The sequence below is a fragment of the Manis pentadactyla genome, chromosome 14 (assembly GCF_030020395.1).
Source record: "Manis pentadactyla isolate mManPen7 chromosome 14, mManPen7.hap1, whole genome shotgun sequence".
Classification (NCBI taxonomy): domain Eukaryota; kingdom Metazoa; phylum Chordata; class Mammalia; order Pholidota; family Manidae; genus Manis; species Manis pentadactyla.
Genome location: NC_080032.1, coordinates 73,282,863 through 73,427,041, shown reverse-complemented (window position 1 = coordinate 73,427,041; position 144,179 = coordinate 73,282,863). Strand labels below are relative to the sequence as shown.

The following is a 144,179-nucleotide window of genomic DNA, read 5'->3' as shown; positions in this document are numbered from 1 at the left end:
TCTTTGTAAGATTAATGACCTTCTATGCTCTTACTTACAGGGGATAGGAAAGATAGGGGTGGGGTTTAAATCCCCTGTTATGATAAAAAGAGTTGCTTCCTGCTTCTCATGAGATCTGAAAATAGATTGCTCTACAATGACAGTGACAGGACACTTTCTGTCAGTGCTATGAAGCTTCCATCCCCATAATCTCTGTCAAAAATGACTTAGGAATGGAAAACTATTTTAATAGCCTATGGGACCAGTACACAAATCACTGATATCTTAACTGTGTATAAAATTCCAGGTCAGGCAGAGAAAGCAGAAGACTAGAGCGAGAGTCTGAATGTGTTTCTTATGCTAAGGTCACTTCATTGACATATCCTCCACTTGTTTCCATTGCTATACCTCTTCTCCGTTGTCTTCGATAATTTCCCTCAAATTCTAAAATTTGAGAATACTTTTCTCACATCAATCTATCTAAAATCCATATAGCCCAACCAGCTCCTATTTTTTCTTTAATTCTGAAGATGTCACCCTATTAAAATTGATTTCAGTCTACGCTGAACTTCTGTAGATTATATTTACCTCCTTTATGGTATGTGTATATTATCATGTACTTGATTACTTTTGCAATGTTTTTAACACTCCTACTAGACTTTTGTTGAGAAATAGCCTCACGAAGACATGACCAACAGTTGACCCATGATCTGGACCCCAGCAATTGGAGGTTCTTTACCTCCAACTCTATCCTTGGGAAAAAAAAAACAGGGTTTTGCCTGTTTTCCTTGCTCCCAGAGACTGCCTCAGAATGGAGCCTTGAGACAGTGATGTGGTTTGGGAGACCATCGGACAGTGTACGTCACTACACCCAGTTAGGTCTTCTGTAAAATCTTTAAAGATTTGGCAGGCATGAGTGGAGATCTATTCATTTTGCAGCACCCAAAACAAGCCTCATATGTAACCTCCCTTGCATACTAAACCTGCCACCTACCAACCTGGAGTGACCTGCCTCTTTCTTTAGTTTCTCTCTCCCCTTTGAGTAATGCAGGCTGGTTTCAGATTACATCTGGGTAGCTCCTGAGGAGTTTGGTGACCAGTACATACATATCCTTACTCACCTTTACATGTACAGTATATAAACACAGGGCTCTAAGTTGGCTGAAGAACAACATGCGCTTGTACATGCACACACACAACAGGACTAGAAGGAAATTAACAGGATGATGATAATTGTTTTCTCTGGCTTACAGGCATTTATATAATTTCCAGTTTCTTCATTATGTTTCTCTCTACTTTTGCAACTATCCATCCTAATATGTATTACTTTTCAACATAAAATACAACAATATTAAGTATATTTGTCAGAAATCCAAATTTGTATTACTTCATTTTTCCAATCGTACATTAGGCTCTTTTTTCACAAGATACTCTCAAGTATCAATAAAACACAAAATCACTTAACAACTAGGATTATTTGACGGAAGGACAAATAATCTTCATTTTTTTTTGTTTGTATAATGAAAACAGACCCCAGTAGCATCAGTTCAAGTGGTTTTCAAGTAATTTTTTCAACAGAATTCTGTTTTCAGATGAAATAGTACCCAGAACCTTAATATTTAAAATAATATACAGTAAGGTGCAGGTTTCCCAGATGGTGAAAAATCTCTAGTGATTGGAGCACATATACTTCCTGGGTTAGGAAATTCCTGAATCACTCCCAAGGAATCTTGGGGGTCATCTAGTCCAACCCTCTCCTTTTACCAGAGAAGAAACTGAGGTACAGAGAGGTTACAACACCTATACAAGATCATTTAACTAGTAATGAGATCCTACATTTTCTAAATCTGTATCATACTGTCCTGATTCTTGTGATTATCTTAGAGCATTACTTTTCTCTGACTTAATTGAAAATTGTGATGTACATTCAATTTGAATCTGTAAGTCCCTACTCTCTTCTACTTTTCAATGTCTGGAGCTCTGCTTTCTTCATTCCAGAGCCCAAGGAAGGCTTTCTGGCCAAGAGTCTCTTTCACCCAATGGCTATTTCCTGACTCTCTGGGGCTTGTGCTTAATGCCCGGCCTATTACCTGACCTTGTGCTTGCTATGTTGCTCCTTCTTTGGCAAACTGAAGATCCATTTGAACTTGAAAGTACTAACATCTTTTCTGTCATTCCACATTTGGCATGATTTTGCCATAGAAAGCATTCCAGCCTTCACTTGCCAATCTCTAAATGTACTACTCGGAGACTGAGCAACAAATCTAAATTTTCCCCCCTGTTCTGCTTTCTTTTCCTTGCCCAACCCCTACGGGTTGAGTACATTCTACCTTGGTCTTCTAAGAATAAATTGGAGTGATACATTTCTTTCTCTCTCTTGTTCTTTCATGAACACAAATTTACCTGGTAAAGATGTTAACACAGCAAGGTGACTAAGTGTTCAAATGAGGAGAATAGGTAATACCAGCTTTGATGGTTTAGAAAAACAAAGATCAGTATGGGTGAAAATAAACAGGAAATGCTTTTGAAGATGACAGCACTCTGGTTCATTGGTTAAACAGTTTGAAGGGGGAAAATGTGGGCAAAAATATTACCCAAAACACAGGGATAATGCCAATCTTTTTCAAACTTAAAAAATGAAGAAAAGGGAGAACTCTCAAATTCACTCTACCAGACCAGCATTATCCTGATACAAAAACCAGAAAGGGACACTACAAGAAAAGAAAACTACAGCCCAATATCCCTAATAAATACAGATGCAAAAATTCTCAGTGAAATACTAGCAAACCAAATCCAGTAGCATATTAAAAGCCTCATACACCTTGAGAAAGTGAGATTTATCCCTGGGATGCAAGGAGAGTTAAACATATACAAATCATGTGATACATCCCATTAATAGAATGAAAGAAAAGAGTCATATGATCATCTCAATAGATACAGAAAAAGCATTTGACAAAATTCAACATCCATTCATGATAAAAACTCAACAAATTAGGCATAAAAGGAACATATCTCAACATAATAAAGGCTATATACATCAAGTTCACAGGTAACATCACACTTAATGGTGAAAGATTGAAAACTTTTCCTCTAAGATTAGGAACAAGACCAGGGCGCACACTCTCACCGCTTCTATTCACCATAGTCCTGGAAGTCTAGCTAAAGCCATCAGGAAAGAAAAAGAAATAAAAGGTATCAGAACTGAAAAAATAATAGTAAAATTTATTTACATATGACATGGTTTTAAATATAGAAAATCCTAAAAACTCAATAAAAAAAACTGTTAAATCTAGTGAATTCAGTAAAGTTGAAGGATACAAAATTAACAGTAAATCAGTAGCATTTCTATACAATATCAAGTTTTCTGAAAAAGCAATAAAGATATCACACCCATTTACAATAGCAGCAAAAAGAATAAAATACTTAGTTATAAATTTAACTATAGAGGTGAAACACCTCTACTCTGAAAAAGACACTGATGAAAGAGATTGAAGAAAACACAAATAAATGGAAAGGTATCCAGTGTTCCTGGATTGGAAGAATTAATATTGTTAAAATGTCAATACTAACAAAAGCCATCTCTAAAGTCAATGCAATCCCTATCAAGATTTTAATGGCATTTTTTACAGAAGTGGAAAAAAACTCCTAAAATTTACATGGAATCACAGAAGACCCCAAACAGCCAAAGAAATCCTGAAATGAAAAATAAGCAGATAGCACCGTACTTCCTGATTTCAAGCTATACTATAAAGTTGTAGTCATCAAAACAATATGGTGCTGGCTTAAGAACAAATAGACCAATGGAACAAAATTGATAACCTAAAAATAGACCCAAGCATAGACAGTCTTTCTAATAAATTGTACTGAGATAATCAGATATTCATAGGTAAAGGAATAAAACTGGACCTTTATCTTACAACTCACAAAATTAACTCCAAATAGATTAATGACTTAAATGTAAGACCTGAAACCAGAAAATTCTAGAAGAAAATATAGAAATAAAGCTCCTTTATATAAGTCTTGATAATGATTTTTGGATATAACAATAAAACCACAAGCAACAAAATAAAAAGCAAACCATCATCTGTATGCCTTAAACTTATGTAGTCATGATTGTCAATTATTTCTCAAATAAGTGGGGGAAATTAATTAAAAAAGAAAGAAACACAGGGAGATTGATCAGTATTGAGAAAAAAGTAAAGTATTTGTATAACAGTTTCTTCAAGATTATCTTTCATTGGAATTTAAGATGAATTATTTTATAGAGTATACTAAGATAATTTCATTCAAAATCCTTTAAGATTTCTGGTTTTCATTTTATTGACAGATAGCCATTACCTGAGGATAGGTGATACCAGGAATGAGGCAACAGTTCATCTGGCAGAAAGGGTCAGCCAGACGTTTCTCTGCATCTGGAAAAACATGAAAATGTCTGCAGCTCTTCTGAATCTGTCTAACAGGTGCCACAATGCATTTATGAAATGGATGCCTACAGCATGAGGTTGATCTCAAGACGTCTGTGCTCCTTCTCTGCTTAACTTCTGTATCTATATTTGCTAGAACTTTCTGCATTGCAAGTATTAGAATACCCAACCCAAATTCAATTAAAAGTGATTTATTAATTCCCATAATTGGGTAGCCCATAGGTATATCTAGTTTCTGTAAGGGCTTGGCTCAGGTTTCATAAAATGAAATGGGGATCACTCTCTATTACTCTGCTCCACTTACAGGGTGTTGGCTGCATCACAGGCAACCTTTCCCCTCATGTTTGCAAGACAGGACCATCTCCAGAAATACATGAAGTCACAGAGGTAAGTTTTCTTGGCCCTGATTGGTTTTAATTAGGTCATATATCCATCTCTGAAATCAGGTAGACAAAATACACTGAACGGTTTATCCTGCTCTTAATTTTATTTGTCAGCTTGGAAGGTGTTTTTGGATGAGATTAATATTTACATTGGTGAACCTTGAATTAGTGGATTGTCCCATAGCATGTGGGTGGGCCTAATCCAATCAGTTGAAGAACTGAATAGAACAAAAAGCCTGGCTACCCAGAGCAAGAAGGAAACCTCTAGCAGACTGCCTTCAGTCCTCTTCTGCCCCCTCAGCTCTCCTGGGTCTCCAAGCCGCCAGCCCACACTAAGATGTTAGCTTTTCCAGCTTCAGTCATCACATGGGCCAATTCCTTATAATCAATCCGTCTGTCTATCATTCTATCTATCACCTATTACCTATCCTACTGATTCTGTTTCTCCAGAGAACCCTAATACAACTGCTGACTGGGTCCACCTCCAGAGATGGGAATGAGAGCTGACCTCATCCAAATGTTGATCGGGAAGTATGGGAATAGTTTAAGGAATGAAGTAGGGAGGCTTGGATCCCTCATAAGACAATGAACAAATATCCACTAAGGCTCAGCAATATTCTCTGACTTTGTGTCCTCTCTGCTTCCTTTTATAGCTCATTTTTGAGACCAAGGGAGTAGGTTTGAATCTCAGTTCAGCCACCTCCTAAATACATGACCTTCAATAAGTCACTCGACCTCTCTGCACCTCATTCGCTTTCTCTGGTTTTCATTTTTAGATAATAGTTTGTACCTGATTGGGCTGCAGTGATGATTTAAAAAATAAATAAATAAATACACACAAAAATGATTGAAATTGGGCCTGGAACATAGGAAGCATGCTATTGCCTGTTGTTACTATCACCACCACCATCACCTCCTTGGAGCCCTACTTCTTCTTCCCCATTTACTGAGTTCCCAGTTTCTCCACGTTACATTACTCAGGACTTTCAGCTGAACTTTCCTGGCCTAGTTTTTCCAGGTTCCTTCTGCCTCCTCTATCGTAATGTATTTGTGCCAGTAAGATCTTCATCAGTCCATTCTTTCTATAATTTACAAAGCTGAACAGACAACCTAGAATTACAGATTTTTGCAACTTGTGGAGGTTATCTAGCCCGGTAGTTTCTGAAGTGGGGTGCACAGGAATATATTATGGTTTATATTTTTGTGGATTTTGGGTGTAAAATTTAAGAAAGAAGTAAGAGTATTTCATGAATGGGTTCACAATAGTATATATCTATGATGTATAATAAATAAATGTGAGAGGGTAAATGTTCAAATATTTGTTTTAACTGATAGGAACCAGTGATCTTGCCTTTTCCTCTTACTTCACGGAGGAGGCAAGTGACCCCTAAGAAGGGAACAACTTGCCCAAGATCTCAACTCTGAGCAGAATAATCTGGTTGTCAGTGGGAGGCAGTGCGAGATGCCCATAACTAAATTATTTGAATCCCACTGCGTATCAGTTTCCTCATCTGAGGGAAATTATGAACCCTACCAAATAAGATTGTTATGAGTATTAAATTAAATATAAGATTGTTATGAGTATTAAATTAAATGAGAGCATATTTAAGGAGTGTGGCACAGTGCTTGACTCGATTTCAGGGCTCCACTAATGTTAGTTCTCTTCCTTTCATGTCTAAGTTAGATGGCTTTCCATTGAAGGATAGTGCCTCTCAAAAACTGGAATAAATTGTTCTGGAGTATTTGATGCTAATAAAGATATATGTTACTAAGTAAAATTTTTGCAATTCAAGACATTTTTTAAAGGATACAAACACTATAATAATAATAAAAAAGAAAACTCTTTAAGTGCCACAGTGGCTTGGTAGCTGAGAGATGCAGGAGTTTGCAGCTCGTTGGCCACCCTCCCCCAAATCAAACCAAAGAATCAACACTGCTATTGGTACCAGATTGCTCTATTGGAGTTTAGGAGCCTTAGTTTGTTTGAAAGTAGAACCCAGGGACTTGTCCTAAAGCTGGGTACATAGAAAGTACACTGCTTGCTTAGTATATATTTACATGGAGTAGCATTTTTAAGGGGATTGTTCTATTGCCCCACCCTCAGCCCAACCATCCCTAACTGTGGCCACTGGTTATCACATATGCCAGTATTCTCAGCCTAGCAGTCTTTCCATTCCTTCCTAAATTCTATGCAAACAATAGTAAATTTCCTTCATATTCATCTGTGCTCTAAAGAGCCACTATACTGTGTGAACTGTTCACTTTCCGCTTAATAAGTCTTCCCATCCCTAAATCAAAACTAATTAGCTTTGTTTTTCAAATTGCTGACACTGGGGGTCTTCACTATAACAAACCTGTGTGTGATTAGTGATATAATAGCTGGTGCTGAGCTTGGGCAAATATTTATAGAGTAATCATATTGGATAGGGTTGAAAAACCTCTTGGATTAAGTATGAGCTTCTGAAGGCAATGCTACAAAATTGTGCTAACTTAATGGCAGGGTCCATTGTTCCATCTCCTGATACAACCTCTACAGACACGGATACAAATATAATGAGGGATATTAGAACACAGTATGGTTCCTTATTGGCACTCTTGGCAGGAACGTGCCAGAAGAATTCAAATACTGCTTTGCAAATATAAATTATATGACAGGTAAATATAAGCTCATATGGGGGAAGATTAAATTTATACACATCTAGCACAGTGATGAGCCAAAGGTAAGTATCACTGGAGGAATAGTTCCTATGTTATTAGTCTATTAGATACCAGAAACAATTTTTTTTTCTTGCAGTAACAGTAAACACATCTTATATTAGGCAAGCCAATTTTAGTGTTAAAGGAGGATTTCTTCCACATCAAGCTATATTGATATTAACTTCAACTTCTCACAAAGACACAGCAAGTAAATCTCAAAATATACAATTAATTCTTCATAGTAGTCCTTAACCTATAGTCTGAAATGATTCTCAAATCTTGGGAAAGAAGAGATAAAGGCAGTAGTTCTTAAAGGTCATGCATGCAGTTAAGTGGTGGCCAAATGGAGACTAGAAATCCCATCTCCACATGCCCTGCCCAGGGCAAAGAGCTTATTAAAACACAACACTGTAAAACTGACATACAAATGACTTCAGGAAATAGGGACATTTCCTTATATATATTCCTTACTCATGTTGTTATATAGTTTTTAATTTAAATAAAGATTATATATTTTAATAAAGATTATATATTTTAATAAAGATTATATATTTTAATAAAGATTATATATTTGATATGTATAGACAAAAGACCTTAAGTTTATACACATTGATTAATTGCTTTTGCACCATTTTAAAATTCAGCTTCACTCTCTTTCTTAGACACTCCAACTAGTTAACTATATTTAGATGTGAGGAGGAGGCAGAGTAATTCTTCAAGAGTTTTATGTTTCTTACAACTGATTTGACTGACAGTCCTTAAGTGCAATTTCTTTCAGAGCAAATATGACTCACAGCCTTTAGGTAGAGTGTGTGCATAGACGAGAAATACTGATCTGTCCACATCCTCGAAACATTAAGACACAATAAAAAGAATACTTACCTTAATTCTGAATAAGGCAATAGCAAAAACATATGAATAGTACACAATTGACAATGGTACCGTATCTGTAATGTTTCATGACGTCAAGGATATACTTCAAACAGAAACTTGTCTTTCCAGCCCAAGCTCATTCCCTTCAGCTTGTGACAGTTCTTAGAACAGTAGGTGCCTAAAGAAACTTATTTAAAGATATACATAAATATGCATTATTTAAGTTATTAAGTACACGTTACCCACCCTGTAAGGAACTCTAGTTACGAGTTCAAAATTGCGAAGTGAGAGTGACTAGTTTAGTAAGACTTCCCTTTGGAGTTTGCATATAACGGAATGAAGCAATGTTCCGAATTACACCACATCAACACTGACCAAAGGTAAATGGAGCAAGGGGCAGTTTGCAGAAGGCAGCCTAGGACCGGAAGTCCCAGGATATAGAGGCTCTCCTCCCTGGTGCTTCCTGAACTACTTGGAAGCCCCTTTTTACATTTGCCCCTGGCCAGCTTTCTTGATATAATTATTTCTGGTCCCCTCAGAAGGCAGCAGAAAATAATCAATACTGCTGTGGGTCACAAAGCATGAAGTCTTCTCCGTTTTGGCCCTGGTGGCCCTCCCGGCCCCACAGAAGTGCCAGCCTCTGGACACCACCTTCCGGCAGCAGTTCAATGATAGGGTTGCAGGCTACATGGCTGTCAATACCTTAAGAGTAGTATTTTCAATTAAAAAAAAAAAGACAGTTAAGCTTTTCTACAAATAGCTCTGCTTCCATTTAATAAATGTATATAATACTTTCCTTGGGCAAGGGAGATAGGCTGCCACACAATTACATTATTTGGGAAGCAACTGACAATAGCTGAGAGAAAAATGAGCTGGAGGCAGAAAGAGCTGGTGAGTGTGGGAAGAAACAGACTGGCCTGTCACCAAAGGGCATTTTCTGTGCCTCCTGACTTGTGTGTCCCAGGCCTGCCCCTCTGCAGATCATTGCCACAGTCTCTCACCCACTCCCTTCTCAGTATCTCCCTGGGGTTTTCAATGCTGTGCTTGGCTCTTGTCATGGAAATCAGAATATTACTTGGAAAAATGTCCACTTAGCCTTTGTCTATAGCTAAGACTTGCCCCATGCACTGAAATCAGCCCAGCCTTTACCCAAAGGGAATTTAAGGGTTCATATTTAAGAAGTTTGATATCCATCTGAAATCAATTTGCTGTGATGACACTGGGCCTACTGCAATCAAGATTTGGCAAGGCTGGGTTCCATCCCTGAACCATCTTTATTACCTGGCCCTTCACCTAATTTGTGCCTCATCCCTGCATCTAGCTTCTTGGCCTCTACTACTGAATATCTGCATACTTACCTCGTTGGAGTTCTGCCAGATGTCTGCACAGAGGTAGGGTCTCTGTGGACCCCACAATAACTACCAGCTCCATCATTGCTTAAGGCAACAAATGAGATTGAATCTAACCTTGGTTCCTATGGCAGCTGTTCTATCCCCTTGGAGTCACCTCGTAACTTCAGATTCCCTTTGTGCATTCAGATCCTTGTCCTCCTAAGGCTAGATCAATAATCTGGTTACCCTACTGTTCTGGAAGTCCTGGAGTGTCTATGGACTCTTGGTCTGGACCTTTGGTCTGGCTCAGCTTCATACCCCAAGTATATCGGGTAATAAAAAAACATGAATGGTAATAGTGACTGCTCCTTGGTCTGCTGATGGGCATATGGATATAGCCTTTCCGACTGTGGAAATACCGTACTACATTCTCATGGATTAGGAAGTAGCCACTGCCTCAGTCTTCCAAGCACCCTCACCTGACTCCCCAGCTACCCAGGCGCTCTTGCCGCCACCGGGCCTTCCCCTCCCCGTGACCCAGCAATTAGAAGGTCGATGCCCAGCAGAGGGCTCTGGCCAGCGTTGATCCTCTTTGGTTGCTTCCATGCATTTCTGGCTGTTAAATATTTATTATATCAGCCCCTATTATCGGTATTATTCTTAATCTATAAATCAGAGAAGTGAAGCTCAGAGAAGCTTACTTGGCCAAGACCATATAATTAGTAGGTGACGAAGGAGAGACTCCAGTCTGCTTAGCCTTCGTCTTTAAGTTAAGACTTGTCCCATCCAGTGCAGTCACCCCAGTCCTTAGGCCAAGGGAATTTAAAGGTGTATATTTAAGAAGTTTTATCTCCACCTTACATCAGTTTGTTTGCTGTGATGACACTGTGGCTGGTGCAATCAAGATTCCATACAGTGAACCTTGTGCAGTGGCCTATCTTCATAGACCATTCTCTTTCCCCTATAGCAGTAGCTGGTAGACTCAGAGAGGTATTTATCTGACTTGTTTGATAATAAGAGGAAGTTTCTATCGAAATTACAGATTCCTATGTCCCTCCCCTCGGAGATTCTGACCTAAACTAGTCTCATTTCAGGCTAGATCTGTATTTTCAAGAAGGTGATTCAAGTTTTGGATATTCAAGCTTTGGAAACACTGAATTAGGGCATTTTTTTTTCCATGGCATAATTTGAGGCTGACTAGAATTATTGTGATATTTTTGTTTCTTAAATGAGCAAGTAAAGACTTTAACATGATCCCTGAATTGTAGGAAATGATCTTGAACAGAATCAGATGTGTGTTTCAGCTAGGGGGCTACGTGCTGGTTGTCCTAGTTGGGGTTGGACAACTCAAAAGTAGAATCACTTTTTGACATCTCTGGAAACATCATCAGAGACAGCCAGTAACTAGAATGAAGCAAGATTACAGTTTACAAATAGGTCAAATGAAAAGGGCATAAAACAAGAGTTAAAACAAAAATAATTCCATGAAACCTAGAAAGGGGGCACTGAGGTTACTAAGAAAAATGTTCTGGCTCAAAGAGCGTTCTAGATGATACCCTGCAGAACCATAACCTCTGAATAAAGAAGGAAAATTAAATGCATGCTATCCTCTGTGGTGGCCATTGGTGTGCTTTCCCCACTGCACGCCAGCACCGTTCTGCTGCCACGTTTTTTCCTGGTAAAATTTGACAATACAGTTTGTCACATAAAGCCTTTTCAGTAGCTCTGTCTCTTGAACAGCCTCTCTCCCATTTCTGCTGTTAGCAAAAGCTAATTGTGAGACATAAAAAGATGTCCCCAAAAGGCAATATCACGTATCAATTGCACACAGCAGGTTTATGATGTAATTCTTTTTCTCAGGAAAGGGCTTAGAAACAAACGGGAAGAAAAAGAGCAAAATAGACAAGCAGTGATCTCCAGCCTGGTCTTATAATGGGAACGGAGTCATTAAATATTTCTGAGGCTGGGAGAGTCATGGAAGTCAATCGAACCTCCTAGATGGTGTTTGGGACATGTAAATCATCCATGAGCAGAGAGAAACCTACAGCAGAGCTGAAATTTACTACCACAGGAATTGGCCCGAGCTGGGCTGGTTCTCTTGCAAGTGACAAACACTGCCAAATACTTAAACACCTGCTGCCGCTATCAGGACACCTATTCCCTTAGTTAACGGAAAAACAACTCATCAGATAAACCAGGAAGTAAAAGAAAGTGCCAAATAGACTCTATGCAGAGGTTGATTCAATAAAACTTTTCAATAAATTTAGCTGAATACTTCCCAGTGGTGCCCCTGACAATGAGGAGAATGCACACTGTGGAAGCCATAGAAAGAAAAATGATGTTGAGCCATTTTTCTATAATTCTAAAAAGCCAAACCCATGTCTACCCTCACCCTCATCACCTACAGGTAGTGTGACTTCCTTCCCAAGGGTGAAGGAAGTTGAAATGAAGTAAAACAAAAGCAGCAAGGCCAATCCTAACAAACCTCAGAAATGCACAGCACAGGGGATTTGGAGGGAGGAACACTGTCCTCCCTTATTTGTGTTGGTGAAGAATGAAGTTTATCTTCATTTACTTGTTATTTTTTTCCTCCAATATTTAACACCTGTACGAAAGTCCCTCCCTGACTTAAGAGGTAGGGCTTAGCGAACGCGGTGTGTCAACACAATTGGAAGCCCATTTCTAAATGAAAATTGCGTTGTACTGCGTGCACAATCCCCTTGGGTTGAAGAGAGCATTTGTAAAGCAGCGGGGGTGGTATCTGGGGCTTTCTCTGTAAGAAGGGGCCTATAGGGTTACCACAGTGGGGGACAGAGAGGCTGACCTAGAGCTATGGGATAATGTGATAATTTTCCCCCAAATTTGTCATATTTCTCCAGGTTACCTTCGTAGATAGTGAGTAAAGGCAGATATAATCCCTCTCCTAATTGTAAACCAGCACCAGCCTAATTATATTCCCATTTACCCCAGATACTCTAAAATCATAGGCTTTCTGTTTGCTAATTCCTCTTATTCATGGTTTTATGACTCCAGAGGAGGCTTTTGGGAGTATGAATTGAAAAACAGTGCTGTGAGTTAGTTCCACATAGACATTAACTATGAAAAAGTAATTGGATGGAGGGAAAGGGGTGGAAGAAAAAAGCCTCATATTTAGTTCAGACTGATTTCACTCCAGACCGGAGGAGGACTTAAGGCTTCGTCGTATAAGCCCGGGCCAAGGTCACCGATGCAAGAGTGCAAAGCTGTGTTGTAGCCATCCAGCCCACTTCCTTATCTACTGAGCAGAGCCATTCTGTGATAAACCCCATGCCCTTTGTCTTGGAATGTGTTTTATTTTTATCCCAGTTCATATTTAAGATCTGTGTAACTGTGAGTATTTTTATGTCAATTTACTAACATTAGCTTTGGGAGGGACCCCTGCATCAAAAGCTTGTGGGGTAATGCTGAAAATCAGAAGATGTTCGGAGCTGACCAGTAGGACAAAGGGTGAAAGTCACAGTGAAAAACAAATTCATTCAAGTCTTTCGAGGTAATGTTCCTTCCATGCCCCTTTCTCCAGTCCTCACCCCTTATAATGTGGTGCTAGTCTGTGTTAGGCGCTAGTCTGTGTCAGGGAATGATAAAAATGGAAGATTATAAAATGGTGTGCTAACAGAAGGCAGTGCATGTGTGTGTAAACACCAATCAGGGGTGTGTGTGTGTGTGTGTGTGTGTGTGTGTGTGTGTGTGTGTGTATGAGAGAGAGAGAGATCAAGCTACATAATTCTTGACTGAATATGAGCTCTCTTAAAATAGGCTTAAATGGATTACTCTCCCATGCTCTTTGACAAGAGTAAATAATAAAAGTCTTTCAAGTGATTGCCAAGATTACACAACCTTTGTCTCTTAAGTTTTCCCAAGGCCATGATTCAAAAGGGGATCATTGTACCGATATTATGCTGCCACTATCATGGAAGACTAGGTGTTATCTTAGCCATTAGTTGGGGAAATGTTCATTTATTGTTGGTTCATTAGGACAGTAGCAGTTCAAGATAGAGGAGGAGCAGGAACTAAGTAATGTTGAGTAGGGCCAAGTGAGCAGGTTCTCTGGAAGGGAAAGTTTATGCCTTTCCTGTAAGTAGGACATTCAAGGGGAAGACCTATTACTCCAAGGCAGTGCGGACACATTATTTGAGCCTCCTCTGCTATAGGTCAAGAAACTTAATGGTTAACGCCTCCAGATGATAATAAAGCCCACATTTATACCAAAAACAAATATCGTCACAACCTTGTAAATGAGCTGAGAACTGGGAGTCTGTTCCAGTCATCTTCATACGATACCCACAGCCAGTAAGTGTTCTTCACTTCAATGAAGTGCCCAAGCAGCTTTGCTTGAATTAATAATTGAGAGAAAATGTAATAATTTTCCATGAAAATTCTTGCTTTAAAGTAGACAGGCTGGTTGTTTGTGTTCATTTTTTTGTTTCTTAGAGCTTTCTTATCAAGTTCAGGAAACATTGAGAAACTAAATTTAAATTCACAGGTTGTTTGGTAAATATGGAATCAGAAAAATGGAAATCGCAAGGCCTCAAGAGGCAATATTTTCATCAGGCTATGAAGACTGGTGAGTCATTTATCTCCACTGAAGGGTTATGTTTGCCGATGTAATCATATGTACAGGTTCCCTAGTTGAGTTACCCTCTTTCTTTTGATTGCTACTCCGCCTTGGAAACACAGTCATTCTTACCCTACTTTTATTTTTCTGGATTCCATAAAAATCCTGTTGTTTATATTTATTATCACCATGTTCCCCATTTTTATTTAATCATTTTTTCCTGCTAATCTCTAGTGCATTCTCCCAACTAATTTATTGATTTTATGGTCTAGCTTAGAGCATTTCTTTACTCACCTACCCTGCTGACATTCTAGGAACTTCACTATCTGATTCAATTTGATACACAGCCATCACAGAAATGGCAATGGCTAAGTGCTGAGTGAATGTAAACAGTTATGGGATATAGTCCATGCTTTCATCATACAGTATCAACATCACACTGATGAGCCTGTTAATCTACTTTAAAGCCATCGAGTGGGGTGGTTGTGGGCAGGGGCTCTGGAAGTAGATTGCTGGGATAGACACTTGCTAACTGTCTAATCTTCATTATCAACTTATTCAAGTCCTTTGTGGCTGTTTCCTCATCTATAAAGTAATAACGCTAATAATATCTTCTACTTTGAAGGGTTATAGTGAGTTAAATGAGATAATAAGGTCAAATTTCTTGTAACAATCACTGGTAAGCAAACAAACAAAAAACAATGTGTTTGTTATTATGCACTACTTTCTGAGCTGTTAAAAACTTCATGTTTATTCTTTTCCACTACTCACAGGCACAGAGGCACCTGGTATGTTATCATCATGAGGGTAGTTTTTGTCATCTCATATTCTGACTCTGTTAGTCATGAAGACATGGATGGGCAGTAATATTTCCTTGTATTCATTCACTCATTCATTCTTTGACTAAGCAAATGTTAATTGAGTACCTACTCTATCTCAGTCTCATTTAATGGAGATTCAAAAGTACACAAGACAGGAATAGGTGTCTGGCCTTATGAAGTTCTTATAGAGTAAAGAGGCTTATACAAATGAAATAAAAAAGAAATGAAATAATTACAAAAACATTTGGATATAAGAGCTATAAAGGAAATGAAGGTAGTGTTGTGATAACAGATCACAATAGGGAGATGAATTGTGAACACTAATTTGTGATGCACCATGAGCTGGGAGAGGCATTTCAGGCTGATGAGACTAGGAAAAAAACCCAGGAAAGAAAACTAAGAAAAAAGGGAAAAGGCCGGATGTTTTGAGAAACAGAATTAACTCCTGGGGCTGTTATAAAATAAGGTTGGAGAAGGTGGAAAAAGATGGTGGCAAGACAAGTGAGGCAGAAACTCCTCCCCAAACCACATATAACACAAAAATACAGCAAAACCAACTAATCCTGAAAGAGCAACCCAAAAGAAGACTGCAAAAGACTGCCTACATCTAGGGAAAACAGCAGGCCTCCCAGAGAAGGGTAAAGTAGCAGAACCACGATCCAGCAGGGCCCAAACTCCCCCCACACCCTAGGTCACAGGTGACAGGAAGAGAAACAGAGCAGGGAGGGAGTAGAAGCCCAGGACTGCTAAACACCCATCCCTGGAGATCTGCTCCGGGAGCACAAACACATATTACATGGTGCTCTGGAGATTAGAGGTGCTGAAAAGCAAAGACAGGCAGAATTCTCAGAGAGACTGAGGATCCCAGCCACTTGTGGAGAACAGGTACTCACAACCAGCAGCTCCAGGACAAAAGAAAGGTGAGCACTTTGACAGACTTCCCAGTAGTAAGAGGGGTGCAAAAGGGGCAAAGATTCCACGGAGCTTGCTGCTCAGGAGAAAGGACAGGTGGACAAAATCTTCCCAGCACACTCAATCCAGCAAGATGGGAACTTTCAAGAGCTTCAGGCATTCCATCCCCCTGGCTGACAAAGCAGCACAGGCCCCCACCGCAATATGCAGCCTGCCACTCATTCCTCCTGGCAGGCACTGGTGTAGCTCACCTGTGAGCCCTGCCATCATTTCAGGTGCTGGGAAGCTCCAGAAAGTAGAGATTCTGGGCACTAGAGGGCACCACCTATTCAAAGTTATTATTCCATACTAATCATTAGATATATGAAATGACAAAAGAATCTTGTACAAACAACAAACCCTCAAACACCAAAAAGAGGACTAAGTGAAATTGAAATCAACAATCTTCTTGATAAAGATTTCAAAATAAAAATCATAAACATGCTCATGGAGCTACAGAAAAATATTCAAGATCTCAGTGAGGACTTCAAGAAAAAGATAGGAACTTTGAAAAATACAGTATCTGAAGTGAAAAACATACAGTGGAGAGATTTAAAAGCAGATTACATGAGATAGAGGAGATGGTAAGTGAAATAGAAATTAGAGAACAGGAAAAAAAGAAACTGAGACACAGAGAGAAAAAAGGATCTCTAGAAATGAAAGAATAAAAAGAGAATTGTGCATTGCATAAAAAAAAAAAATACCTAGGAATAAACTTAACCAAAGAAGTGAAAGACTTATACTCTGAAAACTACAAGTCACTCTTAAGAGAAATTAAAGGGGACACTAACAGATGGAAACTCATCCCATGCTCGTGGCTAGGAAGAATTAATATCGTCAAAATGGCCATCCTGCCCAAAGCAATATACAGATTTGATGCAATCCCTATGAAACTACCAGCAGCATTCTTCAATGAACTGGAACAAATAATTCAAAAATTCATATGGAAACTCCAAAGACCCCGAATAGCCAAAGCAATCCTGAGGAAGAAGAATAAAGTAGGGGGGATCTCACTCCCCAACTTCAAGCTCTACTATAAAGCCATAGTAATCAAGACAATTTGGTACTGGCACAAGAGCAGAGCCACAGACCAATGGAACAGACCAGAGAATCCAGACATTAACCCAGACATATATGGTCAATTAATATTTGATAAAGGAGCCATGGACATACAATGGCAAAATGACAGTCTCTTCAACAGATGGTGCTGGCAAAACTGGACAGCTACATGTAGGAGAATGAAACTGGACCACTGTCTAACCCCATATATGAAAGTAAAATCAAAATGGATCAAAGACCTGAATGTAAGTCATGAAACCATTAAACTCTTGGAAGAAAACATAGGCAAAAACCTCTTAGACATAAACATGAGTGACCTCTTCTTGAACATATCTCCCCGGGCAAGGAAAACAACAGCAAAAATGAGTAAGTGGGACTATATTAAGCTGAAAAGCTTCTGTACAGCAAAAGACACCATCAATAGAACAAAAAGTAACCCTACAGTATGGGAGAATATATTTGAAAATGACACATCCGATAAAGGCTTGACGTCCAGAATATATAAAGAGCTCACACACCTCAACAAACAAAAAACAAATAACCCAATTAAAAAATGGGCAGAGGAACTGAACAGACAGTTCTCCAAAAAAGAAATACAGATGGCCAACAGACACATGAAAAGATGCTCCACATCGCTAATTATCAGAGAAATTCAAATTAAAACTACAATGAGGTATCACCTCACACCAGTAAGGATGGCTGCCATCCAAAAGACAAACAACAACAAATGTTGGCGAGGCTGTGGAGAAAGGGGAACCCTCCTACACTGCTGGTGGGAATGTAAGTTAGTTCAACCATTGTGGAAAGTAGTATGGAGGTACATCAAAATGCTCAAAACAGAATTACCATTTGACCCAGGAATTGCATTCCTAGGAATTTACCCTAAGAATGCAGCACTCAAGTATGAGAAAGATCAGTGCACCCCTATGTTTATCGCAGCACTATTTACAATAGCCAAGAATTGGAAGCAACCTAAATGTCCATTGATAGATGAATGGATAAAGAAGAGGTGGTACATATACACAATGGAATACTACTCAGCCATAAGAAAAGGGCAAATCCAACTATTTGTAGCAACATGGATGGAGCTGGAGGGTATTGTGCTCAGTGAAACAAGCCAAGTGGAGAAAGAGAAATACCAAATGATTTCACTTATCTGTGGAATATAAGAACAAAGGAAAAACTGAAGGAACAAAACAGCACCAGAATCACAGAACTCAAGAATGGACTAACAGGTACCAAAGGGAAAGGGACTGGGGAGGATGGGTGGGTAGGGAGGGATAAGGGGCGGGGAGAAGTAGGGGTGTATTAAGATTAGCATGCATGGGGGGGTGGGAGAATGGGGAGGGCTGTACAACACAGAGAAGGCAAGTAGTGATTCTACAACATTTTGCTATGCTGATGGACAGTGACAGTAAAGGGGTTTATAGGGAAGACCTGGTATAGGGGAGAGCCTAGTAAACATGATATTCGTCATGTAAGTGTAGATTAGTGATACCAAAAACAAAACAAAACAAAACAAACAAACAAAAAAGGGTAGTTCCTGTGTGGTAACCTCCAATGAGTTCTACACAAGGGTATAAAGGGCATATAAAAGTGTAGGCAAAGGGTCTGTTTGTGTTTACACAGAAGATCAAAGCCTAATTGGGCTACCCCGAAAATGAACTAAGATACGATATGAAAAAGAACTTCCAACATCAGCACTCTCTGGAAGACTCATGCCAGAAGATGATCATCAAAAAACCCCAACAAAGATCCATGCACTGCTAAAGGTGTAGCTGCATTCATCCCACCAGTTCCTGGACTTGCCATGGGAATGAGGAAGGAGATATCTAAGCTGGCCTGTGCATACAGTAAAACAACAAATTTGACTGGATCTATACTGTTGGAACTCAACCAAGAATTAGGAGAAGTGCAAATTGCAGCACTCCAAAATCTTACAACAACAGACTATTTACTTTAAAAGAACATATGGGATGTGAACAGTCCCCAGGAATGGGTTGTTTTAATTTGTCTGATTTCTCTCAGACTGTTCAAGTTCAGTGGGACAATATCCACCATATCATAGATAAGTTTTCACAAATGCCTAAGGTGCCTAACTGGTTTTCTTGGTTTCACTGGAGATGGCTGGTAATTACAGGTATGCTTTGGTTATGTAACTATACTCCTATTATGTTAATGTGTGTGTGCAATTTAAGTAGTAGCTTAAAACCTATACATGCTGAAGTTACTCTACAAGAACATATGTCAAAGAAGTAATCAATCTTCCCATGTTTTCTTCCGCCTGCTACTTCTATAGCTTTTCTTCTTCCTTCCTAATTACAACCCTTAAATAGAATTCGTGCCTCATATCAAATTTACCGAGTATCATAATTCTTCCAAGTGGTAAAGATACCTCAAGACAAATGCTGGGCATAGAAGCTACAGGGCATAAATACGCAAAGAAATAAAAAGCTAACCATTTCTAACAATAAGGTTTCTCTCTCACTTACCAATTCTACGTTTCCCTGTATGGCCCCGGAAGATGACTGGTTAGCCAGAGATGGGTAAGATTCCTCAAGGGAGGAACAACCTAAGACAGGCACAGTCACAGGGGGGCCATCAGGTGAGAAATTGGGGATCAACAGAGGTGAGGCTTAGAACCTCACCCCCCCCTGTTCTGAGAGAAATCTTCTGCATACGTGGATGTTTTATTGCCCTTGTCTAGCTTGGATTAACACATAGTCTACAGGCACACACCTGATCATCTACATTTGCTCTCTTACAACACTAAACTATGTTTTCTACCTTTATCTTGTATCTACCTACCACGTCAGCATTTTATTAAAAATAATAATAATAAAGAGAGAAATGTGGTATCCACATATAAATCAAGTATAAAAACCAAATGAGTATTCATATTTGAACTGACTGTTTATAGTTCATAATGCATGAGCAAAACCGAAAGTTTCTGTGATGACTGCCCTTGTACTGTTCACTATGTAACTTATTCATTATGTAAGAATTTGTTCTCCATGTAAGAACTTGTTTGTTATGCCTCAGAAGATTGGAGACTGACGAAAATTAGGCTTGGGGTGGATTAATGATTGTGCATTGAGCATTGACTCCCCTATACAGAATTTTACTGTCGTTAACAACCATTTGATCAATAAATATGAGAGATGCCCTCACAAAAAAAAAAAGGACAGACTTCCAATTGTAAAATAAATAAGTAACCGGGATGTAATGTATAGCATAAGGAATATAGTCAAGATATTGTAACAGCTTGGTAGGGTGATAGCTGGAAACTAGAATTATGTATATAAATGTTTTATCACTGTGTTGTACACCTGAAACTAATGTAATGTAATACTGTGCGTCAACTACCGTTCAATGAAAAATAATTATCTACAAAAAAAAAAAAAAAAAAAAAAAAGAATTGTGCAACCAATCCAAATGTAACAATACTCACATTATAGGGGTACCAGAAGAAGAAGGAAGAAGAGAGAGAAAAATGGATAGGAAGTCTATTTTAGGAAATAATTGCTGAAAACTTCCCCAACTTGGGGAAGGAAATACTCTCTCAGGCCATGGAAATGCACAGATCTCCCAACCCAAAGGACCCTAGGAAGACAACACCAAGACATATAATAATTAAAATGACATAAATAACTAAAAGACATAAAATAATTAAGATCAAGGAAAAGGGCAGAGTATTAAAAGCAGCCAGAGAGAGAAAAAGATCACATACAAAGGAAAGCCCATCAGGCTATCATCAGACTTCTCAGTAGAAACAATACAGGCCAGAAGGGAGTAGCATGATATATTTAATGCAACAAAACAGACAGGCTTCCAACCAAGAACATTCTACCTGGCAAAATTATCATTTAAATTTGAAGCAGAGATTAAACAATTACCAAATAAGCAAAAGTTGAGGCAATTTACCACCCACAAACCATCTCTACAATGTATTTTAAAGGGACTGCTATAGATGGAAGTGCTTCTAAGGCTAAATATCTGTCACCAGAAAAAACAAAACCATAGTAAAGGAAGTACACCAATTAGTTACTAAGCAAATGCAAAATTAAATCAACTACTCACAAAATCAGTCAATGGATACACAAAGAGTACAGAACATGACATCTAATATATAAACAGTGGAAGAGGAAGGACTGAAATTGTACCAACCAGCTTCTCAGACCACAGATGTATGAAACTAGAAATAAATTATGCAAAGAACAAAAAAGCCCACAAACACATAGAGGCTTAACAACATACTCCTATATAATCAATGGATCAATGACCAAATAAAAACAGAGATCAAACAGTATATGGCAACAAATGAAAAAAACAATTCAACACCTCAAAACCTGTGAAGCACAGCATAGGCTATTCTAAGAGGAAAGTATATTGCAATGCTAGCCTACCTCAAGAAAGAAGAGGAATCCCAAATAAACAATCTAAACTTGTAATTAATGAAACTAGAAAAAGAAGAAGAACAGGTGAGGGCCTAAGTCAGTAGAAAGAGGGACATAATAAGATCAGAGCAGAAATAAATAAAATTTAGAAGAATAAAACAATGGAAAGAATCAATGAAACCAGGAGCTAGTTCTTTGAGAAAATAAACAAAATGAGTATAGCGGGCAAGTACCTCACATAATAAAGGCCATATATGACAAACCCACAGCCAACATCATACTTAACAGTGAAAAGCTGAAAACTTTCCTCAAAGTTTAGAAACAAAGTTCAGGAACAAGGATGCCCACTCTCCCCACTTTTATTCAACATAGTACTAGAGGTCCTAGCCACAACAGTTAGATAACACAAAGAAATAAAAGGCATCCAAATTGGTAAGAAAGAAGTTAAGCTTTCACTGTTTGCAGATGACATTGTAATGTAAAAAACTCTAAAGAATCTCCAAATATCTACTATAACTAATAACTGAATTCAGCAAAGTTGCAGGATATAAAAATAATACACAGAAATCTGTTGCATTCCTCCATACTAATGATGAACTAGCAGAAAGAGAAATCAGGAAAACAATTCCATTCACCTTTGCATCAAAAAGAATAAAATACCTAGGAAATAAACTTAACCAAGGAGGTGAAAGAGCTATACCTTGAAAACCACAAGACACTCATGAGAGAAATTAAAGAAGACATCAATAAAGGGAAATACATCCCATGCTCTTGGCTAGGAAGAACTAATATTGTCAAAATGACTATGCTGACTAAAGCAATCTACAGATTCTATGCAATCCCTATCAAAATACCAACAGCATTCTTCAATGCCACTACAACAAATCATTCTAAAATTCATATGGAACCACAAAATACCCCAAATAGTCAAAGCAATCCTGAGAAGGAAGAATAAATATGGGGGAATTACACTCCCCAACTTCAAGCTATACTACAAAGCCACACTAATCAAAGCAATTTGGCACTGGCACAAGAACAGACCCATTGATCAATGCAACAGAATAGAGAGCCCAGATATAAACCCACACATATACAGCCATGGATATACAATGGGGATAAAGGAGCCATGGATATACAATGGGGAAATGACAGCCTCTTCAGCAACTGGTATTGGAAAAACTGGACAGCTACATGCAACAGAATTAAACTGGGTTATTGTCTAACTCCATACACAAAAGTAAACTCAAAATGGATCAAAGTAAGTCATGAAACCATAAAACTCTTAGAAGACAATATAGGCAAAAATCTCTTGAATATAAACATGAGCAATTTTTTCCTGGACACATCTCCTTGGGCAAGGGAAAGAAAAACAAAAATGAACAAATGGGCCTACAGCAAACTAAAAAGATTCTGTACAGCAAAGGACACCATCAGTAGAATAAAAAGGCATCCTTCAGTATAGGAGAATATATTCATAAATGACATATCCATTAGGGGTTAACATCCAAAATATATAAACAACTCACACACCTCAACACCCAAAAAGCAAAAAATAAAATTAAAAAAGGGCAGAGAATATGAACAGACACTTCTCCAAAAAAGAAATTCAGATGACCAACAGACACATGAAAAGATGCTCCACATTACTAATCATCAGAGAAATGCAAATTAAAACCACAATGAGATATGACTTCACACCAGTCAGGTTGGCCAACATCCGAAAGATAAGAAACAACAAATTCTGGTAAGGATGCAGAGAAATGGGAACCCTCCTACACTGTTGATGGGAATGTAAATTAGTTCAACTATTGTGGAAAGCAGTATGGAGGTTCCTCAAAAAACTCAAAATAGAAATACCGTTTGACCCAGAAATTGCACTCCTAGGAATTTACCCTAAGAATGCAGGAACCCAGTTTGAAAAAGACATATGCACCCCTATGTTTATTGCAGCATTATTTACAATAGTCAAGAAATGGAAGCAACCTAAGTGCCCATCAGTAGATGAATGAATAAAGAAGAGGTGGTCATATGCACAATGGAATATTATTCAGCTGTAAGAAGAAAACAAATCCTACCATTTGCAACAACATGGATGGAGCTAGAGGGTATTATACTCAGTGAAATAAGCCATGAAGAGAAAGACATGTACCAAATGATTTCACTCATTTGCGGAGTATAACAACAAAGCAAAACGAAAGGAATAAAACAGCAGCAGACTCACAGACTCCAAGAAGGGACTAGCGGTTACCAAAGGGAAGGGGTTGGGAAGGTGACTGGGGAGGGAGGGTGAAGGGGTTTAAGGGGCATTATAATTAGCAGACATAATATAGGTATGTCACGGGGAAGGCAGTATAGCTTGGAGAGGTCAAGTAGTGACTGTGTGGCATCTTACTACATTGATGGACAGTGACTGCAATGGGGTGTCGGGGGGGACTTAATAATATGGGTGAATATAGTAACCACAATGTTGCTCATGCCAAACCTTGATAATATTGTATATCAATGATATCTTAGTAAAAATAGAAAATAAAAAATAAATGGGGGTGGGGGGGATGTGGCAGGAATCTACTAAGGGGAGACCTTGGAGACCATGGTTAGAGTTTGGATTTTACTCTAATCAAAACAGGAATCAAGTGAACAATTCTCAGTACAGTCAGTGTGTTGAGAGGATGACAGATTGCAGGGGGGATAAAATGAAAACTGGAGTTCCCATCAGGAGGCCACTATCATTGTTAAGGCCATATAGGTGATTACAAAGTAGACTATTTAAGGTGCCTTTTGGAGGTAAAGCAGACACCTTCCAAGTGTAACACCATAACACTGAGAAATGGCTTTCTCAGCGAGCCAGGAAGTGAGGCAGGTAGATGAGACTTCTGCACGGGTTGGGAGCAGGGGAGTGCTAGGAATCTCTAGGTTTATCTATCATAAAGGAAATGAATTAAGAGAAAAAAAATTCAATTCTGAATTTAAATTTCCTAACAAGTGATAATCTGTGGTCAAAAATGGGCTTTTCCAGATAGAATTATAAAGTTGATCATGTTTGCTATTGACTTCACAATCCCAACTTTAAAATATATTAATAATTTTTGAGAGCTTCCTATAAACTAAGTGCCCTTCATCCATTTTCTCATTTGATTCATACAACAGCCCTATAGGTATTTACCGCAATTATACCCAGTTTTATAGATTCAGGGGAACTGAATCTCAGCAAAGTAATTTTTCCAAGATGATGGCACCAGGAACAACACAGCTTGGATCAAACCCAGGTGACTGACACAAAAGCTTGAGCTCCAAAATACTAAATAGAACCACTATTTGACACCACTGATGGCACCCCAACTCTCTCTTTCTGTCTCTTTTACACACACACACACACACACACACACTTCCTTACAATAAAAATCTTCCCTCAGGAAGAATCTATTACTCTTAGTCTACAAATCCACTAATGACCTACCAAGTTTTGATGAATTACATCTTTCATTTCAACAGTAGAACCACTAATTGTGAAAATCAAGCTTGAGCAAGGCAGTAGAAGAGATACTTCCTGAAATGAACATCCTGGCTGGTTCCCCTGATAGCACATCATAGCCAGCCCTGTGGATAAATGTGGCTGCAGCCAGGAAAGGCTAAGTGATAGATGATTTGGAAGAAATAAATGACAGGGGTGTTAAAATGTTTTAGGGCAAGGGACATTCAAATAAATGCTATTGGATGATTTATTTTCCAATCAGGTGTTATATTCACTGCTGAAACACACCTACGTGTCTGCCAGAAATGTGGCTGTAAAAAATCTGTGTGTATAAAACATTTACACTGTAGCAAGCTGACCTCAACCTTTCATTTACTAAAGCCACAGCCTAAGCTCCAAGAACACACACTTTCAACTTCCTCCCAGACTTCCACACCTGGATGTCCCACAGCCACCTCATGAAGAACGTATTCAAAATTCAGCTCATTACCTTCTCTCCAAATGTTTAATATTTGAAATCTCAGTTAGTGTATCATTTCGGCAGCTGTCAATGCGATCAACTTCAAAGTTTTTGTGATTGCCTCCTTTACCCTCCCTCAGCTCTCCCATTCCAACCCAACTGCAATTGCAAATACAGACATTTCTTCTGCCTAATTATCTCACACACCTACCCCTCTTCACCATCTGCATTGTGACACATGGAGTCAACCTGCAATCTCCCTCAAGCGCAGTGTCTTAGCCCAGGTTTTCTAAAAATCAGAGTTTAAGGCAAAGCATAAGCACTAATTTTTTACCGAGGGGAAGAGTGAGGAGAAAGGCCAAGTGAGGCAAGGAACAAAGAAAAGTATATACAAGGTGATCTGTTGCTCAACTGGCGCAACTTCTCAAAGAAATTCAGGCAACTCTTCAGCTCCACAAGGAAGATGGACAGCACCCCCAGCGAGAATCTACCAGAGAGGTAAACAGATAATTGGCTCATCTTGACTCCCATCTCTCACTGGCCTAATCTGCCTCTTGGGGCTGTAACTTCCCCACACATCCACCTTGGTCACTGGCTCCTGTTGGACAGCCACTGGAGAAGTTGGAGCCTCAAGGCACCCACTCAAGTAGGACCTAAGCACTACAGCAACAAGGATCCCCAGACCTGCGGGTGGCTGGAGGGGTGTGCTGAAGCCCAGCCCCACCTCCTGGAGAAGGTGAAAACAACTGGGAGTTATCGGGAGGTAAGGTGACTGAGACGCAGCAGGGAAGGTTGCTGGAACCATTCTGGATGAGCAAGGCAAACGGCCCAGGGTGGGGTTGGGAGGCCAGCTGATGTGGAGCGACACAGTGAGTCTGAAGCTCACTCAGCAGCATCGTGATCTCCGTTCTGCTCACACCTCCAGTGATACACGATCTTACGTGTAAACAATAGGCCCTTACTTCTTCTCAGGGGGGAGGTGCAAATCCAGTCACCCAAGAGTGTGCCAGTGGCCATCTCATCAAATAACTTCAAGAAGGTTAGCAACCCAAGCTGCTTTAACTGGCCCTACAGTCGTATGGCCATTTACCATCTCTCCCTTCTACCAGGTTTTATTTTCCCCATCACTGGTCAGACCATATGTTCGTGCGTTTGGGGAATAAGGAGGTAGAATTGTTTGGGGAGAGGGAAGCATCATTCTGCCCACATCCGCAATTATGTATTTCATTGAACCACGCACAATTGTCATTTATATAGGATAAAAAATGGTCATATATTGACAAAGTCATATGCTTCGATCTATTATCATTTCTGGTAAGACTGAACTACTGCCTTCTCCAAGATGGTTCATTGTCACTGAGCTGCCACCATGTGGCTAGTTACCCTAAACAGGGGCATCCTAGGGGTGTTAGTCATAGCTGCAGGTGAATTGTGCTGGTTGGTTAGTAAGAGGAGCGCCCTGATTCAAGCTCATTTTTAGACTCCATCACTACCCCCATGGCCACTCTGTGCATAGGCCCATTAGAAATGTACTGGGGTATCAGGAAAAGTGCTGGATGAAAGCCATAGAACACGGCAACTTATCCACCTGGTATTTACAGCTTCTGCTGTGTAGATGCTTTCTGGTGAGCATTTACATTAAAAACAAAGGTTTACTTACTTTGTGCCTATCCTCAGTCCATCCCCAGACTTTCCTGATTCTATTCTTTTAGAATTGCTCCTACCAGGCTTCTGAACAACTGCACAAGTCCAGTGACTATTGCCTAGAAAACACTGAATACTCATGTGTCAATCCACCTTCTTTCCAGACAAAGTGGACAAGAGAACAGCTCAGAGTTCTGCCCACTCTGAGGGTTTCCCATAAATGTACTCTTTAAAGACCCCCAAAGTGGTCTTTTTAATGAAAAAGCAGCCCATTTCTTGATAGCACCTACATAATTTACCAACCCATCTGTGAAACAAGACAAAGTTGTCCTCATTAAATGGTCATAAGGAAGCCCCAGGAAGCCATATGTATGAATAGAGTGAGAGGCAGTGGTACATCAGAGGTAAGTGACCTGGGAATCTGAGCCCCACCTGTTTTGCTTGTGCTTCTGGACCTGCTCAGGCCCAGTCCTGAAGGCACCACTTCCACCCTACTGATTTGCTACTGCACGCATTTAACATTATGATGCATGAGATTAAAAACGCTCAGTTTTCTGGGACTTTCCTTGCGGGGCCTCCTTATTCATCATGATGGTGACGTCCAGCACTTTTGAAAATGCTGGGTGATGTGGTATAACAGGCAGGACGGCTTGTGCTGCAGCCTGTACCCACACCAGAGGCCATTCTTGCACTGTGCCCAAATATAAACTGGCAGATTTCCAATTCACCCTGGTAAATAAGTAATATATGCTGCCTTCTAAATCCCAAAAGGTCCACCAAGCACTGGACCTCTTTCTTAGTGATAAGAAGTGCAAGGTACAAGGTATATCCTTCTTAGTGGTAAGAGGTACAAGTCCCTTATCAACTGTTTTCTCAGCATGCCCCAAACCATGAGTCCCTAAACATTTCACTGTTGTATCAAACCCCTGAATCTTCCTGGGGTTTATCCTTTTTCCCTTTTCCCCATATGTGCTTTATGAAAGCATACCAGCTTGCCAGCTATCACTCACCAGGTCCAGTTAGTGTTAATTGATGTCATATATGATTGGTATGACAGTCTGAAGAATGTCAAGGTAATCCAGGTCGCTGTATTATGACAGAAAGCAGGAGAGTTGTAAGGCCCTGAGCAAAACAGTGAGAGGTATGTATCTATGGGGATCTCGAAGGAAGCAGTCACGGATCAGTAACCACATACCATGTTGATCTACCACAGTAAAGTCGGTACATGGACCAGCCACTGCAATGGAAGGTCCAAGTTTATAGTAATCCTATCCTGTCATCCATCCTGATCTCTTCAGGTTATTGCAGAGGCCAGACAGGTAAATGGAGCAGGGGTATGCTAGGAGCCACTCCCTGTATTTTTCAACTCTTTAATGAAATACTGCTCCTGATTTATTATGCCATCCAAGGGGAGAGGCAGTTATAGGGACTCTCACTCAACCATTCCTATCATAATAGACTTTACTCCACAGATCAGAGAACCAGTGAGAGGGTTCTGCCAGCAGATAAGCATATCTCACCCAATTATATCTTAGGGGAATGGGGAAATAACCACAAGTTGAACACATCACCCAGTAAGACCTACTGTGAGGCAGTCTTTGACCATAATGCAATTAGCACCTGCCTTCATTCTAACTGAGGGGCTATAATGGTACTTCATGCCAGATCACAAATTTCTGCCTGTTAACAATGTGTTTCCACTTGGTAGGAGGTACCCTAATCCTGTCTTTTTTTTAAAATTCATGCCTCTAATGCCCTCAAAAGTTTCTGTCCTACACATCATTATAATTATCAATGCCCCAAGAGCAACAGCCACTTCCTTTATCAATATGCTTCCTTTGCATATGAATTATTTTCCCAATCAACCCCCCAAGTAAGCTTTAATATAGCTGGGAAGCCACTGCATCTAGGGACTCTCAGGCCTTCAGGCCCATGGGCAGTCCAACTCCAAAATTCCATTCTGAGCCGGCTTCCTAGTACCACTCCTCACACAGTTGCCTTAGCCTATCCCAGAAACTGAGGCAAAATATGCATGCTGGTGTTTTATTTTGTTTTTGGGGGGATGAGGCAGGATTGTCCTGGGCAAGTAGCAGTGAAAGAAAAGGAAAGTGAAGCAGGAGACATAATCAAAGCAAATATCAGGTGAGTTGGTTACAATAACTAACAAAACAAAACACCCGCAGCTGAAGAGCACGGCTGGCTAGCTCCTCTACTCAGATCTTGTCAAGAAGAGGAAGCAGTTTATCTCCCAATAAACTGTATCTCTGTTTAAAGGCAGTTTATCTCTGTCTGCTGTCTTGAATTGGCCAAAATCCTGTAGATGTCAACTCCCTTCTACTCCTAGGCGGGGTTACTTGGTTCCTCTGGGCAAAAAGTCCCCCTTTGTCAGGGATTCCAATGTACAATTTTTCCAACAGTTTCAGTTAATGAATACAAAGTATTTTCAATGCCAGTGATTTCTGTAAATGATTTGAAACTAAAGATTTTGTCCCCTACTTGCATAATAAACATTTTACATAGAAATGCCTTTTCTTTTTAAGGAAATGACATAGGTGTGGAGCAGTGTATCTGTGGACACAGATAGGAAATTTGAATTCAGTACTTGTGTAATGAAAGATAAGTATGAAAAAGTTGAAGGAAACATGAATATGAAATAGAGTAGCACATACATTCAAATAAGCAGTGCTAATCTGCATTTGCTCACATATTTCCAGGTGTAGCTAGTTTACCAGTCAGGGTGTTATTCTCATACCTGTAGGAGATAAGTACTTTTTTCAGATTTGGAAACTGAGGCTTATCTTTTTTGCTCTAGATTTTCCTCTCTCCTCTCACCATTTAAAGAAAAGCTACTCCTGAACAAAGGAAATTATTACCCTATATTCTTCATATAGTTCATACTCTCACTCAATTTTATTTGCTGGCCAACCTTTTGACCCCAAATGCTACTCTAAAAGAGCAAGTGGTTCTGATTCCAACCCTCTCATCTCATAGTTAGGCTAAATGCCTTTTGTCTTGATTCCTTCTCTTTCTCTGCTAGTCCATCTAGCAGTTTTAAAATCTAGTTGTTGAAGCAGCAGACTCACAGACTCCTAGAAGGGACTAGCGGTTACCAAAGGGGAGGGAGAAGGGGATTGAGGGGTATTGTGATTAGTACACATGGTGTGGGGGATCATGGGGAAGACTGTAGCACAGAGAAGACAAGTAGTGACTCTGTGGCATCTTACTGCACTGATGGACAGTAACTGCAGTGGAGTAAGGGGGGGACTCTATAATATGGCTGAATGTAGTAACCACATTGTTTTTCATGTGAAACCTTCAGAGTGTATATCAATAATATCTTAATTTTTAAAAATTGTGAAAAAAATATAGCTGTTGATCTTCATTTAATCTAGGTCTTATGTCTGCATTATTCCTGCATCTGTAGTCCTGTTTTTCTGAAAAGGATGGGGTCCAGAAAATTTTTGAAACTTTCCCAAAGTCACTGAGATTCTGGGATCATGTCCCCCCAAAATTCATAGGCTGCCAGCCCTAAGTCCCAATATTTCAGACGATGACCTTCCTTAGAAAAAGACTTGTTATGGATGTAATTAGCAAAATTGAGATAAGATCATACTGGAGTATGATTAGCACCGATTATTTGAATGTACGTACTATTCTATTTCATACTCACATTTCCTTTAACTTTTTTCATACTTATCTTTCATTACACAAGAACTGAATTCAAATTTCCTATCTGTATCCATAGATACACTGCTTTACTCCTATATCATTTTCTTTAAAAAAAAATAGTATTTCTATGCAAAATGTTTTTTATGCAAGTAGGGGACAAAATCTTTGGTTTCAAATCATTTTCAGAAATCACTGGCATTGAAAATACTTTGTATTCGTTAACTGAAACTATGGGAAAAATCGTACATTGGAATCTCCAACAAAGGCACTTTGCATTATTCACAATGTTTAAATGAGGCCGTCAATCTTGTTACACAATAAATAAGGAGGTTATAATGATTTTGCATAGTCGCAGCTATTAATAAGCTTAGCAGAGACTTTCTAATCTTGATTTAGATATTTGGAAGACCACACACACACACAAACACACACACATGTGAGAGAATAACAGAGGTTCTTTGATGAATCCTGGAGCAGATCACAACTCCCTAACCCTCCTACACTTCATTTCTGCCTTGGATTTTCAAGTCTTTCCTTATCATAGTCATCAAGCACTCAATTTTATTCTTTATAATGGTTAAAGGTCTTATATTATGGTAGTTGCTGTAAGTGGACTGAAAGACCAAAAGGTGAGTACGATAAGAATCTCTTATAATCAAGGAGGTAAAAACACGTATGTATGTAAATAATTGTAATACAAGACAGAAGACATACAGCAATAAATGACAGTGCGTATTCAGATGAAGTCACCCTGTGGGAGGGGGCAGAGCAGGACCAAGAAGGACATCTTACAAGAACAGTATTGCAAAAGGGCTTAGCAACGAGCAGCATTTTTGAAAAAAGTACACAGAGACAATAAAATAGTTGAGCTTGACTAAAGTTGAGTGTATCTGTGGAGTAGGAATAGACAGTTATGTGGCTGGAACACATAGATATGCTATTTTTGTAGGTCAAAAGTATATGTTGGAACTAAACTGTAGAAGAACTCAAATATCATGATAAGGAGTCTGCGCTTCTTTTCTTTCTTTTTTTTTTTGTAGATAATCATTTTTTATTGAAGGGTAGTTGACACACAGTATTACATTAGTTTCAGGTGTACAACACAGTGATTTAACATTTATATACATGACAATTCTATCAGCTATTACCATACCAAGTTGTTACAATATTTTGACTATATTCCTTATGCTATACATTACATCCCGGATACTTATTTATTTTACAATTGGAAGTGTGTATTTTTTTTTTTGAGGGCATCTCTCATATTTATTGATCAAATGGTTGTTAACAACAATAAAATTCTGTATAGGGGAGTTAATGCTCAATGCACAAACATTAATCGACCCTAAGCCTAATTTTCATCAGTCTCCCATCTTCTGAAGCATAACAAACAAGTTCTTACATGGAGAACAAATTCTTACATAGTGAATAAGTTACATGGTGAATAGTACAAGGGCAGTCATCACAGAAACTTTCGGTTTTCCTCATGCATTATAAACTATAAACAGTTCAAATATGAATATTCATTTGATTTTTATACTTGATTTACATGTGGATATCACATTTCTCTCTTTGTTATTATTGTTTTAAATAAAATGCTGAAGTGGTAGGTAGATACAAGATAAAGGTAGAAAACATAGTTTAGTGTTGTAATAGAGCAAACGTAGATGATCAGCTGTGTGCCTGTAGACTATGTGTTAATCCAAGCTAGACCAGGGCAATAAAACATACACGTATGCAGAAGATTTCTCTCAGAACAGGGGGGTGAGGTTCTAAGCCTCACCTCTGTTGATCCCCAATTTCTCACCTGATGGCCCCCCTGTGACTGTGCCTGTCTTAGGTTGTTCCTCCCTTGAGGAATCTTACCCGTCTCTGGCTAACCAGTCATCTTCCGGGGCCATACAGGGAAATGTAAAGTTGGTAAGTGGGAGAGAAGCCTTATTGTTTGAAAAGGTTAGCTTTTTACTTCTTTGCATATTTATGCCCTGTGGCTTCTATGCCCAGCATTTGTCTTGAGGTATCTTTACCACTTGGAAGAATTATGACACTCGGTAAATTTGATATGAGGCACGAATTCTATTTAAGGGTTGTAATTAGAAAGGAAGAAAAGCTATAGAAGTAGCAGGCGGAAGAAAACATGGGAAGATTGATTATTTCTTTGACATATCTTCTTGTAGAGTAACTTCAGCATGTATAGGTTTAAACTACTACTTAAATTGCGCACACACATTAACATAATAGGAGTACAGTTACATAACCAAAGCATACCTGTAATTACCAGCCATCTCCAGTGAAACCAAGAAAACCAGTTAGGCACCTTAGGCATTTGTGAAAACTTATCTATGATATGGTGGATATTGTCCCACTGAACTTAAACAGTCTGAGAGAAATCAGATAAATTAAAACAACTCATTCCTGGGGACTGTTCACATCCCATATGTTCTTTTAAAGTAAATAGTCTGTAGTTGTAAGATTTTGGAGTGCTACAATTTGCACTTCTCCTAATTCTTGGTTTAGTTCCAACAGTATAGATCCAGTCAAATTTGTTGTTTTAATGTATGCACAGGCCAGCTTAGATATCTCCTTCTTCATTCCCATGGCAAGTCCAGGAACTGGTGGGATGAGTGCATCCACACCTGTAGCAGTGCGTGGATCTTTGTTGGGGTTTTTTGATGATCATCTTCTGGCATGAGTCTTCCAGAGAGTGCTGATGTTGGAAGTTCTTTTTCATATCGTATCTTAGTTCATTTTCGGGGTAGCCAAATTAGGCTTTGATTCTCTGTATAAACACAAACAGACCCTGTGCCTACACTTTTATATGACCTTTATACCCTTGTGTAGAACTCATTGGAGGTCACCACACAGAAACTGCCTTTTTGTTTTTGTTTTTGTTATCATTAATCTATACTTACATGACGAATATTATGTTTACTAGGCTCTCCCCTATACCCGGTCCCTCCTATAAACCCCTTTACTGTCACTGTCCATCAGCATAGCAAAATGTTGTAGAATCACTACTTGTCTTCTCTGTGTTGTACAGCCCTCCCCATTCTCCCACCCCCCCATGCATGCTAATCTTAATACCCCCCTTCTTATTCCCCCCCTTATCCCTCCCTACCCACCCATCCTCCCCAGTCCCTTTCCCTTTGGTACCTGTTAGTCCATTCTTGAGTTCTGTGATTCTGCTGCTGTTTTGTTCCTTCAGTTTTTCCTTTCTTCTTATACTCCACAGATGAGTGAAATCATTTGGTATTTCTCTTTCTCCGTTTGGCATGTTTCACTGAGCATAATACCCTCCAGCTCCATCCGTGTTGCTGCAAATGGTAGGATATGCCCTTTTCTTATGGCTGAGTAGTATTCCATTGTGTATATGTACCACCTCTTCTTTATCCATTCATCTATCGATGGACATTTAGGTTGCTTCCAATTCTTGGCTATTGTAAATAGTGCTGCGATAAACATAGGGGTGCACTGATCTTTCTCATACTTGATTGCTGCATTCTTAGGGTAAATTCCTAGGAGTGCAATTCCTGGGTCAAATGGTAAGGCTGTTTTGAGCATTTTGATGTACCTCCATACTGCTTTCCACAATGGTTGAACTAATTTACATTCCCACCAGCAGTGTAGGAGGGTTCCCCTTTCTCCACAGCCTCGCCAACATTTGTTGTTGTTTGTCTTTTGGATGGCAGCCATCCTTACTGGTGTGAGGTGATACCTCATTGTAGTTTTAATTTGCATTTCTCTGATAATTAGCGATGTGGAGCATCTTTTCATGTGTCTGTTGGCCATCTGTATTTCTTTTTTGGAGAACTGTCTGTTCAGTTCCTCTGCCCATTTTTTAATTGGGTTATTTGTTTTTTGTTTGTTGAGGTGTGTGAGCTCTTTATATATTCTGGACGTCAAGCCTTTATCGGATGTGTCATTTTCAAATATATTCTCCCATACTCTAGGGTTCCTTTTTGTTCTATTGATGGCATCTTTTGCTGTACAGAAGCTTTTCAGCTTAATATAGTCCCACTTGTTCATGTTTGCTGTTGTTTTCCTTTCCCGGTGAGATATGTTCAAGAAGAGGTCACTCATGTTTATGTCTAAGAGGTTTTTGGCTATGTTTTTTTCCACGAGTTTAATGGTTTCTTGACTTACATTCAGGTCTATGATCCATTTTGAGTTTACTTTTGTATATGGGGTTAGACAGTGGTCCAGTTTCATTCTCCTAAATGTAGCTGTCCAGTTTTGCCAGCACCATCTGTTGAAGAGACTGTCATTTCCCCATTGTATGTCCATGGCTTCTTTGTCAAATATTAATTGACCATATATGTCTGGGTTAATGTCTGGATTCTCTAGTCTGTTCCATTGGTCTGTGGCTCTGTTCTTGTGTCAGTACCAAATTGTCCTGATTACTATGGCTTTATAGTAGAGCTTGAAGGTGGGGAGTGAGAGCCCCCCTACTTTATTCTTCTTTTTCAGGATTGCTTTGGCTATTCGGGGTCTTTGGTGCTTCCATATGAATTTTTGAATTATTTGTTCCAGTTCATTGAAGAATGCTGCTGGTAGTTTCACAGGGATTGCATCAAATCTGCATATTGCTTTGGGCAGGATGGCCATTTTGACGATATTAATTCTTCCAATCCACAAGCATGGGATGAGTTTCCATCTGTTGGTGTCCCCTTTAATTTCTCTTAAGAGTGACTTGTAGTTTTCAGAGTATAAGTCTTTCACTTCTTTGCTTAGGTTTATTCCTAGGTATTTTTTTCTTTTTATTCAATTGTGAATCGAGTTTTTTTCCTGATTTCCCTTTCTGTTCGTTCATTGTTAGTGTATAGGAAAGCTACAGATTTCTGTGTGTTGATTTTGTATCCTGCAACTTTGCTGTATTCCGATATCAGTCCTAGTAGTTTTGGGGTGGAGTCTTTAGGGTTTTTTATGTACAGTATCATGTCATCTGCAAATAGTGACAGTTTAACTTCTTCTTTACCAATCTGGATTCCTTGTATTTCTTTGTTTTGTCTGATTGCCGTGGCTAGGTCCTCCAGTACTATGTTAAATAACAGTGGGGAGAGTGGGCATCCCTGTCTAGTTCCCGATCTCAGAGGAAAAGCTTTCAGCTTCTCGCTGTTCAATATAATGTTGGCTGTGGGTTTTTCATAGATGGCCTTTATTATGTTGAGGTACTTGCCCTCTATTCCCATTTTGCTGAGATTTTTTATCATGAATGGATGTTGAGCTTTGTCAAATGCTTTTTCAGCACCTATGGAGATGATCATGTGGTTTTTGTCTTTCTTATTGTTGATGTGGTGGATGATGTTGATGGACTTTCAAATGTTGTGCCATCCTTGCATCCCTGGGATGAATCCCACTTGGTCATGGTGTACGATCCTTTTGATGTATTTTTGAATTCGGTTTGCTAATATTTTGTTGAGTATTTTTGCATCTACGTTCATCAGGGATATTGGTCTGTAGTTTTCTTTTTTGGTGGGGTCTTTGCCTGGTTTTGGTATTAGGGTGATGTTAGCTTCATAGAATGAGTTTGGGAGTATCCCCTCCTCCTCTATTTTTTGGAAAACTGTAAGGATAATTTGTATTATGTCTTCCCTGTATGTCTGATAAAACTCCGAGGTAAATCCATCTGGCCCGGGGGGTTTGTTCTTTGGTAGTTTTTTGATTACCGCTTCAAATTCGTTGCTGGTAATTGGTCTGTTTAGATTTTCTGTTTCTTTCTGGGTCAGTCTTGGAAGGTTGTATTTTTCTAGGAAGTTGTCCATTTCTCCTAGGTTTCCCAGCTTGTTAGCATATAGGTTTTCATAGTATTCTCTAATAATTCTTTGTATTTCTGTGGGGTCCGTCGTGATTTTTCATTTCTCGTTTCTGATACTGTTGTTGACTCTCTTTTCCTCTTGTGTTGACTCTCTTTTCCTCTTAATAAGTCTGGCTAGAGGCTTATCTATTTTGTTTATTTTCTCGAAGAACCAGCTCTTGGTTTCATTGATTTTTGCTATTGTTTTATTCTTCTCAATTTTATCTATTTCTTCTCTGATCTTTATTATGTCCCTCCTTCTGCTGACCTTAGGCCTCATTTGTTCTTCTTTTTCCAATTTCAGTAATTGTGACATTAGACCATTCATTTGGGATTGTTCTTCCTTTTTTAAATATGCTTGGATTGCTATATACTTTCCTCTTAAGACTGCTTTTGCTGTGTCCCACAGAAGTTGGGGCTTAGTGTTGTTGTTGTCATTTGTTTCCATATATTGCTGGATCTCCATTTTGATTTGGTCATTGATCCATTGATTATTTAGGAGCGTGTTGTTAAGCCTCCATGTGTTTGTGAGCCTTTTTGCTTTCTTTGTACAGTTTATTTCTAGTTTTATGCCTTTGTGGTCTGAAAAGTTGGTTGGTAGGATTTCAATCTTTTGGAATTTTCTGAGGCTCTTTTTGTGGCCTAGTATGTGGTCTATTCTGGAGAATGTTCCATGTGCACTTGAGAAGAATGTGTATCCTGTTGTTTTGGATGTAGAGTTCTGTAGATGTCTATTAGGTCCATCTGTTCTAGTGTGTTGTTCAGTGCCTCTGTGTCCTTACTTATTTTCTGTCTGGTGGATCTGCCCTTTGGGGTGAGTGGTGTGTTGAAGTCTCCTAGAATGAATGCATTGCATTCTATTTCCTCCTTTAATTCTGTTAGTATTTGTTTCAGATATGTTGGTGCTCCTGTATTGGGTGCATATATATTTATAATGGTTATATCCTCTTGTTGGACTGAGCCCTTTATCATTATGTAATGTCCTTCTTTTTATTTTGTTACTTTCCTTAATTTGAAGTCTGTTTTGTCTGATACCAGAATTGCAACACCTGCTTTCTTCTCTCTGTTGTTTGCATGAAGTATCTTTTTCCATCCCTTGACTTGAAGTCTGTGCATGTCTTTGAGTTTGAGGTGAGTCTCTTGTAAGCAGCATATGGATGGATCTTGCTTTTTTATCCATTCTATTACTCTGTGTCTTTTGATTGGTACATTCAGTCCATTTACATTTAGGGTGATTATTGAAAGGTATGAACTTATTGCCATTGCAGGCTTTAAGTTTGTGGTTACCAAAGGTTCAGGGTTAGCTTCTTTACTATCTTACTGTCTAACTTAACTCGCTTGTTGAGCTATTATAAACGCAGTCTGATGATTCTTTATTTCTCTCCCTTCTTGTTCCTCCTCCTCCCTTCTTCATATGTTGGGTGTTTTGTTCTGTGCTCTTTTTAGGAGTGCTCCCATCTAGAGCAGTCCCTGTAGGATGCCCTGAAGAAGTGGTTTGTGGGAGGCAAATTCCCTCAACTTTTGCTTGTCTGGGAATTGTTTAATCCCTCCTTCATATTTAAATGATATTCGTGCTGGATACAGTAGTCCTGGTTCGAGGCCCTTCTGTTTCATTGCATTAAGTATATCATGCCATTCTCTTCTGGCCTGTAGGGTTTCTGTTGAGAAGTCTTATGATAGCCTGATGGGTTTTCCTTTGTAGGTAACCTTTTTTTTCTCTCTGGCTGCCTGTAATACTTTGTCCTTGTCTTTGATCTTTGCCATTTTAATTATTATGTGTCTTGGTGTTGCCCTCCTTGGATCCCTTGTCATGGGAGTTCTGTGTACCTCTGTGGTCTGAGAGGCCATTTCTTCCCCTAGTTTGGAGAAGTTTTCGGAAATTATTTCTTCAAAGACACTTTCTATCCCTTTTTCTCTCTTCTTCTTCTTCTGGTACCCCTATAAAGTGAATATTGTTCCATTTCAAGTGGTCACTCAGCTCTCTTAAAATTCTTTCATTCCTGGAGATCCTTTTATCTCTCTCTGCATCAGCTTCTCTGCGTTCCTGTTCTCTGTTTTCTAGTCCATTAATGGTCTCTTGCATCTCGTCCATTCTGTTTTGAAGTCCTTCCAGAGCTTGTTTTATTTCTGTATTCTCCTTCCTTAGTTCTTGTATATTTCTTTGCAAGTCCATCAGCATGGTTATGACTTTTGTTTTGAATTCTTTTTCAGGTAGACTGGCTAAATCTATCTCCCCAGATTCCTTCTCAGGGGAAGATGTAGCAGATGCTGAAGCTGTCTGGGTTAGTCTTGTCTGGATCATATTTTTTTGCCTTTTCATGTTGACAGGTGCTATTGACTGTCAGCTGGGAGGGCCAAAATTTTCACTTGCTACTGGCCTTTCTTTACTGGGACAACTGCGACCCCTAGTGTCTTGTGTTGGGTAATTGCATGTAGGCTGGGTCTTTGTGTCTTGCCCAGCCAATATGGATGGATCTCCCTTTCTGTGGGTGGGGTTTGCCTTAGGCTGTTTCTCTGCTTTCACAGCGCCCGGTGGGGTAATGGATGGGGGGGCTGTTTGGCTGTTTACCTCTGTGAGGGGTCTCAGAGCTGTTGCCCAGGGGGTTAGTGCGCCTGGTTTTCCCTGTAATTTCCAGTCACTGGGCTGTGACCTGTGTTGTTTCCGTTCAGCTGTTACATCCCTGTCCCTTTAAGACTTTCAAAAAGCACTCGCTTTTCTTTGCCACAGTTGCATCAGCTTCGGAACCCGCTCAGAGGTCTTGCTGCCCTATTTCCCTGGTTTCCAGCCCTCCACGCATGCACTGTGTCTGCGCTCTGGTGCGGGTGGCTGGGGCTGGGTGTTCAGCAGTCCTGGACTCCCTCTCCCTCCCCACTCCGACTCCTCTCCTCCCGCCGGGAGCTGGGGAGAGGGGTGCTCGGGTCCCGCCGGGCCGGGGCTTGTATCTTACTCCTTTCACCAGGCGCTGGGCTCTCGCACATGTGGATGTAGTCTGGCTGTTGTCCTGTGTCTTCTGGTCTCTCTTTTAGGATTAGTTGTATTTGCTGTATTTTCAAAAATATGTATGTTTTTGGGAGGAGATTCCCACTGTCCTACTCATGCCGCCATGTTGGCTCCGCCCCCCTGTGCTTATTTTCTTAAAAAAAAATTGGGAGACCTTTGAAAGGAGGGCACAAATGTGCTACATTTTGAAGAAGATTCACTTGATAATTATGAACTTGAAAACAGGAAGAGCAGTTGGGAAGCTTTGGAAATACTGGGTACCAACTAAGCCCTAGAGCTTCACCAGACTTTATTCAACAAATATCTCTCCTTTCCTGCGTGTACTTCTATCCCCTGCATGTTCCTATCTCTTCAACATCCTTGATCAAGTCCTTTGGCCTCACCTGTATCCCTGCCCAGCCACAGGATTCTCACCTCTCCATCTGGACAGGCACAGCCCAGCTCAGCAGGGAGGTAGGGGTCGGTCACTGCAAACTTATAATGACAGCCTTACATGATGCTTACTCCATTTCACCATAATATCTGTTGGCATGTCTCCTTCTTTCCCATTTGGCCATTCTCTTCTAAAGGGCAGTCGTAAAGCTTTATCCATGTGCCTGGTGCTTAGCAGGGCACCTGGCACACAGCAGGTGCTTGATAAATACTAGCTTAGTGAGTAAAATTACCACCATGTCAACTCAGGAAAAGAAGAATGTGGTTCTTGTATTAAAACCTTCCCTGACCTCCTACTCAACATTCTGAATAGCAAGCAGTTACTGAGCCTCTGGCCCGGGCTTTCTAGGCTGCTCTCAATCTGAGGTAATTTATAATCATCTAAAATAATAAAAAATAATCTAATTCCTATGATACTGTCTCATAAAGCCATATTTAATGAACCCTTTAAATTTTCTTTAGCGCTTATCATGCACAATTCTGGTCCCATGTAGGTGCTCAATAAAATATGTGCTTATTGATTGATTAAATAAGCATTTCAGAAATATTAATCACCAGTCACTCAGGATCATTTTACAGTATCAAACATGCAGTCATTGGACTCCTACGATGTGTGACACTGTGCTAGGTGCCAAGAGAGCCTTGGATGGTCTGAGGAATGTGCCAGAATCCCAAAAGAAATCCCTATTGCATTAGCCTATTTGTACCACTAACCAAATAAAACTTGAAAATTGGCCTGATGATGAGGTGATCTAAAAGTCTCTTTAGACTCATAATTTTCCAAGGCTCATTATACAATTTCACATTAGAGTTTTCAGCTCTTTAGATCAAAAAGTAATAGACCAAAAACAAACCAGGAATATAAGCAATATTTAGGCCACTGTAGGAAGACTCATCCCCCTCTCAGCTAATTGACTGAACCAGAAAGCCCAATTAGTGCCACAATCACTTCATTGGAAAGCACTCACTGTACGTTAGAACAACCTAATGTTAACCAACATTGTACATTAAACCTAGATCATGTTCACTAGCAAGGAAATCATTTTTAATGGAAAGAATTCAGTTTTAATGTTCCATAATGGGCCATTTATTAGTATACAAGAGGGTCAGAAGAACTAATTAGAGATCATTTGAGCAAATGTAAGTAATATGGTTTTCCCAGGTTGCCAATTGGGACTCCAAATCCCAGAGCAGAATACTTACATGCAGATAAAGTATCAGATTTTACATGACTGTGGGATTATTTGAGTGCCCCAAAGCTCAATTTAAATACCAGGATGTGAAAATTTGCTTCCGTAAAGCAAGTTTCAGTCACATTCATTTTAGATTTTTATGGGAACTGAGCAGTGAAAAGCCTGCTTCATTTTTTTAAAAAGTAGCTCCCTGCCATTCCTTTTTCATTTTATATACTTCAGTATAAACACTGAAAAGCAAAATCTTTTCTCTTTTTCACACAGTCCAGCATTCTTGGCAGTAATTACCTGCATTGCTTAATTCCTGCTATGTTCCTGTTTGCAGGTAACACGCTTTACCAAAATTCCCTCTATGTGTGACCTCCCTAACAGCTTCTTTTTTCAGCAGTTGTGAGGAAAGCTGTCTGAGGAGAGGGAGTAATTTTGGAATTTGATAGCAAGCCCGCAAAGGATATGAAAACTCATTCAAAATGCCTTGTACAACCGCCTCAGGCAAGTAAGGTACACCCAAGCTAGGAACATCTGGCTTACAACTATTATTTACATAATGAACTCATTCTTTTGCATCCTCAGCATTCAGCTTAGGACCCTCTGCTCTCTCCCTCAGGGAGTGCTCCAGAAGGCAGCCGGGCCACCCACCGGGAGCCAGTCTGGGCCAGCTGATAGCCAGGAGGGCTCTACTTCCTTACGTCCCTTTTCTGGAAGCTCAGGTACTTGCCTTGCACTTCCTGTTTATCTTTTATGACTTTTGCACTTTCATTGTTTCCATTTAAGGTTTGTTTCTTTGCTTTCTGAACGTGTAAATTTATCCTTTCCACAACAACAAACATGCTCTTTTTTTTCTTTTCTTAACAATTCTTTACCATGACCTCTTTACTTTCTTTTTTTAATTCTGAACCCAAATTACAACCCATATACAACAAATAAAAGTATAAAATTCAGACTTGGGATAAACTAAAGAGATGTGTTTAATTGACTTAGAAACAAATAAATAACTAGAGCTAAAATTCTCTTCCAGATTAATCTATTAGAACAATGGAATACAAAAATAAAATGGAGTAATATGACAATCTGATTCTGAAGGTAAGATAGAAGAACAACCCAACAAGATTATCCAAGATAATCTTCAAACAAGAACAAGGAAGAATGAGAGATGTCCAATCTGACACCAACATTTTTATTAAAGTATAATGGGTCAGTGAGGCATTTGCATGGGGTTAGATAGCACAGTCCTAAGAGAGTCTTAGAGAAGTAATATAGAGCAGGAATTGGAGATCAATTAGAGTAATTAGAGTTATTCAATCAGGGGGTTTGGAATAATTGATTATCATCAAGGAAATTAAATTAAATTTGCTGCTTAACTCATATCCCAAAGTCAGCTTACTAGTTGTAGATCTGAGACAAATATGAAAGGTAAAACTATAAGAATTATAGAATAAAGTATATACCTATGCAATCTCAGAGTGCAAAGGATTTTTTAAACAGTAATAAAACCAACACACCATAAAAAAAAAAGAGGTATATTACCACATTGAAAGTAAAAACTTGCACTCATCAAAAGACATGAGGAGTTAAAAAGATAAATCACAGAGTGGGAGACTATTGCTATACATATTTTAACAAAAGATTTAGATGTAGAATCAATAAGAAGAAGACAACACAATAGAAAAATGAGCAAAAATGGGAATGGGCATTTCACAGCAAAAACCACACAAATAACCCTAAGCATATGAAAAGATGCACTGGTAATCAGAAAAATGCAAATCAAAACCCCAGTGAGAAATAACAAATACTTTTGTGAAAATTAAAATGATGATAAATAAAATAGTTAAAAATCAATCAAAAACAAGGTGAGCATCTCCAACACACTGCTGGTGATGGTTTAAATTGTTACAGCCACTCAGAAAAAATTTATCCTGACAGTACTTGGCAAATATGAACATATACATATTCTATTAGCAGTTCCGTTCCTAAATAAATATGCTATGGTCTGAATGTTTGTGTCTCCCGGAAATTCATATATTGAATCCTAACCCCCAAAGAGATGATATCAAGTGCTGGGGTCTTTGGGAAGTGATTAGGTCATGAGGGTGGAGTCTACAGTGATTAGTGCCCTTATAAAAGCAGCCAGAAAAAGCTCCTTGCTCCTTCTGCCCTGCAAGGATACAGAGAAAAGGTGGCCATCCGAAAGGCCTCGTGGGACACCAAATATGCTGGTGCCTTGATCTCAGACTTCCCAGCCTCCAGATCAGTGAGAAATAAATGTTTGTTTATAAGCCACTCAGTTTATGGTATTTTTATTATAGTAGCCCAAACAGGCTAAGACAGAAAATACCATAGAGAAACTCTAATCTATGAAGGAAGGAGATTTGAGTAAGAATATTCTTAACAGCCCCCAACAAGAATTGATCTAAATGTCCATCAATGAGACAGTAGATAAACCATGGTGTATTCACACAATAAAATAAGATATAGGAGTGAAAGTTAATGAATTACTGTTATATGTGTTAAATGTGACCATTGGCCCAAGGACCACGACCCCTGCCCCCAGAGAACTGTTCATGTCCTCAGGGTTGAGACTGGATCACCAGTAGTAGTCCACCCATATTCCAGCATGTGGGGAAGGAGAAGACGGAAAGACAAAGAATTTCCTCTATAGGAAGTCACACATCACTTCTAATCACACTACCTTGGCAAGAATGTAGTCCCATGAGCACCTAACAGCTGCAAGAGACTGAAAAACGTAATCGGTAGCTAGGCAGCCATGCACCCTTTTTAAACTCAGGCCAAAGCTGTACTCCTACAGAAAAGAAAGGGAGTAATATGATGTTGCAGATGGAGATGTAGCCCCGTTTCACCATCTACTCAATTCCATCTCCTTCACTCTCTTCCTGAAGATAACCTCTATCCTGAGTTGCTGCTTATCATTCCCATTCACTTGTGTGTATTTGTGACAATTATTTATTTTTTAGTTTCTAACCTTTATACTCATGGGATCATGCTGGACGTATCCTTTTGTGTATTTTTCCCCACTCATCCTTATGTTTTCAAGATTTTTTTCCTTGTTAATGCATGTAGCTCTAGTTCACTCAATTTACCTGCTGTACAGTGTTCACATGTGAACATCAAGCAAGCTATTTACTAATTCTCCTGTTGGTGAAAATCAGGTTGCTTTCAGTTTTTTCTCCAAAGTCCAGATCTCAGAGACAGGGTGTTAGCAACTGTCCAGGACGGAGATCACCATGTCCCGAGCTACGTAATGTGTCTGTACTATGAGAATGAAGAAGATGGAGGGGATTTGGGAGAAGGAAAACTTACTTTTAATCTCCTTCACTAGTGTTTCTTCTTCCTCTTCTGCACAAATTTCGGTTTTCCCCAAGCTGTGTCCTTGTCTTGCTCTACAGTCTCTCCCTGGGTAGTAATATCTGCTCTGGTGGATGCAAGCGTCCGGTGAGCCGTGCTGCAGTTCGGCTCTCTGAACTCCTCTGCCGCTCAGTCTCCTTCCAGCCCCTCCTTGCCTCCCGTTTCTTCCCTTCTCTGTGGCTACCTCTCAAAGCAGCCCCCCCACCCCATTTACTAATGGAGAGCAGTGCAGCGCTCCCTACTCCCGACCCCCTCGTTTAATTCTGCACCTTGTTTTTTTGAGGTTGAGACATACCTAGAAACTAAAATAATAGTAACATTTGAAAAACTATATTTGCAGACTTGATTAAGTTCTTGACAAAGGCCTTCTGTCCCTCCAGCCTGGATGTGTTTTTTTTGTCTGTTGTTATTTGTGGCAGTTTTGGGGTTTTTTTGAGGGGAGAAGGAGTCCGAAGAAAGTGGTCATACTTCCAGTTACAAATATGAGGTCTTTATTCATGACATCCTCCTTTGTGTGTTTATGTATGAAAACTTCCTTTGTCTCCTCTGAGCATGAATTAGCTCTAATTGGTTAAAATACCTGTTGTGTGTCTCATCCACTTTCACACTTTGAATCTTGGGCTTGAATATAGTTGACAGAGGTACACTAATTAATTAATACTACTTTATGTTGCATACCTGGAGTAGGGGCTCCTGGGTATTAATGCAGATTTATGTAAAAATAACCAAATGAATACGGCTCTGGTACTGCTTTTAGGAAGACCAGAGCCTAGTTCTAGATAGAAATAAGTTAAAGTCAACATTTAGGAACTATTTTTCTTCAACTATGGTTGATTTTGATCTGTCTCACAGAGAGCTAATTTTTTTTAAAATTAGAAAACCTCTTAAAATATAATATGCAATTTAAATGCTAAGGCACTGAAAAATTTTTTTTAAATCAGCATAAAAAGGTTAGATTGTTTTCTCTAAATCATAACTCAGTTTGAAACACAATATAGAAATCCTTGTCACTACCAGCTTTTTTACAGCTCATCTATTCAAGACTGCACTCCACATAGCAGTTCACCTCTCCTGAGCTTCCTGTAGGGCCTTAGACAGGCTGGCTTCCTGCAAGCTTGACAGGACTCGCAAGAAGTCTGTCTCATAGGGGGAGGCTGGGAGCCTCCTGCTCAATCCACACACCTAAATCCAAGCACTCCATTGTCTTTTATTATTTAGGCAACAAAGTAGGATATACAGTATTACAGAACAAATCATAAAGCTTTGGGGACCTAGAAAATCAGCCCGGAGGATGATAGAATCTTGGGAGAATGGATCCAGTCAAATGGCATAGAATGCTTCTTTCACTTTCATTTAACACTCCTGCCTCCCACCCACCCACCCTCCGACACACACATACATTTTGCTTGCTCTGACAACTTAGTTAATATTATTGCCCCAATAATTATAAACAAGAGAGGGGGTGGGGAAAGGCTTCCAGAATGTTTGAAATCAGTTTTCAGTGTAATACATTTACATACTATTGACACACACGTTTAGGTAGAAGTGCTCAAATAAAATTTGAGGATATGGAAAGATACACCAGAAAAAAAGTTTAAAGGGCTTTATATTATAGTTCAAGAGGGAGCTATTAAGGGGAATGTGACTGATCACTAAGTGGATAATAATATTAGCAGTAGCAGTAATATTTTGAAGTTATATGGTGCTTTCTATTTAATATCATTTGTGGTAATTTATTAATAATTAAATATAATGTATACCTTGGTTTCCTACTCCATAAAAGGCGTATTACATTCATCCCAGATGTTCATCTACATTTTCCAACACACCCTTGTTGATTTGTGTAGCAAAGCGATCTTCTAAGCAAAAGAGAAGGGGAGGGAAAAAAAATCAGTATTTATTGAGTGTCTACCATGTGCCAAGACATACCACATATGTTATTTCATTTAATTCCCACAACAATCATATAAGCATTATATTACTATTCTCAGTTTATAAATGAAAAATAAGAGGTTTAGGAAGGCAAATAACTTTTTTAATGTTGCATAGCCAGCAGGTGGGAGAATCAGTATTTGAATGGAAGTCCATCTGGCCTAAAATCCTGGCAGGGTTTCTTCCCCTATGTTAAAATCTTCTTAATGAATATAGTATGTAACTGTGAAGAGGCTGAATGGGAAAATCTTCCCTTATGTCCATAATCTAATTTTAAGGATTATCTTAATGGAGAAAACTGCACAGAAGCCTCATGGCAAAGCCTGAGTAGCAGAGAAAGCCTTCTGGGAAACTCCGTGGAATACCAATCCCCATCAGTAGTTAGGCAACATGTCTTTGTCTCTTATTCCTTAATCATTCATGGCCTAAGCCTTTCACTAAAATGCTGCTGATTGCAAGTGACTTCCAAATCCAAACAAGCATTTTAGGTCTATTTAATAGATCAATACAGTAATTCGTTTCTGGGCCCCCGAAATCATTTGTTTGGACCTGATGTCTGTGTGGTCAGATTGAGGGGTCTACATTAGCATGTGCAGGGAATTACACAAATAACTTGCCCTGAAAGATGTTAAACTAATTTAGATTGTGTGAAGGAGGTAGTATTTAACTCATTTCCAAGTGACTGGGATTAAATAGGTCATTATACAGGCAAGGCCTTCCGTGAGCATCAGAAAGGAAAACAAGCCTTTTAGCCAAAGGATACACTCCATCATGTACAGCTGCTTTGGAATTCAACTAAACGGAGGCTAGAAAGAAAACATTTAGAGAACCCTAATATAAGGTGAAGAGTTTTCTTTTTCTTCTTTTCTTAAAAAAATACATTTATTTAACAGTGAAAGAATCTCTCAAGGGAAATAGTAGAGAACCTGTTGCTTGATTCACTTCAACTCAGTGGACAAAACACCAGAGGGGGACAATTTTTCCTCAACTCCCAGAGGAACAGTGCCTATGTAGAATTAATAATAATTGTTCGATTTCTAATTCTGATAACACAAAAACCGAAGTTAGGTAGTTATTCAATTCAATGTTGGATTGGATTTTAGCAGCAACAATTCATACTAACTGAAGCTTGTTAATTATGTGTGCTGGGACACCAGCCAAAGACCATTACAGTAGTCTGAAGGAAATAAAAAAAAAAAGTTTTCACATGCATTGCCTCCACCAGGAACAGAAAGCTGGCAGAAAGAAATTTTCATTACAGCTGATGTGTGACTCATCTATCAGGTGTTGAAGTAAAAGAGGATTCTTCTTAAGAAACAAAAGAGATACCTTTGAAAAGAGAGTTCAGGGAAGTTTTTTTCCAGACCAATGAATGACTTGAGTGTGTCCATCAATGTACTACTGATAATATCCATTCATTTCTTCAATCATTCAACAAAGAGTTGTTTTTACAGGTACTTTGTAAAGATGCTGTCAATTTGAAGAGGAGTAAGACTTCATCCATGTCTTAAAAGTAGGACCAGGTGGGGGAAAGCATATGCATAGATCACTATAATGTAATATGTTGAAGCACAGCATTTTAGAAGCACAGAGAAAGAACAAGTCATTAGCCATGGACTGAAGCACGAGAACATCTTCCTAGAAGAGATGAAACTGGAAATGAATCCTAAAATATGAATAAGATTTATCCAACTGGAAAACATGGTGTTCATGAAACAGGAGACATCATGGGCCAAAGGAAAGCAACTATGGCTCGAGTTGTATTGGCAACTACCTGTAGTTGAGTGTTTGAAGCAGAGAAAGTGCTGAGGGATGATGGAAAACAGGGAGAGTCCAGATTATGGTGAACAATGTTGATTCTTCTCAAGGAGCAAGAGCTTCGTCTAGAAAACTACATGGAAAACAGAGGACTCGGGTAGCTCAATAGAGAAGGGATTGTAATGTCGCCAAGGCGGAGACAGGTAATCATGAGGAAGTCTCTTACAGTGATTATGGCAAGGGGTAGTGAGGGCCTGCAAGGAACACTAAGGGTGGGAGGGCAGATGATCTGAAATATATCTGAAGAGAAAACGAGTACAGCCTGGTGGTCCATTGGATGTGGGGATAGTGAAAGAGGAGAAATATTCAAACCAGGAAGTTTACATGAGAAAGGGGAAGGGGTTAATGAAGCAATGCTTAGCCACGGGGCCCAGACACATGATAAAGACATGCAGAGACAGACTACCTGAGTTACCCTGGTAAGTCACGCCATTTCCCTGGGCTAAGGCCCTCATCTGTACCTGGAGCAATTGGTCTGATGCCATCTAATAACATATCCAGGTCTATTATATTTATTTTCAAGTTGTCCTTTTTTTTAAACTGGATAACATATATCTGTGTGCCTAAGCACATTTTGGTTGATTAAACTTGAATCTAAATCTGTTAGTATTTACTGTTCCATGCCTTCTTGAAAGTCAGGCACCAAGCTTTTTCAGGACCAGCATTTCTTCTCTTTATTTTTCTTCTATCAGTGTCTCCAACAGACTGAGGCACGGCTGAAAGTCTCTATCCGATTTGATCATCCTGCAGCACAGTTCTGATACAGATCAGCATTTGAGTTATATAAATCTCAATTTTCAGTTCAAACTGTACATATATAAGACATTACATTTCCTGCCATTTGGAATCTGACTCATTCAGAGTTTACCTGTAAGTATGAGTTAGGAAAACGATAAAAATCAAGACATAATTTTGGTAGCTATTTGGACAGATGCAATATCAACATGACCTTTCTATTCCATTTTTACTCACCTGCCCTGACATATAAACTTTTTTATTCATTTAGCAATTATTCACCAAACACTATTTTGAGGTCCTTGGATGTTTCTGTGGGGAGAAAAAAATAAAAACTCCTGCTATTATGGAACTTAATTCTACTATAGGGAAACATTCACTGAAATGCATGTGTGTGTGGTCAATGTGTGGATGGGTGGATATATAGACAAATAAGTAGATTAAAAACTTGGGCAGAGTGAGGAAGGGATATTGAAAGGAGGGGCTTCCTGGAATGTGGGGCTTACAGGGTTAAAACTAGGAGAGTTCCAGGCAAACCCAGACAACCTGGTCACCCTAGAGTGGGGAGTAGGGAAACAGTAAGTGATTTTAAAGAGAAAGCACTGTGTAGTCCTAATTGAGAAGATGGTAATTGAGTGAAGTCTGATGGAAGTGAGGGAATTGGACAGGTGGATATCTCAGGAGAAAGTCTTCTAGACAGAGGTAAGAGGAGAAAGCTCTATGATGAGTAAATGTTGGGTGTATATATGTACGCAGTGAAAATATGTGTCCCAGATTTCATATTCCTCTAAGGCAGCAAAATTAAAAGAATAAGGTTTTGAGTCAGAAGAGCAGTATTCAAATCCAGAATCTTCTACTTCTTTATACTTTGATACTGGAGCTTTCCAAACTCATTAAGGGAATAATTATACATTATTGGAAATATAAAAACAATAGGTTTAAATAGTGGAATAATAAAGTTATATTTGTGCAGAATCAATAAACCAGAACTTGGACCCAAAGTTCACTGTAGCTATTCTTTAATATCCTTTAAGTCACTTAGGCTTTATCAATATAAATAAACCCAACATGAAACTAATCAATATAACTTTCTCCTACATATTTCTGTCTTTGCCTTAATAACAAAATATGTGTGTGACAACCCTAAAACATTCCATGAATAATTGATATGATCATGATAGCCCCAGCCTTAATCCATATCAAGACTTAAAAATCAGTATTTCACAAGAAAAACAGAAACTTGCATTTTCTAATTATTTTAGTTCTTATGGACAGCTTATCTGGATAATTCACACTGTACAAAAATCTTCAGCTGAGAAGGACTTTATATGTTAGAGTTATTGTTCTGTAAACCATGTAATTGTATTGTTTCATATTCATTTTGCCTGGTGTAGACAGCATTCATCTGTTCAACTAGAGTGAATACTTAGAAAAAAAACAGATTTACAGAGCCCAACTCTTTCCTCCCTGGTCATTTTCTATTCAAGGATACATTTTGGCCTAACATGAACCAAAGCACAACAGAAGACCCTTTCTTTTCATTTTTTTACAACATCCTAAGCAATTCCTCCAAGGACTTCCTCAGAGTTATCTGCAGATGGGAAAGGCAATTCACAATGCAATAAAATTTATAGCTCATAAAATTATGAATAAGCCAAACGTTAAAAAAGAAAAGTTAAACTAGGTTTAAAATGATTTTTATAATATCAACCACATGAATTGACACAGAAAATGAATTGCAAATGTAAAGGAATGCAACAACGAGGTGCTCTGTGCTCTTTGGGTGTTAAATGGAGACTGTTGGCGCAGCACAGAGAGTCAGGAAATAGTCATTGATTTCTCTCAGTAGAGGAGGCCAAAATAAGGCCCAAAGTAGATCTTTAAAAGCAGATTAACTCAGTATGACTCTAAGTACACAAGCAAAAAAAAAAGGAGATATTTGGAAATTAGATGATGAAATGAGTCAACCCACCTCATCGGTGTGCTTTTTTTTGTTAAAAAGAATAAAAATACAAGCAAATAAAGAATTAATCCAAACTTTCTCTTAGTAGCTCTTCTTAAAAAGAAGTATTAGGATTCCGATCAATATTAGAATAACCTCTATTTCCCACTTCACTAACTTACTTACCATGGATACCCCTGGGGACAATGACATTAGAATCTGAGAAGGGTGATTGTTGAAAGCAGCTATTATAAATATCTAATTCAGATTGTCAAGTCCCCCACAGGTTTGTGTCCTTGGTGGTCTTCTTTTCTTATGATACACACCTTTTCTGGATTCTTCTATTAACTCTAATTTTATCTATACATTGATGATTCCCAAATCAGTCTCATTTTATGGCTCATATTCTTGTGCTCCAGGCCCATATTTCTATCAATATCTGAATGTTTCCTGGTAACTTCAAGCATGTATCTTATTTCAATTTAAGTCTCTAACCCCAGGCTGCTCTTTCTTCTGGATTCTCCATCCCAGTTAAACATTATTCACCCAAATGTGTGTGGGGACCTGGCAGGGAGAGGGGGTGAAGTGACCTTGTATAGATCCCTCTGATGCCAGTATCCCTAGCCCATCCCAAACAATCAGCACATTTAGGCATCAGTCCCTATGACATGTTGGCAGAGTTTAGCTCTTTCTGTCCATTTCTAGTACTAATTTCTCTCTCAGGTCCATTTCCAGTCTTTTGCCTTATTTACTCTATATCATTGGAGACTGACCTCTGAAAACTCTTATTTCTGAAGTTCTCAAACCAATTGGTTTCTACTTCAATTTGATCAGTCGCGGTGAGGGACCTGAAGAAGGGGGAAGGGCCACGTTATTCCCAACCACCCAGGGACCCACATATTTCATGTTTACCAGCTGCAGGGTTTCCCTCATATTGTTTCTCTGAATAGAATTCACTTTATCTCCTTTTCCACAAGGCAAATTCCCTCTTCTTCAGGCCCAGCTCAAACATCATCTGACTGTCTCCTCACCTCCGGGGAATTAATCCCTCCCTCTTACATAAGCACCTAGTAGTAACATGCTCTGAGTGCTCTGAAAACACCTTCAGTCGGCCCTTACGTCCTAATGACATCGGCTCCTCATGGAGGACATCAACATTTTGTTCATCGTTAGGTCACAGGTATATTTTGTTTCTCATCTAACTCGACATTTGGCTATGCAATTCTTCCTAAATCTGTCGGGCAATCCCAACCCCTCCTGCCACCCCCATCTTCTTCTTACATTCCCACATAAGCAACCTTTTCTATCTTAAAGATTGAAATTCTCCAAGGTGCCTTGTTTTGCCTTTGTTTTACTCTCCCTGCCCTCTTTGAATGGATTCGACCATTCTTTAGGTTCCAGATACCATCAGAAAACAGATGACTCTTAATCTATCTCTCTGGTACAGGCTTGTGAACTCAACTTCAGATATGAATATTCTGGACATCCCTTTCTGTATGTCCAATAGGCTTCTCAAAAGCAATTTAACAAAAGTCAGTTCATTATCTCCCCCATGCCCTCAAGTCTCCCACTTCAAGCCCGTCCACCAACCTGTGTCTCAGGGAACAGACTGCGATGTTTCCCCAGCCAGGTACCTGGGAGTCGAGATTGATTTCCCGTCCCCTAGCATAGATATTTAAAGCAGCCACAGAGTCTTGTATTTTAATCCTTTGGTGATTCACTAACCTGTACCTTGTTTTCTATCCCCACCAAAGCACCCACAAACAGACTCTCACCACTTATCTCCCAGATTACTTCTATATTAGCCAGTTTCTATGGCCTCCTGTCTATTCTTCCCACTGCTGCTATAAAAATGTTCCTCATTGCTCTCTAGGATATAGCTCTCGCTCCATTAATCTACAACTGGAAACTTGATGGTACAGACCTCTGAATAAAAGTTAAACCCTTTATCATCTCCACAATTGCGCCCCATCTAGCTCATTTCTCACAACTCCTCCTGTTCACACTGTGCTCTCGTACTCTCAGAATTATCTGCAATTCTCAAACTCTCTATGTGGTTTCACATGTCATTGCCCTGGTCCCTCCTCTCTCTTCCCAGAATGCATTCCTTTCCTTCTTGGCCTGCGTAACCCCCTGCCCCTCACAGAGATTCTGCTCAGGCATTACCTCCTCCAGAAAGTCTTTTCTGTACAATCTTGTAAAGACGCACTTCACCTGTTATCCCATAGTGCCCTGTGTGTACTTCTATGAGAACAATTGTTTTTTAATTGCATTTTTATTTCAGTCTCTACCATCAGACTATGAATTCCTTGAAGGCCAAATCTTGTGTCTTTTTCTCTGGGTACTCCCTATTTATTATACTTTTCTAGCACACAACAGACCTTAAATAAACATTTCTTAAATGAATGAAGTAATCCTATCATAATTACATATATGGCATATCTAAAATACGTAATATATTTCTTGGAGGAAATTGAAAGTTAAAGACCAGACCTTATTCACCTTCAATCCAGAGCATACAGCAGAGTGCCTGACATACAATAGGTGCTCAATAGATGTGAAATTTGTATTGTTCCTACATGACCTAGATTGAGTTGATTTCGGTGCTGGATTTCCTTGGAAAATCATGTCAGCCCTCTGCTCTCTTGTCCTTTGCCAAAGTATTGAGTTAGTCTTCAATTGGTCATTTGAGTTTCTATATTGGGCAGAACTCTGTAAAAAGCTTAAAAGGTTTGGTCTCTGATCTCTTGGGGTTTTACGATCTAAATATATACATAGATGCATTTATGAGTTTAATTCCAGGGTCCATCACATGGACAAGACAGACAGGATTTTATTAGTCCTATGAAATAGTTCACCAACCCCCTGCCCTCCAGACATTCCCAGATAAGACTGTTTCCATTTGTATATGCTGTTTTACAGAATAAAAACTTCTAAAATCCATGTCAAGACCTAGGGAATGAGTCAAGAAAGATGTCTCACTCTAGGAGACAGCTCGCTCTAATTTCCTCATTACAGAAAACGACATCATCATAAAGAATATCTGCCAACAATCTGATATAAAAATGTACATGCATCATGAAAAAGAATTGCTGTTCAATTACTACTGGATTATAAAGCCATCGTACAGGTGCAATAATGCAAGAGCTCTGAAAGTATGAAAAACTGCTTAGCTTAGGTAATTACACGTGTTTGAATAGAGTCCCCAGAATAAAACTTGCAGAGTTTGAAGAAACAATGAAATCAGAACCGAAGTGCTATTTATAACTATGTATTTTTAAATTTTCTGTTTCTCCCTCTATATAAATTTTGAAAGGACACAGATAATTTTTTAGCTCGCAGGTCCAGAGAGGGAGAGCCATGCTTCCTACCTTCCCCACCCCTCAAATTGGCTCCACAGGGACGGCACTACAAAGATAGAAATCTAGCCATAACCATGGTAATTGCATCTTTTAAAATAGTTAAATCTTACTTACGCCTTCAGCATAGTTTACATATACGAAAAGAAAAATTTATAGGAAGATGATTCTATTACTACTGTAGAAAAGGATATATTTCTTATAAATTTCCAGGGTCTTTAGCAAGAGAAATTAGAATCAGAGAACCAGAAAGGGCTTTAAATATCAGCTAATCCAAAGCCTTTCATCACTGGAAAAGAAAACTGAGGCCCTAAGAAGTTTATTGTACAAACCTGTGCAGATAGTGGAAAAACTGGGTCTAAAAGTATTTCTACAATATTATAGATTTGATTAAGCACAACTCTACTGGTCCAGGTCAATTTCTAAGTGTCAAGATACTTAAACTTCAAAGCTCTAAGAAAGATCATTTTTTTACCCAACTACATTTTCATAGAAATAAAACTGAACTGGCAGCCAAGGGGCATGAATTTATGGAAGGACAAGCAGTCAATTAGGCAAGTTAGCTTAGACCACTCACTTCACCTCTTCAACCTTCAGTTGTAAAACACTGTAAAACAAGGAGCTTGGCCAAAATGCCTGCTTCCAGATCTAAAATTGAGTAATTTTGAAATTAGGGCCCAGTTGATCTATGTATCTATCACCTCCAACCCTCCCTCCCCCTAGGGTAAGGGAGCCATCATTCCTTGGAAACATGTCTGTTAACTTAGGGCCAAGCTCATACTCTAAGCAAGCAATTGGTTTAAAGAGGGTGGGGAAACTTTACCAGGCATCATCATTTTGAGTTTTCAAGACCAGTACAATGCCAAAAGTATTGAGTAAGTTAGTCTTCAATTTGTCATTTGAGGACCTAAATTGGGCAGACCACTGTGAAAAGCTGAAAAGGTTTGGTCTCTGTTCTCTTGGAGTTTTACAATCTAAACATATACACAGATGCACTTATAAGCTTAATATCAGTATCCATCATATGGAGAAGACAGACAGGATCTTACTAGTCCTATAAAATAGTTCACTACCCTCTTGCCCTCCAGAAATTCAGAGATAAGACTTACCATTTGTATATGCTGTTTTACAGACCAAAAACTTCTAAAATCCATGTCAAGACCTAGGAAATAAGTCAGAAAAAGACGTCTCACTCTAGGAGATAGCTCACTCTAAGTCCCTCCTTACTGAAAATGACATCATCATAAAGAATATCTGCCAAAACTCTGATATAAAAATGTACATGTATCAGGTTAATTATTTCCTTCTACATATTTTCCCTAAAATTGGTGCAGGCAAAACCCAAATCTTAGAAGAATGACAAGGAATTAATTTTACCTTCACATTGATTAACGTAGTACGTGATCCAACTTTTTATGTTTTTCTTTTAATGAAAATAAGACGTAGTGGTAAGATAATGCTCACATTGTTTAATTTACTCCAAGAAATAAAAAAAGGAAGTGACTCAAGAAAATTAAAATTAAAATTGAATTACATTAGTATTTTGTAATTAACTTCAAAACAACTAAAACATGTCCATTTTCCTATTTTAATAAGACCTTTCATTTTTTCTCAAAAAAGCTTATTGTTCTACAGTTGTTTGTTTTCATTGGCTATAGTCTCCCACAGCCTTCTGCAGGTATGTGGCGTAGAAGGGCATAGCACCCCATAAATTCTCACGTAATTGAAGTGGTATATTCAGTAGAGTTGATCACATAGTAATGCTCTAAGTTGCTTTTGCCTTTGGGAATGTTTAACATTGTTATACAAAGTGTTGTTGGGGTATATGTTTCACCTCTACTCAAAACAAAATGTAACTTTTCCCACATACAAGAAAAGGGCATCTGATTCCCCTCTTTCATCCCCTATGGGATACTCCGCAGGTCCCGCAAAACTCAATATGTCAAATAGTAAAGTCATCTGCCCTGACACCAGGTTTTACTTTGTACTGAATAGCACCACTGTCACCCAGCTGTCTAGAGTCCTGCACATCACCCTGGATGCCCTCCCTTCCTCAGGGCATACATCCAATCAGTCCTAAAAATTCTGCCTCCAATTTTTTACCAAATCCTAGTACTTCTTCTCCATTCATTTTTGCCTAGATTACTACAGTGTTACTCCAGGTGGTAGTGGCAGTAAAAGAAATAGCTAAGAATGACTGACTTTTCTCAATCCCTTTTAATTGGTGTCCATACTTCTGATGTTGAGTATAAAAATAAATGGTATGAAAGACTTCAATCTTTTATACCCTGCTTTATTATAGAAATTCATTCCATTTGGATAGGTCTGGCATATAAAAGAGGAACAACTTTAGGAACCGGTCAAAATTCTTTCTTACAAAGCCACTGATGTTCTGGTTTTACTTATCTTTTCAGCTTCATCACTTATTTCTCTCCACACCCCCAGAGATCCCTAATCCAGGCCTTCTGAGTCTGCCTTGAACCATTAAAAAACAACTTCTTTAGGTCCTTCCAACAGACTTACTTGATTTTAAAAAGCATTTCATTTTAAGTAATACTGTTACGGAAATAATATAAGATATGACACAAATCAGGACAGTCAGAGGGACAAGAGAGTACACAGCTATGGCAAATTGATGAAAATGGTGTACAAATGACTGAAGTTCGAGAGAGAAGGATGCAATACAGCAACAATAAAGAGAGAAAGGTTAAAAGCTCAAACTAAGATCAGAGTTAGAAAGGTGAAGAAAAGAGATGGATTTGTGAAATTTTTAGAAAGCTGATTAACAGTACTTCCCTGGCTCCAAAGTCTAGGATAGTGCCTGGCACATGGTAGGTACTCAATAAATATTTTCTAGTAGATAAAATAGGCAAGGAAGAAATGAAGAAAAGGTCTAGGACATCTCATTGTTTTCTTCTATAAGTATTTGGGCAAGTGGTGATGATCTAAAAAGCAGAGCAAGAGGATCAGGATCAGGAAGGACTAGAAAAAAGACAATGAATTAGCTTTGGATGGATGAGTTGGAATTTTCCATAGAAATCAATATGTCCACAAGTTTATCAGAAACTCAAGGAAAATGTCTTGGGTAAATATATAGATTTGGGAGCTATCAATTCCATATCCTTAAGCATGTCTTTCTTTTTCCTTCATGATTAAAGCAGAAAGAAAAATGGGGACAAGATACATGGTGTATGCATTAGTCAGTGTTCTCTAGAGAAACAGAACCAATAGGATGCGCGTACATACAGTAAGAGATTTATTTTAAGGAACTGGCTCACATGACCGTGGAGGTTTCACAAGCCCAAAATTTGATTGAGGTGGCTGGGAGGATGGAGACTTAGGAAAGATTTACAGTTGCAGTCTAAAAGGCAGTCTGCTAGAAAACCAAATATCTAAAAACACCTTCACAGAAACATTCAGGATATGTTTGACCAAGTATCTGGCCCAGCCAGGTTGATACATAAAATTATTGCAGTGTACATGTAATAACTCTTCCCGTCTTACTCACTTTATATAATGCACCTTTTATGTTGAGTTCAGTGCAATAGCAAAGTGCACAACAGTCATGGCATGGAGTGGAAGAAAAACCCCTTACCATTGCAATGGATTTTCTTCTTATCCTCAGAATAAAGGAGAAGAATGGAACATTTTCTTTGTTCTTGGGCCTGTATGAGCTATTATCTGCTGAGGTCTGAAGTGATTCTCTTTCACTCTGGATAGAGATATGACATAATTGCCAGAGCCTTCTAAAATGAGGAGTAAGGGTTAACACACAGAATGTCTTTTTCCCAAAACAAAAACTATAGTTCAATAATACTTCTCCATTCCCACCTTACAATGCAGCAAAAATTCACTCCAACAAGTCTTTGATGCACAATTTTTAATAAATTACAGTAAGATCAATCCCCATGTTCTTAACAATGCTTTCAAGCCAGCTACCAAACCTCATAGTCAATGGAATCGATAGGCCTAAAAGAATAAATATCTGTAACTGACCTTTGTGCATCTCTTTTACAGTTAGTGAACTTAGAAAGCTCTTCCCTTAAAAATGGTTATTAAGTGTTTAGAGAACCTATGAAGAGTTATTCTGCAAATACATATGAAATTTAAAAGTGTTACAGGAATACATTGTAAAACCATTTTAGAAGACACTATTGTTTTCTCAAAATTCATAATCAACCTGGAGATTATAGAAATGCTTTTTATCCTGCAGAGTTAATAATAGCTTCCTTAAAAGTAGGGCCTGCATTTCTGGTACTTACCAACGTAACCTTATGGGATCTGATGCATTTGTGCCATGGATTCTCAGTAAAAATCATGGACGGTTATTAATTCATCAAATGAGCCTCTAATTTCCTCTATTAAATAAGATACTTTTTCTAATGCTTAAAACCATGATCCATATTGCTAGCCCCCATATTAACTTATGACTCTTGTCTTTCCAATGAAGAATTTTAGTGTTAAGTGTAGTCTTTGCATTCCAAAAACAATGTGGGCCTTTCATTTAAGAAAAACATGCCTGAAGTTTGTATTACAATTTTACAGTAGAGGTCAAAATGCCTGAAAACTCTCCCACACTTTAATCCAATCATATTGTTTTTGAAAAACGATCCTAAGTAGGAATGGGGAAAGTTTTGCACAAATATTCATTCCAGCATTGTTTATAAAGGTGTTTTTTCTTCTTTTTGATGTGGGTCCATGATCAAAGTTAAGGAAAGACTGGCTTGCAACTGATCAAAGACAAATGTAACTAATCAAAAATGGAGGAATAGTTAAGTGAATGGTGCATCTATTAATACAAACATAAAAATGGATGTTTATAGAGGTCACAGTAGAATGTTAATGTGTTTATAACATTACTTAGTAAGGAAATCAAAATGTTATTATATAGCAATTGTATACAATTTAAATACTTAAAACCTATTAATAAAAAATAACCATGGAGGGAAAAAACATCAAAAGAAATGCTCCAAAAACTTTCACTGTATGTTTATTATTCTATTTTTCGATATTTTCCAAGTTGTAACCAATGAACATACATTGCTTCTATAATGGAGGAAAACTATTTTATTGAGGTGTGTGGTGGGGGGAGGACAGAGAACAAGCCTGGAGTTTGGTTTGGGGGAGTGTTGCATAAAACTAAAGGATGCATAAATCCTCACTCAAGGGCTCCAGTTTGTTGGTAAAGCTGATGGCATTCAATACTTTGCCAACCATTATTCTCAAATGAAGTTGGTACTTGTCCTTTAAAACTCACTCTTGACTTTTCTATTAAAAACATGAATAAATAAAAGAGGTGTTTTCCTATTGCTTCAACTCTGCTCAGCAAATGGCTATCGCTCTCCCTGACTCAACCAGTCCCAAACCACAGGATCCCACCACCTATGGCCTGTTCGTGGGCAAAGATACATGTTGGCCAAAGAATTCATACCCAATCATCATTAGGCTCTGGGAAGAGGCAGTGCTACCCTGCTCCTGAAATGCCATGGCAGGCATCCTTTGTCACGTGCTGGTCACATGGGTCACCTAATGGCTGAGGAAAGACTTTCTTTTGCATTTCAGGCAAACACAGACATAAGGTATCACTTAGGGTTCCTTATAAGCCACAGAAATGCAGTGCAGCTAATTTAGTCAGACTCACATAGATTGGAAATTAAGTCCTTTACAGAAGGAAAAACTGATCAAGCTTCCCAAAGGATGAGAACTGGGGAGGCACTGACCCGACCATCAGAACTTCAGGGAATCCCCCTTTTGGGAACTGTCATCAGAATGACTCAACTTCCGCCATGTCCAACCTCAAGTCATTTTGCTCATTGTTCAAATTCTTGGGGAGAAAATGTAAAAGGACTATTTTAGACCATGCCCTGATCCCCTTGGCCAGGAGAAAACCCCACCACAACCTCATGTGATAGATGGAAGTCATTCCCTAAATGTAAGATGACCACATGTTGGGGATTGCCCAAGGGGGTCCCAGTTTATATCTGCTTCTCAAGAATAACTATACATAGCATCACTTTCACTCACAAAAGTGTCCCAGTTTGGATAATAAATTGCAGGATCACCCTACACAAAGGAAAAACAGGGCATTGTTACCAAAGAGGGGATGTGATGCTGAGCAGATAACAATAGCTGCCATTATAATGAGATTATTAGAAGGGGTTGAAACAAAGTGGCTCCCAATCTCTCAGGTCAAAAGATAAGAATCAGAGTCAAATGCCTTTATTAGTCCTTCCTTCTGACTCCAACACGAAAATAACATTCTTGTACTCCCTCCCTGTGTGCGGACTGATTATGACTTTGACCCAATGGCTCCATTCCCTTGTCTTCCTATGTCCTTGCAGCTAAACCCCTAAATGTTCCAGTGTTCTTTTTCATGGCTGTTTTTTTTTTAGCTTAATTGGTGCCTCCCTGCTTTCCAAAATAGAATGCTAACATGCATTCACCCAGCTGGAGGGTCAGAGTGATCCCAGATCCAATATTCCCCCAAGTGTGTGGAGGATGGCTGCTATATACCCCAGCTGCTGACTAATAATGAGGAGTCAAATAGTGCCTTTCGATTCTGATTTCCTCCGAGAGGCTGTTCTACAAGCATGGGGTCAACTTAAAGGAAGAAGGTTTTTGTTTAATATTTTCTCCTTTCATTAGTGCACTTAAATTACTTTCTTGCAAACTCTGCTTGTTACCTAAATGTATTAGTACTTTTGTTACCTAATTAGCTTTCTTATCAGGATTCCAACCAAAAATAACAAGAAATGTAATAATGATAAGGTATCCTGCCCCTTCAAAACAGATTTTCTTTTGTGCTTTATCTCTTGGTACTGGCCTGGCTTGTTTAATTAAAGTATCAGAAATTATTAGACCCAAATTCTTTCTTGATCTAGTGCTCAAATTCTCCTGAAAAACTGCTCCTTCTGCCTCAGTATTTAAACCTTTATCAGCATGAGGCAGATGAGTTTCCACATGTATGCAACTGAATTCATGTATTTCAATATAATTTTAGAGAAAGAGCCTAATTTAGCCTCTAAATAATTAGACAAACAAATCAGATTTGGCTACAATGGGTTACCATGAATGTCTAAATACTCACGCCTCCTCTCCTGTGCTCCCAGGTCATCAAAATGAACAACATTAATGTGCAAAAAGCCTTAAGAAACTTTAGCACAGAGTTGCGAAATTCAAAGCCAAGATCTCACTTATTTTTTCATTAGAGGGATGTGGGTAAAAATCAAGTTCAAACCAACAATGTAAGTCGTATTCAAAGAGCATAGTCATGTCTGTTGCAGACTTTAAAATAACTGATGAGAAAGTGTCCTTAAATCACAGCATTGAGACAGAGAAAACTGTAAGACATACAGATTATTTCTCTTCATCGTACTCTATGAACAAACTTCAGGTTGGAATCTGTTTGCTTCTGGTGGAGCTGTGTGAGAGGTTCACTTTCTTCGAAGTCGTCTGCAATATGATCCCCTTTTGCACTGTCAAGCTGGGCTATCACAATTACCAAGCAGCCATTCTGAACTTGTGTTTTACTGGAACTTCACTCCTTACCCCTGTGTTTGCGGGATGGCTTGCTGATGTCTGTCTAGGAAGAAACAAACTGGTGTATATTTGTTTATTTCTACATTTTCTAGGTGAGTGTCCTCTTCTGGCTGGATTGTTTTGTAACTTCATGGAATAGATCATTGTTAGAATGTTTAGTTATATTATTCCTACCTTGCTCTTAGTATATAATGTGAAGAATGAAGAATGTTATTTCAATGTATTTCATTCTCTATATTATTTGAGAGGTGCTAGTAAACGTATGTGTGTGCTTTGATACCTATATTGTTGCACTGATTATAGTTTATAAAAATTATCTCTTTGCATGTCTGCCTTATAATGTCCTCCTTATACTCCTTATAATGCCCTCCTTTCCCTGCTTCCTACCCCGAGCTCAAATATGTGACAGATTCTGAGTGCAACATGAAGTTCATTTGCTTCCCAAGTAAGATGAAATGTGCTAAAAAGGTTTCTGTAGTTCATGTAGACTAATGGAGGAATGTTTTCATCAAAAGGTGGTCTTTTAGTTAGTCATATAGTAATTAAGATTGCATATGAAGGCATGATTTCTATTATATGAGCTATGGCTATGCTAAAAATGAATGAATTCAAACACTACACTGTGCTTCTTTACATAGAGAAAACTACATATATCTACACAAGTTTAGGAATGAAATGACTGCAGGGAATTTGGAGACATATCTGGATTGTTTGATAAGGTATTGAGAGCGAGTTGATGAATGGTCTAGAAATTTAGGCTGAGAATTCAAGTTGTTGTTCTACGTGACAAGGAGTCATGGTGAAAACATTCGGGAAATGCTTTTCTTCAATAAACAGGATGGACAACCAGAGTAAGAGGATAAATAGAGAGAGCTCTGAAAAAACCTCGAGAGGTTGGTCCAGGCAATGGAGAAGGGTCAATCCAGGAAGGAGCACGGGAAACACCGTGAACACTCTGCAACTGACGAAGGGCACAAATATGGAGGAGGAACTAAACTTAGCTCCAAGTTTCTGAGTTGAGAAACTTAGGAAGACAGTGCACTGCTCACCAAGACTGAGCACTGCATTAGTGATGCAGGTTTGGGGTGGGTGAGGGAGGTCGGGGGATGGGAAGAGGAATGAGGAAGGGATGGACATCAGGCATTCAATGCATCAAAAATTTCAGGAAGGTGACAAATTACCATTTAAAGAATCATTTAGAAGTTGGTCAAGGGGGCAGTAATACAGCGTGGAGAAGATAGTCAATGATTCTGCAACATCATTCTACCTTGGTACATAGTAACCGTACTAGAAGGGGTAATGATTTAATAATATTGGTAACTGTCGAACCACTGTGTGATATATACATTTGAAACCAACATAAGATTGTATATCAATGATACTTCAATTTTAAAAAACCAATTAGAGTGTGATATCAACTTAGAGACTTCTTTAGCACTTCAGTTCTGTGAAACAAAAAACTAAGTCACTTCATGGCAAATATTCATTCAACATTCAACAAATAGTCCTCATTGACTACTTTGTTTCAGACATTTTTCTAGGACTTGGAAATACAACAGAAAGGAAAGCAGTATTTTCTCTGCTGAAGTTGATGCAGGGAGAGAGAAAACAAACAAGCAAATGATGAAAAATAAAGCTGGATAAGGGGACAGGAATGGCTAGACAGTGACAAGGTTGCTCTTCTGTATCAGGGAATGTTTTCTGATAAAGAGACATTTAAGCAAGGGCTCCAAAGATTTACTTTTCTTAACTGGGAACTGATCAGATCAGTAGCACTTGGTAACTTTTGTTTAACATGGTTATTGCTACCAATCTAAATTCCTGTGTAAGTCATCAGATGAGGAATGAAGTTCCAATTTTGGAATTTGACAAACAAAAGACCTAAATTAACCCCATGTACATTCATTTTCTTACCAAAAATTATTTCCTTGTGTTCCCACTCATGGCTGCTATCAAATTCCAACCAGTCACTAAGTTTCAAATTTCATCAAAAATGTATCTTTTGTCTGAATTGGTACAACCTTAGCTCAAAAATGCAGCTTTCTTTTTCTTAACCCTTACTATGGCTTACTTACTGGCTTGTCAGTCATCAGTAGGACTCCAGTCCAAACGCCTTTCTACCAACATCGACTCCCAGAAAGAAGAAATGTATTTATTGGCTCTATTATTTAAAAATTAAAATCCAACTTAGTACACAAGGACCTTTACAATCTGTCCTACATTTACCTCTCTAGACTTCTGCCTCAATATGTGACCTCATGATGGATTTCTCCTTGCCTACTTCCCTACTTTTCTAATTTTACATATACTCTTTCCTATTCCTTAAATTGCCAACCTTCCTTCATATTTCCACCCTTCCAAGGAAGGATCTTATTCTTCCTTCAAGATCCATGTGATGTTTCTTGCTTACTTCTCGGTGCTCAACCACACTCTGATCATACCTACATGATTGGTTGCATTACCACATTATAATGTACCTGTCCATCTGCACGTCTGCCTTCTCTGATGGACTCCTTCGCTCCTGGAGAGAAGAGCCAGTGGACCCCCACCACCTAGCAGAGCATAGGACACATCCTGGTACTTTATACAGAGCTACCAAATACAAGTGCATCGATTATGCAGTGCACGGTTAGCACACATCAAAGAGTTGTGTGTCATAGACTTGTATTTTTATTATATCAATTTTACAGTTGATAGAAATAAAGTTTGGATGTAATGAAATCAGTGTAATATGATATTTTCTCAAAAGATGGAAGTAAAGTGCCCTTCTAACTTACACAAAGGTACCACTAAAATGCTTTGTCTTCAAATAAATAGTGGCTGCAAGAAATAGCTCCTCTGTCCATCCCCTTAGCCTGACTCACATCACACTTTCAGAGGTGAGGAGGATTGAGTGGCAGAGAGAGAGAGTAATTAATACCACATCTGGCTAACCTTGATGGCAAACAATTTCAAACTCAATAATGTAAAGGGCCCACCCACAAGGTCAATCAATCTGCTACTAAACAATTATTGAGTGCAATACCTTCTTCACATTGTGAAAGCTACTGTAAGGGAGATGGAAACATCAGACCCAATTTTTTGCCTTTAAGGAGTTTATAGTCTCATTGAGAAAACTGACCATATAAAACATTTATACCAAAAATATGAATGCTAAATTAATAAAATGGAGGCCAAAACTCACAAAGAGAAGTCATTTCTCACTAATCAAATTGACGCTCGCAAAAAATCATCATTTGACCATTTGACGCGAGGAATTTCAGAACAGGGAGAATACATGTAGGTTACTCTTAACACCAGCCAACTCCCTCCATCTCACTCAACTTCTTTTTTTTTTGAAATGTCAGAATAAGAAAATCTATGCTCTGACATGACACAGGTTTTCCAAGATGAAACAATAGAGTACACAAAGATGCTTTGCAGCATGTAAAGAGCTTAGCAAAAAATATGACATTTGAATCATAATTTCTACTAGACAAGGGAAATCTTCAAGTGGGGTCTCTGTGAGGCAGAAGAAAGAATGCTCGACCCTCACTGTCACCTGCCCTCCCCTCCTTCAGGCTGTCACTGACCTGGTGCCCCCTCCATGGCCTTCTCACCTCCGTGAGCGCAGAGAAGGCCCCCACCAGCTGCATGAGAAATGAGAAGAATTAGAAGGGCATCAAGAGGAAAAAGAGAAGTAGAAAAGTAGAGGAGAGGCTATGCTCTTTAACTACGATAATGCCCTCCTTAAGATGTTTTATTTAACAGGCTTCTGAGATGGCCAGGATCATAACTTTCCCATTACTCTATTGACTAAATAAACATAAACACTTGTGAACAGTGATTTTTTTTTCCTCTGGGGGGTGGGATTACAGGGATCTTCACTTTCTTATATGATGTATTTCTGAATGGTTTTAATGTTGTTAAAATGGACATGATTTGCATTCTGAGAGAAAAGAGAATTCAAGTTTGAGAAGGAAAAATACAAGATTCTAGATTAGCTAAAACACACTTAAAAGAATCATGCTATCTCCAGAACTGCAATGGCTAATAAAGACTTCTATACAACAATCACAAAATGATGCTCCTTTCAGAGGAAGACCCTTATTTGTGCTGTGACTTGGTGATTCAATTTGTCTATGCCATATTTATTTATTTTTCTCTATCTACAGGCACTGCTCTGTTATCTGTGGTTGCTTTTCCCTTGGGAGAGTTCTGTATAGGCTCTCACCACATGATTAACAACATACCAAAAAAGGAACAGAACAGGCTGTTCTACGTAGCACTGTTGACCATCTGCCTTGGCATAGGAGGGACGAGAGCCATCGTTTGCCCGGTGGGTGCTTACAGCCTTCGGGAGCATGGATCACAGACACGAATGTCCTTTTTTAACTGGTAGGTAGCGCTGGCTGGGAGAAAATCAAGGTTTATGACATTTCTCGTGCTTTGGGGATTTCTCATTGTTTGCACTCTGGTTCCGTGTTGATGGTCGCAGTTCAGTCTTTGGCACTGGTTGGGCTGGGTAGGTGACAATGCGACGATGCCTGGACAATTACCATCCTGCAGTTGTGGGAGCATGTGAGTCAAGTACAGACCAACACAGCTTACCAGCACCTTCTCAAAGCTCACTGATACATTTACTCTCCAGGTCAACAAGTATGAAGTGGCTGTTATACTGAATAGAATGAGGTTTTGGAGCTACCAGGCCTGGGTGGAAGTCTCAACTCTACTTAACACAAGCTGCCTGACCTTGGTCAAGTCTTTTATCCTCTGGCAATTGTGGTTTAATCATTTCTGAAGGGTGTACTAATACTTCTTCTGGGGTTTTATCAGAGGTAAAAAGTATATATTTGCTGACAAAGAATCTGGCACAGAATAGGTGATCGACAAGCAATAGCTATTACTATTAGTTATGTCTACATTTCAATAGACTAATTTGGCCAGTTTATAAATTCACAGGCCAGAGCAGAGAGAACATGAAAAGGATGGAAAAGGTATTTTACAACTTGTTAAATATCAACCAGCACCTGTTTCATATCCACCTGACCCCCAACTCCTAAAAGAGTTTGTGATCCATGAAAATAAAATCACTTTTCTGTGAATCTGTCTCTTCCAATAAGTTTTTTTACAGTTCAATGTGTTTTTAAGGAATCAATTTTTATAATCAAATACAAATTCATAAAAATTAAGATTTTGATCTTAAGGTAGAGCACTTCAGCCTTTAAAAGAGAATTTTGTTGTTGTTATTCATCAGGGGATGTCAGATTTGCGATACATTCTTTTGTTCCCTCTTTTCTGTGAAGTGAGTTGCTAATATTTTTCTACAATAGTCTGTCTTTCCATCAATGTTAGCAATGGATAAAAGCAATGCACAGAGTCAGACAAAATGTTTAAAGAAAATTCAGATTAAAAGCATTAAATGAAAAACTTTAGAATAAGTATTATTTAGGATATTAGCTATCCAAGCAGTTTCTTTGACCCTCTCATCCTTTCCTTTGTTTCTTCCTCCCTTCCTTTCTTTTTTTTTTCTTTATTCCTCTCTCTCTCTCTCTCTCTCTCTCTCTCTAATTATATGAATATTACAAAGCACTTAGGCCTATTTTGGATTAAGTCCAAACGTCAGAAAATAATGCAATTTTACCAAAGGTGGAAGGGACCCTTTACTTCCTTATAACAAATTCTGCCTCCTTGACCTGCCCAAAGGAGAAAGAAAAATCCTTCTTTTTTATTCTATTTGGAGGTTTTAATCCTTAATTAGCAACATCATTTTGATTAAATTAGACTCCGGAGGATTAAGACTGGAGAGCAATCAGTTGTTCTGAAAGACAGCTCTGGAGAATTCATTGTACTGTGATCTCAGACATTCAGAGTTGGGTTTAATCAAAGTGACATTTCTCAGTGTTGATTACAAAGGAGACATTATATGAATGAAATATTTCCTTTGGGAAATGGAGGGGACTCCCAGTGGATTTGTTCTTTAGGACTCTGGAAAGGGGATGGAGTCAGAGGTGAAAATGAGTTTCTGCAGCTGTGAGGAGCCAGGCCAAATTTAGGATGAACACATTTCCATGAGGCTTCTTCTTTATTTATTTATTTGTTTGTTTGTTTGTTTATTTATTTATTTAGTGATCATTAATCTACAATTACACGAAGAACATTATTTCTACTAGGGTCCCCCCATCATCAAGTCCCCCCGACACACTCCCCATTATAGTCACTGTCTATCAGCGTAGTAAGATGCTTTAGAATCACTACTTGTCTTCTCTGTGTTGTACAGCCCTCCCCGTGCCCCCCCCAACATTATACATGCTAATCGTAATGCCCCCTTTCTTTTTCCCTGCCATAATCCCTCCCTTCCCACCCATCCTCCCCAGTCCCTTTCCCTTTGGTACCTGTTAGTCCATTCGTGGGTTCTGTGGTTCTGCTGCTGTTTTGTTCCTTCAGTTTTTCTTTGTTCTTATACTCCACATATGAGTGAAATCATTTGGTACTTGTCTTTCTCCGCCTGGCTCATTTCACTGAACATAATATCCTCTAGCTCCATCCATGCTGTTGCAAATGGTAGGATTTATTTTCTTCTTATGGCTGAATAGTATTCCATTGTGTATATGTACCACCTCTTCTTTATCCATTCATCTACTGACGGACACTTAGGTTGCTTCCATGTCTTGGCTATACAAGGTTGTGGAGAAAGGGGAACCCTCCCACACTGCTGGTGGGAATGTAAATTAGTTCAACCATTGTGGAAAGCAGTATGGAGGTTCCTCAAAAAGCTCAAAATAGAAATACCATTTGACCCAGGAATTCCACCTCTAGGAATTTACCCTAAGAATGCAGCAGCCCAGTTTGAAAAAGACAGATGCACCCCTATGTTTATTGCAGCACTGTTTACAATGGCTTCTTCTTATTTCCTAATTTCATTAACATCTCGAATAAAAAGGATCATGGAGTATTTTTAAAACCAAAAGTCAAAGCGCCTAGAAATGTGTGTGAAGAATCAGGGTGTCATTCTTTAATGTGATAACGGACTGCCGGGATGGAAGTTCCTTGAAGGCTGAATCTGCTAGTTTCAGGTTGTTTTGTTTTGTTGTTAAGTTTAAACACCAAACTACAGGAAAACTTTTATGAGCACTTGTTGCAGTTTATAGAAATGAATGTTGACTTTATTCCTGTACATATTGCTGGGATTGGTGGCAAGATGGACCGAGACCCTGATGGGCAGACGGACAGCTGGCAGGGTCCTGGCTCAGTCACTTAGCAGTTTTATGGTCTTTGGGAAGTTTCTTACTCTTCCAGGGTCCCAGGTCCCTCACCCACAAAAGGGTAATACCTTGGAAGGCTGCTGCATAGCTTATACATAAAGTATCTTAGCATATTATAGGTATCCCAATCAGGATGGCTATTACTATTATTATTAAATGATGAATAAATCATCAGCTAAAACCATTGTCTAAATTCTGGGAAAGTGGGAACCCATTTAGGAGGAGGCCAACTTTAAAACGGGCAGCCCATTAACTCTAAGTCTATTCTTCCATGTCAAAAATGCCCCTAGAAATTACAAGCCTGGTTAATACAATGCATTTCAGTAGGGTGTTTAAAAAACAGTGCACCACTCATATCTGTAAGCACTTGAAGGCTGTATCCAGTTCTATTTTCAGCACAGATGTCAGATGCTCATAGTTATGGGACCTTTAATGAGCTGTGTCATTGCATCTATACCACCTAAAGCTTCCTAGTGATCATGTGAAATAGTATAGACTGAGTCTCAGGCATTTAAAGCACCACTTCGAGTAAAGCTGCCAAACACAGGTGAGAAAACCACTTTCAGCCAACATTACCATCTGGCACTGGATCTTCCTCAACTATGTACTTCACTGAAAGAATAAAACTAAACTCCCCAAAATCGAAAGGCATAATTATCTGCCAACATCCTTGTGCCATTATCTAGATCAAAACCTGGCTATTTCAGCATTTTCCAAAATCTGAGGTGCACAATTCAGAGTTGCCACACTGGAGATCATCTCGGTAAATACACCTGTGCAGAATCTTTTCTGGAAGCAAAAAGAAAGGTGGATAATGAAATTTGTTCATGACCATAATCTTAACATTCTATCACAATTAACCTCAATTCTTGCTACCACATTTCTCCACCTACTTCACCTGATAATTTGCATGCTGTCTACATATCACAGTCTTGCTGCTAACCAGTTGAATTACACACGATTTAATGGCCCAAATGGAAAACTGGTTAAGTTCTTGAAAAAGTCTAGAGACTGACTTATTCCATCCCAGGAATTTTGAATATCCAGTACTCAAACTGACTCTACATAATATTTGCCTCATACTAAAGTGTTCTGATTTTAATACTCACTCAAGTTTAATACCTTTTGTCTTAGGGAAACACGATAGGAAAAAATTTATTATTCCACAGGATTTTTTTCAGGAGCTGTTTTAATGTTCACTTGAGTGTTGTTCAAAAGCAGTAATTCTCAATCCTAGATGGATATGAAAGCCCACGAGGATGCTCAAAATATATTCATATCTGGTCCTTGCCATCAGAGGCTCTGATTATATTAGTTTGAAGTGGGAACCTAAGACAGGATTTTTTTTTTATCTGCCTACATAGTCAGGTTTGAGAAGCCTTGCTCTCAAGCAGTGTTGCCTAATTTGAAGAATCATCTGGAGGCTTTATTTAAAAATGTTTCCCAGCTCCCCCAAGCCCCCAAGTTCCAATCCACCCATCCCTACCACACCCCTTATTAGAATTTCCTGAGAGCATAGCTGGAGAGTGAAACACTTTCATCAAGTACTTCAGTATTTTGAGAACAATTCCAGAGACATAAGGAAAGGGGATTCCAAATGTTTTCTAGAGATAACTTTGAAAAGAAAAGGAATGAAGTGTTTTTGAGTGCACATACTGTATGCCAGGCTACTTCAGAAATTTGTGATGATTCATAGCCGTGTTTTACCACACTTAGAATTTGACCTGATTGAGAAATTCTACTTAATCCTTGGGAAGAGAAACAAATAAGAATCTGCATAAGTCTTCAATGGTAAAAATCATAATTTGTAAGGTATATTTTAGCCAACAAAATCGAAGAAGTTCAAGGAACAATCTTACTAATACTCATTAATACTCAAAATATCCTCTTACGGTGCATATGGAGGAATAGCCCGCAAATAGCTTTTAAAAGAACAAAGAAACCTTCCAAAATTCTATTTGCATGGGTTCTGGCCCAGTTTAACAAATGCTACCCACTCATATGGTTCAGTGCAGAATAAAATATTCTCACCCGCTCACAATATTAACAGTGGGCCCCTCCTTCTTTACCTTTGCCAAATTTGTAAGCTTTCAAGAAAGAACATTCAAAATTCCTCCCCAGTTTATAACTGTGAAAGCCAAAGAATATTGAGTTGGGGGGAGGCGAATTCCTTACATTTCTTACTAAGGCCTCCTGCTTTTTTAAAGTCCCTGCTCGGTCATTTTTAAACTTGGTAAAGTGAATGAATAGAGACTTAACTTTTATTAGTAAATATTCAGTGGTTCAAAGATCTTAAAGTCAAGAAATAAGAAAAGGCTATACATAACTTAAAATTAGGATGTTGGCAAGAGAAAGAATCAAAGAGAGAAAGGCAAGGAGAGCAAGAGAGTAAAGCATTCTCCCCAATTTCTTCATTAAAAATCTACCTTTTACTTTAATCTTGCTGCCTATTCACTAAAATCAATGATCTCCCTTTATTAAACTGCCTTTTCTTTAACAACATTTAAAAAAATATTTATGCATAAAAAGCGGCAGCTGCAAAATTTCCTTTAGCTTCTTCTTTCTCCAGATACGTGGCTACCATGGCAGGCTGTGAGGTACTCCAATGGGCCAATGGTTGTGCTAAAAGAAGTAATGATTGACAGCTATCCACCAGGAAATCAGCACCCAAGTGTTTCACTGACTCTTCTAAACAATTCAGTTTTATCCCATCGAAGAGCCACAAATCCCCCAGTGAATTATCTCAATATGGTTCAATGCAGAATAAAATATTCTCACTGAGCACTTTCAATTGTCCACTCCTGGAATGAAGACCTAAAATTTGCCACCCCTCTTCGATACCTTCTCAGGCTGGGAAAAAGTATTTTAAGCCACTTCTACATTCACTTAAAATAAATCTGAAGGTGGTCAAAATTGGTCAGCCTAAGAAATGACAGAAGATTTGAATGACTTTAAAAGTTATTACTAAATAAAAAGGATGAAGGTTTAAAATAAATAATCTTGAAAGGATTACTGCGTTTTGCAACAACAAAGGTTTTCTTTCTCCTTATTTGTATTCAGTACCACAGAACCACAAAGACAAAAAAAATTATCACATATATGCTCCCTTTATTTGCAGTTCCCAGTCTGTATTTAAAGGTAGACTAAAGAAACATATTTTTACTACTGTTTTCAATTTTCCTTAATCACTGGTATTTGTTCTGCTTTAATGCTTTGCTCTCTGACTTTCTGTGTGAGAGGTGCTTTATATATTCAATTTGCTAGTGAGCTATGAGATGAAAGGAGTCTTAATGGTGAGTTTGAAGACTGTGGATTTTTTATTTCTTTTATTTTTTTACAGTTGATACATATATAATTTCACCCTTAATTATCTATGGCTTGTCCTGTCCATGGATCAATAAAGATATATATAAAACATGCCTGTGCTAGGTAATCCTTTCAGAAAATTACACAATCAAATAGGTTAGGTGGCATTTGTTAAAACACATTTAGTACTTTATGTGAAATCTCTTTCCTATACATAGATATTCAGCACTATAATTCTTTGGTTTCTAACTACCATTCACAAGATTTAAGTCTTGAAATAATTATAATTTTGCTTGACCCTCTTTAGAGCAATTCAGTTTATATCACTATGTGGTGTACAGAAGAGTCATGTAGTGTCTTCTTGGATTTTCTCAGCAATACTTAATATTAAAAGAAAGGGTTTCCTAAAGATTGGAAGAAAGTAATACTGCTTACAGCTCCAGCCTCTGTCAGTTGTTAGTCACTATTCAAGTATGCAGCCTGCAACAGTATAAAAGCATGACCTGGGGCTGAGTCTAGGGACTCTATCCAGTTGTCCTAGAAAATTCTAACGTGCTGCCATTGTGACAAGTTCCTATTGATGGATTACAGTAAATCAGTTTCCTCAGCGTGACCATGTTTGATCTTTGATTTTGTTTTTTTTATTATTTTTGATTTGATCACTTTCCTAGGTCAATCATTGAAAGTATTTTTTTAAGTTGTCTGTTTGATTGACTGTTTTTTTTATGAGGTGCCAAGTTATTCATCAATTAGTTATTTCCTATACATTAATTGTAGACCTAGAACTATGCTATGGTCCATGGAGACAAAGAAGTAGAGATAAAGATTTGAAGTTAATTGTGGTAGAATTTAAGATTATGGTCATGGACAAATTCAATTATCCCAATTCTGTAGGAATAAAATTCCAACTCCTTATTATAGACTTCAAGGGCCTAAATGATGTGGACCAGACCACACTTAACTGCTCATCTTTTTCAATGTGATATTCCTTGCTCACTATGCTCTGACTCTACTGATATTTTTGTTTCTGAAATCAAGATTGGAGAAAAATTAAGAACAACACAGCTACAGTCTGTGTTCTTTATTGAGTCTTTACAAAAACCCTGTCCAGAGGGTATGATCAGCATTTTAAAGATAATGACCCAGAATTCCAGAGAGCCTAAGATCACAGATCATACAGTTATCAGAGGGTGACTCAAACTCATGTCTTCTGACCACCATTCCAAAGAGAAACTACAATATTTATATAATTAATGATATATAAAGATGATGAGAGGCATGAGTGAAAGGTAGTTTTCAAATGTGAAGCCTGGACTAATGAGGAAATGGTGATGTCATGAAATTGATAACCAGAAAGACATGGAAGAAAGTATAAAAAGGACACCACACTAAATTAGCCTCTTCTTAAAGGCAGTACCAGGACGAATGGCTTCTACTAATGGCTCTCCAACAACAGCTGTGACCTACATTTAGGAAATATTCTTAACATAGGACACAAAAAGTAGAACCAATAAAAAAAAATTGAAGGGTTGAAATTTATCAAAATTTAAAACTTTTGCTTATCAAAAGATTTCATCAAGAAAATGAAAAGACAAGAGCCAGATTGGGAGAAAACATTTCAAGAACATATAGCTGACAAAAGACTTGCATCCAGAATATATAAATAACTTTCAGAAATCAACAATAGGAAGACAAATCACCCAATTAAAAAAACAGAGAGAGCTCCCAGGACAGGCCAAGACAGTAGTTCTGTTCCTTCCAGGTCTTCCTTTTTTGCACCTAAAAAACCCTAAATGTAACACAACAAACATAGGAAGATTGTGAAAGGTAGAAAGCAGACAGACTGTGCCTAGAAACTTTGGAACTTGAGAGGATAGCAAAGAGTTTCCTGTTTTGTTTTTGTTTTTTGCCAGCACTGGGGGCAATGGAGAAGCATGTATCCCAGACCAGGCACCAGGCCTGGGTTGCATGGTGCGGAGGTGGAGGTGGGAGTGGGGGAATGGGGTAGTAGGGGGATGGGGTGATGGAAGTGGGGAGGTATAGGGAGGCTCAAAAAAAGCCTACCAAAGTACAAGGTAAAGGGTAGCTAACATAAAACACTTTTTTGACAATATCTGCCCTACTTCAGCCAAACACTATGGGGAAACTGTCCCCCCTCCAACCCATAGTTTCAACAGAGATGAATAGGGAGCTAATATTTCACACACACACTGGAGCAGAAGCATCAGGAATACACATTCCCCAGCCTGGGTGATGCTGGCGGGACCCAGTGAGGAATCATCTCCCATGCCCTGCCCAGCAGACACAGATGGGACTCCAGTGCACCCTCTTGGGCAGTGTTGACTGGGCACAACGAGGAGCCACGACTCCACCTTCGATGGGCAAGTGGGATGAGGTGGGATGTGGAGGCTGGACTTTAATTAACAATCTAATTCCACATCCTCAGTTCCTCTTTCCCTCCCCCTTCATCGTGCGGTATTCTTCGGAGGAACAGAGGGAACAGTTACGGCCCCTCTGTTCCGTTATTGCCCTCACACAGCCTAACAAGTCTGGAGAAGAATGCAAGATCATGCTATGTCCATGTTAACTTCATGACCAACCTCCAGTGGCCCTTAGCATTGCCCAGCAAGCAGGCAGCACCCAGTCATTCTCTCTCCTCCTCCTGTAGGTGATGATTTCTAATCATTTCCTTTCTTCTTAAACCTTCAATATTCCCTTCCCACAGGCAGTCTTACCTGTCAACTCTATTTCTTTCTTCACTTGGAGGAAAAAAAGAAAGGAAGGCATGAAGGAAAGAGAGAGGGAAGGACAGATCAATTAGAAGATAAAGAGGAAATGTCACGGGATGACCCCCTGGACCACACACTCTTTAACAGACTCATCCCCCTGAGTGTGCACACACCCGTGACCTGACTCTTCCCAATAGAATATGGCAAAGATGGCAGCTTATCACCCGCTAATGATGTTATATGGCAAAGGTGAAGGTATTTTGAAATGTAATAAAGATTTCTAATCAGTTGATTTTGAGCTAATCAAAGGAGAGATTAGCCTGGTAACCTGATTGGGCCTGATCTAATCAGGTAAACCCTTTAAATCTTAGTGACAATGTAAGTGTTCTAAAACTAACCTATTAGTGTTTGCACAATTGATACATTTACCAAAACTCATAAAACTGCATATTTAAATGAGTAAATGTGCATTTAATTTTACTTCAATAATTGTTTTAAGTAGACTCCTCCTTTGCAATGGGATTTTAATGGCATGATTGAGACCCAATGGAAGGTTAAGTAAGAGGTAGAGATAATTTCCCCAGAACTTGCGAACCAAACTATTGAGATAGGTACTTATTTGTAATATTCATTAGGAGGGAAATACTGAAAGTTTTATTCAAATGACATTCATTGCTTTGGTTTAATGCATGGTCTGGGTATAATCTGAGTATTCTTGAGTTTTCCCATACTTTGAAAAGTAGAATAGAGAAATTAAACTCTTTAACCATGTAACCTTTTCCAGGTTCATTAGGCATATTCAATTAGGTATTGTGTATGGCTTCTTTAGCATCACAAAACAGAGTTGAATAGTTGCTTTAGAGACCTAAGCCCTGCAAAGCCTGAAATATTTACTATCAGGCTCTTTACAGAAAACATTTGTCAAACTTTAGATAAAAGAATACATGCTGCTGACACATAGTATAAATAGAAATGAACAAAGATAATGAAACTGACAAGACACAGCTGATAAGTATACACATTAAAAAGTCTAATAAACAATATTTGCAAAATCTAGTTCAGTTAACATGCCACTATTTTATAGTTTATAATTATATAAAAGCATTAAAATTAGCAATTGTTATCTGAAGTAACTCAATGGTATTTGTATTTGTGTCTGCTTGTGTACCCCAGGTTTTACTGGATCATGAACCTGAATGCAACTATTGTCTTTCTGGGAATATCTTACATCCAGCACTGGGCCTGGACCTTGGTTTTACTTATTCCTTTTATGTCTGCACTTATGGCTCTGATAACTCTTCATATGATACACTATAACCTGATTTATAAGCCAGAAAAATGTAAGTAAATCACACTTTACATTGATTTTTTTTGTTTTTTATGGCTTTTCTTGACACATTTCCTTCCTCTTTGATTCCTTATAACTTCTCTTTCAACTCAATAGAATTTGCAAACAGTGCCAGTTATTGCACATGAGAGCAAAAGAGACTACAAGAATGTCAGTAATTTCTATCCTCTTATTTTTCCCTTGTTGAAAAATTTTAATAATGGAGTATTCTAAACACAAACAAAAGTAGAAAAAGGTTCGTATATGATCCCCATCTATCTATTTCTCAGCTTTAGCAATTATCAGCTCATATCCACTCACTTTTTCCCCATCCCACCTGGTAATTTGTCAACAAAGACTAAACATTATAGCATCTGTGTGTGTGTGTGTGTGTGTTGAATACTTTTTTAAGAAACACAATCACAATGTCATTAGCATACACACACATAACACATGGAAAAAGAGAGAAAAAGAATTTCTTAACACCATTAAATATCTTGTTACTGTTAAAATCTAATTGTGTCCACTTTTTAAGTTTATTTAATTTTGTTTTGTTTTATAGTTCAAATCAAATCCAAATAAGGCCCATATATTCCAAATGACAGATATAAATCATGTATGTTCTCCTTCATCTCTATTTCTCTCTTTTCAATTTTCCTCCTTCATAGAGCATTTCCCATAACCTGGATTTTGTTGATTACATCCATATGGTGTCATCCCCTTCTTTTATAAGCAGTAGCATATTATTCACACTTTTCTCACTTTTTTTCATTCATTGTAACCTATGGATTACTTCATAACTGTATATAAAAATATTCTCTATTCCTTTTTTATAGCTGCATATTTCTCCATTACATGGTAAGCTATTGTTTATTATATCAGTATCATTGATGGACATTTGGGTCATCTCTTTACTTTTGCTATGTTAAGTAGGTACTAATGAATTGTTTGGTGCATACCTCTCTTTGCATTTTTTTTCCCCAGCATACCTTTAGTATAGATTCTTAGAAGTAGAGTGTAAGTTAAAAAGTAAATCCTTATATAATTTTGCTACATATTGCCAAATTACTTTCCAGTGTGGTTGTACCATACTGTGTTTCCAAGAAAAATGTAATGAGAATTCATGCTTCCCCCCAGTTTCTCCAAAACAACATGTTGTAAAACTTTTTGAAGATTTTCCTGTTTGGGGTATATTAGGCCTTTGTCTATGATAAATGTTGCAAAACTATTCCCTATTTTTCATATATCTTTTAACTTTGTTTCTGTGTTACTTTCCATGCATAAGAGTTTTTAAGTTCACTTGCTTATTTTATCTTTTTTGTGGGATGGATTACTTTTATGACAAAATTTATCAATCTAATCCTTATTACTTCTAGATTTTGAGTTACAGCAGAAAACTCACTCCAAGATTATAAAGGACTTCACTTGTATTTTCTTTTGCACTCATATTATTTCTTTCTTTCCCTCTTTTTTTTAACTTTTACATATCTGACCCATTTGGAAATGATAATAGGTGTGAAGAGTAAATTCAGTATTTTTTTTCCATGTTATTCAATTAGTCAACCTCCCTTATTAAAAAGTCTGTATTTTCCCCACTAATTTGAAACATCCCCTCCATGGTATTCTGCCATGCACATTCCGGAGTTCCTATTTTATTTCTTTGGCCAGTCTAGCCATTCACCTATCTTGTTTACCTCTGACTGTAATTTCTAACCTATTTTCCTTTTTTAGGACCATTATCTCTACTACTTGTCTATGCAACTAATAACAATGCATTGAGTTGCATTTTTTTTATATTAAGCATGTTCACCAACGTTCCTTCATTTTCACCACATACCTGTGAGGTAGGCAGGAAGGCACTGTGTGTCCTTTACAGACCAGACTCCGGGTGCTTTGCCTCCACTCCTGCAGCTCTGAGCATATCCTTGCCATTTCATCTCCCACATTATATTGAAATAATCTATTTATGAATACAATTAAAAACTCCTGTGTCTTATCAATGCTTGGAATGTTGTAAGAGCTCAATCTGTGTTTGTTGTTGTGAAACTGAGCGCAGAAACTGAGACATAATTAAACTAACTGATTTACTCATGACCTCACGGAAAATGGTTGAAGTGGAACCAGAGCCCAGGTCTTCTTTTTCTCAAGCTAGAGCTCTGCTGCCACATACTGAGGCAGCGAAGCACAGAAAATAGCATCCACAGCAGTCCCTGCTCCTGTTTCTCAGAGCTCTGTGGTCCGTAGGTCACAGCTAAGCGGTACACGCCCTCCTGGTGGTCTGTGGAAGGGTTTCAAGAGGCAAAAAAGTACCTGAAAGCTTATCTCTGCCATCCCCAAATAATAAAAAAGAAGAAAATGTAAAGTGTAAACAGCTACTGAGAGACCAGTTGGCATTTATCTGGAGTGTGTAATTATCAAATAATTTGGTTTTTTGTAAATATATATGTGTGTGTGTGTGTGTGTGTGTGTGCGTGTGTGTGTGTATATGTAATTTTTAGATTGAATTTTCTAAGTAAACTATTCAGCATCCATCCATTTGCTTCCCAATTTCAATTTGAAAACATACCCATGTGAATGAGGAAATATAATTCTTCAGGTACTATAGATCTGTATGATCAACTGTGTGCTGCCAGCCTTTTGTAGTCCATATGTTACATTTTTTAACTTATGATAAAGTAATCTTCCTTTGGACATTTACAAGAACAAAATTCTACTAGCTGCAAGTAAAAGTATGAAGGAAAATACTCACTAGTAGTTTACACAATACTCTAGAAAATGAAGACTTTGGAGTTATTTTGCATTGTTTTGGTTTGTTTTCTGTTTCCAAGTTATAAGATCACCCAACAATGATAAAGTAAAACTCTGTCTTCCCTCTAGCCAAGTATATAACCCTTATTTTGGCTTCTTCCTCTCTGATGACTAAATTGAAAATTCCTAAGAGCTGTAATTCAAAGCCATAGGTGACCTTAAAGAAATGATTTTTTATATGCTACCTTTTATTTTAAGGTAACTTTTCAAATGTGGACCATGCATTCCATTATGTTTAGCTGTCAAGCACGGCCTTCATTTGCATTTCTTCCCACTGCTATAATTTTGAGAACTGGCAGGTGACCAAAGCAGAAAAAACGTGCATCTACCATCTAGAGTGCAATGTAGGCTTTTTTTATTATAATTAAGTAGCATAGATATTCATGATTAGATCAAGGTCAGAGGAGCAGAACATCAGAGCCAAGGACTTAGAGGTACAAAGAATAGAAAAATTGCTTTCTAAAGTTTTTTTTTTAAAAAACAGTAATAGCTACAGTCTTTACGTTTTGCAATAAAACATTTAAAATAGCTCATCTGTTTTATTTTAAAATGTGCACGCCTGGTGTGTTTGCTCTGCACATTTAAACTGGAGCTTGAATTTTCAGTTGCGTTTTCATTATAGTTTTTTTTCAACTTCCCATTTCTGCTTCTGGTGCAGAAAAGCAATTTGAGAATTATAATGACAATGGTTTGGGTTTTTTTTTAAGGCTTAGTCTACATGACACCCAAAATTATTTGTAGAGAAGGCATAGTTTTCTATTAAGTTTAATGGAATGATCCAAAGAGGTGGTGTGATGTGTAGATGTAGGTGTTTTCAACAGGATATCCTTCCTAACACCCAGTGATAGCTCTCCTGTTTGATGGGGCAACAGCGCTCCCCCAGGGCAGATATCCTAACTGGTTTATGGCTCCCTGTCAGTTCATTGATCAGTTTAGGTTTATCACATCCCTGTCCCCTTCCCTCTGAATTAAAACCCATATGGTACATTGTCCACACCTTCTTAGTCTCCTTGGCTAACGTTTCTCCTCGATTGTTTCCTAACAGAGGTGGAGCCCGACAGTCCATTCCAGAGACCCTGACTCTTCCTACCCTCTTCCCGCAAGCAATTTCTAATCCTACAACTTTTAATAACAACCACACACCAAACACTCAATTTCATATTGACCTCTCTCTTCACTTTGAAACTCATATCCAACTTTCTATTCAACATATTTTTTATGGTAGAAAACTTTTATTTTTCAATTTAATACATTTATACATAGCTTACCTTCTCCTCCCTGCATGTATATGCATTTTTAAGAAATAAAATTTGTCAGATAGTGGATTGACCACATATGTTTAACTCTACCTCCTGAGAAAGCATTAAAATAAAAATAAAGGAACAAAAAAGTGTAAACTCTCAAAATTGAAGAGAACAGAAAAGAGCCCATTAAGAAATGAGATGTTTTCACACAGTTTTGAAAATGGAAATTGGCAATTTTAACGTGATTACTAAAAAAGTCGTCTCAAACTTAACCTGACCAAAACTCAACTCCCAATTCACACAACTGCAAATTCACACCTTTCTGGTCTTCTCCTTCTCAATGCAAGTCGCTCCCACCTAGTGGTTCAAGGAAAAATTAAGTAGTCATCCTCAGATTTTCTCATGTCTTCAAACTCTCCCATCAGAAAATACTATTGCTCAAGAAGCACATGCCATTCTGTTCACCTCTTTGTTGTTTCCACTATGTCCACATCACCACTACCCTCTCTCCCAGCTTCCTCTCTAAAATTCATTATCCATACAGCTGCCAGAGGTCCAGAGTAACTTTTTGAAAATATCCATCATATGATATCTCTCCTCTGCATAAAACTTCTTAATGGAGTCCCATAGCACTGAGGATAAACTCCAACCTTCTTACTTTGGTGTAGCATCTGACCCTCGACCAGAACTTGGACATCATCTCCTTCTAATCTTCTTCTCACTAAATGAGCTACTGCCTCGTTGACATTTACTGTTTTCTGAACCTCAGCCTGCTCATTTCTACCTCATGATGTGCCTGGCATATGCTTCCTCCAGGTCTTTTGCCTACTTCCAGTCATTCAAATCCTCCATTCAAATTTCAGTCCTGTTGGTCTCCTTTATACCATCCCATTATGGGTCTCTATTTTATCAGTCCATTTTGTTTTCATCATTGAACTTGTCTAATATTTTCCTGCTTGTTCAGTGTCTTTATCAGCAGAAAGAAAACTAAAGGATTTGTAGTTCTTGTTCACTGCTATACTTTCAGGGCCTAGAAGAGTCCTTGGTACATAGCAAGCACATAATCTGTTGAATGAATCAATGAATTGCATTCGCATTTGTTCAGTATCAGTCGTGTACATTCACCATGCTAGCCAAATTTTACACCTTATCCATTCTTAATCATTTCTTATTCTTAATCTTTTTGTTTTTGTTGCTTTACATCACCCTATCAGATACAATTTTACGTGTTTAAATACATTCATGTTTAAAAGTGTATTCGGCTGAAGCCAGTGCTATTCAAAGGCTGGAGCATGGAATAGTGCTGATTATTTTGTATGCAACAAAATAAATGCAGACACTGAGAGAAAACATAGAAGCATTTATGGAAAGTTACATTTTATGTCTTTTGAATCTAATAATAAAAATAGCAGGGCTTGCATTTTGTATGTTTGGTACTATTTTGTTTTACTCTTTAGATATTTCATTTTTTATTGTATTTCAAAACTGTATTGACCATGAGAGCTGAGACATTTTTTTAACTGATCTTTTAACACAACTAATTTAAGAAGCACTAGTGTAAGCTATTTCTTTTTAGAAATAATATGATAGTGATAGTTAACATCTTAATATGATTACAGGTATCAATTTATTATGCATTAAGAGCAGATTCAAATTTATCTTGCAACAAATAATGATTTATTTATACAATAAGGGAATAATGACCTTAAAACATACTATACTCAATGTAAGACCCTGAATTTTTAAAAAATGGGGGGAAATTGTGTAGAATACCTTTGTAAATAGTTTTTCATTCTGCAAATTGTACTTCATATTAAAGACTATTTAGAGCATAGAGGAAGTGGGATCAGTGCCCGTAATAACCCAACTATCTATACAGCACTGTTTTGCCAAAGTTGAGCAGAGAACAGGTTCATGAGCGACAGAGACAAGATCACAAAGAAATGTCAGGAAGTCTCTGAACCCAGACCTGTTCAAATTCGGTCTCTAGACTACTCATCAGGACATTCTCAGTTCTCATCTTACTAAAACCTTAAGAAAGCTAATTGAAATCACTAAGGAAATCTCAGAGCAGTTCTTCCCACAATAATAAAGATTTGCCAGTACTACTTTTTCCTAAGGGACACAGTCTTTGGCCACTCACAGGTATTCCTGCTCCCTTGGCCTTCTCAGTCCCTGCACCTTTTGTCTGCATCTGGCAATAGTGACAAAGAAGAGGCAATAGAAACTCTAGAGATGAGCCCATCTCCTATCATCACTTACCCCAACATGCTTCCGCTTGACTTCAACACACTTCATAGGGGCCACCAAAAAGCCACTGCTGTAATCATTGTTGGTCACTAACAACTTGGGCTGGATTTGATTCAGTGGCTTAGAGGTGAAAGGCTCCATACTCAATTACCAGTCCCCCAGCTTCCTCAATTAATCAAAGGCTGACATAATAGGTCTATTAAAACTCTTGAAAAGAGATAAAATCAATATAATCCCTCTATAACCATAAAAAGAGATATTAATAAATATTCTTTATTTAAATATAGAACCCAGTACTCCATAGTATTTAAACAAATTTGGTTAGAATGCATTCCATCTAGAATTGTATTACAGGACACTTGAATATAATCAAAATGATGATCAAACCACTTTGAGTTTCTATAGCAGCCTTCTTCAGAGAAACTAAAAATATTTCACATTTATTATATCATTTATCCTGTGACCATGGTTTGATGTATATGTAATTTGTGGCAGGATTTGTCTGGTCAAGGGAGTGCTATGAAAAATTGTAGTAATCATGATGGCACAGTTGAGCTGCTAGCCTAACTGGGGTGAGGGTGGGTGTCTTATCTGTCATTGTATCAGGAAGTCTTAATGGAATTAAAGGAAACGTGGAATCTGAAAGATCATAAAGGAAGCAACAATGAGGTTGCAAATCACTAGCAGTCAGTGACTGCTAACATTTGAAGCAATAAAATGCTTCTGATGCTAAAGCAACAGCCATATAAACCTAGAGGAAACTACTGGAAAAGTCAAAAGCCAACTAATTCATTGACCTGCTAACATGTATAAAGTCATTTGAAGAATTCAAAGTTTACCCTTATATCTGAAATTCAAGGATAAAATCAAGGCAGAGAATACATTTCCCTTCATCTCCATGTCAAAATAAGAAACCACCCTCTACCTGACAAGTAATGTGAGGATTATTTATATTAAAAAATCGTACCAGTTCTTTGTGTTAAAGTTTTATAAAAGGAAGTTCAGCTTGTCTTATTCATTAGTGTGTAAACGTTAGAGACTTCTGAGAGAATCTGAAATCTTTTACTTTGGTGTTTTATTTTGTTACCTTTCTTCCCTTTTTAATGTGTTTCCATTGATCTTACCTTTTTCATTTTTTACATCAGCTGTCAGGCGCCACTGTGGGCTGGTCACCAGGATGCCAGAATCCTTGTCAGAAGCTTGTCCCTTGGAATGCAATCCCTTGGGTGATAAAACCTCCTCAGTCACTTTACTGCCCTTCATCCTTAGGATTGTCATCTTTCTGATTGATATTTTGGAAAACTGAAGAGCAATTCCTTTACTAATACATAGTGTCTCCAATTATGCGCAGGTTGCTCCCTCCTGACAGTATTTGGGGTGTTTATTAATGCCCTGAAAATATGCTGTCTGCGATATTGCCATCCTGGTGGGGATGTGAAAAACTGGCTGGACCATGCCAAGGGGAAAAATGGTGGCTGCTACAGTGAGCTCCATGTGGAAGACACAAAATTTTTCTTCACCCTTCTCCCTCTCTTCATTTTTCAGCTCCTTTATAGAATGTGCATTATGCAGGTAAGGAAGGGTAATTAAGGCTATCCCAACAACAATAAAATGATTTGCATGTTAACATTACAAATAAATACTTATTTCCATCCCAACAAGCACTTCCCATATATTTCACCTGGTAATTATCTTATAAATGCTTTGGATCATCACAGGGTCTATTTTTAAGAGCTAATTAAGGTCAGGCAAAGGCACACCTGGGTATGCTGTTTCTCCTCTAGAACTATAAATGTCTGTCAGTAGGTACTGAGAACACTTCAGAATGCATAGTCATAAGGCATAAGAGCTGCACATAAAAATATGAGATCCGTGGACAGTTATCCAACCTGCCCTTAGCCAAAGGTTTGGCCTTCTTCGTCATTAAAAAAATAGTACTAACAAGTAGCTACATTGACTGACTTGAGTACCACCTCCACTGTACCCTCAGGTATAAATACTAATGAGCAAATGATTCTCTCCCTGCCTACTCTTAGTTCCTTGGTGACTACCTGTGGCAAAATCAGGGAAACACTAAAAGTCCAAAGTAACTTTTATAAATATATATGATTTAAAAAAATGTAATATGGTGATGACCAAAAACTAAGTTACTTATGAAGATTATGATATGATTATGAAGTCTGAAAAATTTGGGGACCATCTTCATTGCTAACCCCCAACTTGGAATTTAGATGACTACTGAGTAAGCTATATTCATAGATCATAGAACAATAGAGTAGAAAAGACACTTTGAGATTAATTTGCTCAAGTATTTCATTTGCCGAAGAGAAAAACTGAGGCTCAGAAAAACTGAGTGATTTTGGAAGGGATATAGGTATGTCACACAGTGAGTAGTAGTAAAAGGAAAAGCAGAGAAAAGCAGAGTCTACCTTCTGACTCTTAGTACAATACTTACTCCTCTAAAGCAGGGGTGAGCAAATCACTCCTTCCAGGCCAAATCCCACCCATGACCTATTTTCATGTCCTGCAAAGTAAGAAAGTTTTTACATTTTTACATGGTTGAAAAAAAATCAAAAGAAGAAAAATATTTTGTGGCACATGAAAATTACATAAAACTCAAAATTCTGTATCCAGAAATAAAGTTTTACTGGAACATAGCCGCTCTCCTTTGTTTATCATACTGTATCTGCTTATGTACCAAACAGCAAAGTTGCATAGTTGCAATAAAAAACAGTATGTTTATTATCTGGCCCTTCACAGAAAAATTTGCTGACAACCCTTTCCCTAAACATTGCATGAAAGTTAGGCTAATTTAGCAGATTTGACCTCCCTCCTGACTCCATGACAATAGCTGGCATAACACCACCATAAAAACTCACCTCTATATATGATCATTAATATCATAAACTCATCGTAGATTGGAGAAATTCATAATAAGTATAAAATTATAAAAATAAAATTCTTAAAAGTGGTCCATAGCTAGCCTCAAATCTCCTATGCAAATAGCCCAAATTACTGATTCTTTAGCTTCCTAAAATGACACCTGATATTTCTTTCAGCTACGTTCGAGCTTTCTCTGCAAACTGTCATTTAGTTTTTAATTTGACATAAATTACAATACATTTTGATAAACTCATTTTAACCCTCACCAAATCTAGATGCCTAGTTTATTGCAAAGAAGAAAAGCAAAATACTTTTTGGTCGCCTACACGTGTCACAGCATCTAAAAGATGACTTAACAGTATCTAATTTGATCCTCATAGCACGTCCCCATGGCTGATATTAGCATCTTAAGTCTGAGGCTCAGAGACATGAAGTAACTTGCAACTTGGCTGCAGTCACCTGCTAGTCCATGGAAGAATGGCCATCACAGCAGAGGGCTGGTAACAACACCCATACTTTGCTATTACCCACAATGCCTCTCTTGCATCTGGGTTAAAAATCCCTGATACAGACTATATGGGTTCTAAAATTATGTACAGTCATGTTATTCTAGAAACTTCAGAGAAAATGGTTATGATATACTTCTCAAGGGAAGCAGAGAAAAAATTCCATTGGAATAGACTGGAATTAGATTTTTGTCTCCAGATGAAATCATCACCAGGATAAAGGTGATCAAAGTACCAAGAATAAAACGTCCCATATTTTAAATTTGTAGCCATTATTGACCTTCAGTTCCAAGGCACACATTTAAAATATGTTGATATTCAGGCCAGGGATGCTGCCATTTGACATTATTGGCCACTCAAAGGTGAAAATGAATCTCTATTGACAGCACTTATTTCTGAATACTCAGAGGCTTGTATGAAATAAAAGTATTTAAAATTTTAAAAGGGGATGATTTCAGGACTTGAGGCAGAAGCAGAAATGATTTCAAGCTTTCAAGACAGTGGAGCCTTTTCTTAGATTAGGCAATATATTAATATTGCTTCACTAAAGATTAATAGTACATTTGCCACATTATTAAGTTAACAGGTTTCTGTGTCTGTGATTCATGCCGATAATAACTTTATTCCTATTAACAATAATTCTCATTTGAAATCAGTAACAGAAACTTCCAAGTTATGCTGGGAGCCTTTCAGTCTTAGGGTAGTTCAGCTGCCAGCACTTTTTTTAAAAAACATCATTCATTCTCCTCTGATTGAGGAATACATGCTTAATAATTTTACTGAGCAAGGGCAGAACTGTCTAAAGTTCTCTTCACTTTTGCCATCTGTATCCAACCAAAGCAATCCTTGTTTATCATCCTAAGGGTCAAATTAAAGATTGGAAGATAAATTACCATCAGGGCAAATTTTACATAGAAAGAATCTAAGTGAAAATGTAGTCCATTCCTAAGTTTAGGCAGTTAAGTGCAATAGGCTCATTTTACAAGTGGTGAGCTTGTTAATAGCTGTACTGACCAATGACTCTGACCCTCCTTATACCCTCTCAAGCTGTACAATTGACAATAAAGAAGGAGTTAGTGAAGGTTTCAAACAAGAAGTTCTTTGAGCCAAGCTGCTCTTCCAAATTGGTGTTAAGGCTAGAATCCTAATGTAGGGCATGCACCGTAAGAAAAATTGTTTGGAGAATCCATTTGTCAAGGACAAGACTCAGGTTGACCTCCTCTCAGCTTCTGTTCCACTGGGAATTAAAGAAATCCTATGTGCTACTAATGATAATGATGAATGATTGCAGCAAAGCTAATGAACTAGAAAAGTGAGGACATGCCCCTTTCTCATGACACAGCACTTTAATTTAGCTCTTATGTTGTAACCTAACAAGAATATAGGAAGAGATTCCAAGTTACACCTAGAGGTTTAGTTAGTCTTAGGGTTTCAAAATGGAGAGATTCTAACACTACACTGAAGGTTGTGAATGGGGCAGGAATGTTTTCTTTTCTCATTTCTTTTCTGCTACTTCTTTATGCAAGCTTCTTTCAGTCAGTTTCCTTTGTGGTCTGCTGGTGCCACATAATTAGTTTAAAAGGAGAGTAAAGACACTAGTATATACTCTTTTCTCTCTCTCTCTCTCTCTCTCTCTCTCTCTCTCTCTCTCTCTCTCTCTCTCTTTCATGCTACTTGGCTCATATTAGAACCGAGGACAATCCAGATAGCCCACAAGACAGCCTACAACAAGTACTGTGTTTCTACACTACACTGGACCCCACATCTTAGGAAAAAATCATTCTTATCTATTTTGCTACCAAATCAGATGCTATTTAAAGGATCTGTTCTGGCTCAAAACTTGTTTTCACCAGGGTGAAAACAAATGCCCTTAATACTTTTTACTAGTTTTTACTTTATTGTATGAAAAAAAAGTCTATTTGCTTATTATATCCAAAACTTAAGTTTCTGATTTCTCATTTGTCATCCTCAGCACAAAATTAGGGCCACTTTTACTTTTCGTAAGAAAATTAAGAAAATAGATGAGACGACAAGAGATTCTTCCATAAAGAAACAGTGGTATTTATTGTCAACTGTCTAAACAGACCTCCTACTGCCCTTGGTCAACTCATAACTGGGATCTTGAAGAGCCAGGGGACATCAGAGCACAAGCAAGGGGCAAGGCATCTACCATAGAATGCTTTCTCCAAAGTGAAACCACCCTCTTAATGCATGGCTGCTTCCCCACTCACATACAGATTCCTTCAGGATATTATCTGCAGACCATGAATTCCAACCTGAATTTGGATGGATTTCTTCTGCCAGTTGCAGTAATGAATGTCGTCAGTATCCTACCACTGATAATCCTGGCTCCTTTTCTGGAATATGTCAGCAACTGCCTATTTCCCTCTAAGAGAGATGGGTCATGTGTGTCAGCGTGCATTAGTAAGTACAATTTACCATGTCATGTGAAATGTTTGCAACTTTTCAAAATAAAATATATTCTGCTGAGATCTAAGCTAGCTATATGCTGTGAAGTAGAGTCCAGTTTTGACAAATTGGGAAGAAGATGAGTTTTGGAGTGATAACCTCTAGCTTATCAAGTCTCTGTGCAGACGTCAGCATTTCCTTCCCTTTCTTTTATGTTTCCTGAGAAGACACACCTGACATAAAGACACGGTGAAATTTCCAAATAGACCAAATGGCCTATCCTTCTTCAAGTAAGGTGATTGTTACTATCAAGTGTATGTTAAGAGTATGTTCTTAAAAATTAACACAGGTAATGAACCTAAAAAAATAATGCCAGGCTATACTTGGGTGGCATTAACTTCTGAACCAGTAACAAAATGTATTAAAAATTAGTACCATGATTCACAACTTCAATATAGTACCTCCTCAAATAGTAAGGCTGTATAGTAATAATTTTCAAAGATTTTCTCCAGCTTGATTGAGATATAACTGCCATATAACACTGTCAAGTTTAAAGTATACAATGTGATAATTCGATACATGTATATATTGTAAAACATTTACTGCAGTAACATAGTTACATTCTTTACCTCATATAACTACCATTTTGTTGTTGCTGTTATGGTGGAGAACATCAAAGCTTTACTCTCCTTTTTTAAAGTGAAAAAGTTTAGGACCTCTTACTCAGAACACAATTAATAGACCATAAAATAAAATGTCCTCAATTGAAACGGGGAAGGAGCTGAAATCCCTCCTGATCACATGCCCCTCTGCTGAGCTGTGTCCCTCCAGTGCCGTCAAGGAGCAAGAAGACAAGCACGGGTACAAGAAAGCCAAGCAACCAGAGACCTGGTCTCAGCCACGGTTCCACCACTGGGCTGCTTTGGGGTGACTTGGAAAAGCCACCTAACCTTTCTTGTCTTCCAGCTCAGTTATTTTTTTCACCAAGGGGTGTACCCTAGACTAATTTTGAGTCCCTTTGTTCTGTAAGACTTTTGAAGTCACTCAGGATGACATCAGCACCTGCAGCAGAGACTGACACATAGTGAAAGCTCCATAAATGTTGGCTAATATTGAGTCATCATTTGTGAAGGACCAGCTTAATTGCTTATTGGGCATAAAAAGAAAGCAAAGGGAATTTGAAATTCTTAGGAAATATCATGTAATGGCAAGCTTACTAACTACTTGAGAAATAATTCCATTGAAATAGATGGAGTCAGGCATTTAGAAGATTCTCTTCTCTTGGGTGACCTCATTTTTAATTCCTCCTTTTTAGAGATTTGTGGAGACCATGCAGACTTTTAGTAACCCATTATTATTTTTTTTACTGTTTCTCTTCATATAGAAGTTACGTTTTAGGGCGCATGCTTCCTGTTATTCACCAAAGCCTTCAACAAGGTCACTCCAGATCACACTAAAGGGTAGATTGTTTTTAGAAAGAACTCAGTGACTAAACTTTCCTTAGTTTATTTTGTTATCTTTGGTTATAAAGTCTTTAGTATATAACCTTTGTGATTTATTTCTTAAGTCAGAAACCCTGACATTATTTATTGTAATAGGTTTAGGCAAACTATAAATCTTAATAGGTTTTGACAATTCTTAAATCTCAAAAGGTGCTTTTATTGTCTGTCAATAACTGGTATTTAGTGAATGCCCAGCACTATTTGAAGATACAAAAGAAAAGTAAGACACTGTGAATATACTTAGCAAATACATGTAAAACAGAATGAATGCAGGACAAAATTGAGGTAAATTTATATTGCAAAATACCAAAAAAATTGGCAGTCTTGTACAGTATTAGGAAAATCCAGTCTGAAGTTCCCAAATTATGCTTCATTACTGAAATTTTTTTCAATTGGGCCATTTAGGAAAATGTGCTACACAACATGGCTGATAGAACTACATTAGAAATCCTTTCTGAAAAAAAATATTTTTTATTGGAATATAGTTGATATACAATATTATAATGGTTTCAGATGTACAACATAGTGATCTGATACTTATATACATTACTAAAAGCTCACCACAAGTGTAGTTACCCCCTGCTACCATACCAAGATACTACAATATTATTGGTTATATTCTCTATGCTGTACTTCCATTCCTTTGACTAATTAATTTTGTAATTTGAAGTTTGCACCTCTTTATCCTCTTCACCTATTTCACCCATACCCCCTCCATGGTAAACAACAGTCTGTTGTCAGTATTTATGGGTCTTTTTCACAGAATAAGAAATCTTAAATTCACTCTAAAGATGAGCAACTTTTTCTTGGACAATTTTCCATTCTTGCATACTTGAAATCATGTCAAGTCTTAAGGAGAAGTATGGTTTTTCTATGGATAGAGTAAAGTTAGAGCTATCTAATACATTGTTTTATGTTAATGAACTAAAATTCTCCTTCAAGAACAGACTTGTCAGGTAAGAAAAAGGAAATCTAGACTCATTTCAAAAAAAACAAAACCTGAGCTCTGTTCCTCTGAGTACAGAATACTGAATTCAGTCACTTCTAAGCCAGAGTCCCTTCATTTGTTCATTAACATACTTGTTCACTTATTTGCATAATATTTTGCTATGGGAATAGAAAAACTTGTGATGGTCTGCATCCTTTTAACTAGATGTTTGCTTAAGTTTTCCATATTCTGCTTATGATTATAGAAAATGAACATGTTTTATTAAGACATAAACTTATAGTACTCTTTGGTAGTAATTTACATAACTGAATTAGTCTAATATTAAAATTCCCTTTCACTTTGAACCCAAGTGCCTTGAAAATGTGTGTGAAGTATATAAGTATGTAAATTGTGAACAAACAAATATTTATGAGAGGTTAATTTGAAACTAGGCATCTTCATATATATATATATATATATATATATATATATATATATACACATATTCCATTTAACTTCATGATAAATTATCATTTAATAAGTCAGGGGTCTCAAAGATAATTAGAATCATTTGAATTCAGGCCTTCTAAGGCCACTGCATTATTATTATTATTATTATTTCATTTATCAGCTATCCATAGCTGATAAGACTATAGAAGTTAAATTATCAGTGTTAATTTGGATCCTTACTGCCATCTCCAATTTAGACTATGAAGTGAATGAAAAAATCCTTTGGTCCCCAAAGTGGGCAGTTACTCTGTAGGGCTCCCCCGCTGTTCTACATTCCATCATTCCTCTTCCAGGGATCAGTCATGTTTAAGGAGGCAGACAATGACAATACCTAGTGTTTGGCATGGATAGTCACAGCCCAGGCTAGAGTGAGGGATGGGGAAATCTCACTCGGTTAAACTAGAAATTTAATAAAGGAAAAAATAAACTTACTTTCTTTATTTGAGTCATAAACATTGCAACGAAAGAGGAGTTTCTGATTCAAGATACGACATTCTTGAGCCTTTATCACCTAAAGAAATCAAGTACATCACAGTACCAACTATAAAAAATCGCCAAATCTTCCAGAACTATGAAAGGTAGAGGCTTGATATTGTCAGAGCATTTTATCAAGACAGCATTTTCCTAACATTACATGGGAGCAGATTTATCTATTTAAAAGTCAACCTTCATTCACTGAAAATCTAGAATCTGTACTATCATCGTGATTTATCCTTTGTCATAATTGGACATGCTTCATTTTAGTCTTTTTAAGTTCAAAACGTTTACACCGTATTTCCTTTCCTTAGCATTAATTAAAAGCCTGCAGTATGTGGCATTTAGTAGTTAGTGCTGACACAAACAAGTATTAATCTGACTAAAATTAGCCTAATTAAGATTGTTATTAAGCCGTACACAAAGCATAAGTGTGCAACACAGCAGGTAGCAACTACCTTGGCTTTTAAATAACATTTAAATTGAAATGAGGTTGAAGTATATTCAGATATCTGCCAGACCTTCCTCTTTAAAATAAAAACATGAAAATTCAAATTCTAACTCCAAGACCTTTGTGGCATAGAATCAGCCTACATATCGGTCCCTTTTTACATAACCAGTAACTTTCTATGAGTTCCAATCATTGTCAGTGATATAAAGTTCCTTCTTCAGTGGGAACCAAAGTGCTTAATAAATTAAAAACCAAGTCAAGGATCCAAGCACCTTCATCAAAAGTGGGATTTTTTCAGCAAAACTACGTTTTCTCTATTATGGTTTTAGAACAAATACACTTTTCAAAGGCACATCGCAGCACCCAGCCACTGCACAGCACCTAGTCAGAAGAGGTCTGTAAACACTAGCAGACATGACGTGTAAATATCTAGCCTGCACTACTCATTCATCCAATTGTTCATTTGTTTAATAACAAGCATATTAGTGTTCTCAGGTTCTTATTTTTAAAGTTGAAATCAACATTGGAATTAAGTTGGAGGTGAAGTAGACCATGTAGTAGAGCATCTGAAGCAATAATTGATGCCTTAAAAATATATTTGTGTATCTGATCTCCATGTAAATGAGTTACCTGTTCGTAGTCAGAAATTAAAACACAAACTGAAGCCAAGTCTCCTGAAATGAGTTCCAGTCATCTAAAGAGAGACAAAAGACAGAATATGGATACCTCAGTGCAAATACAGGAACACACCACTAACAGGAGATACAATAAAAGTAAAAAAAAACTCCATTCCGACAGCAGGTGAGAAATATCGTCCACAAAGGCAGCAGATACATATGACAATAAAATTATAGCTGCCTCTGTGAGAGTGGTTTATGGACACCAGTATGTTCTCACATAAGCAATTTGAGGAATTGCTCATGTGAGAAATTTCCCAGAATTTTCTATTCTGGGAATTTGCCAAAATCATGGATCATGGCTCAATAGAATTTCATACTTATGGCTGTGTTACATATCAGAGACTAATACATCAAATTAACCCATTAAAAAAACCCATACTTTGCTCAGTCAGTAAATTTAGCCAATAACTGAAGAATCTTAATGTTATCTATTTTTTGGTATTAGATTTTTGTTTCAATACGAAATGGCAAGTGCAACCCTAATTTGAAAGTTCTGACTTTCTTTTATTTCATTGTGGCCTAATTTGGAAAATTATTACATAGTAGGATAATAGAATTAACTGTAAGAACTTCAAGACCCTTATGAATTTGTGTACAACCACACAGTCAATATTAAAACATGCATTATTTACCTGAATATACTATCTCCTTTGGAACCATGTACTTTACCTTGTAAATACAGATCTGCTAAAAGTTTAAAATGTGTACATTCTGATAAATTGCACTCTGCTCTGGACAAGTTATGATCTCATAGAAGTTAAGAGTACAAATGGAGTGGATTACATTTAGATTGGAGTCAAACTTTGTTTGGAATTTTTTAAAAGTCATTTTTTAACTGGCACCAGAATGCAGTAGCCAATAAAAAGCAAATGTAGTTAGCTAGATCCTTCAGGTAAAATAGGCTTTGCCCTGAAATATCTGGGTAAATGAGTTAAACATTTGTGCTTTGCTTGAAATTATCTGGAGAACTCTCCTTCATTGGTTTTGCTAGATGAGGTCTCAGTGTTCTATGCTGGAGTAAGAACTTCACAAAGTTTTATGTGTATAGGAATGTTCTAGGGATCTTGTTTAAATGCAGTTATTCTAAAGTGGAGTTTGAGATTATGCATCTAGCAAGCTCCCAGGTGATACCTATACAACTGGTCAGGAACCATACTTTGCATATCAAAGACAGAGGAAGAGGCCAAAAGACTGCTCTCTCCACGTCTCATGCCTGTATACACAGAGCAGTAACCCTGGGAAAAATGCCAGTTTCTCATCAGGTTACAGATGAAATTCAGGAGCAGGCATTAAAAACTGATGCCAAACCAAACCAGGATTTGGCCAACCCCCTGAACTCATGGGCCAAATCTGGCCTACCAATTGTCTTCACACTGCCTTGAAAGCTAAAAATTGTTTCCACAGATGAACATTCACAATTGATTTAAGGATAAGAAATAATAACTTTGAACATCAATTCAGTGAAATTGCATCACCCCCCAAAAAAATAATTATTATTTTGAAGTACATCAGTAAAAACTGTGTAGAATTTATTCTATCTCTTGTTACATAAGTACCTACCTATCTTCAGATTTCTGCCTTTTGTCCCACAAAAACTAAAATATTTATTATTGGCCTTTTAAAGAAAAAAAAGTTGCTAATCTGTCTAAACTATTGCCTACAATGCTATAAACTTTCCTGGATAACAGATAAGCCTTTTTACACAGCACAGGTGATAACCAAAAAAATAAGAAAGCAAAAGAAGTTGAAAACTTATTCCTACCCACCTCAAGACTTTCCTTAAAGTGTATGTGATTATCATGGACAACATAATTTGTGCAGTTTCAACAATTTTTATGTAATATCCTGAACATAGCTGAATTAATTTGCAAGGGCTGTTAAAATAAGACAACACAGGTGAGGCAACTTAAACAACAGAAATTTATTTCTCACAGTTCTGAATGGTAAATGTCCAAGATCAAGGTGCCAGCACGTTTGGTTCTTCCAGAGGCTTCTCTTCTTGGTTTTCAGATGCCACCTTCTCATTGTCCTCACAGGGCATTCTGTCTTGGCATGCAGAGACCTGGTGTCTTTTTACTTTAAAAGTATGTGATTTTTCTCAATTACCCAACTAATTTTTTTTTTTTTAATTTTCAAACTGTTCTACCAGTTTCACCATACCATCACTAGCTTTTTCCCAATGCTAAAACATACAGGGTAACGTACTAAAGGCTCCTTCTCCTCTGGAAATCTTGTGGACCTCCGTGTCCTTATTCTCTGTCCTGACCATGGCCCTCCACATCTGCTGCATGGTGCTCCCCTCTGTCAGGACTCCAGCTCATCTCTCTTCCTCTGTCTTGCTTTACTCCCTCTTCTATTACCACTTATCTTTAAGTAACTTCCTAAGAAGGGTACATGGAAAGTCAATTTTCCAAGAACTTACAAAACTACAAAGTCCTCCTTTTACTCTGATCCTTGCTTAGTTGGCTGTACATAGAATTCTAGATTGAAGATCATTTTCTTGAGAATTCTAGATTAAAAACATTTTCTTGAGAATTTTAAGCTTAAGGCTCAATTGTCATCCAAAATCTTGAATAACTATTGAGAAGTCCTGTTCCCTTCTGATGCTCATTCCTGTGTCTATGACCTCTTTTCCCAACAGGAATGCTCTTCTCTCTACCCATGACATTCTAGAATGTCATATTATTAGACACCTTGATGAAGGTCTTTTCAACCCTTAAAACTACCAAATAAGCTCTTTCAATCTGAAGAATTTTCCTATATATTTAAATATGATTTCCCCACCTTTATTTTCTCTGTACTTCTTTTTTCAATTACTATTGATCAGATACTGGACCCTCCTAAAATAATCCAATAAGTCCTTTAAAAAAAAAACCTTTATTGAGGTATGATTGACCTACAAAAGCTTTATATACTTAATGCATACAGTTTGGTAAGTTTGAAGATAAGTACATATCTATGAAATCTTCACCATAAGCTATGCCATACACAAAGATTACCTCCAAAAGGTTTATCCCCCTCTTTATTAATTTATAATACTATGTTATATATTATATTTGTGAAATATATTTGTATATAAATATACAAACTTAATAATTTATAACTGTGTAATAAGAACATAAAACAAAATCTGTCCTCTTAGCAAATTTTTAGGTAAAAAATGGAGTATTATTATCTGTAGGCACTGTGCTGTACAGTAGATCTGCAGGACTCATTGCCTTAGTATTACTGTAACTTTGTACCCTTTGACTAAATACCTCCCAGTTTTTCCTCCCCCCAGCCCTTGGCATCTACAATTCTGCTCTCTGCTTCTATGAGTTTGATTATTTTTATTCCACCCATAAGTATTATCATGTAGTATTTGTCCTTCTGTTTCTGACTTATTTCAACTCAGCATAATATTCCCCAGTTCATCCATGTTGTCATAAATGGCAGGTTTTCTTTTTTTAATAGTATTCCACTATATGTATACACTACATGTTCTTTACCCATTTGTCCACTAATGGACATTTATGTTGCTTCCATATCTTGACTATTGCAAATAGCACTGCAGTAAATATGGAAATGCTGGTATCTCTTCAAGATCCTGATTTCAAGTCCTTTGGGTATATGCCCAGAAGTAAAATTGCTGTATCATATGAAAGTCCTATTTTTATTTTTTTGAGAAACCTCCATATTGTTTTCCAGAGTGACTGTACCAATTTACATTCCCACCAGCACTGTAGGAGGGTTCCTGTTTCTCCACATTCTTAACAACACTTGTTTCTTATCTTTTTGATAACTGCCATTCTAACAGGTGTGAGGTGATGTCTCACTGTGGTGTAGATTTGCATTTCTCTGATGGTTAGTGATGCTGAGCATCTTTTCATATACCTGTTGACCATTTGTATGTCTCCTTCGGAGAAATGTCTATTCAGTTCTCCTTTCTTACACCCCAAACTTCTAAAAAGAATGGATGATACTACTCACACATATTTGCCACCCACTGATTCTCTATCACCTTACTTTCTGATTCCATCACAGGAGTTCTGTTGAGTTAAAAGATAACCAATAATCCATTCGTCAATACTAGTGACTTGTCACCTGTTTTAATTCCTTTATATCTCACAGTATTTAACTCTATGCTCATTTACTCATTTATTTATTAAGTTATATATGTATGTAGTGTGTGTGTATGCATGTTGCATACTGTGAATCAGGACACTTTTTTTGGTAGTAATGACTGGTAAACAAGACAAACTTGATTTCTATTTTCATGAAGGTTCCAGTCAAGTCATTGAAACAGGCATGGTACAAATGAACACACCAAAAATATTTAGATTCAAATTGTGGAAAGTCTGGTGAACAAAATGGATACTCTGGGCAGATGAACAGGTAGGATCTAATTTAGATTATGAAATACATACCTGAAGGATAATCATCAGGTAAAGAGTAGAAAAAAACATTTCAGACAGAGGGAAGAGCAAAAACAAAGGCTCTAAGGTGAGAAAGAATTTAAGATAGTGAAGAAAGACAACAAAGACCAATGTGGCCAGAGAAGAGAAAGTAGCAATAATTAGAGAGAATGAATGAGCCAGGTGAGGTCACCCAGGCCATGTTAAAGATGTTGGGTTTCGCCCTAACTTTGTGGAAACCATAGAAGGAATTTAAGCAGACAAGTAACATTAAGTTTTCCTTAATGTGAGAAAACTCTGACTGTTAGGTACTTAAGAGGTTTTAGATGGGCAAGAGTAGAAACAGGTAAACCAATTAATATGCTTTTGTATATAGCCTGGGTTAAAATGATAATGACTTGGCTTAGAATGATGGCAGTGGCTACGGAGAGAAGCAAGTTAATTCACAATGTATTTTGGAAATAAAATCTAGATAATTTAATATCTTTGGAGGCAGAAGAAAAAACAGAGGGGACCCCAGATTTCTGCCTTGAGTACAAGAAGGTACTGGAGGAGATGGGAAGTAGTGATTAAGGGGAAAGATCAAAACTTCCATTATGTGTATCCTCCTCTTTGAATCCTTCCCTTAGATGTTACCCATCTTTCTGGCCTCTCTTTCAGTGGTTTCACTTATTTTTCTTGCTGCCAAATGCAGAGTTGAAGGCATTGCTTCGATGTTTTCTTCTCTACCTTCCTAAACATCTTTCAATTTTACTTGACCCTAAATTACAGCTCTATGCAGATTATTCATTAATCTTTCTCTTTAACTCAACCAATCTTCTGACTTATGATTCACATTTCAGTTGTTTTCTGAGCACTTAATCTTAGATTACCCCCTTTGTACCACTAACTCAACTCAAAATCAAATTCATTTTCTCCATATCTGCTGTGGGTGTTATCATATTATTGTCGCACCTGGACACGTGTTCAACATTGACATCTGCTTTCACCTTGCTCCTTGCTTCAGTTGCTATGTTTTTATCAGTGGAATCTATTGCATCTTGTGTTTCTACCCTCTATATTTCCTGGAAGTGGTAGCCCTGACTGCAGCTCAAGCCTGCATTATACTTTACCACAATTACCTTTTAACTTCCAATCTTGCTACCTCCAGTATCTCTCCCATGTAAGTCTTCTTACATTCCCCAATAGAATATGAGTCTGCAATGACAACAGATGTTTTTCATCTCATATCCCCAACTGTACCTAATTTCCTTGCATATGGCAGGAAAAGAGTAAATATTAAATTGAATTGCCATATGAACTCACTTTCTCTGTAATGTTTCCAAGTAATCAAGATAAATGCAATTATGTGATGAATTTGATCTTAAAGGTAGAAAAAAAATATTGAAATTCATATTTTATATGAGGTGTTTACAGAACCAAAATCTAATTCACTATGAATGGGCTTTTATAGAACTTAATTCAAGATAATAAAAACTTAATATTCCTAAATTTTCTAACTATTTTTCAGATATCCTCCTTTTTTACACCTTCTTTTTCCTGGGGACACAGACTTTATGGAAATATTTAAATGCTGAGATATAATCAAAAATCTTACCTACCAGTTTCTCTATCAACCAAAACAAACACTAAGCTATTTAAACATTAGATTGATTTTTTTGAATTGAAAGCTTTGCCTTATCTGGAATTTTATGCAAGTTAGCAAAATGTGACTATCTCTAAATTTCAAGTAAATTCCATCAAGCTAAAATTTGCCTCTGTTCTAACGATGGGATTAAGTTCAGTAATATGAATGATAAATGGAGAAATGGAATAGTGCAGTAGATACAAACTGTAACATAATTGTAACAAAAGTCCCTACTTATTGTCAACCAAACTTCCCTGGATAATTCCTTAAAAGTAAAAGAAAGAGAAGAGCTGGGCCACTGTTTGAACAATTGTTTCCATTTATACCTTTAATATATTTTTTCGTAAACTAAAGTTTCTAATTTTTAAAGTGCTAATAGCTATTTTACTTTTTCTACAGAGGACTGATAACACTTGCATATTATTTCAAAGCTATTTTTTAAATAATGATTAAAACCTTATCAAAAGATCATTTTATTTCAAATTTCCCCAAAATCATTTCTGATTCATATATGTCTTAAAACGTTATCAGGAATGATATATCTTATTGCAGGACAAATGTTCAAAACTATTGCTTTATTTTCAATAATTGCTATTAATTGCTACCAGGGACTGTTAAAATAATACCAGTTCATTGTCTTATTTAAATCTCATAACCACCCTACAAAGTAAACATCATTAACCCCAACTTAGAGCTGAGGAAGTGATAATGAGGTCAAATAACTTGCCTGAGGCCATCTAACCAGTAACTCAAGACTTAAGGAATCCACAGAGCAGTTTCAGACAGAGGAGAGGCCAAGAGCCAGACAGTCATACAACACAGCTAGCTGACACCTGAGTATCCCCAGAGCACAAAAACATGCTGGGGAAACATCCCCTAGGGTCAATGTGTAAGAAATCCTGTGTTCTACCACACTGCTTTCGGGCTCTTTCTCTAATGTTTTTCTTTTGCTCTCCTTTCCTTCAGTCGCTGGGAATCTTTCTGCTGCACTGTCTGTGATGGTGGCTGGCTTCTTCGAAATACATAGAAAATACTTCCCTCCAGTGGAGCAGCCTCTTTTAGGCAAAGTTCTCACCGTTTCCTCCATGCCCTGTTTCCACCTTTCTCTTCAGTACGTTTTACTTGGAGTGGCTGAAACACTGGTCAGCCCAGCCTGTGAGTAACAGTTTTATATCTCATGTTAGACCACAGCACCTTTACACAGAACACATCACGTCAAGCCTGGACCACCTATCTCCCCTGGAGATTTCCCACAATGCTTCAGAGCAAGTCTGTTTATCACCCTCATTTTTTAAAAAAACGTTTAACTTCTCTTCATTCCTCTACCACATACAGAAGAGTTATTAATTCTACCTAAATGTGGATGAAATGAAGCATTTACTAATCCGGTTAGAGGCAATAACCATTTGGTCAGAAATGCAGCAAAAAGGAAAAACTTCTGCTAAAACCTAGAAGACAACTCCAAAATACTTAGATAAAAACTCCCTTCCTCTCTTACACTTTCCCTCTGCCCACCTCCCTCCTTTATTCATAGATAAATTCACATGTCTACTCCCTCCAAAAGTGACATAATATATTTTGAAAGTGTATAAACATGCAAATGAAATGAAAATTTGACCCAATTTTCCAGATAACTCAATGTCTTTAAATTTGATTACACTTAAATAAAGCGTGAGTGAGCACTTGTATTTCCTAAGACAGGTTCAAAATAACTTTATTAAATATCCAGGATTTTCTGGATTTTCTAGGTTGCTGATATTAATTAAACTGGCCACTTTAAAATCCATCACATATTTCAGTGACTTCTTGCAATAGAGTAATGTGTGTGTGCATGTGTGTCTAACAGTGTAATTGACTGCAATTTATATTTCCCTACAGTGGGACCCCTGACTGTAAATCAAGGTCCAGTTGTACTTTACCAAGATTATTTTTATAATTTCCTACCTATCTTCCTACCTCCAGTATCTCTCCCACTCTGTTTGCTCAGCATATGACCTTTAGTGTAATCATCTAAATGACAGTTCTAATCATTTCACTTGTGTCTAAATCTTCAATTTTTCTATTATCTTCAGTTATTCCCAAATTCCTTAAATATATATTAGATATATATTCATATATATATATACACATGTATACACATACCAAAACAGTTCATTGAAAAAATGTTAAATTAATAAAGCTTATGCAATTATAGTCATATTAGAAGTATGAGACTTCTCTTTTATAATTTTATATCATTTCATTCCATATAATTTGCATGAACAATTATTTTATGAGATTCTAAGATGTGTATATCATTGTTTGACACTACCATGAATATGAAAGAAGTATAAAATAATGATACTACACAAATATTTGTAATTTCCCTGATGATTTTTTTTTTCAGAAAATTGTTGGAAGTAATCAGCAAAATTGTATAGGCTAGATGTGAAGATAGGTAACTAATGAAGGTGATGATTAAATATAATCAGGTAATTCCTAGCTACTTAGCCCAAGTGGTTCAACATACAAAAAACAGAGAGGTACAACCACAGACTGTTAAAAAAGCAGGTCATATAATATAAATCATTTAGTCTATGACTCCCTGTTTTAATCATCAGAAAACTGAGGTCCAACTAAATTAATTGACTTATCAGCTATAGAGGTCATAGGGACCAGAAGACTTTGTTTTGATTTCCAACTTTGTCACTTACCAAGTGTGTGACCTTGAGAATTCACTTAATTTCTAAGCTTCACCTTTTTGAACTTTAAAATGGAAATAATTACAATTCTTTATATTTTAGCACTAGTGAAAGAGTCAATGGGAATGGGGGCTCCTCGATGAGAAGTAAATGACCTAAAATGTGAAAGGGTATCCTGAACAGTAAAATCAAGAGTTACTCTCCCAGGAAGCAGTACAGTATAGTGGTTAATACCTGTGGTCTTAAATTCAGGTCTGAGTTCAAACCCAGCTCTGCCACTGACTAGCTATGTGTCCCTGGCAAAATTATTCTCATTTTTGAGCTTTGCCGTCTGTAAAATAGGGAAGGATTGTTGTAAGAACTAAGTGCAATGGTTTTTTATGTAAAGGAAAAGGTAGAGTATCTAGTAGATGGACAACACTTAATCATGAGCAGCTATAACATGTTGTCTTGTTATTATTATCATCTTTCACATGAATTAATAGTGTAAGACTAAGGACTCAAACACAAGTGTCCTGTTCATTTCTGCATCACACCTGCCAACCTGAACACCAGGACACCTGCTAGTGAGAGCAGAATGGGGTCTTTCTCACCTGAGTCACCTAGATGACGTTTTTTTCCTCTTCTGTCACCTCCAATCCAACAGCAAATCTTAGTCTTTACTCTGAAATAGAATCTAAATCTGGCCATGTCTCACTGTCTTCTTTGCTATCCTCCTAGTACACACCACCATCTCCCTGACGGTGGTACACCATTCTACCAGAGCCCCCAACTTGTCTGCCTGCCTCCTCTCCTGCCCCATGAGTTCACTCCCTTCAACACAGCTCTCATGCACTTTCCAAAACACAAGTCCTATCATTCCCCTCCTTAAAATTCCACAATAGGATTTTGGAGATAAATTCCTTAAATGATGAATAAGACTCCGCATGATTTGGCCTCCATGTACTGCTCCAGCTACATCTTGTGACATTCTTCCCCTTGACCACTTCACTAGCGATGTGATGATTTTCATGCTGTGTTTCTAAAGTATCAGACTTATTTTTGCCCCAAGGCTCCTGTACTTACTCCTTTCTCTACCTAGAATCCCCTTTCCTTGTTTTCAAATGGCTGGCTTCTCATTACTGAGTTTCCTCAAAGATCATCTCTTCAGAGAGGCTTCCCAGTCATGCTACCATTTTCCAGCCCATTACCCTGTTCCTATTTTTTCTATGCCACTTGTCAGAATCTGAAATTATTTATATGTGTATATTTAGTGCCTGCTTTTCACCATGAGAATATACAGTCTTGACATCAAGATTTTTATACTTCTTGTTCATCCTTATATTATTCTATGTTCTTCCTGAAAAGTGCATGTACAGGGTAGGTGATCAATAAATATATTTTGATTGAGTAAGAGGATAATTGAAATCTGTGGCTATTTCCATACCAGTATAATTAAAGTATATTTTTCAAATTACTATGTCATACATTAATGACACTGAGCAAGGTGGATCCTCCCCAGATTTCAACGGACATGTTTCACCCTAGTAAGCCATGCTGTACATTGGAGATGACCCATAAGAAAAAAATATACATATAGAACTTTTCAGACTATATCTTAACTATAGTAATATAACCCCAGCTATCTTATAACCTGTGTTTATTTATTTAAAAAAATACTGTGTGGGTGTTTTGCAATATGCCGACACTGCTCTAGTTGCCTGAGACACAGTAGTTTAAAAAAAAAAAGAAAAATTTATGCCATTAGAATTTATAGTCTACCAAGGGGAAAAAACATAAAAAACGATAAATCTAATAAATGATTAAAACATAGAGCATGTTAAGTGGTGAATGCTATAGAAAAAGGTAAGACAGAGCAGGATAAGAGAGATCAGGAAGGCCAAGGTAGGAGGGAGCAGTTGGCCAGGATAGACCTCAATGGGAGGTCTTGAAAGAGTTGAAGAAGCCACATGAGTATCTATGAAGAATGTCATTGCTGGCAGAGGGGTCAGTAAATGCAAAGATGTATCTGGCAAGATAGTGCAAAGGGTCTTGTGCAGCTGGAGGAGAGTAAGGAAGGGAGAAACAAGGAAGACATGAGTGGGAGTGGCCATCTCAAAGACCCTGCCTTGGGCTCTGAGGGAAATGGGAAAAGGAGTGGCATGATATTACTGAGAGTTCTAAAGAACCCCTCTCTCTGCTGTGGAGAATATACTATAGTGAGGAAAAGGATAGAAGAATTGGGACCATAATCCAGGGACGACCAAAGAGTGTCTCCAACCAGGGAAGCAGCAGTATAGGTAACAAGAAATGGTCAAAGTTTAGTTTAAAGTTTTGAAGACAGAACCAATAGGGTATGAGAGAAAGAAAGGAGTTAAGGATGACACGTAAATTATGGCCCACGCCCCTGGAAAGATGGAGTCGCCATCTACAGAGAAAGAGAGGGCTGCAGGTGGAGCAAGCCCTGGGGAGAAGATCATGAGCTTAGTTTCGGGCATGTTGAGAATGAGGTGTCTAATAGAAATATCAAATAGGACATTGGACATCCAAGACTGTCATTTGGTATTGAGGTAGGGATAGATGCAAATTTGAGAGTCATAAGCATTTAAGTGGTATATAAAGCAGCGGGATTATTTGAGATCACTAAGGGGTCAGTGTAGATAGAAAGGAGGACTAAGAACTGAGCCCTAGGGCACTCCACCATAAAGACATGCTATACACTAGAAATTTGCAAAGGATGTAGAAAAGAAGTAACTAGTGAAAAAAGAAGAGCACCAAGAGAGCAATACGTTAGAAGTCAAAGGAAGAAATGCATCAAGGATGAGGGAGTTAAGAGTTGTGTCAAATGTTGCTGATTGAGCAAACAAATTGAGGACTGAGAACTGACCATTGGATTAATTTGGGGATTATTGGGGATTTGGTAGGAGCTTTTTCATGTGGAGTATGGGGATGCACAAAAGTTTATTAGAATAAGTTTAAGGGATAACGGGAAGATAATTCATTTGAAGAATTTTGCTGCAAAGGGGAACAAAGCTATGGGAGAGTAGCTCACAAAAGAACAGGGTTAAGAAGGGGTATTTTATTTGTCTTTGATTTTAAGGAAGAAAAAGCAATGGCATCATACAGTATGCTGGTGGGAATGATCCAACAGAGAGGGAAAACTGATGGTGCCAGGGAGGAGGGAGACACTGGAGGGAGAGAGGTTGAGATCTAATTTACAAGTTGGGACTCTGACTTTAGATAGTAGCAAGGATAGCTCATTACCAGTAATACTTTGGAAGGCTGAGTATGCAGGTGCAGAAACTATGGGCACATAAATACGGTGTGGAGATCCTTTGGAAGTTTTCCCTGGCTGATTCCATTTGTTCAATGAATAGGATGCCAGACCATGAGCTGTGAAGATGGGGGAGGACATTTTGGGGGTTTGAGGAGAGGGGAGAGGAATGAAATTGTTGTCTGGGACAATGGGAGAATGAATGAACTAGTAAGATAGGGAAGTTGCCAGGGGGCATTAGGAGGCCATTTGAGGTTTGTGGGCAGGAATTTAGAATGAGTTGGTTACCATGGTTATATGTTTTTCTGCAGCCACATTAGGTTGCATGGATATAGGAGCAGGGACGGCAGAGAGTGAATTGCTTCACCAGTCAAGTTCTAGAAGGCATGAGATACACAAAGGAATGGGGGTGTGTGATCATAACAGTTGGCCACGGATGGTAACTTGGGTAGAATGAGTAGTGAGAATATGAAGGGCATGAAAGTGGTGCAAGTGCTGAAAGGAGCAAAGGAGTGGAGGTCCTGGAGGAGTAGAGCATTTCTGTGGTCAAGCAGTAGAGAGTAAGCTGGGACGATAGAGGGCAGCCATCAGAGTGGGGCGCACAAAGCTGAGATTAAGGGGTGGTTACATTTATTGGTCTCGGGCACGGGTTGGCAAACTTTCTAAAAAGTGTCAGACAGTAAATAGGCTTTGCACACAGCCAGCCTCTGTTCCTCAACTCTGTCATTGTGGTGTATAAGCATAGACAACATGTAATGAATGGATGAGGCTGACTTCCAGTAAAACTTTATTTATAAATAGGTGGCAGGCTGGACGTCACCTAACCATACTTCACCAACCCCTGGTCTGGGGTACAGGGTTCAGAGTGTGACCATGGATGTGAGTGACTAAGGTAGAGTGGAGCACAGGACATCAGAGAGGAGCTCAAGGGATGGAGAAACCAAGATTTGATGGGATGGAAGGTTGGAAGGCTGATTTACATGTGTGTTAAAACTGCCAAGGACTAAGGCAGGAAGAGAGCTGGAGAGTGAGACAAGGAGAGAGGAGCTGATGACCCAACAGAAGAAGATGTCCTAGAGATTCTGGCAGACGACAGCAGGAAAGGGACGCACCAGCTGATACAATCAGATGACATGAGACTCAGAGCTGAAGCTTTTTAGGGATGAGGAAAGAATCAGGATCTGAAAGTGGTAATAGAATAACACTCCATTTTCTAGGACTGGGCTGCTTCTCCACATGTTCAAAATAACTTCTTACCAAACACAATAAACACATTTTAAACTATTTAAGAACAATTAGAGTAAAGAAATTTTTCCAGCAACAAGTCCCCAATACCAGGTGCCTCAAGAAGATGGTTATGGCCCTACAATTTGCAGATTTTGCATATGGTGTGATAGGGCATCTTAGCAAACGCTAACCAGCCCCCACCTGAGGCACATTTCAGCTCTCACTGGCAAGACTAGCTTTCACATACGACCTTGAACATTTTTTACTGTGTCTTCATAGTACAATGAGAATTTTAGAATAGTGGCAGGCTGGCTGATAATATCTATGCTACAATGTGCTAAAAGAAGTATCGTGGAGCCTAAAAACTCAAGTTGATGATCAGTAAAGTCAAAAAAGATCAGAACATGCAAGGAGGTGCCTGAAAATGGAGAATCGAGGACCTGAAAAGCTAAGTCCTATTAAAGGCAAGTGGAGACTTTCAACACGACTAAAATGACACCAAAGAGAGATTAACCAGCAGGCAGAGAGCCTGGCAAAGTGCGTTCATGAATTATATACCACACCAGAAGTTCTAGCAAGAGAAAAGCACGGAATTAATAATTAACTAGCAGAGTAATAATGGGCTTGTACGGTCTGCTTTTTCTCGGTGAAAGAAATCCGCCTACTTTGTATTTCTGCCCAGTGTTTGTCTCTTCATGTTTATAAAGAGAGAAGTTCATAAGGCAAATCTTTTTTATAACTGTGAGTCGTTTCTTCCCAAAGCCTCTTCGGCATTTCCCTCATGCTCTCCTTTGAATCTTCCTGAAAACCCTTGTAAGCATGGCCTCGGACTTCTGCTGGCGATTTGCAGCCCCCCAGGAGAGCTGTGGTATCCACAGCCCCTTGCCGTTAGTATTGGAAGCCCACCTCCATGGTATTTTATGTATCACTATCATTATCTTCTCCTCCAATAAGTATTTGTAGTACTGAGTCCCGTTTAGCACTGCCCTTTGCATTGTGCATGTATCTCTGCTCTCTGCCTTCTCAGAGTTGAAATCCCGGATAGATGCTCCAATGCCTTCTCCCACCCTCAGCCTTGGCACTCAGCACTCACCCCGGAGCACAGACAGGGGCTGCTTTAAATGTTTATTGGATGACAAACAAAAACATGTGGAGGACAGGTAGAAAGCACAACAGAATTATTCAATGAATGCCGGAAGGAATGTCAATCCATTTACATGGGGTATTTGTAAGTTCGTTTAACTGTGCTAAATACATGCAGAGTTTTACTGAGGTAAAGTACAAATAAACCAGGGGTGAAATTTTCCTGAGAAGGAAAGGAGGGGGATTAATAACATCTCTTTCTTCTTATAGAGAAGGAAACTAAAGGGTTAGTATTTTCACATAGGTTTTCTACCATCGCTTTTCTCTTTTAAATGAACTGTAATGTTTATGATATCTTATTGTAGAAAAACTTGCAAAGTACCAAAAGAGTAGGAAAAAAGAAAATTAAAAATCCATTAATTCAACCACTCAAAGCTAAAACTGTCCATGTTATTTAATGTTTCCTGACAATGTTTTGCCATGAATACACAAGAAAACTCCTTTCTTTCCATATTCCAGCTTCAATCATTTTCAACTCACGGCCCAACTTGTCTCATCTCTGCCCTCATTTGCACACACTCCTCCTCTTTCCTACATAATTTTGAAGCAAATCCCAGATATCATACTTTCATAAATATTGTAAATATTTTAGCATGTATCCCTAAGATTGCCATGCATATTTTAATATAGTTATGTAAACATGGCATGTAAAAATCATATATACTTAGTTTCATCTATTTCTGATACCAAAAAATTATTTTTGATTGAAATTTTTGAAAAATTTTCCTCCATGATTTTTTTCTGTCTCTTGCCACCATTTACTATTGCCCCCACAACTTGGGCAAAAAAATAACCATTAGGAGACCCAATACTTAAGATATTGTCTCTCTTCAGACAATCTTTTCTTAAATGGGATACTTTTAATGCTTATTTAAATTTAAATTTGTGTATTTAAAAGTGCAAGGCTTTACACAGTGCCTTGCACAAGCAGGGACTTGGTAAGATTAATATTGTTAAAAATAGCTAACCTTATTCAGTTCCTACAAGTCAGCATTGTAATAACCACTTTACATATTTTATAGCAAGAGCCATAGCCCTTCTGCAAGTGAGTAATGATATTATTCCCATTTTATAGAGAACGACACTGAGGATTGGAAAGTTTAAGTAACTTACTAAAATCACAGAGGTGGTAAATGGTTGACCTGGGATTTTAGCATAATCTTGTCTAACTCCAGGGTCCAGGGTCTTAGCCTCCAGGCTAGTTTAATATAAATTCAATAAATTTAAGTTTTCCAGAGGGAACCTAATGATTTATATAGAATCACAGAATCATACACCTTATCAATAGATTGTCGTGATATTATCTATCATGTACATGCCTCCCCTCAATCCACAATTCACAAGAAATACTCAAATTGGGGTGAAATTTGAGTGAATATACTAAGACACTCAAACATCGAGCAATCGGATTTTCCTTGTAGCTGAACAAGAGTATGTTTTGCCATATTTTATTCCTTGTAGACATCTGTAAATTGTAACATCATAATATATCTTACTATAGTAACTTCAACAAGGTCCAACCCCAATTTTTCCTGTGTCAGTAAACTTTGAGGTATGATTAACACTCATTTGAGCAGTATCTATGAAAGTACGTTAGAGATAATGTTCTAAATTCTGACCTTCTCTTTTACCCTCAGTCTCTGTAATATCATACAGATTTGTTCCAAGTACCATCAGAGGAACCTCTCTGAGTTTTTTGACACTATTCAATGGACTTGGTTGCTTCGCGGGAGCACTGCTCGTGGAGTTGGTGTATCTCATCTCAGAAGGTAAAAACAGGTTCATGGTATGCTTACATATATTGATTCGATGACTAGAGAATTGGGAGACAAAACTTAAGAGAGGGGCTTTGGCAGTGTAGTCTTTTTTTTAATTGATCCACTTTTGCAATTAAGATAGAATTAAGATAGGACATAGACTCTTGCTGTATTCATTAATTTCTGGGAATTGTTTTTCTTTTGATAGCAGGAGGTAATTACAGAATGTCACTTCTCATGAGACCCTGTCCGCTGTCTTTTTTAGTGTATTTTAAAACAAATTGGTCATTATTGTATTCTTATTAGGTCTTTCAATGAGGCCATATTCAATAACGCCTCATAGCTGGCATAGATAATCCTCAGAAAAGGTAAGTCTTGTGTAAATAGAGGAGGATAGGATATCTGGATGATCTTTTTTGTCATTTTCCTGCAATCTTGTCTATGCAAAGAGAAATTGTGAGTTGAATAACAAAAGATTTTGGGAAGTTTTTCCCATGATATTTTGGTCGGAAGGAAAAACCAGTCTGAGAAATTCACAGGCAACATAAAAGTACTACTCATACATGTACTGGCAGAAAAATCAGACTTGATGTAACAATGATTAGCTGTCACACTGAAATGTTTTTGGCTATATTTTAAATCCACAGACATTTCCCTTTATTTGTTCTAAGATGTTTAATGTGGCTTAAATTTTTTAAAACTTAGTTTTGCTTATTTTTGGAATATATTAGAAGCTTATTCTTCTCTACTTTCAAATGTACTGCTTTGTACTTAATGTAAAGAAAGTGTTGGTTGTATTCTCTCATAACAGATTAAAATTACCATTTTTAAATTATGGAAAAATTAACTTCTATGAATAAGAAACTCTTATTAACAATAGGTCTTCATTCAAAAACTATTTATGGAGGACCTATTGTGTTCCAGGCACCATACTGGTTACTGGGGGAACTATAGCTAGCAAAATAAACTCTCCCAAACCTTCAGAAAATTTCCAGAGGTTAGAGAAAAGGATTATATTTAATTAAATAAAATTAAGAGTGATAAATTCAATAGGTATAGTAGAATTCTAGAGAACAAATCTATAATCCTTGATTGATTGCTAAAAAGTCGTTTTCTTAGTTAACTGGGAAGGTTAAGCAAACCAGCATATTGAATACCTACTATGTGCCAGGCCCTGTGCTACAAAGAATTATGTGAGATATGGTTTCATTTCTCAAAGACTTCAAATCTAAGCCCTCATAATTAATTGAGTGAACTACAGCAAGTTGTTGACTTCTCATTAGATTCCTTATGTGTAAAAGAATTTTACACTGGAATTAGGATTTTATAAGATAACCTGGAAAAGTTTTGCTTCTATCTCTACCTAAACATCTTAGGTAATGAATGTATGTTTATTTTCTTCAGCATTACTCAATGAAGATGTTTCTGCAAATTTATTCTAAACAAATCTGTGATCAAACCATATTTGATATACTCTAGAACTTCAAAATCAAATGTTAGTATCAGTTTATCTCTTATATAAATCCAAATCCTTCATATGCACGCTTAAGCAAGTTACCCAGAGTTCAGTCAAACTTTACAGATAAAATTCTTCACAAGATTGTCCTCACTTTAGCCACAAGTTTGGAGGTCCCCAGAGCTGCCGTCATTTCTGATAAGCTGGCCATACAGGTGGAGTGACCCCACAGACCTCCTCAGCCTTGATAATTTTCTGGAATGACTCACAGAACTCGGGGAAGCACAGTATTTATGATTCAGCTTTATTATAGCGAAAGAATACAAATCAGAATGAGGCAAAGGCAGAGGCACGTAATGTCTGGGAGAGTTCCAAAAGTGAAACTCCCTTCAGCCTCAGGGATGCAGTACTAAACTGACGTGTCAGTGTGGGTCAACATGCAGATTACTGCCACTTAGGGAGTTTACGTGAGCATCAGTATGCAGAGTTTTTATTGAGGCAAGATTGACTGAACCATTGGCCACGTGGTTGAACACCATCTCCATCCTCTCTCTCTCTTCCCCAGAGTTGGACTGATTATCATATGGCTCAAAGCTCTAACCCTCTGATCACATGGCTGGTCTTCTTGCTGGCCAGGCTCCATTCTGAGTCATTTCATCAGCATAAACCATCAAGTAGGATGTGAAGGGCCACCATGAATAACAAAGATACTCCAATCACCGGGAAAATCAAAAGGCTGAGAGTTCACTTCCCAGGAACCAGGGACAAAGAGCAGGCAAATTCTCTATTACACACAACTATCCATGCAAATAAATACATTTCACAGAAAAAAAACTGTATTTTTATTAAGAATCTGCATAGTATAGTAGGAGTTGTTACATACATTATTGCATTTATTATGACAATCTTATAAAGGTGTATGATCATCCTTATTTTTTTTAAGTGTAATGATTAAGACAGGAAAAAGAAAGAGAAGTATTCCAGTCATCAAAGGTAGTATCTGACAAATCTATCCCTCTCAGCATTCTGAAACTAATGCCAACATTGATTTAATACTCAAACAGCTCTTAGGAGTGACCCAAAGTAATACACCCTCCTTGGCTGGGGTCTGCATATAAGATGTTATTGATAATATTCTAGATAGAGTAAAAGATGGATAAACAAAAGTTTATATAATTTTGGCAGTTTGGCGCCCATGAAGGAGGTTTACCGAGGACAAAGGGTGAGGACATCTTACCAACATGATTGGTGGGGTGGGGTGCTCTTTAAACTTTTATTCAAGAGAACACCATTTAAATTATCACTAATTAATTTACTTCTCTTAAGCGTTTTTGTTTTCTGTTTATAAAATATTGTGCTATATCAAATTATATCCTGACAAGTTAGAATTTTACAATTGGGTGTTACCTAGAGTTCATCTACTCTTTTTCGTAAGTGTACCAAAAACTATACGATGTACCAGCATCTTCTAGTACCCAGAAAAATTCTCTACTTTGAGATAGCAGACTCTCTACCTGAGTTGGCCCAACTGTTGATAACTACATTCCACAGAATAAGTCTAATTTTCTACCCACATAGCAACTCTTCACACATTTGATAAATATTCAGAGAAATAATGTGGTACAATGTTAAGAGAGTAGACTCTATAATCAGACTACCTGGGTACTCTAGCAATATGTCCTCTGTTTCTATGCCAATAACAACAATAAATAATTCATCATGTTGTGAGGATTAGGAATTAATCCTGTAAATGTATGATAAAGACAGCCATCATGATTCTTTTCAATACAAAGACTCCAGTTTTTTGCATTTCGCATGACTCCCTGATTTTTTCACTATCAAAGCCCTTCCATCCATTAAATGAACAGTTCGTCAGTGTATTCCTTATATGGTTTTCACAATCCAGCAAAATCCTCAAGAAGGGTGCAACCAGGATATGTTACTATTATCAACCTGCTGTCTCTCTCTTTCTCTCTCTCTGAATGCCAACAGAGAGTGTTGGCAAAGTTGCATTATGCTTATGGTCAATTAAAACCTGAAGTTCTTTCTGTTTTTTTTTGTTGTTGTTTTCTTTATAGCAGTTATCTCCATTTGGTTCCACACATCTTATCACAGTTTTTTTTTCCTAACTAAATGCAGGACTTTATCTTTATCCTTTCTAAATGTCAGCCCATCCTAAATAAATAATGAATATTTTAAAATTTTGAGTCTCTCATTCCAGTGAATTACTAATCCTTAATTCTTTACTAGCTCTGTGTGATCTGCAACTAGTAAGCAACTTCCTAGATCTCTTCCAGGTGACTGATAAAAGTGTTGAATTAGACAGGACCAAAAATAGAACCTTGTAGAAAATTCCTATCTCACTGCAAGTTAATGACAATCAACTAATTCTCCCTTTTGGATGTAATCAGCTCCCACTTCCCCTAATTACAATCATTCAACCCACACACTTCTCCATCATTCTCTGAATGACATCACAGGAGACTTATATGCTTTTCTGGGAGTATCTGTGGCTGTGATAGTTCCTTTAGCCGTCAAAATAGCATTCATCGAGAAAGGAAATGAAGTTCATCAAGATGATTTGGTTCTAGTGACCCTACACTGGTTTATAGTGATTAATTAGGGCCTGTGAAACAGAATGGTTGCTTCCTCCATGTGCGTGAGTTTGGGTAGACTATCATCTCTCTATCACTGTCTCCTCTTGTTGAAAAAAGGGAATGCTTGCACTTCACTTTTCTCAGAGATGATGAGAGAATAAAGTTAAATCGTGCATTCGAAACACTGAACACTAGAGATCATTTTAAATACAAAGTTTAAGTCATATATTATTGTGACTCATGTATGATCAGTCTATTGAGTCAAAAAACCAGACCAATGTTTCGGACAGAGCTGACCATAAGTGAAACCAACACTCTAACTATATGCATACTATCCTATGTGCCTCCACATTCTATTTAGCATATAGGATATTTTAAACCTTTAAGGATTCACATCAGCTGAGAATGTGTGCATATGAGTGTGTGTCTGAGTGTTAGTGTGTGATTGGAAAGGAATGATTAGCTATCACAGTCTCCCAGTCTTCAAGCTGCATTAGTCATTTTTAGCACCATGATGAAGAATGGTGTGAATGCAGTAAATTCAAAAGATTTCTCAAAACTTGACTGTGCAGACAGATAACTGTTAGAGTGACATTTTCAGTACAAGTGAGAAAACTGATCCTTCTGGGATCTCTAACTGTGAGTGCTTTAAAAGAGAAGATACAAGACTAAACCCCATCCTCCTACACTAATCATTTCAGGAATAGTTTATCTAAAAGTAGCAATGCTAATATAAGGAAGTGAAGAAGTCAGTCAAACTGCTTATTTCAACTATGTCCCATTAGCAACCAGATCAATTTTCTCACACTCAAGAGTTCCAGTTTACCCTCTGACAAAAATAACAAAATAGAATTCAGTGAAAATGTGACATCTTAGTTATGGATGTGCTGTGAGTGAAAGATCCAAAGCAAAATGTCTGAGGAAAATGATAATTGGGCAGAATCAAGAAGTCAAGGTATACATCTTGTTGTCTCTGTTAGTCCTTCCTCTTCAGTATTCAAGAAAGGAGCAGAGAATTTCACCGTTTAATTCCCATGAAGATCACTTTAAATTAAAATGTGATCTTTTAAAATTCTCATTTAAATATCAGTGATCATTGGGACCACTGACAGCCAGGCCGCTGTGAATCACAGAGTCACTCTTTAAACAACTACAGTAAATTTGGAAGAAGGAAATGTGTATGCATCTGGAAATCCATTCAACTGCATTTCATGGGCCCATACCTATTTTCTTAGACATGTGTTTCTTCAAATTCGGATCAATGCCTCGGATCCAACTTATATGGGTCTTTGAGAGAACATATTTTTAGACCAAGAGGCCAAAGAAATGGCCCGCTACGCCATTATTCACCTTTAGCCGCATCACACTCTACTTGTCTGTCACCTGGATTGGTGCCAGTGTTCCTGTGGCTGACTTTTCAGATCCTGAGTAGCTCCCACAGGCAGACCCTTCTCCTGGACATCAGTAAGAATGTGAGGTAAAGTCCTACTCAGACAGTGGGGCTCCATATCCCAAACAACTTATTACATCCTTATTACATCCGAAACCATTGGAGCTGCTCAGAAGCCCTGGCTTTCATTCCTAACAGAATCAGGGCAGATCCCAACATATCCTTTAGACCATAGAAAGCAATTATCCATTGCCATTGGCATACAAGAGGTAGAAAGGGTGGACTTTTGGACTCAAAAAAAAAAAAAAGGGTGAACTTTTGTTTGAGTCAGACGAACCTGAGTTCAAACTCAACTCAGCCCTTAATAAGCAGTAAGATCTTGAGCATATTACTGAACTTTTTTTCCAAGTCTAAATTTCTCCTTCTCTAAAATAGTGTCTATAATAACTTCCAAGATTTCTATGAGAACTGAGGAAATAGTTATAAAGCACCAGATAAATAAAGGTGCACAAAAATAATTTACGGTGGTGTTGCGATTGTAATTTAAATGGGATCACACTGTTGGTCAAGTGGACTAAGATTACCATGGGTGTGATGTTCCGGCATGGCACTTCCGTAATGTTTCAGAAAAGAATGTGTTCCATAAATGCTGAGTTCAGTTGTCCTATTCAGCTTCAATTCTAGTCCAGATGGGATGAAATGAAGTGTTCCAAGATTCTTCTGGGCCTTATGGACCATGTTATCGGTGGGACTTTCTTTGCATGGCCAGTTTACAAGTCTACAGTTAGATACACATCCATCCATGTTCACACTAAGAGTGCCTCCAAGTGGTATTGAAATTGACACTAGGAGGATGAGCAGTATTTGCCTTGGTGAGCTTAGGAGTGAAATATTTCTGGTAGAGAGCATATATACCAAAACCTACAAGTACGGAATTAGCAGGTGCCTCAGAGAACTCAGAGAAGATCAGTAACCTGAAAATATTCTGGAATGGGGAGAATCACATGGAGTCAGGATGAGGAGTTAGAGGAAAGCAAAATCATGTAGGACCTTTGACTTGCAGGGATTTTTTTTTTGAACTTGAATGCAATAAGAAGGCATCAGGCAAGTGGCACAATCTCTGTGTTGTAAGATCACTATGGATGCAGCATAATTTGGAAGAGAAAAAGAATGTTCAGGAAAAGTAGGAAAGGTACAATTGAAGTAACCCAGGTGGTCTAGAATAGTGATGAATTAGAAAGTAGGCAGATACAGAGAAATGAATGGATATAAGGGTGATTTTAGACAGAATCAATAGTGCTTCATGATGGTTTCGACAGAGTCAGGAGGTGACAGGAGACAGGAGAGAGGAATGGCATCAAGAAAGCATCCCAGATTCTGCCAAGAACAAGTTGGGCGATGATTCCCTTTACTAAATGGAGAACACTAGAAGACGAATAGGTTGAAAATTTTCCATTCATTTTTTTATACATTCGGTTTGACGTACCTGTGAGACATCTGAATAGAAATATCTGGAACTCAGAAAAAAGATCTGGGTTAGATATATAAATACATGAATCTTTGGTACAAAAATTGCTTTTGAATACAAAGAAGTGAATGAAATTACCTAGTGTGAATAGTAAGAATAAGGAGAAAAAGGAGTCAAGGCCTACATCTAAAAAGCTTCAGCATTACAGGTTAGATGAAGGAGAAATGGCCTGCCAAAGAAGAAAAGTAGCAGCCAGAGACATGGGAGAAAAGTATACACATGCATATATGTGTGCATACACGTGTGCATATATATATACATATAAAGATAAGAGAGGATCTTTTTCAAGTAGGAAATAGAATGGTTAATGGTATAAAATACTGCTGTGAGATCAAGTAGAATGAAGAATGCAAAGTATGCACAGATTTAGCAACATTATGATCACTGATAACTTTAGCAAGTGTTACATAAGTGGTGAGAAGTGAATGAAAACCAGATTGGAGTAGGATAAAGAATATCTAGTAAGTGTGGAAATAAAGGTATCACATTTAAGCAACTCTTTTGAAGAACTTGGCACTGAAGATCTACAAGATAAAGCAGTGGCTGGATGGGGATGTGGTTTGCCAGATTTAGCAAATAAAAATATACATGGTTACATCAGAATTTCAGGTAAACAACAAATAAGTTTATTAGTAATAAGTATGCCCCATGCAATATTATGGGCACACATTACACCAAAAAAAAAAAAATTGTGCTGTATTTGAGGACAGGCTTATCCTAAAAAATAATTCATCAGATTTAACTGTGAATCCTTTGTTTTATCTGAGAATCTTAGATGTGGGTTCAAGATACCTTTTTCTTTTCAAAGATACTTGAGCACATGTAACTGGCACTAATATCTAGTATAGACAGAGAAGTTAAAAATGCTAGAGGAAGACCAGAGATCGACTTCTTCTTGGGGAGCGGATATTTCTTTCAGTGAAACAGAACAGGAAAAGTGTTACTGGCTGGTATGCTGTTTTTCGCAAGATTGTGTCTTGGAGGTGACAAAGAGTGAAGCCCGTGGATAAGAGCCTGAAGCAACCAGTGAAGTTTTTGATGAGAAGTGAAAAGGAAAGAAAAAGACTCCCTCTAAACAGGAGGGGCTCGAAGAGTGGAGGCCCTCAGAGCTGCAGTGTCTACGGTTTATATGTCAAAAAGAAGAAAGTTTACAGGATTGGCAGAGGGTTGTTGCTAGGAAGACACCTTGGTTTTTTGAGCTGAATTCTCCAGACATCCAGGATGTAGCCCCTTGTTTCTCATGCTGAATTTTCTAGATGTCTAGGACTGTGGTTCCTTGTTTACTGTGAAGCCTTGACGCTAGTCCCCTCCTGACTTCCCCTTTCTGGAGCCACAAATTCCAAGGTTGCCTGTGTCCCTCTAAGTTCTGCCACAATAAGAGAGGATGGGGGCAGGTGCAAGCAAATGCGTCTAGTATTGGAAAGGTGCTGAAGCCTCCCTTTCAAGGCTCCCGATTTCTTTATGAAGTATGCAGCAAACCATTCATGAGAGCAAATGGGAGGAAGGTGAAAATGAGGAGTAGGAAGAGGCAGGAGAGAGGAACTCGATAATGGGAGAGGAAGAAAAGATGACTTGGAAGAGAAGTGTGGTTTGCTGGCAGTGTTGAAGGTCCAGTTGATGTTGGTGATAGTGAAGAGGGACACAGCCACACAGGACATTATTGTTACCTGGTGACCCTCAGGTGCTCAGTGCAGGCAGGATGACTTTAAAATGGTCTAAAGACCATAAGACACAGAAGTAAGCCATAAATTCTGCTCTTGAATTAAAGTAATTGAAGGTAAATCTGAGAGGCTATTTTCCTCCACATAGGCCAAAAACAAATGATAAAGGATTTCTTCTCAAATTCTGAAATGAACACGTCTACACAATTAGCTAATTGGAGTTGCACATGAGGGAATGCAGATATTGGGCAAAATCAGTTCCTGCTTTAGTCATCATATTATTTATATTCAATGTTCAACTGTTTTAAATAGCTCCACTTAAGAGATTGATTTATAAATATGGTTCATAAATGCATGTTGGGTTCCTACTATGTGCAAGCGCTGGCACTCGATACTAAATTTACAATGGCAAGGCTGATGTTTAATTAAGGAAGAACTTTATAGAAATATTTGACACTCAAATTAATATCAGATATATTCATTTAACTAATGCTATTACAATTAGAGTTCATGGCTAATGGCATTATCGGGCTATTATCACGAAGCATTACCTCTCCTCTAAAACTCATTTCCATGATAATTCATTGAAATCATCATGAGAACACACTATCTGGATTTTTTATGATGGGTTTTTACCTCCCAGTGCTCTTCAAGAGAATGAGCTCACCCTTCTAAGACAGCTTGCTATCCCAAACATCACCCATGCCCATTCTCTCTGCAGTTCGGGTGAACAGTACAGAGCAATTTCTCTACAGTTTTGAAAGACACAGCGTCCCTTTTTGGAAACAGTGAGCTGACTGCACTTTTAGCCACAATTCCCAAGAAATGGAAATGCAAATTAAAGTCTCGATGCAGACCTTGTTATGAAAGCAAAGCACTGAGCATGTGCAGATCCAGGGCCCCATCTCAGTTCACCCATTCAATCAACAAATATTTATTGTCTCCTTTACATGACTTTGGGTGAACAGATCAGCCTCCCTGTGCCTCTGTTTCCTCATCTGTAAATTGAGGGTAATAATAATTTGAGTACTTATAAAATAAATATGAAAAAGTGGCAGAGAAGCCGAAGTTAGAATATAGTTGTTGGATATTATTTCCTTCAGGTATCATGAAAATTAATGTGTCTTAAAAATTAACTCAGGTAGGAGAGCTATGAATCTCAAATGAAGCATTTAAATGAGGTTACTGAAAGGAGGAAGGGAAGAAATGAACATTTATTAAGTGTCAGTTATATGCAGACTTTGCTATATGCATTTCACAAAGATATTATTTCATTAAATCTTCACAACAATTCTTTGGGGGTAGATATTTGTAGCCCATTACATATAAGAGGAAAATGAGCTGAGAAAGTTATATAAATCGCCAAATCAAATAGCAGTGGTGGATTCCGGATTCCAAATCTCTTATCACTGCACAGGCTTTATTTCTCCTGACTCAGAAGAACACCCACCCTGGAGGACGACTGTTGAATCTTTTTCACTGCATACTTCTTTGCTCTCAAGTAAAAAGCACATAGTGAAGCAATACATGTGCCTAATATAAAGGTATAAAACCCATTTCTGTTTTGTCTCAAGAATTTTGGATATTTGCTATATCACCAGCATCACAAAAAATAACTTAAAAAAAAATCTAACAAAGTCTGAAGGAAATAATTGCTCACTGTGCCCAACTATCATTTGAAGAGATCCCAAAAGGCACATTTTAAGATTTTCAAAGTTTCATTGCATTTAAAATGAAATAATAGCTAATAAAAAGGGGAAATACTTCATCTTCCTCCAAAAAGACATTGCAGAAATTTGCCTGTAATCAAAAGCAATATGCCACAGCACTTAATGCCATGTGTACTTTAGGTATTTGGTAAATCTAGGATTTCAGTTGGGCCGACAGTGACATACCACTGACATGAGTGAATCTTATGGTTCAGAATCGACTGGCTATGGTTACTTGGATATTATGATTTCTAAAATAATATCTTAGGACAGTTTTATTAATAGCATGTAATTTCCAAGTTACAGTATGGAGGCTGTTATCCAGTATTTCAATTGCTGAAGAGTTGATAGCAATAGAAAACCACCCCTTTCTGTTGTTTCATAATACATCAAAAATGATTTTTAGAAGTCAAAGTTTTCCAGAAGTATGTTTGCTAAAGTGGTTTTAAAATATCATTTTTTTTGCTGTAAAGGTAATATATGATGAAATAAATCCAAACTAAAATGGAGGGGTAAAATAGCTGGAAAAATGATGGCAATTATTATTTGGGTAATTTTTCTTCCAATTTTTTCTATTTGTGTGCATGTGTGTGTAGGTATTAATTTTATATGTTACAGATTCTAAACAAAATTAGGGTCTAAATAAACCCTTCTGAGTGTTCTATGAACAAATTTGTATCAGGTATCCACTTCCTTTTTTCCTTTAAAAATACTGTGAACTTATTTCCATGTCATTTAAAATGCTTCTCCAAAAAAAAGGAAGCTCACCTTCAAGAATTATTTGGTATATTTCATTGCATGGATATATACCTGATTTGTCTTTCCCTTCTTAAGGAATATTTAGGTTGCTTCCAGTTTTTCAATGCTAAAATTATTACTAAGGTGAGCACTGTTTTGTATAATCTTTAGGTGTACCATTTATTGTCTCCTTCTAGAATCCTGGAAATAGGATTACTCTTTCAATGAGTATACATATTTTAAAGACTGTTGAGAAGTACAGCCAAATTATCTTCTAAAATGCTGCATCCGTTATGCCACCACTGTTATAGTACAATATTTGTCTCCATGTATTAATTTCAACCCTGAGCATAATGATATTTTGATCTTTGTCAATCTGATCAGTAAAAACTATGTTCTACTGTTACTTTAAATTGTATTTTTTAGAATGGGAAACTGCACTTTTTAATGTAAACATTTTTATCTTTTCTCATTCATGAAATGTTTAATCATATTCTTTGCTCATTTTTCTTTTGGTGTCTTTGTGTTTTTTTCTTATTGATTTATGTTCTTTTGAACTTTAAGGGTAATATCACTTAGCCAAATTTATTGCTGATATTTTCCCAGTTTTAACTCAACACTTAATTTTATAGATGTCTATTTTACAGACTTTATTAATATACAGAATCAAATCTTTCAAACTTGTTCATTGTGATTCATCTCATTGCATTCATAGTTGTGGACATTTCAGTAGTATTTTTAGTATTTTGAATACAGTTTTCTCATGCATGGGAACATTATTTTTATGTCAAGAAAACATTCGCTCCAAATAACCAAGTCTCACACCATAACATGATATATGTTGTGAAAAGTTGGTTAAACCATAAATATTCCACAACTGTAGGATAAGTGGAATTAAACTAATCAGTTAGTGATACATACTTTAATGTATTCTCAGCCCTTAAGTGAGCATGGGACTATGTCAGGGCTCTCTTTCTGTCTTACTCCTTTCAGCTGCCTCTTGATTTTAACTTAGTATCACTGTATTTTTTTATTAAGGTATCATTGATATACAGTCTTATGAAGGTTTCACATGAGCAACATTGTGGTTACAACATTCACCCATATTATCAAGTCCCGGCTACACCCCATTGCAGGCACTGTCCATCAGCATAGTAAGATGCTATAGAGTCACTATGTGTCTTCTCCATGCTACACTGCCATCCCCTAGTATCACTGTATTTTTAATTATTATAATTTATGGTACATCTTACTTATCATACTTATGATTATTTTTTATTTATAAAAATCTTACTTCCTCTCACTTATCTATCCAGATGAATTTTAGACTCGTTTTATCAGTTTTCCCTAAATCCTATTTTTATCTTAATAAGTAAAACTTGTTAATTTTAGAAAAGAAATAAAGCTTTTAAAGTACTTAGTGCTCCAAGTATGTAACATGACTTCCTCATTTATTCAAGGTCTAAAAGTTCAGTTCAGTCAGATTTTCCTTTCTTCATGGACATCCCTAACATTTCTTATTGGAGTTATTGTAGGCTTTTTATGCTTTCTTGTTGATATTATGAACTGAATCCTTTCCCCTTATTATGTCTCCCTGAGGTAATCACAATTATATAGGGAGATTATTAATCTTTTATAATAATCTTTTAGAATTTATGTCTTCATCTTGCATCAGTTTCTTAAACTTTCTTAGTAAATTTATGAGAGTACTTTAGGTAATCTTTTTAAGGGCACAGCAAAATCATCTAATCTTAAATACAATTATTTTATCCTTATTTCCAATATTAACTTCTATGCTTTGCATCTTTATCAGGACCTAGGACTTCCAAGGCAATGTTAATACCACAAGACAGTAGCATTTTATCCTGTTCATGATCTTAGCATGAAAGTCTCGTATTTTTCTGATATGCATATTTGTAGGTTTATAAAGACATTCTTAAAGGATATTCTTTATCCTAAGAAAATTTCTATTTCTTGTTCTTTAAGAATTAAATTTCACTGAATGTTTAAGCAGCTCTGAGATCATTTTTTTTAGTTTGTTACTGTTACTGACATTATATAAAGTATATTTAATTAATAGACTTTTTGAATATTAAATCATCTTTGCTTACATGGGACAAACAATAGTTGGTAGCATCAAAACTTGATCTTTCTACTATGCTCTGGGAAGATCCACGGACGGGGAAGATTCACTTCCTCCATGGAAATTAAAAGGTGCATTCAGGACTTAATGTCTCTTTTGAGGATAATTCTTTGTAACTTTTCCCTACTGTTTCTTGCCCTTAAGATTTTTCATTTCTTCTTCATTCAAATTTGGTCATGAATGTTTTCCTAGATAATCTACCATTTCCCCAAGATTCTTGTACTAACATAGCATACTCACAAATAAGTATTGTTATCTCTTCTGATTCTTTTGCTATATGATCAGATTTGTCAGAAGTGTTGCTACATTTTCTTATCGTGTGTCAGTACTTAGAACTATTAAATCTAACATGCTTTAATATATTGATTTTCTGCTTTCATCTTTCTTTCCTTCTTTTACTTTCCTTAGATTTGCTTTGTTTTCTAGTATTTTTTGTGTTGAATAGTTCATTTATTTCCATTCTTTAAAAGTGAAAACATGTGCCTTTAAATGTGCCCCTGAACAAAATTTCTATCTGTATCCCTAAATTTTTCAATATAATGTCATCGTTTTATTTCTTAAATACTTTGTGTGAGCAAAATTTCTATCTGTCCCCCTAAATTTGTCATTATAATGTCATCGTTTTCTTTATTTCTTTAATACTTTTGATTGTAGTTTTATTTCCTCTTTGACCAACTAGGTATTTGGGAGGAGTAACATCAATTTCTTAGGGATTTGGTTTGTTCTTGATATTATTTAAACTCCTATAAGAGAGCATATTATTTCTTTGTACTAAAGAATGTTGTAATCTTTATTAAACTCTCATCAATCACACCAGTTTTCTGCATCATTTCCTTTTTTGCCTGTTCTATTGAAAACTGATCAAAGTGATATATCAGGACCTAGGACTTCCAAGGTCTTGAGTGATAGTGGTATACTCACTATGCTTATCTGTTTTTATCTCAGGATTTTGTTATGTTATCATTGCTTAAGGGATATTTATTGACATATCTTCAATTTGGATTGTGATTTTTTATCAATGTAAAAAGACCTTCAGTGTCTTTTGACATGGTTTTTCTTTTGAATTCAACTTTGCCTAACATTATTTTCCACTACTTCATTTTATCTTTACCTATGAATTCTTCAATCTTATTATTATTATTATTATTATCATTATTATTATTATTACTACTACTTCAAACTTTGTCATTTTGTGTTTTGTCATTAGGGGTGTTTTCTGTATCACAGTTATAATCTGTATTATAGTCACCTTTCCCCTATAATGGCTTTTTTTTCTACTTAGTCATCCTTAAAAAAAGAGATTTACTGAGAGGTAGCATTTACCCACTGAGAATGTGTGGATTCCCTTAGTCCTGGTTACTTTCCTTATTTTTGCTAAAGTCTTCTGTCAAAGTTCCCCATTAATACCCAAGTTACTGAGATAAACCAATGGCTGGGCTGCAGAGAGAACTTTCTTTGTACCATTTTTCCAGTGCTCCAACACCCTGATCAGATGGGGTGATTATAAACTTCAGTGTCAAGGATACAAGACTACCGTGGGCTCCCCAGAGCTCCCATTCATTTCTAATGCTTTACGTCCAGGAATTGCACTTCCTGGATGTGGTGCACATGGACTGTTGTTGCTCCTGTTACTCATGTCTTGTGGTTTATGGGAATTGCACTCCCTGATGCAGTTTAGAAGCACTGGTACTTGGTGGCAGGTACTGTTTAGAAGGGTGTATGGAAAGGCTCCTTCTCTTCCCCAAAACAGTAATTATGCATCAGAGCAATAGCAGCTACTAGTATTCTATTTAGAACCAACCTTGACTTCTGTGGTGGGGGCATGTTCTGATCACCTCCTCTTCACCCCGAAGGTGAGGTGGGGAGTAGGAACTCAATAGTGGAAGATGGCTGAAAACATGACAGGTGGTACTGACGGAAGTTTATTATTCACATGTACTCACAGCCCGGGGAGGAGGACATGGCATGCAGGGCCATATGGGGCCGTGCCCGGGAATGCAGAGAACAAGCAGTGTCTGTGAAGGTCATTTTTGTAGTATACAAGAGGCGAGGTGACCCCTGGCTCCTGCAGGAGGATGTGACTGCTTGCTTGAATAATGCTGATGATTGTAGGGAAGTGAAGCTGTTGGATTGAGGACCTGGCAGGGTGCAGCTGGTCCAGCTAATAGGGGAACTAGCCAGATGGGGATACTTTCCCAATGGGTAGCATCTGACCATAGCAAGGGGACACATGGTCAGGCCTTTTGGGCCCTGTGAGACTCAAGACACAAGGGCAGGACATGAAATGTGGGGTTTGAACGATACAAGGGACAATCTGGGACAGTAATGAGGTATGTTCCTCTCTCACGTTACTAACTTTCAACTGCTTTAGCATCACAGTGTATGTGGGTCACCCAATAGGTTTCTCAGTCCAGTTTCAAAAGACTTAAACTTAGTGGAAATGATTCCAAGAGTCTCACAATAGCTTGAAGGTCAATCCCAGGATTTAGGTGGAAATGTCTTTGGTATTTAAGAAGGTATATTTGGGATAAGCATTTCAAAGATGGCTGTCCAGACATTTTCAAACTGTTAAGATGTTAAGGATTGTTATAAAAGTGGTAGTTCTATTCTCATCCATTGGGGGCTATCTCTCTGTAATTGTTTTAAGAGCAAGAAGATGAAGCTGTCCCTGAGCAATGCTTCACTTTGCCTCTGTCTTTCACTCTTTAATCTGTAAATAGAAGAGCTAATCCAGATAATTTCATAGCCATTTCGTCTCTAAAATGACCATGAGAATTTAAGATACATAGGAACATTTTATTTAGTATACATAAGATTGAGTACTCTAGAGCAACTAACTGTTTGCATGGTTCCCCTGCTAATCTGTGAGCTCCTTTTCTTAAGCAACTTTTAATTCCCATTTCCTGGTGCATGAAAATTCTTAACAAGTGATTTTCAAGCAAACAAATGAATCTAGCTAGATACAAAATATCTGGGGACTTCCAAATGATGCCGAATACTCTATGAGTATTCTATTAGCTGAGGGGTCTTAAGAAGATGTTACATTTAGGTAATGGTAATATTTAAGTGATGTTAACTCATTACTAACTATTTGTTATACTATTAAGGTATTTAACTAAGGTTCTTGTGAGCATTAAAAAATGGCACTTACTAATCCCCCGGACTCTCTATGGGGCACATTTTTTCGTCATGTTAACCTTTCTTTCTGCCCACGCTAAGATCTGGAGAAGTTTAGTTAGCCCCGTTCTAAGCCCGAAGTCTTCTCTTCGTCTCCTTCTGCAAGGATGCTTCCGATTTCAATCAGCTACTAGAAATGTCAGATAAAAAATGGCACAAATGTGAATTACGACAATAAAAGTTTATAAGCTACTAAAATAAAGTTATAGTACCTAAGAGCTGAGTCAACTGACAATGTTAAATGGAACATTTTACAACCAGTCCTGGGATAATGATAAAAAAAAAAAAAAGGCACACAGAATGTGAAGAACTATCTGACAGGAAATGGGCCCCAAGATGAAGCTCAGGCTATTGGCCTACAGGATTTTGTATGAGCGACTCCTAAAGTGGGGAGGGGAGGTAATAATCTAAAGTTTGTGGGGGTGCCTCCTGTGTCCAACCCTTGACACCTATTTTCTCTTTTACTTCGCATTAACGGCTCAGCGAGAGAGGTATTGTTGTCATTTTAGAAAGGAGAAACTGAGGCTGAAGTGGTCCAGCTGGACTAATGCCCCTAAACAAAACTATTAAGGAATAGAGAGATGCTTGACTCCAAAAGGCTGCCTCCAGGGCCCACCCCTTTCTCTATCTTTTTATATCTAATGCCATCTCTTTACATAGACAGAAAATCTCTCTAGGAATAAAGCAAAGCGTAGGTTTCAAGAAGCTTCTCTGCCCAGCTTGCTGCTGGTGTCCACCCCACACTATTGGTTCAGCTAACGGCTCTCTTTACCACGAAGCACACCATGTAAATGAGCTACAAAGAATGTTACATTATACCTAGTAAGGCAAAATCATGGGGTTAGAATGAAGATCAGCTCTAGGAAGAAAGCTGAACGCTAAAAATGATGTTTCAGAAGGAATATAGGAGCATTATCAGAAGTTGGAATGGGTGCTACGGCAATCTTTCATGGTATTTTTTAAATAACACCACTTACAAAATGTTCTGTGTTCCTCATAAATTTCCACTGCCTCTCCAGCCTTTCTAGCAGGGTATCCTTCTGTCACCCCACAAGCCCATAATACCAAGTCACAGGGCTTCTCATTCATGCCCACCACAGTATCCCCAGGGACAGACCCAAGCACACCGGCATGCCGGGGACCTGCTGCTGCTCCCACTGGGCTGGTATTTGCTGTAATTGCATGACTTCGTAGAAATATTATGTTTTACCTTTAAAGGTCTTACAAAACTTATATTCTTCTCCCTCACCTGACTTTGTTATAATATATAGTCTTTTCAATTACTGATTTTGAAGCAAAATGCATGCTCCAAGAAGAATTAATGTCATGTTAATTCTGAGACTTGCCTAATCTGTGCAAACCCTCTCACTCTAGCCAGAGAAACACAGTGATAAAATGGTATAACTGCATGACATGCAAAATACTGATGTGAAATGAAAAGGACAGAAATATGCTTGGGATATTAATTCAAGAGAAATAAGAAAATAGGACTGTTTGAATAGGTTTATCAGAATGGCTTAGTTCTTCCCAAAAAATAAGTGTGCTGCTATCTCATCTTACCTGGACTTCTACCCCAAACCCCCTCATCCAAGTACAATCAAATGTTTAGTTTTTAGAAACACACATACACACATTAAGAGAGTTACACAATATCCAATAGACAAACATAGCAGGAAACATTCAGTGAAACTATTCCTACATATCAGATAAAGGCATTGTGTCAATATAGCAATAAATCATAAATATCTATTATAATGGAACACAAATAAATAACATGGGGAACTAGAACTTGCAAAATAGCTTTAAACTCAATACAAGATTTCATTTATCAGTCCAAGACTATACGGGACACAAGCTAATTTTCATGGCTTGTCCATAACAATAGTCATTGTTAAATGACAGAAGAGAAACAGCTTTAAATGGGAAGTGGCTCTATTAATCACTGCTATCACACTTACGCACTTGCTGACTATCAACCCTGAACAGAGCATTTAATTCAAATCCCATTTAAAAGTGTGCACTGTCAAGGGGGAGACCAAGAACAATTGTTTAGTTCAGGAAGCAACCCACAGCCCCTGTTCCAAAGATGGCCTGAAGATCAAGTGCACTGGCATGTGACTGACTGCTCTGGCCCCACACCCGTCTCCACAACCCACTGTAGTTGCTGCTCCTATAAAAAGCCAACAAAATGCCAAAACTTTAGCATCTGACTGTTCAAATATAATCACTTCCCATTCTTATAATGCATAACATTTTCTGGAAATATTCTGCCCATTTAGAACTGCAACTGAATTTAACTTATCTGCGAAGATAAATTTTGCCCTTTCGACAATCTTTTAAACATTCTTTAATACTATATATCTGTGATATATTTAATACTAAGATCCTATTGCCATTTTAAAATGTTGCATAAAAAAGTGTTGCATATATAATACATTATATTTTGATAATATATTAAATAATAACATCTCAAAACCCACTGAAGAAAAATTGGGTATGTGTGTAGAGATGCAGGTGATATATGTAGATAGATAGAGATGATAGGTACAGATAAAGATACACAGATTTTGGTATAGAAAGAGAGTGAGCATTATAGCAAACATCCAAAGCAAAAGTCAAAACCTAGAAGCAAAGTAAAAGCAATCACCTTGAATCATAAATAGTTTCATATATATGCATGTAATAATTTTGAATATATCAGTGTAGCATCATAAAGGAGTGGGTATATCCTATTTTGAAGTAATAAATTGAAGGATTTACTTATCAAGTCAAAAGAATATCTTCATGTCAACCAGGTTTCAAGTAATTTCTCCAACAGGGTCTGTGATATATAATAAGGTAGCACTGGCTTTATGTAAGTTGGCAAAATAATGTGACATCTGTCATCTACATATATTATCCCACTGACCTTACAATTAGCATATGCAACAGATTTGGCAAATACTTTTCATTCAGTGCATATTTACTGAACAATCCTCCCATGCCAGGTATTCTTCAAGATACTACAAACATTAGGATAAACCAGATAACAAGATTCCTGCAGACTGATGGCATAACAGGGTTATTTTACAGCCCAGTTCTTCTGACATCTATATTGTGTTATACATATTAAGGTTTCTTTGACCTTCAAAATATTTGGGGTACTTTGCTCGTCATTTTACTCTTAATTGCAGAATTAAATTTTGACAATGAGATTTTCAGATGAGCTTTTTCGCTCTGTAGATATTACTGAAGCAAATAAAGCTCTAGGAATTGTGGAATGATAAAATATTCACAGAAACTTACAATTCTGCAGTTGAATAACAATTACATTTGTTCCAAATAGGCAATTGGTTTCCAAACACATTAAACAAAGGCAGTTTAGAGAGCTTCTTCTTCTTCTTGGCATCGTTAACGTTTTTGAACGTCCTGGGATTCTGGAGTATTTCACAAAGGTATGTAAGTGTGTGGTAAGATGAATGATTTCTGAGCCCATGAAATATTGATCTGGGAACCACCCCTGAGCCAACGGGAATCTTGTATGCCATGACTGGACAAATTAGCATATTACAGAAATTTAACAGATGATTCAGAGCAAGAAATTTCAATTTAGACTCCACTTTTTCCATTGATCCTTTTAATAAAACAGTGCTTGCCTCGATTCTGAAACATGTTCTAAAGCAAGATATTTTTTTCTCCACTGTAAAATGCCACTTTAGAATTAGAAATAACCATATTGATAATAAGAATGGATGAGTCATTATCATTAAAAGCAAATATCATTAAACAAATAGCTAGAAATCTAATGACGCTTAAGATTTGGATCCCATTCAGGCCTTTAAATCAGCAATGACCATTTCAAGGTCAATAACAAACTGTGCAAAATCATTTAGTCAGTCATCTGAGACCATTCAGTGGCTTAATTTGTATCCTCCACCATCCATCCATCACCAGCCCACCTTACTCTCTCACTGATATAGTCTTGGATAGCTGTGTGCTTTTGAGCAAGTTGTCTAACCTCTCTGAGCCTGTTTCCACACACGTGAAATAAAGACAATAATACCAACCTCTTGTGGGCTTCAGGGAGATGAATTTTGATAAAGGGATAAGCACAATGTCTGCCACACAGTGGAAACTACACAGTTCTTCCTTTTTTTCACTTCCCTCCATCCACTTACCTATGTAGTCATATTTTATCCCATCCATTGTCACTTCTCCTTTGCCTAAATCATTCCTTTATTCATTTAATAAATCTCTTTGGAACCTTACTCTGTGATAGGTACCATAGTAAATGAGAAGGACACAAAGTCAGTAAGTTAATGACTATTTAGCGCCACCTACGTCCTTGCTCTTGTAGAGTTTATGTCCAGTATGAGACACTTAAATCCCACTTAAGGCAGAACCAAGGACAAAATCAAGTCTTTATGGCTCCCTGAATTTTTTAATTTCTTACCTTCCAAGGTATAGAAGCTATCAAATTGACCCTCCACAATGCATAATTTCCCTGAAATGCCTATTTTATTCTTAGATTGAAAATTAAATGAGAGTGTCAAAGAGTCTTGCAGAGGAGCCGACACGGAAGCCCTCATATTTGTAGCAAAATAGAGTCAGCAACAAAACCGAAGCTGACGGCGAGGCCTCTTTCCCGTCCATCCCTCGCCTCCAAACATATAGAAGGTGCAATTCTCATCACCCTGTGCTGTTTCTCAGAGCTGACTTTTTCTCCCCCTGTAAGATCTGTCCTTGTCTTTCATGAAGTAGTTTAAAAGGTGAGCTCCAGAGTCAGCCCAGGTGTATCCAGTTCTCCACCTTCGCTATCCAACTTCAGTGAGCTGTTTAATCTTGCTAAGCCTCAGTTCATTTGTAAAATGGAAACAGTAAAAATGGTAAGTGTACCATAAAGTTGTCGAGAGGATGAGTAAATGCTCAAAAATGTTAGCCATAGTAATAATAATGGCCTCATACTTTGCCATATGCTCCCTTCTTCCTCCTTTTTATTCTTCTAGACTCGCTGAGGTGTGGCCAAGATGACCACGATTATGGACTGACTCCAGGTAGCACTGGAACCACAATCTATTATTAGCTCAGGGATTTGTTTGCTCATTTATTCATCCATCCATTCATTCAACCAACATACTAAGCATGGTTCCAGGCACTGGAGAAACAGAATTGAAGAAAACAGAGTACTAGTCTATATAGAGCTAGCATCTAGTTGCTCATATTAAAATATTTAAGTGAGAGTCTTCCTTGGGAGCAAGTGAGTGACTATAAGGAAGTGAGACATGGTAGAGTGGAGTGCAGAGAAGGAGGCAAGAATAAAAATACAGAAAGCACCAGAGACTGGAGAAGCCAAAGACGAGAAGGAGCTAAATGATCATTTAGGGTTTATTTAGTGATAAATCTGATTATTACCAAATTCCCTCATTTCCAGTATATTTTCTTCTCTTTTCCTCCTTACTCTTTGAAGAAAGGAAAAAAAATAAAGAGTGAAGATGAAGGGAAGAAGTTAATTTACCATGTGTTGAGCACCCTGTGTCTTAGACACAAATAATCTCATTTAATCTGTACCACTTCCCTGTTACATAGAGCTTATCACTCCACTTTACAAATAAGAAAACTCAAGCAATTACCTAGGTAAATGAATTGACTATGTTCACAAACCTAGGATTCAAATCCAAGTTTGTTTCTCTGTAAAGCCCACACACTTTCTCCTTTACTGTGCTCTTCTAAGTGCCATTGAGGAGCCCTCTACCCACATTCTAACAGTCCCTTAACTCTGGTGGGTAGGTAGGAAACCAGTCCCTTCAGTTAAAGTAACTGTACCCACAATCATCAGTTGATCAGCCACTTCACAGGAAAATAGGTGTCACATTAGAAGAAGAAAGAGTCTGGAAAATTTGCCTGCAGAGCTGAAGTATCCCAAACCACCTACATGAGCCCAAAGGCATGAGCTGCCTTGCATATTTGTTGTCTGTCAGGGATGGGACCGGCCAAACCAGAAGAGCAGGGCAAGAAAATGTATGGACTTTAAGGCAGGATAATCAGTGTCCGCAGGGAGGAGCACATGATTCAGATTCATATCTAGACTAATTGTTATTGTCAAACATTAACAAACGCTAAGTATGCAAAGGAACAAGAGAAAATACAGCTGTCCCAGGGACAGTATTATTGAAACATATTATTTATGAGTTAATGTTTGATCACAACACACATCCAATCGCAATCCACTTTTTAACAAACTCATAATCATTTGGAGCCAGATAACAGTGGCAAATCAATCTAACAAAGAACAGGACAGTCTCATGTTACTCTTGTCCGCAAGATTTTGAGGACAGTGGATTAATTATGAAACAACATTCTCACCAATAGACAGGGGACATTCGGTCCGTGTTAGCACCCAAGGGCAACCCGCCACCAGTTCATATTAGTGTGGTGCCATCTGATGTTAAGTCCTAGAATCTAACTAACCTGTCAGGGTCACTGGGCTACTACCTGAGTACAGTTAAGAATTATTCGTGCATGTGAGTGCAGACTTACCTTTCATTTATACCAAAAAACAAGACAAACCCAAGCCCCTGGCCTCGGTCTCTGTCAGAGTCCTCTTCAATCAAGTCTGAAGTAGGACAGTGGTGACATGTCATACCTGAGGCTGCCCAGGTTGGGGGCGAAGGAAGTAGGCAGATGAAATGTCCCTGCCTTGCTGAAAAGGATTCTATAAACATGTCTATAATGCTGAATATAAATATGTATTGCCCATTGGTTGCTAAAATAAAAAGGTATTACAGATGTTCCTGGGAGGGAGGGAGGAAGAGAGTGTTTGTTTTTATAACAAGACCACCATCCCCCCAGTGTTGTAACACACAACAGTGGATATACAGCCGATACCACCAAATGCATTTTGTCAATTATATCAGTAATCTTTTGTGCATGACCTATAATATTTTTTGAAGGTGACATAAATCAGAGACAAAATACCAGTTATACAAGCATATTCTTCTCTTAGTTATTTTTTAGCAATATATTGGGAGGGAGAAGAAGGTAAAATTAATTTTGGAAACCTTCACAAATCAAAATTAGATATTTGACCCAGAGAATTGTGTGTATTTGATAAAACAGAACTTATAGCCCATGTTCATTTGTTCATTCAATAAATATTTATTAAACATCTACTATGTACCAGGCACTGGTCAGGGCACTTGGAATACAGCAGTGAATAAAGCAGTCTGAAATTTCCATCCGCCTGGAGCTCACTCCAAAGTGTTTAAGAAAACAATTGGTCTTCAGGGACAGCAGGCCATAGAGAAAACCAAGATTCAGAATAAGAGAGTTCTGATTCCAAACCCAAGCTCTGCCAGCTCCTATTCCTATGAACACTCAGCAAGTTATTTAACCTTTTAGAACCTCAGTTTCCCTATCTGTCAGGGGCATGAATCCATCCTTCCAGGACTGTAGTGAGAATTCAGTAAGTTAGGGTGAGGACAGCACCCTTGTAAAATGCTTGGCACTTAGAAGACACCCCAGAAAACAGGTTTTTCTTGGGACAGGGGTAGAAGGTATACATTCTAAAAATATATTCATGATCTTCTTCTTTGACAACACTGTTTCCACACAGCCTCGACTACAAATTTACAAACCCCCAGTGTGCCTGACAGACCTTTCCTGGCCTCCATGAAATCTATGAGGTTGACGGGGTTTCAGACTTGCCAGTCTCTCGCACCATCACTCACTGCAGGTTGTAAAAGATCACCATCTAAAGGTCCTGATGAGACCCCTTAATCAGTACCAAAACTCCTTTTGTCATTTTATAAAGACTGTTCTGGTGAGCAGTGCTCTAAATAATCATCACATGTTGTGTCAGTATCTATGGGTCCATAATAAAAGGTAGACAAGCACAGGAGGAAAGCAAATGATTTATCAAGTCATCTACATCTGGTCCTAAAAAAAAGCTTTCATTCTTTTTTTTTTAGATATTGTAATCTAAATCATTTTAATGCCCAGAACATCAGTGGAAGTAATCTTGAAGAAACACTTCTCCTCCATGAAAAGTCTCTGAAATTTTATGGCAGTACACAGGAATTTTCTTCAAGTATTGATCTTTGGGAGACAGCCCTATGAAACTATATTTGACTCTACCTGTCTTATGAGCAAAGTACTCATTGTTTTCTTCAGCTGAACACTTTATGCATTTTAGTTTAAGAGCTAATATGTATGAGAATGCCTTTATGAATATTATCTGTATATTTTATTTACAAAGACTAATTATGACTCCTAAACTATTATGCTTTTGCATCTAATATTATGCATTAGAATTAATTGCAGGGTCTATGATTACTCTGACACAGAATGACAATTTCCTAGACATCACATTTTACACTTCGTACAATGTTTCAGCCATTAAAAGTAACATAAAAGATATATTTTAGTGTCAGTGTGCCATTAGAATCAAAATAATAATATGTTAATACTCTTCCTTTCCATACATTTATTGACCACTTATTACATGCTAGGCCTTGTGATCATAAGCTGTCTCCTGTTTGAGTAAATTATAAGTTCCTATATGATTTTACTACATTTGACCTTGATATTACACTATCAAGATATGAATTGATTAAGGAAGTTTTCTCTCAATTGAAAAGCAACATTAACTAAAATAGAGGTTCCAAACAAAGAAAGAATATTCATATACTGAAGAAGTTATAAAAAATGTAAATAGTGGAATTACTGAGATTAAAGGAAAGAAAGAAAATTAAGAAAGGTCAAATGAGTGTTGAGAGGAGGATAAGTGATCAAGTAGAGATGCTTACAGGGATTCCCTAACCCAAATGACATCTTTTGGTCTCCAGTATTACCAATTCAGAAATATGGAAACTCATTTAATGAAAAACAAATAAACCAGTGTCAAAAACATCCCTTACCTTTGTAGCAGTGTTTGTCAAAATCTGGTTGAGGACTACTGGCTTCTAAAGAATCCTTCTGGCCCCTACCAGAGCCAGCCTTACCCCAAATACTTTTCCAGCAATCAGTGGTTTTTATAAACCCATACAAATCATTCTTATGCTCTGTGGGGAAAATAGAAGCTCCTATGGCCAGGATCCTCACCTGACCCTAAACTACTTGATATTGTAATTGGCCTACTGCTCTGGGCAGAGACAGAGGCAGATTATGGACCTGCAGACTGCTGGCTGGAGACGTGATTCTAGTGCTTGACCTACCGCCAAGAGAATAAAGCTGGGCATAAACCTTTTTATCCCAATAACATTCTGTTGTCATTTCTCAGTCTCACTGAATCCATAGTGAACTTGCCTGGGGCCAAAACCCTCAGGCAAGAAATACTTCCTGAAGTTTGAGTACCACTGCTTTCCAGGACAGTTCATGTTGGATAAGATAGATGGGTTTACCAGCTGACTGCAAATGATTCTGCAATTAAGCACCTCCCTTGTGTATACGTAAAATATTTTATATCAGTACAATAAAAGATTTATTCATCTTGATTAGATATGATATGCATTTTTAATTGCAAAAGAGCAGCTGTCAAGCACCAGGTGTTTCTCTTCCTCAAACTATTTTTTGTTTGCTTGGATTTCTTTCCCCCCTTCCTTTTTTTTATTGAAGTAGAGTTGATATACAATATTATATTGGTTTCAGGTGTACAACATAGTGATTCAACAATTATATACATTACTAAATGCTCACCATGATAAGTGTAGATACCATCTGTCACCATAGGAAGATATTAAATATTATTGACTATGTTCCCAATGCTGTACTTTCATCCCCATGACTGGGAGGAATAGGTGAAAGGAATGAAGAGATACAGATTTTCAATTGTTTTTGTGTTTGTTCTGAGGATAAGTAAAAAACTAGATCTTACAGACATAAATTTTTGCCCTGTGACTTTTTTGAGTCCTTCATTTTTTAGTATTCTTAGACAAAACAGCAAGGCTGACCTCTGATATGCCTTAGAAGCTTTCTTTGCCACAAAAGGTTAAATGCCAAGTTTGCAGTTTAGGTTTAATGAACACCCCAAAGATCAAGAAGCCTTTAAATACCTCACTCTAACAGTCTCTCTCTCACCATTAGAAAGAGAAGCCGCCTTATTTTGTTGTTTTTTTTCCTCCCAAATTTGCCTTCATCACCTTAATTTCCACATCATAATAGAAAAAAGTGCTCATTATGCTTTCACTTGTTCTTAGAGATGAAAAGAGATCCACAGAATTATAAGGCTGACCCAAAGCAAACACCTAAAGAGCTCAGAATTCTCACACTGGGGTTGACACTCGTGATTAGCTAAATTGCAGTAACTACACACGCTTCCATTCGGAACAGGACGCATTCACACAGCAGTTTCATCTCTACTGCCTAGCAACATTATCATTGAGCACCTGGAATAGTTTAGGCATTAAGTGTAATTGGTTTTGCTTTACATAAATCTGTAGCTTTGTAAATAAGCGGAGCATTTCAGCTTCTATATAACACCAATTAACTTAAAGGGATGTGTTGTTTGCAGAAGCCTGCTGGGTCTGTTCTGTATTTCTCCGGTAATATGCTCAGTGGCAGGCAAAGTTCTGGGTCCCTGCAGTGTTGCATTTACTCCCAGTCACTTGGTGCCAAGGGTCTGGACCCAGCCACTCATTTTCTCCATATCTCAGTTGTGAAAGATTGGGAAAATGAAGTTTTCTCTAAGAAGCACCACTCTTTCTATTTCTGTCTATGATCAAGACCTGAAAGGCAAGATGTTTTGAAAATGTTTTCTGTGACCCACAGAGTAGGTTTGAGCCCATCTGAATCTGTCCACAACTGACCACGACATGTCTTTCCTCTTCTTTTCTTGTAATATTTCAGTCCAGTCCAGTCAAACATCATTACATTGAGCCTATATACAAAAGTAGGAAAACCATATTCTTTATATGAATTTACTAGTGGAATTTTGCTTCCATCAGAGGGATTTTTCTAACAGCACTCAGAAATCTGCTCCTGGAAGTCGGTTAACTTTTCCAGGCTCCTTGGATATTTTCCCTTGTTATCTCCTTACTCAGCTTAATCCCTTATCTTTCATATCCCCTTCAGGTAATCTTAATTTATAGCATTCATTCCACACGGCCAACCTCTAATTCTCTTGGTTTCTAGAAGTGTTTTATCAACTATCAGAGGAACTGTCTCACCAAAAAACAGCTCATCACTCCAAAAATCTTCCTATAATTATTGTGATTTACAAATTGATATAGGGAGAAACATCACTTCTGAACACCATTAGGATTCCCTGTTTTTATGAGTCCGGAGTTTCAGCATTACCAGAACCCTGAAACCAGTCTGGCACTGGGCATATGTCATCTCCACCACAAGAGAAGCCGATGTACAATTACCAGTCACAGGCTTATGAGTAACGCCCGCAAGTAAAATCAACAGCCAGGTGATGACAGCACACAGGTGCTGCTAAAATTGAGGTCTGCTTGTAGAGAACAGGGCAATTAAAGGAAGCACTAATAATAACAACTCATATCCTTGTCACCCTTTAAGTGTACAAGTTTCTGTCATGCATATCATCACATTTGATTAGTGCCACCCCTCTGGGAGGTAGGCACATTTTGGCATGCCCATTTTGTAAATGAGAAATTGCAGCTATGAGACACTAAGAGATTTGTCAGAAGTCACAGAGATAGTAGATGTTACAGCGAGGACCAGAACCTCAGTCTTCCCATCTCTAGAGTGCCAGCTCCTTCTGCAAACAGTACTCACGATGTCACCAACACTGAATCATCCCCAAAAGCACTTAGGCGAAACACTTTCCCCATCATCCAAAAGGGAACAAGAACGAGAGCACAGACCATGTGAGGAGCAGAGACCCTGACAAAATACTTAACAAAGCAAGTGTCTTTCTAACATGTCTTCCCCCTCACTCAGCTTTCTCTGTGGAGCCATGTGCTGTCCACACACGGACTCAGGCTCCTGCAGGGAAAGACCCACCCAGACTGACCACATTGGGCTGGGGGAGGGAAGGGGTCCTAGGCTGGAAACAGCCTTTCCTTCTCCTTTCATCAAAACCTTCTGGATGGGCTGCAGTCAATTCCAAACTGCCTTTGAAAAGAACAATTTGAGAGAAACAAATTTACCCCTGCAGATAAAATGAGAGTTCCTGTGGCCAGGATTCTCACCTGGCCCTGGTTGGCTTGCTCACTACACATGTGTGGCCAATATGTTGTTATTAACTCTATATAAAGAGTTCAGCTCTGGGCAACACAGTGCAATGGCAGAACAGTGGCAGGGATGCAGGAGAGCAGAGCCTGGAGTGGTGGCGGCACCAAGGACAGAGACTGAGATGGGTGCAGGGGGCAGAGGCACCTAGAGGCAGAGACCAGCTTACTGCACACAGACTTGTTCTGAGTGGACGGGATTCTAGTGACTGACCTGCCACTGTGGGAATAAAGTTTGGTATAAATCCTTTCACCCCAAGAATGTTTCCATTGCCATTTTCTCAGTCCACAGTGAACTTGTCTGGGGCTGAAACCCATTGGCAAGACAATTGGCATAGTTGGCAGGATTCATTGTATACAGAAGAACAGAATAGGCTGTCCTCATGGAGGAGTGCTTCAATAGGCTGCACTTATGGATGGGAAGACATTCTACTGTCCCCTCAGTGGACATGTGGTCTGAGATGACTTGCCTCCTAGAGGATTGGGTCCCACACCAAGACTGGGAGGAAACACCTGAGGCAGTAAAGTTGGCCCTCAGCAAAACAGAGAATTCCTTAAAGAAACAGAGTGCCCATGAGCCTGTGGGAATTGTGGGTATTTTTTCTTGGTGTTGAGAAAGGCCATAAGGGAAAGACATCCTCCTGCAGGAAGCACCAGAAGAGGCCACACGAGAACATGAGCTGCGAGGTGCCATAGAGGAGGTAAAAAAATGTGTTGATGACTGAAATGTTATCGCTACAAAGTGCTGTGGAATTGGTAAGAGATGTAATGACAGCATGAGAAGCAGCAGCATGAGAATGCAGGCTGTGAGGTGTCATGGGGCAGGTGAAGGACGTAGTGGGGCCACCAGTCCCACAAATGGAGGAGCTGAGGTTAGATGAACAGATGGGGGTGGAGGCCCTGCCAGTGCCTGAGGCATCAGCCCCTCCTTGGTCAAACCCCACCTGCTTGAAAGCTGGTGGAGAGCCCAAAGGAAAATAAAGGCCTGGCAATAAAGGAAAATAAAGGCCTGGCAACCACGGGTTCCTCCAGGAAATGTGTGGCCCCCTCCCCAGGTCGGGGAGCACTCTATGCTCTGCTCCTATCCTCAGGCTCAAGCAATGAAAGCACAAAAGGAAATACAGTCTGCTACTTGAAGGAAGAATTTAAAGGGCCCCATGAAGATCACAAGGACCCAGATGTGGGTTGATTTGAAAAAAGCAGAAGCAGACAGAATGGAATTGGATGGAAAGTCAGGCAGAAAATTACTGGAGCTGTGGCAACAATTGAAACTGGAGCAGCAGTTCCAGCCGCTGAGGACGAAGAAGCAGAAGCCAGAGACAAAGCAACAGGATCGGCCTGTGTTTCTGCGAGAGTTTCTGCTGGAGAGGCTGGAGAAGGTGGGTGTTGTGAGGCCCACCCATGGTCCTCTCGGTCAACTCATTTGAGTAGAACTAGTTTGAATACAGCTGCGATGACCACTTGGTGACAATAGATCTCCTCAAGCTTGAGGGTTATTATAATTTCTGTTATTTGTATATTGTTGTTCCTTTTGTTATTATAGAATTTGGTTACAATGGTCCAGCTTTCTCACACAGGGACCATTGCAGAAGATTGAGGGTGCATAGATCGAGAGGCGAGAATCCTGGAAGGGTGCAGTATGGAGAAAGTGAAGGTTACTATGACCAGGATTCTCACCCGGCCCTGGTCGGCTTGCTCACTACACACATGTGGGCAATACGTTGTCACTGACTCTATACAAAGAGCTCTGCTCTGGGTGACACAGCCGCATGGCTGCAGCACTGCAAGGCTGCAGGAGAGCAGAGATTGGGTGGTGGCAGCACCAAGAACAGAGACTGAGATGGCTGAGAGGTGCAGAGAGGCCCAGAAGCAGAGATTGACTTGCTGCATACAGACTTGCTCTGAGTGGATGGGATTCTTGTGATTGACCTGCCAGCTTGGGAATAAAGTTGGGTATAAACTCTTTCACCCCAAGAACATCCCACTGTCATTTTTTCAATCTCACTGAAACCATAGTGAACTTGTCTTGGGCTGAAACCCATTGGCAAGACACCCCCCCAAAGTATTATTAATAATTGTGAACATTCCTGTGGTACTAGGTAAGTACAAGACACTTTTCTAAGTGTTTTTTGTATATTAGCTCATTTAATCATCAGCATAACCCTATGAGCTAAGTACAACACCTAACCCTATTTCTTAGATAAGAAACATGTACTATAGAGGAGTTAATAGCTTTCCAAAGGTTGTACAAGTACTACAGACAGAGTAAAAATTTGAACCCAGAGAGTCAGGCTACAGAATCCAGGGACTAGCCTCTCTCTACACAACTGCCTCTCTGTAAAGCTGTTGTCTACAGTACATTTTTATATATTCCCAGTAGAATCCCAAGGAAGACAGTGACTTAGCCCAATGGATTTCAGTCTTTTTCTGTCCCAACACCAAGAATATGACCTCTTCCATCAGCAATTACTGGACTGTAACAACAGTGATTCTTAACATTCCAGGTTGTACCCTCTCCTTCCCTCTCTTTTTGTGAATAATCACTGTCTTCTGCTTAAACCCAAAGGCATGATCTAAGGGCATAATTTTACCTCTGTGGCAATGAGTGGGAATATCTAAGAACTATTGTGTGGGTACTTTCCAATGTTCCTTAAATCACAATGTAAGCCATGTGTTCCTCAAGGAAAACAGTCATTAGATCAGGATGGGAACCAGAGGACAACCCGAGGACTTCCTTAGCATCTACACAGACATTCCATGGATTTCCTCCAGGCCTGCTTCCCAGTGAGTAAAAAATTGTCAAAGATAATAAAAAATGGTAATAGTAAGATTCATTTTCTTCCTCTTTCTGCCTCTCTCTCTGTCTCTGTCTTTTTCTCTTTCTGTCTCTTTCTCTCCTCTCTCTCTCTCTGGCTGTGTGTCCCACTAAGGTTGTCTACAGTAGTACAAATGGATGCTATTTGATAGCCAAGATCATATCCCCAGGTGACACACTGTCACTAGTCTACTCTGAGACCTTACTAACTATTAACTAATAATAGCACCCAAACACTCATCTATCATCCATCTTAGACAGGCTGGAATCCATTGACTGGCTGGGAATCAGGTTTCTTAAGCCTACTGAACCACAAGTGACCAAATCACGCATAAATACAGTAATGAGTCAGTAGCCTACAACAAGCGTCTTACATCATGGTGGAAGCAAGTCAGGTGCACATTTAACGACATTTATGCAAAGAGCAAGGCAACAGTTCTACGAGGGGTAAAAGGAGGAGAAAAACAGAATCCATGGGAGGCAGAAATTTGGCCAAAATCAGGGAAGACACCATCACATCAAAGATACTACCAAGAAAGCGTAGTTGTCAACATCATGGACAGTTTTCATTTTCCAAAAGCAATCTCTTGAAGCAAAATGAGAGAAAGAGTGGAGAGGATATGCCACACATTAAAATAAGAGACGAGCGTTCTCTCAGAATTGCCAGAGAGGCAGCATGTGCCTCAAATGTGAGAGCTGCGAGAGGCCATCTGGAAACACTAATTTCCGATTTGGCTTTATGCACTGCACATAGTAGGAGCCTTGATTTGTATGAGTTGCTTATGACCCCTTAAGCATGCCAGAATGCCAGAATGCTTCTTACCGTTTTCTCAAGCCCCTCTCCCTCGATACATGAGTTAGACCTTTCTGACCAGTTTCCACGGTGTCTCCAGAATGCAGGCTTTTGTTTCCTGTACAGCTTGTACTGCTCTGCCTTATTTCATTGCAGTCAACCATGCCTAAAAGACAGGAAGGAACAAGATGGACAAGTGTGGCAGTGAATGAACCGTTTTACTGCAATTAGAAGTTCACGGAGAATAAATTATCCTCTAGTTCAAGCTGTCCAGCAGTAATTCTCATTAATAATAGCACTTCCACAACAGTCTGCTTCCCACAACGACAGTGAGTGCTAGAAACTTTATCATTACTCTTGAAGCGGAAGTCACATCCCAGACGGCCAGCCCAGATCACCATATGCAGCAGACAAGAGAAGGCTTCAATCACAAAGAAGCTTGACTGCATAACTGTCCATGAAGTTCATTGGCTAGAGGAGCAGGTGGAAGAAATCCAAAGGCTTCAGACTTCCAGCCTCTCTCTAATTCATGCTAAATTGTAAATGACTTTTTTCACATTAATGAGTAAGTCTGTCTACAAGGATACTTTCCTCTCTTCCTGTCTCATTGAGGATATCTCTTTTACTACAGTATTCTTATTTCCTACACATGCTACAAGGTTATAGAGAATGTGTGGCCCATGAGCAGGGATTTTTGTGGAGCTACATTATCTTCACATATGTATATGCATATACATACATATATATATATATATATACACACACACACAAACATATATATGTACCTATACACACATACAACATACTTATACATAACATTTACAAATATACATATATAAACATATACAGACACATACACACACATGTACATAGAGGAAGAGATATCCAGCCAGCAGTTGATGCCAGCCATCAGCTAGAGGTCTCTGTTCCTCTCCAAGTGGGCTTCCTCATGTTGCCTCTCTACATGGGTTATTTTGGGGTCGTTTGGAGGTTGGTGGCTGGTATCCAAGAGCAAGTATCCCCAAAAGAAAAGGAAGCTAGGCAGAAACCCAATTGCTCTTGTGATCTAGCCTCAGTGGCTAGCCGGGCTCACTTCCACTGATCCTATTTGTTGAGGCTGTCAGAAAGTCCTGTCTAGACTTCAAGAGACAAATAGGTTCCATCTCTTCCTGAGAAGCAGCGAGATTCTCAAAATGCATCTGGAAACAGAAATACTGTTATGGACATTTTAAGTTCAGAGATGAACAGACTACCTGTTAGGCAAAGGGCAGTGGCAGGAGCACTTTAGGGAACATTAGGAGGCTGCATGAGCAAAACACCCACATGTGAAATAGCACCACTTACTCGGAAAACTTCAAGTCTTTCGGACTTTTGACCAGAGCACAAGACTCAAGGGCAGGATAGTAGGAGATATTTGTGTTTCAAAAAGAACAGAGTCAAAATGTAGAGAATAAACTGGTAGGGACTAAAGAGTTAGCCCAGGTTGGTGATGACTGGTAAGAGGAAATGAGCCTGAGGTTGGGGTGGCAGTACTGGGGGATATGGAAGAGGGGTGGAACAGAAGAAACTCAGAGACAGAATAAAGAAAGAAAACATTTATTGCATTTCCACTCTGTATTTATTGTCTCGTGTAATTTTCACAGTAATGCTATGCCCTTAGAATTACTGTGGTCTTCACATTTTCCATAAGGAACCTGAGACACGGAAAAGTCAAGCTCCTTACCCATTTTCTCACAACTGGAGCTAGGATTCATGGAGTGTAACATGGAAGCCCACACATTTAATTACTAAGCTCTGCTGAATGGATGTGGTGATCACAAAGGAAAAGGAGTCAGGGATCATTACCAGGTTTTTAACTTAAGCAACTAAGTGATTGTTAATGCCATTTAACTAGATAAAGGAATAAAGGCAGATGGAGGAACAGGACAGTGGAAAGGATACAAACATGTTGAGGTGTTTTGTGTGAATTTGAGCAGAGATTTTGAATACCCTGGTCATCTATATAAGGCCCAATGGGATTGGTTTACATAAATATGAGTTGGATTCATCAATCATTTACACTTAAACAGGACCTTAAGGATCATCTAGCCAAAATTTTATTTTATGAATGTAGAAATCTAGACCCAGAGAGGTGAATGCACCTTACCTTACCCATAGATAAATACCTCTTTAGCTGCTAAAACTTCCAGGACTTTTGACTCTCAGTCTAGCTCAGTAGAGTATGCATTCTCCAAAGAATTATTAGGGAAGAGGAAAAGCATCCATAGTCAAATGCTGGAGCTAAGAAATTTAGTTTGATTTCTTCAGGACTTCTAAGAAGATTTTTTAATATACACTGGGAATTCCTAAGAAATGATTTTGCTATTTGGAGTCTCCTAAATGCATGTGGCCACACCATCCTTTACTCGGAGAACACTTCTTAGCACTGATCTTTGTATACACTGGAAATGCCGGTAGGGTGGAAAATGCATAGGGCTCGGAAATCACAGGACGGAATTGGAACTAAGTCTCCAGTGGGTAAGTAGCTGGGCAGCCTTTGACGTGTTATTTAATCCCGTGAGCCTTAGTTTCTACATCTGCAAAATAGTGTAAGAACAGAGTTTTCACAGTACTTTGTATACCAACATATACAATGCATTTTGCAAAGACCCTCAGACACAGAGATGGTTAGCACAAATTAGTGAACTGCTATTTTTGTCTCCTCTTCAATCAACAAACATTTATTAGATATCTTCTATATTTTAAAAAACATTTACAGATGTATATTAATTGATATATTCCCCACTATTATTTCAGAAAATCTAAAA

At 38.1% G+C, this 144,179-nt stretch overlaps 1 protein-coding gene across 1 annotated transcript; it reads left to right on the top strand.

Annotated features, from left to right (window-relative positions):
* The first annotated feature begins 61,593 nt into the window (after nucleotides 1–61,593).
* On the top strand, nucleotides 61,594–133,881 carry SLC15A5 (solute carrier family 15 member 5). Its single transcript, XM_036906921.2, has 9 exons — nucleotides 61,594–61,954; nucleotides 66,017–66,239; nucleotides 76,315–76,481; nucleotides 84,122–84,342; nucleotides 88,397–88,583; nucleotides 100,101–100,289; nucleotides 109,076–109,207; nucleotides 128,920–129,028; nucleotides 133,541–133,881. Exons 1-9 carry the CDS (start codon nucleotides 61,594–61,596, stop codon nucleotides 133,686–133,688), a joined length of 1,737 nt encoding a protein of 578 aa, XP_036762816.2. The 3' UTR covers nucleotides 133,689–133,881.
* The last annotated feature ends 10,298 nt before the right edge of the window (nucleotides 133,882–144,179 follow it).

Bases quoted from the DNA above. Each gene is read 5' to 3' on its own strand.
- SLC15A5 (XM_036906921.2), top strand. From the start codon at position 61,594: ATGTCTGTTGCAGACTTTAAAATAACTGATGAGAAAGTGTCCTTAAAT. The intron at 61,955-66,016 runs GTGAGTGTCCTC...CTCTATCTACAG, and splicing joins TTTATTTCTACATTTTCTAG to GCACTGCTCTGTTATCTGTG. The intron at 84,343-88,396 runs GTAAGGAAGGGT...ACTCACATACAG, and splicing joins ATAGAATGTGCATTATGCAG to ATTCCTTCAGGATATTATCT.